This window comes from Bubalus bubalis, chromosome 10 (genome assembly GCF_019923935.1).
Source record: "Bubalus bubalis isolate 160015118507 breed Murrah chromosome 10, NDDB_SH_1, whole genome shotgun sequence".
Taxonomy (NCBI): Eukaryota; Metazoa; Chordata; class Mammalia; order Artiodactyla; family Bovidae; genus Bubalus; species Bubalus bubalis.
In genome coordinates this window covers 75,799,083-75,943,261 of record NC_059166.1, presented here as the reverse complement: position 1 = coordinate 75,943,261, position 144,179 = coordinate 75,799,083, and the positions used below count along the sequence as shown (strand labels likewise).

The 144,179-nt window shown below is 38.6% G+C and overlaps 1 protein-coding gene across 2 annotated transcripts; it reads right to left on the bottom strand.

Moving 5' to 3' along the window:
• Window positions 1-31,734: 31,734 nt before the first annotated feature.
• Window positions 31,735-113,369, bottom strand: CLVS2 (clavesin 2). 2 transcript variants are annotated; one of them, XM_044924438.2, is made up of 6 exons: window positions 112,783-113,369; window positions 111,431-112,367; window positions 98,409-98,583; window positions 50,910-51,020; window positions 43,460-43,680; window positions 31,735-34,437 (listed from the first exon to the last, which is right to left on the bottom strand). In XM_044924438.2, the coding sequence occupies exons 2-6, from the start codon at window positions 111,817-111,819 to the stop codon at window positions 34,350-34,352; spliced, it is 984 nt and encodes a 327-aa protein (XP_044780373.1). In that variant the 5' UTR covers window positions 111,820-112,367; window positions 112,783-113,369; the 3' UTR covers window positions 31,735-34,349. The 2 variants fall into 2 exon arrangements, with proteins under 2 accessions (XP_044780373.1, XP_025150574.1); XM_025294789.3 differs by having other exon boundaries at window positions 112,835-113,369.
• Between the last annotated feature and the right edge of the window lie 30,810 nt (window positions 113,370-144,179).

The window sequence follows — 144,179 nt, the reverse complement described above, 5'->3', positions numbered from 1 at the left end:
GAAAAGTAGTAAAATAAATACTTGGGTGTTGTTCCACATTAATCAAAACAAATTCTCTTAAGATAGTTCTTTTAAGAGAAATACTGTTCTTTTAAAAAGAAATGTAATATTAGAGACACATTTGAAGCTCCTGTGAATCTTTGCTTGATCATAGTTCCTTCTTTCTATCCCCACAGGCAATTATTATTTTGCTTTATTTTCTCACCACCATGTGTATTTTTATACTTTTGCTTCATGTGAATATTGCTCTTCTTATTATGAATATTGCTAGTCTTAATAAGAAGAGACTGTTCCTTTTCTTATTATTAAATTTCACACAAGTGGCATTGCAATATAACTATCAGTCCCAAATTTCCTTTCATACATTTAGCTCCAGATATTTTATTGTAATTGTTATATACTCTTGCCTGGAAAATCCCATGGATGGAGGAGCCTGGTGGGCTGCAGTCCATGGGGTTGCTAAGAGTCGGGCACGACTGAGCAACTTCACTTTCACTTTTCACTTTCATGCATTGGAGAAGGAAATGGCAACCCACTCCAGTGTTCTTGCCTGGAGAATCCCAGGGACTGGGGAGGCTCCAGATATTTTATTGTAATTGTTATATACTCTTGCCTGGAAAATCCCATGGACGGAGGAGCCTGGTGGGCTGCCGTCTATGGGGTCGCACAGAGTCGGACACAACTGAAGCGACTTAGCAGCAGCAGCAGCATCAGGGTTGACTATATCACAACATATTCATTCTTCACTTGATGGACATTTAGATTATTTTCAGTTTGTTAATTTCTACAAACAACACTGATGGAGGATTTTGTACTTAGCTTATTGTGTGACTGCTCAATATTTCTCTACAAACTGTAGAGGAGGAAAAATTTTCTTTGACCCTCGTAGGGTTCCTGGAAGTGTCAAAAAACTAAACTGATAAAGACAAATTAAAAATAGAAAAGCATGCAGATTTACTTAATATAAGTTGCATGTGACACAGAAGCCTTCATAAGGAAACGAAGGCCCAAAGAAATGTTTGCTGCTAAGTCGCTTCAGTTGTGTCCGACTCTGTGCAACCCCATAGACAGCAGCCCACCAGGCTCTGCCGTCCCTGGGATTCTCCAGGCAAGAACACTGGAGTGGGTTGCCATTTCCTTCTCCACTGTGTGAAAGTGAAAAGTGAAAGTGAAGTCACTCAGTCGCAACCGACTCGTGGCGACCCCATGGACTATAGCCCACCAGGCTCCTACATCCATGGGATTTTCTAGGCAAGAGTACTGGAGTGGCTTGCCATTGCCTTCTCCATAAGAAATGTTTAAGCCCAGCATTTTATTGTAGGTTTAATAGAGTGGACAGTTGTGAAGTGATATAACAGATCAAAGAGTATGAGTTAAGTGCAATAAACTGAGGAAAACTTAGCAAGGACAGTGTTGGGATTTTTCTTGGCATTCTTTTGTCTTCAGAGATAAGAATGCTCCTTTTGTCTGGGTACAGGTAGGATACCTCAAACATGAGGGCTTTTTGAGCTGTTCCAGGAGAGAGCAGAGGGATGATCAGAGTAACCTTCCTTAGCCTGCTGTTTTCTCAAACTCTTTTAGCTTAAAATAGTCAGTATGCCTGGATGCCATATTTTGGAGTAGCATGTCCTAAATCCCATTGAGAACATGCCCATAAGGGTGAAGGGATCTCATATCTCCAACTTTATGTAATATTGCCAAATTGGCCTTTACAATGGTGGCACTTGTCATATCCCCCCAACAACTTCACTGAAATTTGTTATTATAAAGTATTTTTGTTTTTTTCCAACCTCTCAGGGTGTGATGCTAGCATGATATTATTTTAACTCACATTTCCTGCTCTCTGGTAAGCATCTCATATGTGCTTATTAGCAATTCAGCTTTCTTTTTCTCTTAAATCCTTTGCTCATTTTCCTATGGCATTATCTACCTTATTAATTTTTAGAAATCACTTATATATTCTTGATTCAGATTCATGGCAAATAGATCTTACTAGACTCTAGCTCATCATAGATAAATTTGTTTACAGTTTATAGTTGAATAAGTTTACCTATTGCTGTATAGAGAATTTTAATTTTAATGTAATCAAATATATCACTCTTTTCCTTTACAAGTTTAAAGACAGGGAGTTCAGAAATTCTTTCCTATCCTGGCATCAAGATATTCATCTATATTTTCTTCTAAAATTTTGAAGTTTCATTTTCACATATAAATTCTTAACACATGAATCAAAAAAAAAGGTGTTAATCCACTCAGAATACTGAATAAATAAATTGGTAGGCATGCTTACTAATTTTATAATCTTTATCTGATAGTCTAATATCTAAAATTATGATTCTTGCTCATGGTAAAATTTTTCCTTATGGGTTTTAAATTTTATATCATGAATTTATCATCAAGATTCTTTTGAAGTCCTGGGAAGTACGAGTTTGGCTTAGAGTGGTGTCCTTATGCTTCTGCCCGACACTTTTGGGGTACCCCTATCTAATATTACTATTTAAATGTTATTTCTGATTATGGTTTTCTGGACCACTCATATAAGATAAATTAGAACCCTAAATCCACATATATGAATTCTCAGGACTCATACATATTTTCCCACCATGGCTCAGACTACTACCTATAAGTTTCCTTATGAGGGTGGGTTTACTAATGAAGTAGCTAGTCTACTCTTTTAATAAGATTATACCTTTTGGCAGGGGCTTAGCTCAGTGCAGGATCTTATTTCCGATTCACCACTCCTTCCCTGGACCCAAATTCTCATTAAACTTTTACAACCCAAGCAAAATAAAATAGCAACCACCTCCACATACTTCTCCAGAGAAGGCAATGGCAACCCGCTCCAATACCCTTGCCTGGAAAATCCCACGGACAGAGGAGCCTGGAAGGCTGCATGCAGTCCATAGGGTCGCTAAGAGTTGGACATGACTGAGCGACTTCACTTTCACTTTTCACTTTCATGCATTGGAGAAGGAAATGGCAACCCACTCCAGTGTTCTTGCCTGGAGAATCCCAGGGACGGGGGAGCCTGGTGGGCTGCCGTCTATGGGGTCGCACAGAGTCGGACACGACTGAAGCGACTTAGCAGCAGCAGCCACATACTGCTCAACCCAATGTTCCACAAACTCACCACACAGTATAATTCAAGCACTTCAATACTTTTACTTTCTTATCTTGAGTATTTCCTTAATTTTCTTGCTTGCCCAGCTATGCATTTAAAAGGATTAAAAAAAATACTGTGATCATTCTAGTTATTTTGTTGCTTATAAGTATTGCTATAAATGGATGACCTGTTTTTCTATTTATAAGTATTGTATATCAAATAGATTCCCTTACTGATTCACTTTAATTAGATAAATTGGGATTTTTAGTCTTAAAAAATTAATAAATAACTGTTCTATAGTTTCTATTTTCATTTCAGCATTTTTATGCATTTATTTTCTATTTAGAAATCACTTGAGAGGTATAGCAAAGAATTTAAAATCCAGATTAATTTCCCATAAACAACACTACATCGTGAATTATTTATTTTCAGAATTTAAACTCACTGTAACAACCTGCCAAATTTCTGCTGTCATGTAAATTTCAAACAAAACAAAACAACTACCCAACTGAGATATTGTGCTACAAAGAAATGTTCCCCATCTCTACCACTTGCAAGTGGGAGCAGGGACAATTTAAATTTTTCCAATTTATGTCAAGAATATTTTTGGGTCACATACAGAACATCTTTCTAGGCAGTTTCCCAACTGATATACTACTAATATCACTTATCTAGTTATAGACAGAAACAAATGATTCAACATATGTTAATTTCTCACTTCTTATTCCAGAGAGACTATCCAGGAAAAAATGTAAAAATCAACCAAAATATTTTTTATATATTGCATGTCTTTATTTGTGCTTCTTTTTCTTTTCAAAATCTCTGTTCTTGTTTGCCCTTGGAAAATTGGTAGAGGCCATATGGTTAATATAATCAACCAAGTAAAGGTTGGTTTCAATTGTTAGTGTTCCCAGAAATCTGTTAAATATCTTTTTTTTTCCTACTATGTCATCTCAATGAATAAGCAACATAATAAGGTTAGATAAATGGAATCAGTGTAAGAGATTTTCTAAAACTAGAGTTAAGAATAAGAATAAGCACTTGATTATGACTTTTTTTTCACTCAACAAACCTGTTATGTTAGAGAGCAAGAAACGCACCCCCCAATGTCCCATTCTCTGCTCTATGAAGATTATATGTATGTTAAGTAAACTTGTTCATGAATAGTAAGTGATGAGAACATTGGTTTCTCACATTTTTCTTTTATAAGATATTTTTGCTTAAAACCAAATCTCAAACAGCTTTAACACATATAATATGTGCCACATTTCTTCTCAGTTATTAGGTACATTAAACGACATTTCTTGGTTGTCACTTCCAAGTAGCTTGAGATAAGATACATAATGTTGAGATAATATACTTGAATATGTTTTATGAGAATGTCCATCCTTATCTTCAATTCCTTTTTTTCACTTAGCTTCACAATGACACAGAAGTAGATATACACCCACCAGAACCTTCACATCACCAGTCACTACCTTGAACTAAGAGCATGTCAACACTGCAGATAGTTCTGTTTTATGAGATCTATGTCTTCAATTTTCCTTTTAGTAACACATTTTGCAAATGTGTCAATGGTGAAGATCACATTGTACAAAATAAACATAATCGAGAGGGATTTTTTATTACTATAAAGTGGCAAAATCAATTTTCAATAACACCTGAACAATCTAATTGCTTGGATTACATAATACATGTTATATATAACATGACCGATATGCTTCACATGATAACATGCTATGTTAAAACATTTCTATTAATGAGAAATATAAAAAACAGAATATCCTGATTAAGTTAATTGGGGTTATGTCAAGATATCTTCCAATAGCAGAAAGTTGCAGTAGAAATAATTTACATTAGTTATTGCTCATTAATTATTGAGCATTAGATATCCAATTCTTTCAATCCTACTTTTTCCATTTATTACTCTGAACTCATCTTCACACAGTCTTTGCTTTCATCAAATTGAAGTATAAGTTAAAATAGCTTCTTACATTAAAAAAGTACTGTATACAATATATTCTCTCTTCTTCCATGTTTAATGTATATGTGTGTGTGTGTGTGCTAGTTGCTAAGTCATGTTTGACTTTTTGTGACCCCATGGACTATAGCCCGCAAGGCTTCTCTGTCCGTGGAATTGTCCAGGCAGGAATACTGGCGTTGGTTATCATTTCTTTCTCCAGGGGATCTTCCCAACTCAGGGATCGAATCCGGGTCTCCTGTATTGCAGGCAGATTCTTTACTAGATGAACCACCAGGGAAGTCCCTCCATGTTTATTAAGAACATTTAAAAAGTAGAATATGCTATCTATTAATAAATGAGGTAAAGCTATATAATCCAATGTCTTTAATGATTATTAATCAATAATTATTTCACTGTTTGTACTGCTGACAATATTGACAGCAGACATAGTGACCAATACTACTTCAACTGTCATCAGTATTTTGAGACTTTTTTTGTCATGATATTCAATTTTGTTTAATAACAATCTATGCAAACTGAGAAGATATAGTCTCCTCTGATTTCTAGTTCAGTTTCAAAGCACTTGCTGTTTTCCAATTCCCATTTGCCTTGGTGAGCTGCATCCACACCAAGGATGAGTTACTAGTGGCAAGAGCACATAGGATGGATGTAGCAGCACACATCCATCAAAAGCACCGTAGTAGTTTTCTCTCTCTTCACACTGGGCTCCAAGGCCAGGAAAAGGCTACCACACATATCAGTATAATAGGTGAAGGAATCAGAAGCAAAAGAGGCACAGAATGTTTATGGCTTTCAGTTATAGATGTTGTCCTTAACATGCATGTCAGTTTATAATGATAAAAGCGTCAATTCATTGAAGACACACCAGTTGTAAACCTTCAGGTACGTGATAGTAGAGCCCCAAAATACATGATGGGAAACCAACAGAACTGAAGGAAGAAATAGACAGTTCAACAGTAGCAGTTGGGGTCTTCAAGCCTTCATTTTCAATAACAGATAGGACAACTTGACAGAAGATCAACAAGGAAATAGAATACATGAACGTTAAGGCTTCCCAGGTGGTGCTAGTGGCAAAGAACTCACCTGCCAGTGCAGGAGAATTCAGAGACTCAGGTTCAATCCGTGGGTTGGGAAGACCCCACCGGAGAAGAGCAATACCCACTCTGGTATTCTTGCCTGGAAAATCCCATGGACAAAGGAGCCTGGCAAGCTAACGTCCATAGGGTCGCAAAGAGTCAGGCACGACTGAAGCAACTTAGCATGAACATACTTACTTGATATCTTCAGAACACTTGGTATTTCACAATTTTTACCAAAATGTAAAAATACACACTCTCCATTCCATAGTAACGAACACTAGTAATTAACATTTACTATTTACCAGGCATTATCTTAAGTGTTCTGCATGTTTTGTTATTCTTTAATAGTCATAATAATCCTAATAAGTACAAGGAAGATTTTAAGAGATAGACATGTCTCTCACATTTGGTGAGCAACAAGCAAGGACGTTATGATCTGAATTCTAGTCTCTCTTGCTCTCCACCCTGCCAAATTCATATACTGAGGCCCTAAACCCCAGGACCTAAGAACATGATAGTATTTGGAGATAGGGCTTTTAAAGAAGTAATTCAATTAAAATGAGGCTGTTAGGGTAGGTTCGAATCTAGCCTGACTGGTACTCTGATAAGAAGAAATTTGGACATGGAGAAACACCAAGGATGTGGGTGCACAGTGGAAAGACCATGTGACATTATAGCAAGAAGCCAGCCACCCCCAAGTCAAGGAGAGAAGCCTCGGAAGAAACCAAACACGCAGATACCTTGACCTTGGACTTGTAGCCTCCATAATGGTGAGAAATAAATTTCTGTTTGTTAAGCCACCTAGTCTGTGGTATTTTGGTAGAGCAACTCTAGCAAACATATACAAAAGAAATAAACTTACATAAAAGACATAAGACCTGAGAGGCTTCCATGCTAACCCTTATTTTGGGCTATCATGGCAGACATGGTTAATTTTGTTTGCCTCTGATTTTCTATCTGTATTATTAATACCCACTTTGAACCTTTTTATCCAAACAATTGTAGAGAGCTATTTAATAATCTGAAAGGCACTTTAGGTTCTGAGTATCTTGTGACAGATTTTTTTTGTAGGTCCACAAATGACGAATCTTATAAGAGATCACCTTATTCTGGTACATCCATTCTAAAAGGTATAAAATGATTTTGTTAAGAAACTATTTTAGAAACAATCTAGAGGTTCTGAACAGTAGAAAAATTAGACAGAATCCCACTGAAGTATTTTGCTTACTATAACATTACCCGCTACAATCCTGAAAGGATTTCACCTTTAGTGTAATTATTTAAACAGAAGGGATCCATGGAAAATGACAGATTCCTTGCTAAATGCTTTCTGTATATCCATGACCTCAGAAAGTGCTACCTAAACTTATGGAAAAGTGCATAGGCAGCAGGTGAAATGTGAGAGCATTTTGCCTAGAACGATACATCAATTACATGCAAGAGAAAAATAAATGACTAAGCAATTGTGATTCCAAGGAAACTTACCAACAATTCCTACCAATAGAGAATACCTAACTTAATGTGTATCTACAATATCTAGAACACCTACTCTTTAATCAGTGAGTATTCAACTTTCTGTGTGCGTGTTGAGTCATTTCAGTCATGTCCGATTCTTTGCAACCCCCTGGGCTGTAGCCCTCCAGGCTTCTCTGTCCATGGGAATTCGCCAGGCAAGAATACTGCCACGGATTGCCCTGCCCTCCTCCAGGGGATATTCCTGACCCATGGATCGAACTATATCTCTTAACATCTCCTGCATTGGCAGGTGGGTTCTTTACCACTAGTGTCCTCTGGGAAGCCCCTTCAGCTTCCTACACTAATAATATTTTCTTTTCTGTCTTTTAATGTACAATATTGGAACACGTTGCATCAACGAAAATGTCAAAAGTATTGGTATAAAAAAACACATCACAGAGACAGTAGCAAAGTTCCTAGAATATATATTTCTTTTTTATTAATATAAATTTATTTTTTTTAATTGGAGGTTAATTACTCTACAATATGGTATTGGTTTTGCCATACATCAATATGAATCCGCCACGGGTATACACGTGTTCTACATCCTGAACGCCCCTCCCACCTTCTTCCCCATACCATCCCTCTGGGTCATCCCAGTACACCAGCCCCAAGCATCCTGTATCATGCACGGAACCTGGACTGGTGATTCGTTTCATATATATAGTGGAATATATTTCATATATATTCGAAACATATATGATATATGTTTCAATGCCATTCTCCCAAATCATCCTAGCCTCTACCTCTCCCACAGAGTCCAAAAGACTGCTCTATACATCTTTGTCTCTTTTGCTGTCTCGCATACAGGGTTATCGTTACCATCTTTCTAAATTCCATATATATGCGTTAGTATACTGTATTGGTGTTTTTCTTCCTGGCTTACTTCACTCTGTATAATAGGATCCAGTTTCATCCACCTCGTTAGAACGGATTCAAATGTATTCTTTTTAATGGCTGAGTAATACTCCATTGTGTATAGGTACCACTGCTTTCTTATCCATTCATCTGCTGATGGACATCTAGGTTGCTTCCATGTCCTGACTATTATAAACAGTGCTGCGATGAACATTGGGGTACACGTGTCTCTTTCAATTCTGGTTTCCTCGGTGTGGATGCCCAGCAGTGGGATTGCTGGGTCATATGGCAGTTCTATTTCCAGTTTTTTAAGGAATCTCCACACTGTTCTCCATAGTGGCTGTACTAGTTTGCATTCCCACCAACAGTGTAAGAGGGTTCCCTTTTCTCCACACCCTCTCCAGCATTTATTGCTTGTAGACTTTTGGATAGCAGCCATTCTGACTGGTGTGAAATGGTACCTCATAGTGGTTTTGATTTGCATTTCTCTGATAATGAATGATGTTGAGCATCTTTTCATGTGTTTGTTAGCCATCTGTATGTCTTCTTTGGAGAAATGTCTGTTTAGTTCTTTGGCCCATTTTTTGATTGGGTCATTTATTTTTCTGGAATTGAGCTGCAAGGGCTGCTTGTATATTTTTGAGATTAATTCTTTGTCAGTTGCTTCATTTGCTATTATTTTCTCCCATTCTGAAGGCTGTCTTTTCACCTTGATTATAGTTTCCTTTGTTGTGCAGAAGCTTTTAATTTTAATTGGGTCCTATTTGTTTATTTTTGCTTTTATTTCCAATATTCTGGGAGGTGGGTCATAGAGGATCCTGCTGTGATTTATGTTGGAGAGTGTTTTGCCTATTGTCTCCTCTAGGAGCTTTATAGTTTCTGGTCCTATGTTTCTCTTTAATCCATTTTTAGTTTATTTTTGTGTATGGTGTTAGAAAGTGTCCTAGTTTCATTCTTTTACAAGTGGTTGACCAGTTTTCCCAGCACCACTTGTTAAAGAGATTGTCTTTAATCCATTGTATATTCTTGCCTCCTTTGTCAAAGATAAGGCATCCATAGGTGTGTGGATTTATCTCTGGGCTTTCTATTTTGTTCCATTGGTCTATATTTCTGTCTTTGTGCCAGTACCATACTGTCTTGATGACTGTGGCTTTGTAGTAGATCCTGAAGTCAGGCAGGTTGATTCCTCCAGTTCCATTCTTCTTTTTCAAGATTGCTTTGGCTATTCGAGATATTTTGTATTTCCATACAAATTGTGAAATTATTGTTCTAGCTCTGTGAAAAATACCGTTGGTAGCTTGATAGGGATTGCATTGAATCTATAGATTGCTTTGGGTAGTATACTCATCTTCACTATATTGATTCTTCCAATCCATGAACATGGTATATTTCTCCATCTATTAGTATCCTATTTTATTTCTTTCAGCAGTGTTTTATAGTTTTCTATATATAGGTCTTTAGTATCTTTAGGTAGATATATTCCTAAGTATTTTATTCTTTCCGTTGCAATGGTGAATGGAATTGTTTCCTTAATTTCTCTTTCTGTTTTCTCATTATTAGTGTATAGGAATGCAAGGGATGTCTGTGTATTGATTTTATATCCTGCAACTTTACTATAGTCATTGATTAGCTCTACTACTTTTCTGGTGGAGTCTTTAGGGTTTTCTATGTAAAGGATCATGTCATCTGCAAACAGTGAGAGTTTTACTTCTTTTCCAATTTGGATTCCTTTTATTTCTTTTTCTGCTCTGATTGCTGTGGCCAAAACTTCCAAAACTATGTTGAATAGTAGTGGTGAGAGTGGGCACCCTTGTATTGTTCCTGACTTTAGGGGAAATGCTTTCAATTTTTCACCATTGAGGATAATGTTTGCTGTGGGTTTGTCATATATAGCTTTTATTATGTTGAGGTATGTTCCTTCTGTTCCTGCTTTCTGGAGAGTTTTTATCATAAATGGATGTTGAATTTTGTCAAAGGCTTTCTCTTCATCTACTGAGATAATTATATGGCTTTTATTTCTAAATTTGTTAATGTGGTGTATTACATTGACTGATTTGTGGATATTGAAGAATCCTTGCATCCCTAGGATAAAGCCCACTTGGTTATGGTGTATGATATTTTTAATGTGTTTTTGGATTCTGATTGCTAGAATTTTGTTAAGGATTTTTGCATCTATGTTCATCAGTGATATTGGCCTGTAGTTTTCTTTTTTGTTGGCATTTTTGTCAGGTTTTGGTATTAGGGTGATGGGGGCCTCATAGAGTGAGTTTGGAAGTTTACCTTCCTCTGAAGTTTTCTGGAAGAGTTTGAGTAGGATAGGTGTTAGCTCTTCTCTAAATCTTTGGTAGAATTCAGCTGTGAAGCCGTCTGGACCTGGGCTTTTGTTTGCTGGAAGATTTCTGATTACAGTTTCAATTTCTGTGCTTGTGATGGGTCTGTTAAGATTTTCTATTTCTTCCTGGTTCAGTTTTGGAAAGTTGTACTTTTCTAAGAATTTGTCCATTTCTTCCACGTTGTCCATTTTATTGGCATATAATTTCTGATAGTAGTCTCTTAGGATCCTTTATATTTCTGTGTTGTCTGTTGTGATCTCTCCATTTTCATTTCTAATTTTATTGATTTGATTTTTCTCCCATTGTTTCTTGATGAGTCTGGCTAATGGTTTGTCAATTTTATTTATCCTTTCAAAGAACCAGCTTTTGGCTTTGTTGATTTTTGCTATGGTCACTTGGTTTCTTTTGCATTTATTTCTGCCCCAATTTTTAAGATTTCTTTCCTCTACTAACCCTGGGGTTCCTCATTTCTTCCTTTTCTACTTGCTTTAGGTTTAGAGTTAGGTTATTTATTTGACTTATTTCTTGTTTCTTGAGGTATGCCTGTATTGCTATGAACCTTTCCCTTAGCACTGCTTTTACAGTGTTCCACAGGTTTTGGGTTGTTGTGGTTTCATTTTCATTCGTGTCTATGCATATTTTGATTTCTTCTGTGATTTGTTGGTTATTCAGCAGCGTGTTGTTCAGCCTCCATATGTTGGAATTTTTAATAGTATTTCTCCTGTAATTGAGATCTAATCTTACTGCATTGTGGTCAGAAAAGTTGCTTGGAATGATCTCAATTTTTTTGAATTTACCAATGCTAGATTTATGGCCCAGGATGTGATCTATCCTGGAGAAGGTTCAGTGTGCGCTTGAGAAAAAGGTGAAATTCATTGTTTTGGGATGAAATGTCCTATAGATATCAATTAGGTCTAATTGGTCTATTGTATCATTTAAAGTTTGTGTTTCTTTGTTAATTTTCTGTTTAATTGATCTATCCATAGGTGTAAGTGGGGTATTAAAGTCTCCCACTATTATTGTGTTATTGTTAATTTCCCCTTTCATACTTGTTAGCATTTGTCTTACATATTGTGGTGCTCCTATGTTGGATGCATATATATTTATAATTGTTATATCTTCTTCTTGGGTTGATCCTTTGATCATTATGTAGTGTCCTTCTTTGTCTCTTTTCACAGCCTTTGTTTTAAAGTCTATTTTATCTGGTATGAGTATTGCTACTCCTGCTTTATTTTGGTTTTTATTTGTGTGGAATATCTTTTTCCAGCCCTTCACTTTCAGTCTGTATGTGTCCCCTGTTTTGAGGTGGGTCTCTTGTAGACAACATATATAGAAGTCTTGTTTTTGTATCCATTCAGCCAGTCTTTGTCTTAAGGTTGGGGCATTCAACCCATTTACATTTAAGGTAATTATTGATAAGTATGATCCCATTGCCATTTGCTTTATTGTTTTGGGTTTGAGTTTATACACCCTTGTTGTGTTTCCTGTCTAGAGAAGATCCTTTAGCATTTGTTGGAGAGCTGGTTTGGTGGTGCTGAGTTCTCTCAGCTTTTGCTTGTTTGTAAGGAGTCCCTTGGACTGCAAGGAGATCCAACCAGTCCATTCTAAAGGAGATCAGTCCTGGGTGTACTTTGGAAGTAATTATGCTAAAGCTGAAACTCTAGAACTTTGGCCACCTTATGCGAAGAGTTGACTCACTAGAAAAGATTCTGATGCTGGGAGGGATTTGGGGCAGGAGGAAAAGGGGATGACAGAGGATGAGATGGCTGGATGGCATCACCAACTCGATGGATGTGAGTTTGAGTGAACTCCGGGAGTTGGTGATGGACAGGGAGGCCTGGCGTGCTGTGATTCATGGGGTCATAAAGAATCGGACGCGACTGAGCAACTGAACTGAACTGAAAGCTTTTGATTTCTCCTTCATATTTGAATGAGATCCTTGCTGGGTACAGTAATCTGGGCTGTAGGTTATTTTCTTTCATCATTTTAAGTATGTCCTGCCATTCCCTCCTGGCCTGAAGAGTTTCTATTGAAAGATTAGCTGTTATCCTTATGGGAATCCCCTTGTGTGTTATTTGTTGTTTTTCCCTTGCTGCTTTTAATATTTGTTCTTTGTGTTTGATGTTTGTTAATTTGATTAATATGTGTCTTGGGGTGTTTCACCTTGGGTTTATCCTGTTTGGGACTCTCTGGGTTTCTTGGACTTGGGTGATTATTTCCTTCCCCATTTTAGGGAAGTTTTCAACTATTATCTTCTCAAGTATTTTCTAATGATCTTTCTTTTTGTCTTCTTCTTCTGGGACTCCTATGATTCGAATGTTGGGGAGTTTAACATGGTCCTGGAGGTCTCTGAGATTGTCCTCATTTCTTTTAATTTGTTTTTCTTTTTTCCTCTCTGATTCATTTATTTCTACTATTCTATCTTCTACTTCACTAATCCTATCTTCTGCCTCTGTTATTCTTCTATTTGTTCCCTCCAGGGTGTTTTTTATCTTATTTATTGCATTATTCATTATATACTGACTCTTTTTTATTTCTTCTAGGTCCTCGTTAAACCTTTCTTGCATCTTCTCGATCCTTGTCTCCAGGCTATTTATCTGTGATTCCATTTTGATATCAAGATTTCGGATCATTTTCACTATCATTATTCGGAATTCTTTATTGGGTAGATTCCCTATCTCTTCCTCTTTTGTTTGGTTTGGTGGGCATTTATTTTGTTCCTTTACCTGCTGAGTATTCCTCTATCTCTTCATCCTGTTTATATTGCTGTGCTTGGGGTGGCCTTTCTGTATTCTGGCAGTTTGTGGAGTTCTCTTTGTTGTGGAGTTTCCTCACTGTGGGTGGGGTTGTACCAGTGGCTTGTCAAGGTTTCCTGGTTAGGGAAGCTTGTGTCGGTGTTCTGGTGGGTGGAGCTGGATTTCTTCTCTCTGGAGTGCAATGAAGTGTCCAGTAATGAGTTATGAGATGTCAGTGGGTTTGGAGTGACTTTGGGCAGCCTGTATATTGAAGCTCAGGGCTGTGTTCCTGTGTTGCTGGAGAATTTGCATGGTATGTCTTGCTCTGGAACTTGTTGGCCCTTGGGTGGTGCTTGGTTTTAGTGTAGATATGGAGGCATATGATGAGCTCCTGTTGATTAATATTCCCTGGAGTCAGAAGTTCTCTGGTGTTCTCAGGATTTGGACTTAAGCCTCCTGATTCTGGTTTTCAGTCTTATTTTTACAGTAGCCTCAAGACTTCTCCATCTATACAGCACTGTTGATAAAACATATAGGTTAAAGATGAAAAGTTTCTCCACAGTAAGGGACACCCAGAGAGGTTCACAGAGTTACATGGAGAAGAGAAGAGGGAGGAGGGAGTTAGAGGTGACCCGAATGAAATGAGGTGGAATCAAAAGAAGAGAGAGCAAGCTAGCCAGTAATCACTTCCTTATGTGTGCTCCACAGTCTGGACTGGACTCCTCAGAGATGTTCACGGAGTTATACAGAGAAGAGAAGAGGGAGGAAGGAGACAGAGGTGGCCAGGAGGATAAAGGAGGGTGGGGGGGGGGGGGGGCGGTGGGGGAATCAAAAGCAAAGAGACAGATCCAGCCAGTAATCAGTTCCCTAAGTGTTCTCCACCATCTGGAACACACACAGAGATTCACGGGGTTGGGTACAGAAGAGAAGGGGGAGGGAGGAGATAGAGGTGACCTGGTGGACAAAAAGGAGAGTCCAAAGCGGGAGAGAGCAGTTAAGCCAGTAATCTCGCTCCCAAGTAAAAATGGGTACTGAAGATTGGGTTCTTAAAGGTACAAAATTGATAATACCAAAAAGCAAAGATTAAAAATCTAGAGAAGAGGTTGGATTTTCAAAAGTACAATGTTAAAAAACAGAAAAAAAGAAAAAAGTTGCAAAAATTATTAAAATGTATATATATATGAAGTTTGCTTTAAAAAATAGGGTCTCTCTTTTTTTTTTGCAAAGTAATAGTAGGTTATAAAAATGAAAAAGGAGTAATATAGGACTTAAATTTTTTTTTTAATTTAAAAAAGATGGTAGTTAAAATAGTAAAATTGTATCTAGGACTTTCTCTGGTGTTGTGGGCAGTGTCAGGTCAGTTCATTATCAGCTAGTTCCTTGGTCCGGGTTATATTTCTCAAGATCTATAGGCCCCTTCCTATGTAGTTGGTACTAACTACAGGGTTTTAATCTATTGCACTTGTCACTTCCAATATGGTTCCCTCTGTTTTAGCTTCTTCTGTTTGCTGGTCTCTTCAGTGTCTGATTTCCACCCTGACACAAGGGGGCGGTGGTGGACACTTTTTTAGGCTCACTTGTTCAGTCCCGCTGTGGGAAGGGAGGAACGCTGCAAACAAGTAACACTGGCGTGTGCTCGCAGTGTCTCGGCTACACTGGGACTGCCCCCACTCACGGCACGTGTGCCCTCCCTGCCCACACTGCTCAGGCTCTAGGTTGCTCTGCAGGAACCATCGGAGGCTGGCCCTGGGGTGCATGCACCTCCCAGGTCTAAGCCGCTCAGGTTCAGGCACTCATGTAGTCCTCAGAGGTGCAGACTCGGTTGGGCCTCCGTTTTGTGCCCTTCCCAGGTCCGAGCAGCTCAGGTAATGAGGTGTTTGGCGAGCACGGTCGCTGAGACTTACAGCCTCCCCTGTTCCTGCCACTCGATTTTCTGGGTGTACAACTGGCGTGCCTTCTCAGGCAGATGTTGATTGTCCAGAACCCCAAGAAGTCTTAGTTAGCAAAGAAGCCTGCTTGCAGTTTGGTAGATAATGCCTCTTGGGGGCTGCAACTGCCCCCTTCTGGCTCTGTCTGCCTGTCACTGGAGGGGGATGGTCTGCAGCCGGCTACCTGTTCAGTCCCTTGTTGTGTGAGCGGACCTGACGGTGTCTTAGGTTAGGGCTTTTCACGTGGTAGCTATCCCACAGTCTGGTTTGCTAGCCCAAGTTAGTTCCCTCAGATTGCCCTCGGGGCATTCAGGCCCGGTCCTTACTTTAAGCAATGCAGCCTGCGCCTCCCTGCCCAGCCCCCGCTTGCTAGTGGAGGGTGCAGGCATCTGCACTGCTTCTCCGCTGGGGGAGTTACCGTTGGGCTCATAATCTGTGGGTTTTAATTATTTATTTATTTTTCCTCCCAGTTATGTTGCCCTCTGAGGTTCCAAGGCTCGCCACAGACTCAGCAGTGAGAGTGTTTCCTGGTGTTTGGAAACCTCTCTTTTTAAGACTCCCTTCCCGGGATGGAGCTCCGTCCCTACCTCTTTTGTCTCTCTTTTTGTCTTTTATATTTTTTCCTACCTCCTTTCGAAGACAATGGGCTGCTCTTCTGGTTGCCTGATGTCCTCTGCTGGCATTCAGAAGTTGTTTTGTGGAATTTAGTCAGCGTTTAAATGTTCTTTTGATGAAGTTGTGGGGGAGAAAGTGGTCTCCCCGTCCTATTCCTCCACCATCTTAGGACTGCCTCTATATATACTTCTTAAAAACTAAATTACACTCATTATTCCAAAGCTTTTATTTTGCCATAGTTAAAAGTTCTTAAAATGGCAATCCTTATACTATTAATATGTAGATATTGTAACAATTTCTCTTTTTACAAAACAAAAAGAAATGCTATATGTTAACAAAAAATTTAAACCATGCTAAACTGAGAAGAAAATATGGGAAATTCTCAGATGATAAATATGAGACATGTGTGTGAACCTGAAGAAGGATTTCTAAGTCTGATGATGGTCACTAATCAGGAATTTTTTGCCATTCCTGTTTCATTTGAAGTTTTGGTTTAGATAATTACTGAGAGTACAGGAGATAAAGCAAGGGAAACATAAGGGAGCTGGAACATTTGAAATATACAACAATAAGAGAAGTCAGGACTACCAAAGACTAAGGTTAGATGCTTGATGGGAGGCAATATTTGATCTCCACCATTCACTGCATATAAACAGTAATTCCACAGAGGTCAAGGATGAAATGTGAGAGGCAACAATGTAAAATACTTTGGAACAAAGAGGGAGACATTTTTTCTGAGAAAAAAATCATAGCTTAAAAATGTTTTAATATTAGAAAGACTTAAAATTAATAGTTCAGAACCCAAGTAAGAATTCATATTTTTAAAAAAAGAATATCCACAAAATTTAACACAAAGAAAGAAGCAAATGAAAAATAATATAGTAGAGTTAGTGAAATAGGAAGCAAAAATACAATACAGTTTCAACTAAGCTATATAAAGAAGGCATAAGGCAATACAAGCAAAAAAGATGTATTATTAATATGAGGAATAGGAAGCAGAGGTGAACACAAATGCAGCCTATGTATTCAAAAAACAGAGATAAGTATAAAATGTAGGTAAATAAATTTGAAGAGTTTATTGAAAATGATCAAATTTCTAGAAAAAGAAATACAGAGACAGGCATGCCTCAGAGATATTGTGGGTTGAGTTCCAGACCACTGCAGTAAAGTGAACATCGCAATATAGCCAGTCACACAATTTTTCTGCCTTCTCAGTGCATATAAAAGTTTTGCTTACATTATACCCATCTATGATGTATGCAACAACATTATGTCTGAAGAACAATGTACATAACCTTAATTAAAATATACTCTATTGTTAAAAAATGCTTACCGTCATCTGAGCCTTCAGTGAGTCATGGTGGTACCATCAAAGATCACTAATCACAGATCACCATAACACATATAATGATCATGAAAACGTTTGAAATAGTGCAAGAATTTCCAAAATGAGACACAGAGATACAAAGTAAGAAAATGCTGTTGGAAAAATTCAGCCAATTGACTTGCTTGAGGCAGGGTTGACTCAAACCTTCAGTTCAGAAAAGAAAACCACAATATCTACAAAGCATAATAAAGCAAACTACAATAAAATGAGATATGCCTGTACAATAGCCTAAATAACTCAACCAGAAAATGAAAATTGCAATAGTCCTTAAATCATTGAGGATATGCTATTAAGAATATAAATATTTACATAAGGAAAATATCAGCCCCAGATAATTTGAACTGCATTTGCCATTCAAAGAAGAGAAAATTTGATCTTGCTCTTTGCAAAAGCTATATTTTTCAAAGAACTACTCATAAGTGATAAAAACTACAGAGAAAATAAAATTAATAATCAACATAATTTGGGATAGCAATCTAAGTGAAATCAGATGACATCATACAGAGATGTGAAGGAAGAGTTAAAACTATTGGTACTGGTCTTAAGCCAAAGTGTAGATATATGGGTACTCCTGTTATTCTGTATATATACTACAAACTTTTAAACTATTAGCAATGTCAAAATGGCTTAAGACAATAACAATTTCTTGCTTTTATTTGATTTTTCAATAAACAATACATGGACAAAGTTCAATTTAAAAAATATAGAAATGTGAAAAGTGCAAATTTCCTTCCCACCCTTGCTGCTGCTAAGTCGCTTCAGTCGTGTCCGACTCTGTGTGACCCCATAGATGGCAGCCCACCAGGGTCCCCCATCCCTGGGATTCTCCAGGCAAGAACACTGGAGTGGGTTGCCATTTCCTCCTCCAATGCATGAAAGTGAAAAGTGAAAGTGAAGTCGCTCAGTCGTGTCCGACTCTTAGCGACTCCGTGGACTACAGCCTACCAGGCCCCTCCATCCATGGGATTTTCCAGGCAAGAGTACTGGAGTGGGGTGCCATTGCTTTCTCTGCCCACCCTTGCTGGATCTACCCAATTTCCAACTCCCCCAACAGACAACCAATGCTATTAATTTTTTTATATTCTTCTGCATTTTCTTAATATACAAGCAAATATGTACATTTATTTTATTCCCTTCCCCACTTTTTTAACATTTTTTACATTAAGTAAACACATTCTGTACAGTAGAAGACTGTAATAAACACAGTCGGTACAGGAGAAGACTCTTGAGAATCCCTTGGACTGCAAGATCAAACCCGCAAATCCTAAAGGAGATCAGTCCTGATTATTCATTGGAAGGACTGATGCTGAAGCTGAAACTCCAATACTTTGGCCACCTGATGGGAAGAACTGACTCATTGGAAAAGACCCTGATGCTGGGAAAGATTGGACGTGGGAGAAGGGGACGACAGAGGATGAGATGGTTGGATGGCATCACCGACTCAGTGGACGTGAGTTTGAGTAAACTCCAGGAGTTGGTAATGAACAGGGAAGCCTGGCATGCTGCAGTCCATGGGGTCACAAAGAGTCAGATGCGACTGAGCAACTGAACTGAACTGTACCATATTCTGTACCTTGCTATTTTTCTGAACAATGTATCTTTCTATTTTAGTACAGAAAGTGTTTCCTCAATTTTTTAGGTTTGTATGGTATTCTGGTTTATTTAAGCATTTTGTATTAGATCTGTAGAGTATAGATATAGCACATTTTTTTTCTGTAGATATAGCATGTAGTTTTAGACATTATTTTCTTCCATATTTTGTTCTTGAGAACAATTATCCTATGAACATCCTTGGAAATATATTTAAATATATCCTATGAAATACTTCTCTTGTGCAAGTATGTTTGAAGGATTAAATTCTCAAAAGTGCATTGGCTGAGTCTACATACCTTTCCTTTTGTAGTTTTTAAAGATACTGCCAAATGGTCATCCATCCTAAAAACAATGTGAGGAAGAACTTATTTCTCCATCACCTCCTTGAGAGAGGGTGTGCTATCAGACTGTTCCACTGAATGTTTCTTTCTCTCATTTTGAGCATTGGTACAGGATCTTTTTATATTTTTAGAGATACTATATTTTCTTTTCTGTGAACCATAAGTTTAAATCATATTTCTATTAGGTTTTTCTTTTTCTCATCAATTTCTAGAAACATTTTAATGTATTCGAGAACTTAGCTCTATGTCTGTGATGTGAGCTGAAAAAATTTCCCAATTGTCATTTAGCTTTTGACTTTCAAATGACTTGCATTTGAAATTTATCATAATCTGTGGTATGATGTATGAAGCATGCTGTTTTTCATCACAGTTTTGTTTCCCAAAAAGAAACCATATTTAAATTAAATTATTCTCAACTTAGATTACAATTGCATTATGAGTACTATGGTTTTTTAAGTGCATTATTTTAAGATAGTTTACTCTGTGTAACATTTATGTTACTATTCCCAGTATGGGTCTAATACCATATTTTCACACATTATTTTAAAAAACAAAAGGGAGGGATATATGTATATATTAATATATGGCTTATCCACTTTGCTGCATAATACAAACAAATACAACATTGTAAAGCATCTAAACTCCAATTTAAATTAATTTAAAAAATAAAAGAATGCAGCTTAAAAGTCAACTAAAATGATAATGACCAAGTAACTCCAAAGCCACCATTTTCCAAACTCAACAATAGCAATGCTGAGATAATCTCAGGTAAATTCTGAAACAGAATCTTCTTACTCCCTTTTAGTGAACTGAATTAAATATTTTTGTATACTTAGATTAACCAATTTATTAAGAGCCATAGTTCTCTCCAACTTTCTCTTAAGATTTGAGGAAATCCAATTCATTAAAGATTTTTGTTGTTTAGTCACTAAGTTGTATCTGACTCTTTGGCAGTCCATAAAATTCCTATAGCAAATCCCATGACAAAAGTACATAATAAGGTAACACATTAGGGGAAATGCGTGTGGGAAGCTCTCTCCCAAACAGTCGCACAACTCTCCCACACAACACAAAGTTGATTGGCAGCCACCATGACAGGAAAAGTCACCAGATTCCTGATCTTTGACTTGCCTTCAATCATTGACAAATGTAAAGATAGTCAAGAGTTAAGCTGAGTAATTGTGCTGAGGTGCTACCCACGCCATTTTCTTCTTGAAATAAAGAAACACATGCTTCTAAACACAAGATAGCTGGCTTCATAGAGTGACTAATGCTATTTTAGTCATAGGCCTGATAAACTTTCATCTTCCTGCAGGACTGGGATTATGCCATATATGCTGATTGCTAAAATCCTTTCAAGGTCTTCCCTTGTGGCTCAGCTGGTAAAAAACACACCTGCAATGTGGAAGACCTGGGTTTGATCCCTGGGTTCAATTCCTGGGTTGGGAAGAACCCCTGGAGAAGGGAAAGGCCACCTACTCCAGTATTCTGGCCTGGAGAATTCCATGGACTTTACAGTCTATGGGGTCTCAAAGCATCAGACACGACTGAGTGACTTTCACTGAAGATGGTTTCAAAGACTGGGAATAGTGGATATGTACAGTCTGAATACCAGACCATCTGACCTGCCTCTTGAGAAATCTGTATGCAGGTCAGGAAGCAACAGTTAGAACTGGACATGGAACAACAGACTGGTTCCAAATAGGAAAAGGAGTACGTCAAGGCTGTATATTGTCACCCTACTTATTTAACTTCTATGCAGAGTACATCATTAGAAACACTGGACTGGAAGAAGCACAAGCTGGAATCAAGATTGCCGGGAGAAATATCAATAACCTCAGATATGCAAATGACACCACCCTTATGGCAGAAAGTGAAGAGGAACTAAAAGCCTCTTGATGAAAGTGAAAGAGGAGAGTGAAAAAGTTGGCTTAAAGCTCAACATTCAGAAAACTAAGATCATGGCATCTGGTCCCATCACTTGATGGGAAACAGATGAGGAAACAGTGGAAACAGTGTCAGACTTTATTTTTTTGGGCTCCAAAATCACTGCAGATGGTGACTGCAGCCATGAAATTAAAAGACGCTTAGTCCTTGGAAGGAAAGTTATGACCAACCTAGATAGCATATTGAAAAGCAGAGACGTTACTTTGCCAACAAAGGTCCGTCTAGTCAAGGCTATGGTTTTTCCTGTGGTCATGTATGGATGTGAGAGTTGGACTGTGAAGAAGGCTGAGCGCCAAGAATTGATGCTTTTGAACTGTGGTGTTGGAGAAGACTCTTGAGAGTCCCTTGAACTGCAAGGAGATCCAACCAGTCCATTCTAAAGGAGATCAGGCCTGGGATTTCTTTGGAAGGAATGATGCTAAAGCTGAAACTCCAGTACTTTGGCCACCTCATGCAAAGAGTTGACTCATTGGAAAAGACTCTGATGCTGGGAGGGATTGGGGGCAGGAGGAGAAGGGGACGACAGAGGATGAGATGGCTGGATGGCATCACTGACTCGATGGACGTGAGTCTGAGTGAACTCCGGGAGTTGGTGATGGACAGGGAGGCCTGGCGTGCCGCGATTCATGGGGTTGCAAAGAGTTGGACATGACTGAGTGACTGAACTGAACTGAACTGAACCGAACAGTCTGTTTCTAATTTTAATATCTCTGAGTATTGTGCTTTTTGCATTTGTAGATGGTTAACCAATATAATACTGGTTGAGAATTCCAAGCACATTAAATGGTATGGAAAAAATGAAACGGGACCATACACAGGCAGAACATAGTTTAATAGAAAAGGGTGGGGAGAACAAGGAAGCAGCAACATTGCTTAAAATCAACAACATTATCTCCAAATTGGTTGAATCTTCATTCTAGTACCAGCATTTCACTTAACTAGTTGTGTGACTTTTAGCAAGACAAACCTTATATAATACTATAAATAATAGTATATTTATAGAAATACTAATAAAATAAGCAATCTGGATTACTTAATTTCTAAAGGATCTTCCAGTAGTAATATCTATTATTCTCAAAGAAAGCAAAAAGGGAGCCAGTTTTGGGTCATGGTGAGGAGGGCCATGCCTGAGGGATGCGTAATAAGAAAGCTCTTTTTCTTTTTTTTTCTTTTTTTTTTTTGCTTTTTTTCCTTGGGTGTTAACAATTCTTTGTCAGTTTTCACTAATCAAATATATTGAATAATTATCAAATATTCTCATCATTGTTCCAAGTTTAAAATTATTTATGCCTACCAATTCTTATATTTTTTTAAAGTCTTGAATTATATCAATAATTTGCTTTATTATTTGTGAGAAAAAATTGTTAAGCCATGTTTATAACATCCATTAAATAGCAAAAGAGCAACTGTGGCAAAATAGGTTTAAAATTCTTTCTACAAGAAAAATGGCTTTCAAATGCCTTTTTGTATGAAATAGTATAAAAGTCACTATTTTTTTTCTAGAGATTGGCTAAAATCTTTAGTATAGTCAATGAGAGAAATAAATTTACAAAGACTTCAGAAACATATCAGTTCACAATTATAGGCAATAGCAGGATGTTTTATTATAACCATAGTAGATTATCTGGGTTTTTCCCATGAATTTAAAGAATCAATTGTTGACCATCTGAAATATCCCTTTATGAAAGTATATGAAAGATGACTCAGTTTTTATTTTAATTAATTAACCTGGCATTCCATCCTGCCCTAATGTAGATACTTTTATTTAGTGATTTGTTTTTCTAAGATGGAAGTCATTTGCTGTTTTTTTTTTTTATGTTTCATAAGAGAAACTTTTATTTGCTCTCAGCTCCTCCTAGATGAGTTATAATCAATATTCATGGTATCCTGTACTCTGTCCAAACTTTCAGACTTTCCCATGACAAGATTCTCTATTTTACAATATGACCCATTTATAAAAAAACAAAACTCACTAAGTTTCACATACCAAGAGGAAGTAATCCTTTTCATGCTACCTAAATTAACACCTCTGGATGGACAATCAGAGCTCCCTTTAACTGTGGTACATAGAAGAAACACACCCAAACCCATCCAGGAAAACTATTGATCTGTGGTTCTCCCTGTGGATAAGGGAAAGTAACCTATTAAATGGAAAAATTAAATTACTCAGTCTATCAGGACTTATTTATCTTTGGTTCTTTAGTCTTCTTTTCTGATGAAAATTCATGCTTATGGTTCACTCATAATAAATTAAAGCAGTATGGAATTTCCCTTAAAAGTGACAAAACTGAGGAGGAGCCGGCACCGCTGAATGATCCTGAAAGGCAGGATGCAAGATGCATTTTCTGTGAGCATGTGCAACCCTGGCAACCACTGCCAGTGCTGAGCAGAAAAGAAGAAACTGAAGAATCCTGATCGCCATCCCCAAACAGCATGGATATAGAAAAATTATATTATATTTTTCCATGAAAAGTAAGGGCCAAGATTAACAAGAGGATATATAATGAGATCTAGCTCATGTTTTTGGTACAAGTATTGTCCTACTTCACAGCTGAGGAAACAAGAGTGCCAGAAAGTGTTAGTTGCTCGGTCGTGTCTGATTTTTTGTGACCCCATAGACTGTAGCCTCCCAGGCTCCTTTGTCCATGGGATTCTCTAGGCAAGAATACTGGAGTGAGTAACCATTCCCTTCTGCAGGGGATCTTCCCGACCCAAAGATCAAACCCATTCCCTTCTGCAGGGGATCTTCCCGACCCAAAGATCAAACCCGAGTCTCCGGTACCCCAGCAGATTCTTTACCATCTGAGCCTCCAGGGAAGCCCAGAGTGTCAGAGATGACACAAATTAAACTAATAAGTCTTCACTGTACTCACACTACTAACTAACAGTATATAATTTTGCTTATCTGCTTTTTGTGTGTCTTCTCCCCTAGAATGAGATCTTTCAGAAGGACACAGGCTTGGTTTTGTTTACTCCTGTACCTCTGGAGCCTAGGACAGTACCTGGGACAGAATAAGTGCTCAATAAATGCTTGTTAACATTAAAAATGAAATAAACTGAAATCATCATCCAGTCCATTCCACTGCTTCAGGGGAGGACTTTATAACTAACACTGGCTTGGAGATATTTTGTCATTCCAGAAGTCACTAAGTTCTTTCTAGTGACTTGTTGTTTATAACAATCTCATAAAATGTATTTGATTGAGTCAACAATAAATTCAAAATGACATTATAATATGCCCACACATTTAAAGTCTTTTTAAAAGTATTTTATACTTTCAAATACTAACACTAGCTTCATGTCTCCATGTTTCAATGACAAATGTATTCATAGCTATTTGATATGATATGTCTTCTAAATTTACAGAAATTTAGTTTATGATGAAAAGATTGAAAGGGTATATACGCACATTCACATTTCAGAACCTGAAATTTCATTTAGCGACATTTTATTTAACAGAAGTCCATTTGTCCTCAGAAATCAACAAAGGCATGAAACAATCTAGACAGTAAACGAAATAATCTAGACATTAAATGAAACACTGATACTATGGGCTTAAGAATATAATAAAAAGTGACCTACTTTGTAAAATTTCTACGTGCATTAAACAGTGAATGTAATTAATACATTTATCAAAGAACATATTGTTAGGATTAAATCATAAAAATAATTCATGAAAAAATAAAATTGAGTAGAAGACAACACAATGTATAGTATCTTTCATACTCTATGTGTACTGAGCTTGAACTCTTTATTTCTGAAGTGGTACTAAACACATTCTTGAAGACTGACAAAAAAGGAGGCCACAGAGGCAAATGGCTTCCACTGCACAGACTGTCAAGGATATAAACACAAGAAAATCCTGCCTTGTTTCTGAGCAGGAGCCATTTAGTGTCTTTTCTATAGAAGATTTTCCAAACTATCCATTAACCCTGAATGCCATATTTTTAAGTAATTGACAAGAAAAATGATCAACACTGAGTATCAGTGCACACAATATCCACCAAAAAGTCACTAAAGACTGGTTGTCTTCTGAAAACACTTTCAAATATCTATACTTTTCAACTTCTGGTTCCTTCTTCAATACCACTTACCAACCTTTTATCTTCAGTGCCTTCTTAACAGAAGTCCTGGTAGAAAACTATTAACCTGTTGGATTGAACTACTGTAATGTAGGAAAAGTTGTAGAGGAAGAAAAGGAATAGCATCGATTTAGTAAGAATAAAAAGATAAACTGCAAAGGATAAAAATCAAAACTTGTCATACCAAGAACCAATATCTAATATATCTGTTTACTAAAACTATGAGGAAATCTGTCAAAATAGTAAAAAAAAAAAGGGGGGGGGGAGATTGTTAAGGACCAAAAATGTGATTGTAAAATTCAGAAAACAATATCTGCAAGTGAAATACAGAGGTGAAGGGAGAAAGTTGGAAATGCAGTTAGAATGTATAAGCTTGATCAATTCTTGTCATGTGGTGTCAGGATAGTGAAAAATATGAAAAGATACCAAATATAAAACCCAGTTGAGATGAGACTTCTGTTAAGAGGGTTCATAGATGAAGTGGTTGCAATATACAGATTTCTAGATAAGAAGAAGATTTAGAAACATAAAAGAACTTCCTCATTTATCTTATAATTGTTTCAGAGGAAGGATGATCATAATCTATTTCCTTCCTTCTCCTCTTTTCCCTTCCAGTAAAAGTAAGTATATATGCATATTCTCTTAATCTTTCTTTCATATTGAACATTCTTCAATTTTTAAAGATTGGAATTAACTAGAATAATCAACTAAGAACAATTTGCTATTATTTTGAGTTCAAAATGACTTTTCATCTGTGGTATCTTGTAGTCTCTCTAGGTGTAAATATAAGCCATGAATATTTAGACACAATATTTAATGATCTTGGCTTCCCTGGTGGGTCAGACGGTAAAAGCGTCTGCCTGCAATGTGGGAGACCTGGGTTCAATTCCTGGATTGGGAAGATCCCCTGGAGAAGGAAATGGCAATCCACTCCAGCACTCTTGCCTGGAAAATCCCATGGACAGAGGAGCCTGGTAGGCTATAGTCCATGGGGCTGCAAAAGTCGAACACGACTGAGCGACTTCACTTTCACTTTAGATAAAGCTTCCAAAGATGAAGCTCATACACCGATGTAAAACTTAGGCCCTGGGGTGGTAACCAGATTTGGGAGAAAAGGGAATGTAATTCTTGGTTGATGATTCCACCACCATCAGAGAGGTGAAATTCTCACTTTGATGATGAATTTTTAAAAAAATTCTTATCAATGAAAAAAAGAGCCCTTCTCAAATGTATACTACCAGCTAATATATAACATGCTGAAACAACAAATTAAGATATTCATGCAATCTTCTTGGATTTGCTACTAAATTCCAGGCACTGGTAATGCAATGGTAAACAAGACAGACAAAAATCCCTGCCTGTGTGGAGTTCATATGCTATTAGAGGAAAATGTAAAGTGACCAAAAATAAATAATCTTTATGGTGTATTAGGAGGTGATAAAAGCTATGGAGAAGAAATAGAGCAGAAAAAAAATGTGAAGAATCAAAGGGCCATGTAGTTTTAAAAAAGGGAAATCCAGAAAGTTCTAAGAAGGTGACATTTGAGCAAAGATCTTAAGAAGATGAGGGAAAAAGTTATGGGGATATCTGGTGGAAAGAGGCAGGAGCAACAGAGAGTGAAAGTTTTGAGGTGGAGGAATGCTTGACAAGTTCCTAGAATTGCAAGGATGACAGAAGATAATAAAGAGTAGATGAAAGCTTAAGAGATGACCTAAGAAAAATCAAGGTCATGGTGAAAGACTACAGTGTCTAGAACTTCAGAAGCAAGAAATTACTTAACAATTATGTTGGCATTGTGCAGGTAATGATGCCAGCCCAATCAGAAAATATGTTCTTCTGCTATATTGGTGCTTACAAACTTTCTATCACTCCTCAAACATCAACGTAAGAACCCTGGTTTTTACTCTTGCAGAGGGTTTTCAGAAGAATGAAATCACCTGAGCTCATCCTTGTTGATATGTTAGAAATTTACTCTAGAGGGCAAGAGCAGAAGCAAGGACATGAGTTTTCAGATTATTATTCCACGTGGAAAGTGAGGTCTTGGAGCAAGGTACTGATGATGAAGTTTAGCGAAGTAGACAGAGTGTGGAAACTATGAGCTAGCAGATTGGATGTGGTTCTGAGATTTAAAAAAAGAGAGAGAGAAAGGATGACTATAAAATTTTAAGCCCTAGAAACTGGAAGGTTAGGACTGACTTAATGAGATGGGAAGGTTATAAAGAGGAAGCAGGTTCGGGATAAAGAAATGTAGTTTCGTCAGTGTTAAATGCGGTATGTCCATTAAACATCCAAATGAAATGTTTAGATATATGGATTCAACAGAAAGGATATTACCAGTCTTCTCCATGAATCCCAGATACAAAGAACATTTAATAATTTTCTAGCAATAAAGTCTTATTATATGTATTTAAAAAATTTTAGGACTTATCAATCAGCATGCAAATATTTCAGTCCTATGCAACTGAGTGAATTGTGTTTTTATGTGTATAACGCAGCATTTTTTCCCCTAAAAGATTACAAAGCATATACAGTTTCCAGAGGATACTTTTATGTTTCCAGTTAGAAAAATGGGAAAAAGAGCATCTGTGTGTGCTAAGTCGACTGAGTCGTGTCCTATGGACTATAGCCCACCAGGCTCCTCTGTCCATGGAATTCTCCCAGCAAGAATACTGAAGTAGGTTGCTGTTTCTGCCTCCAGGAGGTCTTTCCTACCCAGGGATTGAACCCATGTCTCCTGCAGCTCCTACACTGCAGGTAGATTCTTTAAGGCTGAGCCCCTGGGGAAGCTAAAGGGGAACAAGAGTATATCTTACCTTCAGAGAAAAGTGATTACTCAGAGATAAGGATTTTGGTGCTGCTACACATCACCGCCCTGCCCATCATGTCCCCATGGCCTCTTATCTTGATATTTAATTCTTGATATCAGAAACTTTTGACATTTTGAAATCATCTTCTGTATTTAGAATTAATGATACAGTTTAATGCACTTTTAGGTGACAAGAAGTACGGCTGTATCTCTGGTTTTTTGAGTATTCTCTGGTTGCCTGGGTTTATTCCCACTCAGAATGCTCCAGTAGCTGCTAGAAAACTTGGGCTTCTCCTGACAGAGCTGGGGAAAGAGGCAACTCTAAGAGACATGATAACCTCAAAAGCTGTGCACAGGAAAATCATCTGCATCTGAGCTAAAGTCGTACATCAAATATAAAGGGTTCCAGATGTCTCTTTCCCTCATTAGATGATTTTTCATCCACAGATAGGATAAACAAGGAAACTCACAGAAGATACAACTGTGTATTTATTGAGGAGGCATTTTTTTCTGGTTAAACTGAAAATTTCAATTTACTTAATATTTTGAACCAGAATTATTTTATAGGATTTATTTAAATCAATGTTTTTATAATTAGCTTCTTGTTTAATCCAATAACTTTGCATGAAAATGCTATTTTACTTATTGATCATTCCCACTGCTCCATGAGACTTAAAAGTTAACTTTCTTCTTTCAAGCTCTCCTTTGAAGGCTTATCTAGAAGTTACAACATACTGAAAATGTAATTTTGATGAAATTGTGTTTTTCCCTTTAACCCCAAACATACAAGTATCAGAAAATTTCAGGTGTCTTAACCAAAATGGCTAACTACAATTTCCCTCAAAATGAAATTATTATTGTCCATTTTTAGATGACATTTTAGAAATCTCCATTTCACAGATGCAACAGATCCACACTACAAAATTCAACATTTACCATATGAAAAATAAAGGCTTTTTTAAAAGCAGAAATGTATATTTATTCAAAATTATATCATTTATAATACTGTATTATAATAAACAACTCCCTCAAAAGGTCAAAGGTAGTTGAACCAAATAGTAAAGAGTATGCTTAGTAGTATTCTTATTTAATCCGGACAGTTTTGAAAACAAAAACTACTTAGGTTGGAAAGTTTCATTTATCTTTTACAGAAATATGAAAACTGAAAAACTGAATTAGAAACAAGACAAAGCTTTGAACCTCTGTTATATGTAAACCAATTATAATCCATTGCAATTTTTTAATACGGTTTAGGATTTGTTCACTCTTAATTGTTTTGTTAATGTTTATTTTGATTCTCATCTAGGTCCCTCTCATTCACCACAAAAACTAATTTTGACAGAATAAATGCATCAGTATAATTAAGGACAAAAATATATGCATGAAACTTGAAACTAAGTCAAATACTGACCAAACACCGTTTAAACGTAACAATGTCCACTATTTATTATAAAAGTGCATTTGTTGTATTTAATACCTATACTTGTTTGGTTTCTAAATATATCTTTTTATTTCAACAGTACCATTTGCACTCCTTTAAAAAAATAGTACAACTTGAGTGTTTCAGTCCAGTGAATTACTATTTTATATTTTTTTCCTATGGTACAGGGGAATAAATTTCTACACAGCACAGAATAGATTCCACAGTATTATGTCCATGTGTGGGGCTAACCTATAGATATTTACAAAATAAAAACTTCAATTCATGAAAAAATTTATATTCTTTAAGTTGAGATATAATAATGTTTCAAAGCCAAGCTTTCTTTTATATTGATTATTTTCTCCCTTTCAAATACTAATAGTGCTGGATATGTGTGTGTGTGCTGGGTCATGTCTGACTCTTTGCAACCTCATGGACTATACCCCACCAGGCTCTTCTGTCTGTAGAATTTTGTATTCTGTCTGTAAGAATACTGGTAACACTGCTAACTAGTTCTAATAACATATTAGAAAGCAGTTTTCTCAACTAAAACAAAAATCATTTTTAAAAAATCCTTTTCATTGCTAAAGATAATTACACATGCTACCCACCTAGCCAATCCTCTATATTAATATTTTAGATAATCTGCTGATTCTTACATGATCTAATAGCCTCATAAATTTAAAATGTATCACTGTTTCTTAGACCATATATCTATAATATCTATATAGCACATATAAAATGGAACATTTGCCTATTAGCTGATTGATGCAAAAAATATAAATACCAAATCTGAACGTTCACACATCCTACCAGAGCTCTGCTCCATTTATTTTGTGTGTTGAAAATCATTCTGAAATAGCCTCATAACTGAAGGCAATGTTTCAAGTAATCATCAATAAATACCAAATAAGAAGCCAAAGAGATATTATTAACCAACCAAACCAGCCAGATACTTAAATAAAACAACAGAGGACCATACAACCTCTCAGCAGGTTTTCTTGATAGAACTTCTGTAAAGGTATGTCCATATGCTTTTGGGTTATTTGTAGAAGAAAAGGAAGTCTGTTCCTAAAGACACACTGCCATGGATCAAAGTTTCTTTTCGTGACAAGTCGTAAATGTATTTCTTGATGTCTAAAACAACTCTGCATTTTCTGGATGCCTTAGAGGGCCTCTGTTTCCTCAGGAATATTACGGAAACTTCAAATGTTTAATTTAACAATGTGACCTAGTTAATATTAAAGAGAACCCAGCTGCTTGGCTTTCCTGCTTATGATTGTAAAGAAAACAGGGATTTTACATGGAAACACTTGAGGAATGTCCCTGCTCATACCTACCTAAACCATTATTGAAATAAAAGTAATCATGCATGCCCATTTGAAAAACTTGCTTGCAAAAGTCAATTTAATACTGTATTATTGTTTGTCAATAATGTTTTCAAGTTACTATACTGAACTTACACAATAAAGACAATACTATACAAGAAAGCTCAAAGCAAGACCTCAAATATCCTTCTTCAAATGATATTTGTATTTCACCCTTATAATAGAGATGCATGTGTTTACTTTTTGGAAGAGAGAACAAATAGAATCCATATTCTAGTATCACTGCTTTATTCCATTTTAAAAGAGGCACTTCATATTTCTTAGAGGATATTTTTATGATAATCTCTTCCTTTAAAAATATCAGTCAAAAATGTGTGCAAATACCACTGAAAACATAAGGAAGCTACTTATTTTTAACCAGCTTTGGAAGCAGCTGCCCCTGAAAAATTGGAGAAAAGAAATAATACCAGATGTAGAAGGTAGGGAAGGCTGAGTGAAGGGAGTAAATGAATTACTGGCCTATTCCAAATCAAATGTGATGATTCTTTGATGTCTACAAAGTTTAAGTAACAAGATAACTGGAAAGGAAAAGCACAGCTGTCAAAATAGAGGCAAATCATTAGGGCAACAGTGTCGTGTGTGTGTCTGTGTATGAGTGGGGATGTACTATCTCAAGTAAATCGGAATATAAGGGTGCTTCTTTATTAAATTATGCAACAGTAGACATAACCACATACCACAGGAAATCATGAGGAAAAAGAAAACTCCCAAATGGTGTCAGCTAGCTGGTGCTGAGGGGAAAATTCATCAAGTTGATCATATGTTCTATAAGCGGCTTTAAAAGATTACTCAAAGTTTTTTTTCAGGCTGAAGATATCATAGGCAGACTGAACTAGATACAGCAATTTCAAACACAACATTGTTGTCATTTGTTCAGGCATTTAAAATTAGTTTACACAACCCAGACAACTCTCAGTTGCTCATCTGAAGGAGAGCAGTTGAGCAGCAATGCCAATGCAGGTTCCAAATGTTGGGTAGTGAGAGAGCGTGAATGATACTTATAAATGGGTAGGTATACATATAAATTATGCCTTCCGAGTTATTTTTACATACAACACTAGCATATGACAGGGGAAAAAAGCCGGCTATGCTGGTTGACATCCGAAGCTGGTAGAATTCTGAATTTGGCAATAAATGGTGCATATCAAAGAAACTCATGAAAATGAAAAGCTGACTGGCCTTCCGAACTTAGTTGTTTCATTTTATTCCAATACATCATACTGTCTAACACTTGCTTGTATAGTATATAGAGCCCAAGGCCAAAAAATGTACGATGCCAAGCAGGAAAAAAACATAAGAACACCCTTGGTCAGGGTTCTTAGAAAGATTAGAGTTGCTGTGGCTTTTTTTTCCAGTGCATTCCGATCTCTATAACATTTATGGGTAGAGCAGAAGACCTAACAGTCATTATTCTTCTGCACTTGATTGGAGGTTGGCATTTTAAAGATATCTTTCATTCATAATATCTATGTATATTTATGTATTTTTACAAATACTAGACAGTTCATTGGTGACACAGCAGAATAATGTACTGATATTAATTTTAAGATTCTGGGCTGCAGAATTATAACTGGACTTTTTAAAGCTTTTGGCTAAAACATATATAAAGGCTGCTACATGCCTTTATTTCTGTTGGTTTCCATAAGTTCCTTGAGATATTTTTCTTTCAAGACAATATTTTAATGGTAAAGTCTCAGTCTCAAAAATTACCACTCTGAAAAGGTGGTAAGAATCTTGCTTTTTCACACTAGAATTTGAAATTTAAAGTTAAATTTTTTTAAATGCGCTATCCTTGCAAAATTTTTGTGAAAAGAAAACTTTAACATAAGGATTCCAAATCTAGATTTAAACTATAACATAGACTCTCAGATGCCCTCAGAAGCTTTCATTATGTCTCCTAGATGCAATATGTTCTTAAAATCTTTTCTGAGAAGAAAATGTGTACTTCCAGGATCATTAGGATAATTAACCTGAATTTGAGAAAAACAGTATTATTCTCTGTCACCCGATACTGCCTATGCTATGTTGAGACCTGTTGTGTTTTTTTTTTTTAATAAAAAATATATTTCACTGAAATGGCACAGATACAAGATTGCATTACAAATTAAATTGAATTCCCTTAAATAAATTCACAGGAAGTCTGTTTCACAATACCTCATTTTCATTAACTTTAGTGGAAGTGGTTTTCCAGAGTTAACATCTCAGACAATAATCTATAACATCTCTAAGACCATTGAATATGCATGATTTATTTTATAAGCCTGTCACATCACAGATTTACCAAAGCTCAGTAAAAATATATGTGTGTGTGTGTGTGAATATATATATATTTTCAACCAGTCACAAGAATTAGAAATTAGCCCCTTATCAGTACTTGGCAACTTTTCTGCTCAAAATTAGCTGTCAAACACTACTCAAGTATTGGTTCTTTCTTTTGGTCAAAGAGTTTTTCAGGATAAAGTTCTTAAAGTACATCAGACAGGCATATAATGAGATCTTGAGTAAAGGACGCACTGTGAAGACATCCGTTTATAAAGAATCCACTCTCTTTCAGAATTCCACATCTTATTTTGGGGAACATATTTTTTCACAAGACTCCAGGAACTAAACAACATAGAAAGTTCAAGTGTTGAGTTTACCAGGTTATTTGCCATTTCTTGCCTCCCAAGTTCAAGGCCAGTGATAGTCACTAGGGTACATTTTCTGTGAACTGAAAATCCCTAGACAGGAAGTACATTTATCATAATAATTTCCAAGAATCACTTAACTCCCTGTGCCCATTAAAGTACATTTGAGTATGACAGAGTTTCAGAGAAAACAATGAAACAATCACTATGATAGCTGAAATATGGCTTCATAGGAAACAGGGCTACATTTAATTAGCTTCGATGGTTTATGTGTCTTTTCTGTTCTTGTTACAGTTCATATCACTGGCATGGACTCAAAAGCCAATCTTCCAATTTAAGTTACTACTAAAATTTACAAACTTGAAGTGAAGATTACATTGTATTTACAAAGAACTTGGCACTTACAGAATAAATTATTGACTTTTCTTTAAATCTAGACCAGGGCACCCATGGTTCAGGCAAATGGGAAAGCCTGATGCCTTATTATATATTATGCTACATTAACATGAATAAATAAGTTTCCAGCTGGTAATTCATCCACAGCGCTGGCCCTGGTGCTGAAAACATGTACCTTCCGTTTCTAATCCATGGAGAGGGTAGAGAAGCTATCAGTCCAGAGAGAGCAAAGGTTGCATGTTTTCCTCCTCATTTTTATCCATGCGTTTTAGCACTGTAGGATCCACAACTGATTGGGATCTGGAAATAATAAAGCCAATGTCAGTGTGTTACTGCCAAACAATCACATTCTCTTCTGTCTTTTCTCCTTTATTACTTCTCTCTTGGATGTGGATTAACTTCTACATCAAGGGATTTATGAACTGAGAATCCGCACATTGAGAGAGACGCACACTTATGGTGATTGTTTCAGAAGAAGCAACCCCCTTTGGCCTCTAAATACAATAGTGCACAACAGAGGATTCTAAATACACAAAAACAGGCTTAAGTTCTCATCTTTACAGTCAAGAAGAGCCTTTTCTTTGAGACTGAGAACTTCTAGTACAGGACTGACATATTCCAAGAGGACATCACTAAAAGGGGAAATTATTATGGTGAATTTACCATTATAAGAAATGAAGTAGAAATAATAGGAGCCTTGATTTCTGCCTTAAAGGGCTCTATGAAAAAGCTTCAACAGGAATGTGCATTTTAACCATCATTTTTTTTAATGTATAATGAGCACATTAGGAGAAAATATTTCAATATGAGTTTTGTTAAATTTTCCACTAGAACATCTGAATAAAATCAATCTTATTCTTGGAAATCTATGAAATGGTTTAAAACTTTAGAAACCTCTCTTGTTTAGGCAGCAGTACTTTACTTTTAGAGAAACAAATAATGTGAAAACCCTTACATATGCTTTTGATAGCAGGTGGGAATTACATCTCAATTCATCACCAGGAAACACGAAACTGAGAAGGAGGAAAGTCAATGAAACGTGCCACTGTGGTGGCAGGAAGCTGCCATCTTAATGGCTACGGCATTAAAGAAGCAGCCGTCCTTTTAAATTTCTCCTCCTTAATGAATTTTTCCCCTGCTGCTGCATTCCAGCCATTTGGCTATTGCTGACACAATATGCGTCTTAGTAGACCTCATTAACTTTCAAAAAGGAAGACTATAAGTGAAAATACAACCACACATGCTAATGAAAATGAACAGCAATGGAAGGAATTATCAAAGCAAAAATAATTACAAGATTAACTGATAAATTGACTCTTTCATTGAAGTAAACTTAAATTCATTTCTAAAGAGAGAATGAAGAGGAAGGTGAGAACAGTTATATCAGGAGGTTTATTTTCTAAGTCATTTTCACTGTTTTATCTCAATAATAGGTATTAGATGCATAAATCAGAATGGAGACTAACCACAGTTGAATATGGTGTGTGTGTGTGTGTGTGTGTGCGTGTGTCTGTGCAGGAGAGAGAGAAAGAAAGAGGGAAAGGAGCAATGATAATTTATCTTAGAACACAGTACATGAATAAAATATACTTTAACACAATTGACAATTGCACAAAACACTTAATAATTAGACCTGTAACATTCTTTTTCTTAGACTCAAATAAAATAATTGGTTCCCCAAGATGAATCCATGCTAAAATATGCAGAGGTTCACTTAATGTCCTGCACTAGAGGGTTAACCTGACTACTAGCACCCACTGGACTCTAAGTTCCATAAGCAGGGACTTTATCAGTGTCTCTCCTTGCGACAGACACGATGTGTGTCACAGAGTCTGTTCACAGTAGGATTTCAATGTCTTAATTCTTATCCAATAAATACTTTCCCAACTGAAAGAAGCTGGATGTCAAGCATTCAAACTGGAGAGTGATGAAGATAAAGCAATTCACCCCGTGAAGAAAAGAAGTCTTTACAGAAAAGTTATTTTAAAATTTTATGAAGTATACAAATGTTGAGGTACATCCTAATAATATTAAGTACACGCTAAAGCTCTTCAGACAGCATAGAGTCTACACATTTAGCATTTGCCACAATGTTCTATTAAAACACACATTGTACACACACACACACACACACACACACGTCTTATATATTGTTACTTTCCTCAACTACTTTCGTGGTTCAGATGATAAAGCGTCTGCCTGCAATGCGGGAGACCTGGGTTCAATCCCTGGGTCAGGAGGATCCCCTGGAGAAGGCAATGGCAACCCACTCCAGTACTCTTGCCTGGAAAACCCTGTGGACGGAGGAGCCTGATAGGCTACATTCCAGGGGTCGCAAAGAGTCAGACACTACTGAGTGACTTCACTTTCTTTCTTTCTTTCTTTCTTTCATGGCAATTTTAATAAAATATTTTAAATTGTAGTGCACTATTCAACCTGGGATTAAGTTTCTAGTTTGTTTTTATCATGAGCTACAGATGTTAAACTTGTCCGATTATAAACGCTGCTGGCTCCATATGCAGAGAAATTCCTCAATAAAGTAAGACAGAAAGAAACAATTTCTGATTAAGACTTTTTTGGTATTTAATTGTCCCAAGTATACTGTTGTTTTAGTCTAGACTTTCTTTTTGCCCTCTTGTACAAAACAACAGGGTTATTTGTGCATGATTGGTATTGAATTGGTCTTTTTCAACTACAATAGAGGAAGCTATCTGTCATTAACTCAGTACATCTTAGTCTCCAGGCTCTGCTGTCTTTCAATGAATAACTTTTTCCCATGAAAACCTGTAGTTTAACTTTAATTATCCAGGTATCATTTATTCATTTATTTTGCATGTACAATATTGTGCTATACCTTAGTGTTTGAAAGACTAGATTTTGGACAGAAATGGATTCCAATTCCACGTCCTGTGATTTACTAGTTCCGTGACCAACTGGAGGCTATTTGAATGTCCTAAGATTTTGTTCCCTTACTTGTGAAATGGGGAAAATAACATCTACATCATACAGATGTACTAAAGATGAAGTGCAATCAATAATGCATGCATAATCCCCAGCATTAATTCTGGCAAATAGCATATGGTAGCAGTTAAAGAAATGACTTACAGAATTCTGCTGCCTGTGTTCCAATATTAGCATTGTAGCTTTGTGGCTATGGAACATGTAGAAGTTACTTACCTTCTCTGTATCCGGGTTTCCTCATCAATAAGATGGATACAGTATCACCTTATTAGTTGTTTAGAAAAACAAAGGAGTTGATATATACAAAACATTAGATAGGATTTGACAGGTAGTAGAAATGGTATGGACCTAACAGAAGCAGAAGATATTAAGAAGAGATGGCAAGAATACACAGAAGAACTGTACAAAAAAGATCTTTACAATGCAGATAATCATGATGGTGTGATCACTGACCTAGAGCCAGACATCCTGGAATGTGAAGTCAAGTGGGCCTTAGAAAGCATCACTACGAACAAAGCTAGTGGAGGTGATGGAATTCCAGTTGAGCTATTCCAAATCCTGAAGGATGATGCTGTGAAAGTGCTGCACTCAATATGCCAACAAATTTGGAAAACTCAGCAGTGGCCACAGGACTGGAAAAGGTCAGTTTTCATTCCAATCCCAGAGAAAGGCAATGCCAAAGAATGCTCAAACTACTGCACAATTGCACTCATCTCACACGCTAGTAAAGTAATGCTCAAAATTCTCCAAGCCAGGCTTCAGCAATATGTGAACCGTGAACTTCCTGATGTTCAAGCTGGTTTTAGAAAAAGCAGAGGAACCAGAGATCAAATTGCCAACATCCGCTGGATCATGGAAAAAGCAAGAGAGTTCCAGAAAAACATCTATTTCTGCTTTATTGACTATGCCAAAGCCTTTGACTGTGTGGATCACAATAAACTGGAAAATTCTGAAAGACATGGGAATACCAGACCACCTGATCTGCCTCTTGAGAAATTTGTATGCAGGTCAGGAAGCAACAGTTAGAACTGGACATGGAACAACAGACTGGTTCCAAATAGGGAAATGAGTATGTCAAGGCTGTATATTGTCACCCTGCTTATTTAACTTATATGCAGAGTACATCATGAGAAACGCTGGACTGGAAGAAGCACAAGCTGGAATCAAGATTGGTGGGAGAAATCTCAATAACCTCAGATATGCTGATGATACCACCCTTATGGCAGAAAGTGAAGAGGAACTCAAAAGCCTCTTGATGAAAGTGAAAGAGGAGAGTGAAAAAGTTGGCTTAAAGCTCAACATTCAGAAAACAAAGATCATGGCATCTGGTCCCATCACTTCGTGGGAAATAGATGGGGAAACAGTGGAAACAGTGTCAGACTTTATTTTTTTGGGCTCCAAAATCACTGCAGATGGTGACTGCAGCCATGAAATTAAAAGACGCTTACTCCTTGGAAGGAAAGTTATGACCAACCTAGATAACATATTGAGAAGCAGAGACATTACTTTGCCAACAAAGGTCCATCTAGTCAAGGCTATGGTTTTTCCTGTGGTCATGTATGGATGTGAGAGTTGGACTGTGAAGAAGGCTGAGCGCCGAAGAATTGATGCTTTTGAACTGTGGTGTTGGAGAAGACTCTTGAGAGTCCCTTGGACTGCAAGCAGATCCAACCAGTCCATTCTGAAGATCAGCCCTGGGATTTCTTTGGAAGGAATGATGCTAAAGCTGAAACTCCAGTACTTTGGCCACCTCATGCGAAGAGTTGATTCATTGGAAAAGACCCTGATGCTGGGAGCGATTGGGGGCAGGAGGAGAAGGGGACGACAGAGGATGAGATGGCTGGATGGCATCACTGACTTGATGGACGTGAGTCTGAGTGAACTCTGGGAGTTGGTGATGGACAGGGAGGCCTGGCGTGCTGCGATTCGTGGGGTCGCAAAGACTTGGACACGACTGAGCGACTGATCTGATCTGATCTGATCTGAACAATGATGCTGAATATTATTTAATAAAGTGGAAGCACATATTACCCATAATCTAATGAGCTTTGTATTTTTTCACTTGATTATGCTATCTCTCCACAAATTTTCACAGAACATAACCTTCTTCCTATCATGCTCAGCCACACAGTCGTGTCCAACTCTTTGAGGCCCCATGGACTGTAGCCCACCAGGCTGCTCTGTCCATGGAATTTTACAGGTGAGAATACTGCAGTGGGTTGCCTCTTCTTGCTATACAAGAAGCTGAATTCACCCAAAGGAATAGTTATCTACAACTCATTTGTGAAGGAATGATTTTTCCCCCTCTCAATCTAAAAATGATATAAAACTGGAAAAGAAAATGAAAGAAAGGTAGAATCTAGAAACGATTTTCTCCCATCCTTGATGGGGAACTACAATTCCCTGCCAGAGAGAAGATAAAAATCATGTGAAACCACTCTCTTGACCTCATTCTTCAAGAGTTTTCAAATAGAACCATATAACCTTCACAGGATGCAAAACCTATACCAAAGGTTGTCTGAAATTCCAATCAGCCCAAGTTAGAAGCAAGAAACTCGGGGTTGGGGAAGTCATCATGCTATGAGCCAAGTCTGCAGGGGACAAAATGGCCTAATTAATTGGAAAAGAGAAGCAGGATCCAAAAAGACTTCAAAAGGTGGATCGCCGGAACCAAATCTAACAAGATGATGTCAATCAATTAAAATAATGTGCTTAGAAGAAAGAGCTAAATATAGAAATAGAGAGTTATGAGGATAAAGGTCTAGAAGTAAGGAGACTAGTTTTAAGGGGCTCAATATGAGTCAGCAATGTACCTCGGCGGCCTGAACGACAGACAGCAACAGTGACAACAGTAAACAGAGAAAGCCAATGAGGTCTACGCTGCAGAGCCAGGATTCTGGAACCTCAGCGGAAGCAGTGATGGCATCAGCTGTCACCTCTACCTTTGTAAACACTGCACTTAAAAGGGGCCACTGACAGACAGCAGAGAAGTCCTTCATTTGACTGGTACTTCGTGAGCATCCTTTGTGCACCACACTCTACTCCAGGCACTGAAGATTCAGACGAGAACAGGATAGACAAAGCCACTGAAGTCTCCCTGAAGCTTACGTGGCAGGAGGAAAGGGATAAATAATTAAAGCAAATCAATCATTTCACAGGCTAATAATGAGCTATAAAGCAAATAAAGGAGATGATTGATTGGAAGTGGCTAGAAGGCAGAGTAGAGCTTATTAAGACCTGGTGGCTAACCAAAAGACCTTCTGGAGGAGGTGACCTTTGATTGGGGCCAGCCATTGGAAGATAGAGGAAAAGGGCATTCCAACCAGAGGCTGAAGGAGAATAAAGAAAACTGCTGTGTGTGAAACATGGAGAGAAAAGGGAGATAAACTTAGAGGAAAGAAGTAGGCAGAGTCAGATTATGCCGCATATTGTAAGTCACAATATGAAATTGATTGTATGCCTTGTATAATTACCAGTCATTAAAAATTCAAAGCAGAGAAGTGAAACAACCTGATTTACACTTTAAAAACATTATTTTGATTGACACATGGATAATAAATGGAGAAGGATAAGGGTAGAGGCAAAGACAGCAGGTAAGAAATTCTGGAGGAAGTGCAGGTGATGAGGATACAGCTAAGGATGCAGAGGATACGAGAGAAGTGTGCTCAGAGGAAGGGACCGCCCTAGTTAACAAGTCACAGAAGGAGGGGCTGAAGGAAATAAGCATCACTAGCTGGCAAGGGAAAAAACTGAGGACACCGATGAGAGCTGTCTCTGAATCCTCCTGTAGCTCAGTTCTAGAGTGACAGCACTCTGGGTCACGCTGTCACAGAAGAGCAGAAAAGAGTTATATCCACAACGTGAAAGACTCTGTACCTCATAGACTGGAATCCTGTTCCATTACATATAGACTATGTGACTTTGGGGATACAAATATCTGTGTAATAGGGTTGCTATGAAACATAAATAAATTTTACCCCAAAAAAAAGTACCTGGTAAGGGCTTAACTCAGGGCTTCCCTGGTGGCTCAGCTGATAAAGAATCTTCCTGCAATGCAGGAGACCCTGGTTCAATTTCTGGGTCAGGAAGCTCCCCTGGAGAAGGGACAGGCTACCCACTCCAGTATTCTTGGGCTTCCCTGGTGGCTCATATAGTAAAGAATCCACCTGCAATGCAGGAGACCTGGGTTTGATCCCTGGACTGGGAAGATTCCCCTGGAGGAGGGCATGCCAACCCACTCAAGTGTTCTTGCCTGGAGAATTCCTATGGACAGAGAAGCCTGGAGGGCTACAGTTCATGGGGTTGCAAAGAGTAGGACACGACTGAGCAACTAAGCACAGTACACAAGGGCCTAACTCACGAGAAGTTGGTAATAAATGATAGAGTGTAATAATTATCATTATTAGGATTTTTATTTTTATCAGAAGGAACCTATTCTTAGGCAATGGCTTTTAACCATTTTTCTTAGAAAACTTTGAGAATGTGATGAAATATGCCTTCTCTCCAGAAAAAAAATGCACTATACACACAAACACACACACGTATATGTGTGTGTATATGTTAGCACTCAGTTGTGTCTGGCTATTTGTGAGCCATGGACTGTAGCCAGGCTCCTCTGTCCATGGAATTCTCCAGGCAAGAATACTGGAGTGGGTTGCCATTCCCTTCTCCAGGTGTCTGGCACTGTAGACAGAATCTCTACCCTCTTAGCCACCAGGGAAATATATATATATATATATATATATAGAGAGAGAGAGAGAGAGAGAGAGAGAGTCTATATAAATTATACACACCCATATATATACACCCACACATATACCCACACAGTTTTGAACACAACTTTTAGCACTTAACAGACTCCTTTGAGAGCCCATCAATGAACCCTTTTAGCAGAGCATAAAACTCAAATTAGGAAGACTTGTTTTAAAGGGAAATGAGTTGAGAAGCCCAAATTTCATTTAAACATAATCTTGTCGATTAATGGAGAAATTAAAGCTGGAGATGTCACTAACCTTCCCATTTTGTCCAAGTTGTTGTGGAGCAATCTGGGATGGAAAGGCATCACACACACACACCACACACACACACACCACACACCACACACACACATACCACACCAGACACACACACATACACTAGCATCAGCAACAGCAACAAATAAAAGAGGTCAGTCTAAAATAACAGGGTTGTCACTGCATGAGTCAGTGGTAACTGAAAGACCACAAGATTGTCATCAGAGAAGGATGTAAGACAGTGTTGGGAATGACATGTAAGATGCTGTTGGGTCCTCCCTGAACTAGGTGAAGAAAATTGTAGGAGCTGTGGTTCCTAAGTTTCCAGGATGGGAAATCAACCAAGAAATAACATTTGTTGCCATTACCCAAATGAAGCCTGGGCTGGTACAGCCTGGGGTAGCATGAGAATTAGAAGTCTTCCGGTTTGCTACAGAATGCGAACACAGAGTCAGTTCTGCATTTGCATGTGTCTAGCAACTCCCCTGCCCTCAATCACCAGTAGACTATGGCAAGACATATGTTTTATACACACTGAATCCAAAACATTTAGGAAAGCTTCTATTACAGAGCATGTGTTGAATAAATACACATTGATTGAGAGAAAACAGGCCTAATAACACCATAAGAGTCAAAGCAGAAAATTAGATATTCTCAGGAATGAATTCTATAAAGACTAAAGCCGTAGGGAAACAGAAGGTTTTGCTCCAGGAATGGCTAGATAGAAACGTTTAAAGAGAAACCTGGCTGCTGCTGCTGCGTCGCTTCAGTCGTGTCCGACTCTGTGCGACCCCATAGACAGCAGCCCACTAGGCTCCTCTGTCCCTGGGATTCTCCAGGCAAGAGCACTGGAGTGGGTTGCCATTGCCTTCTCCAAGAAACATGGCACAGATACTGAAAAAGGAACAGAAGCTTTGAATGATAATGTTTGAAGTGTGTGTGTATGCATGTGCTTGCTGTGGATCCCTTTCTTCAAATGAAATCTTACACAGAAGTCCAAAAAGTTGGTTAGACCATCAGTCTCATGACAGTGGAGAGGGGCACTGTCCTCACGCCACCCCACTTGCCCTGAGGCACTCAACAAGAACCTTAAAACACAGTTTGAAAAGCCACTGGATTGAGTGACTTCTAAGGGGCCAGCTAGACTCTGTGAATCTGGAGCAGAACTCTGAGTTGAGGTTACCTTGAATGACTTTATCTTTGACTCAAAACTCCTAGACATCCAAACACAGGAGCATGAAAGGCTTCAACATCCCACCAAGTATCTGCTTTAGAAAAATATAAAATCTGGAGTTGTATCAAGCGTCCCCACCCTGGCCCAGCCCACTTCCCAGGTACCCCCAGCTTACCTCTTCATGGACTTGGGGGACAGCTCCTTCTCTACCTCCTTGGCAGGCATGCTGTAGGAGTCCACACTGTATTCACTGTCCTCATCATACTCGTGGTCCAGCAGTGTTCTTGCCCAGGTTCCCATGTCATAAGGGGGAAGCATTCCTCCAAACTCAGAGGGCAGAATCTCAGGATGAATTAGTTGGTGTAGGCTGTTCAGGTTGTTACCATGCAAAAATATCTACAGACAAGAAGAGGGTGGGGAAAACCCACAGAGGAGAATGAATGCCATGTGGACGCCAGGGATTGGGGTAGGGTAGGAGGAGGGATTGAGGGTAGAAAGAGCCAGAACAAGAGTTTTCCATGTCTGTTAGCATATTTAAGCCTCTCTTCTACTCTGTGAAACAGGCAGGCTGGTACCATAATCTTAATATTTCATATAAAAATCCTGAGGCCCAGGACTTAAACTAGCTTCTAGAAGGTCAGATCGTTTTTAAAGAATTGGAACTGAAATTTTAGCGTCCTGCTTCATAGCTGGGAACATGAGCAGAATCTAATGTGCCTACTTCGATCTGCACATTATCCTGGTGTTAGTTGTGCAAAGCTGATGATGTGCATAATGAACGCTATTAAAACAGACTTTTCTCATGAGGGACTCATCAACTGCTGAGCCCATTCAAGTTACTGAACCCCAAAGCTGTCACCAGCATGGCTTTGTCGTTATCATCAATAAAAATAAGAATACTGTAACCACTAAATTACTGCTTTATAATGCAAAGTATGTGATGTAAATAAAAGTAGATTAACATCATCACAATGAAAGGTTGACCGAAGAGTCACATCCCAAAGGAGTTATGTCCTGTAACGTTGCCAGCATCTTCTCTGCTACAGATTTCCATGCTTATCATTCAAATCGTAAATGGAATGAGTTGAAACTGTAAAGCTGTGTGTATATGTTAATCATTGTTATTACTGTCTACACAGAGCTTTTTGTTAAATTGGAGGATCACTTCAGCTACATAGTCAAGATTTGTTTCTCCCTAAACAGCTACCTCTTTTCTCTTTTATATTAATCTCAAAACTGCAGATCAGTCTTCTCTAATAAAGTACTACTGTCATATTATATAGATTTATATGTTTATTTAAAGATTATAGCTTATAAGTGGCTTAGAAATAATCTCATATTTTAGGTTCAAGATGAAAGAGCTAAGACATTCATCTTGCTTTCCATACTTTTAGAATCCACTTAAGTAAATATTTTGGAAATCAGAGAAAGACTGTGTGTGCATGTGCTTAGTTTCTCAGTCACGTCCAGCTCTGCGACCGCATGGGTGGTAGCCCGCCAGGCTCCTCTGTCCATGGAGATTCTCCAGGTAAGAATACTGGAGTGGGTTGCCATGCCCCCCTCCAGGGGATCTTCCCAACCCAGGGATTAAACCGAGGTCTCCCACACCGCAGGCAGATTCTTTACCATCTGAGCCACCAGGGAAGCCCAAAGAAAGCCAAAGAAAGACTAGTCTATATCAAATAAAATGAGAAGACTGGGAGTCACCAATCAACAAGTAATACTAATAAATTATGGAAGAATATAAAAGCACGTGAGAGCAGGTACTGGCCAAAATGATCACAGCAAGTGGCTGGTGGAATACATAATACTACAGAGGTGGAAGATACCTTCTGACCCAAGTTAAATCAGGTTATTTGCAAATTCTCCACCTTCCCACTCCTTTTACAGAGCACAACAGCCTAGGAAAATATACCCACCCCTATAATTTTCCTGGGAAGATGAAATTCTAGTGCCTGAAATCCCTACTTTAATAGGTATACAACCTTTCTTTCATCAGACATGTTGCTTCACATCAGAAACTTTCTCTTTCAAGTCATGCAAGAGTTATGGTGATAAATCCATAGACAAGTAAATGTAATTCACACTACTTCTTCTCTTTTTGCCAACACCCTGTTACCTCCTCCCTCAACATCGCTCTCAGCTTTGGCCTTGTTTCCTCTTTCCCAGAAAAAAAACAGGGCAACCAGATGAGATCCACCCACTAGCATCTGTGTCCATATGCTTTGCCTTTGCTCCCAGCACAATGGAAGAATACAGTTTACAAAGGCCAACCCCTCCACCTGTGCACTAGAATTCATCCTCTCTTCCACTCAGTTATATTTCCCAAGCAATTATCTCTTGTCTCTCTCACATTATCAGATTTCCTCTTTGTTCTGTATGTTTTCCATCAAAGAACATACATACTAACTCTACTCTTGCCTCCCCCCCATACAGATGCATTAAACCTATCTTGACCCTACTTCTATTTCCAGTTATTATCCTATTTTCTCCTTCTTCTTACTGCAAAACTCAACAAAGGAATTATCTGTATTCATTGCCCAAGTACATTTGTCCCATTTTTCCTGAATCCAATCCAAATAGGTTTGCCTCCCACCACTAACACGGAAATAGCTCTTGTCAAGATCCTTCTCACTGCTAAATTCAGTGTCCAATAATTCTCTATCCTTATTTTTCTTAAACTCTTAGCAGCACTGGGTAGAGTAGATGATTCTCCTCAATGAAAACACTTTCTCCCAGGATCTCTTGGTTTCCTACTATCTGATAGATGCCTTCTTCAGTCCCTTTTGCTGGTTATTCCACTTCTGCAATATCTTAACATCAGAGAGCTTCAGGCTTCAGTTCTTGGATTTATTATCTTCTCTAACTGCACTCAGGTAATTTGGAAATAAACCCCAAATATTCATTGGAAGGACTGATGCTGAACCTGAAGCTCCAATACTTTGGCCACCTGATTCAAAGAGCCAACTCATTGGAAAAGACCCTGATGCTGGGAAAGATTGAAGGCAGGAGGAGAAGACGATGACAGAGGATGAGATGGTTGGATGGCATCACTGACTCAATGGACATCAGTTTGAGCAAACTCTGGGAAACTGAAGGACAGGGAAGGCTCATGTGCTGCCGTTCATGGGGTCGCAAGAGTCGGGCACAACTTTGTGACTGAACAAATACAAGGTTTAAGTATCGTCCATACACTGAAACCTGGTGGCTCAGATGGTTAAGCGACTGTCTACAATGTGGGAGACCCGGGTTTGATTCCTGGGTCAGGAAGTTCCCTGGAGAAGGAAATGGCAATCCACTCCAGTACTATTGCCTGGAAAATTCCATGGAGGGAGGAGCCTGGTAGGCTACAGTCTATGGGGTCACAAAGAGTCGGACACAACTGAGCGATCTTCACCATATACACTGAAAATGTGTATCCTGAATCCAGACCTCTCTTTTGAACTCCATATTACTATTTTTACTCTCTGTGTCACACCTCCACTTAAATGATCAATGGGCACCTGAGACATGTCATATCCAAAATGGAACTTATAACTTTCTCCCCTAAATCAGATTCTCCCTATTTTCAAGGTTAGCTAATGGTACAAATATGCTTCTAGTTACTCAGGCCAAAACCTTTGACTCATCTTTTACTTCTCTCATAATCTAAGTTGTCAGTAAATTCTTTTGGTACTACCTCCAAAATCTATCCTGAATTCAAACATCTGAACAACTCCGCTGCTACAACCCTAACTCGACTCCTATCATCCTTTCCAATGTGTTACTGAACTAGCCTCCTAACTGCTCTCCCCACTTCCACTCTTGCCACCAGGACGCTACTCTCAACACAGCAGCCAAAGGACCGTGTCAAAACTTGAATCAGTCAGATCATATTAGTCTGCTCACAATCCCCCACTGGCTTCTCCTTTCTCCTTGCTCCAATCCTTTAAGATCCTCTATGAACGCCTTCAGTGAACACATCTCCTGTGACTCATCTGCTGGAGCATCCACGCACACATTTGTCTCATCGTTTATTGAGGTTTTACTACATTCTCCCTCTTACATATTTTTCTTCCTCCATTTTACTCAAGAAGTCTGGTTCTTAGGGGCTCTTTTGCCTCAGATTGCCTTACAATTATACTTAGGCTAAATTTTTAAATTAAAAATTAAAAAAATAATTTTTTTCCTAAACTGTGCCATTAAAGAGATTATGGTAGAAGACCATAATTATAGGAAGAGGAGGGTAAAATATTTTTAAGAATTAGCAAGGAGTAGATGAGAAAGTCCGTGATACTGAGGAAGAAGTAGAAGCTTGTGACAACTAGTAGGAAAATCCGTTTCCTGTCAGCTCCTGGGGTGTGGCAGGACCACATCCATGGACCAGCTAAAAAGTTCACTGGGATAGTGGATTGAAACCTAATCATTGGACTCTAACATCAACAAAGATGCTTGGGTTCAAAAAGAGACCTTCATTCAAGGAACTAATACCAGCTTGAACAGTGAAGATGTCAAAAGTGGCCATGATGGATTGTAAGTTAGGCTGTACATGAAATATTCCAGACATTGGTGAAATTTTGAGAAGGGATCTCTGTAACACTTAAGGTTGACATTCCCATCAACCCAGCATGTTGGAAACTCAAAGTCTGCTTTAATTTAAGAAAATGAAGAACTAAATGGCCATTTGTGAAAGATGATTCACAACTTTTCTTTAGGTTTTCTTTTACCAGCTTTTCAGAACATAGATATATAGCATTTGCATTATAAGGTGCTTGAGTAATACTGTAAGGCTGAATCACTTGGGATTCCAGGAAGGAAATATAGCAGTAGCATTGTATTGTGTATTGATTATAAGCAGAAGTTATATAAGCAGAAGTTAAGGGTGTTTTAATTTATAATTATTTTCTCATACAAAAATTCCCAAATCGTGTAGTTGTAATTAAAATGGTAAAATTCAAATACCTCCCTTCCATCTAGAATAGTGCCAGCACTGTCTTTTTTAAGGCATTGTCAAAATCATCAAATTCCACCAAATAACTCCCAAACCTAGAGCTTTCCTCGTTTTATAGATTTGACACTCTTCAGTCTTTTCAACAGAGCAGAATCATGTCAAAATAATGTCACAACAAGTCACCCCTGAACTCAGTCTTTCAAATGCTACTCATTTCACTCTGACTGAAAGCCCAGATCTGATGGCAGTGTGCAAGGCCCTCCAAGAGCTGGCACACCATGTTCCCACCCATCCAAGGCACTACTATCCTCTCCAATAGCTCATTTGGCTCCAACTTTTCTGACCTCTTTGCATGTGTGCTAACTCACTTCAGTTGTGTCCAACTCTTTGGACTCTATGGACTGTAGCCCACCAGGGTCCTCTGTCCATGGGATTCTCCAGGCAAGAATACTGGAGTGGGTTGCCATGCCCTCCTACAGGGGATCTTCCTGACCCAGGGATTGAACTTGTGTCTCTTATGTCTCCTGCATTGGTAGGTGGGTTCTTTACCACTAGTGCCATCTGGGAAGGCCTCCTTGCTATTTGTCAAATATTCCAGGCTTGTTTCTACCCAAGAACCACTACCTTTGCTATTCCCTGTACCTGGAACAGTCTTCCCAGTAAATCCGTATTTTCAGTTCTACTATCTCCTAGCTGAGATTTAGAGCAAATGGTTTCACCTTCCATGCCTCATTTTCCCATCTATAAAAGGAGAAAAATAATAATGCTTACCCTAAAGCCTTGTTGGAAAGACTAAATGAGTTAACATATTGAAAGTACTTAGAACAGCATGTGGTGTAGAATGAATGCTACATTAGCGTTCACAGGTATAATTTGTACTAAAAACCCCAGCAGGTACTTTCGATCACCTGACCATCCCTTCACAAAAGATTGCTTGAAAGTGTTATTTCTGAGGCATGTCAATCCATTGTTTTGAACTATAAATTGTAAATTAACTTGATTTACAAATATTCATTGGAAGGACTGATGCTGAAGCTGAAACTCCAATACTCTGGCTACCCGATACAAAGAGCTGATTCATTGGAAAAGACTCTCTTGCTGGGAAAGATTGAGAGCAGGAGGAGAAGGGGGCAACAGAAGATGAGATGGTTGGATGGCATCATTGACTCAATGGACATGAGTCTGAGCAAACTCCGGGAGATACTGAAGGACAGGGAAGCCTGGCGTGCTGCAGTCCATGGGGTCGCAAAGAGTCAGATGTGACTTAGGACTGAACAACAACAAATTAACTTGAATCTTGTGATAGACATAATTCCCAATATAAATGATCATTGTCTACAGAATTCTTCCTCCTAAATTACTAAAACATATTCAACAAATTCATAAGCAGAAAACTCTCTGTTCACAAATGTTTGAAACCAACACACACCTAACAATGACTTCACTTTCACACTTACAGTAAGGCTTTTATGGCACTAAAGTACCTGAAGGGCCTTCTCATTCACTGAGAAACATGGAAAATTATCCTCTGTATGGATTTAGAAGTAACTATATTTTTCTGTGGAACTAATCATTTGAAAATTGGTCACAGCACAGTGGTAAAAATATCTCTAAATGCGAAGCTATTTGGATTCAAATGTTAACTCTACAACTTTACAGCTGTGTAAATGAGTAAGCAAGTTATTTATCCATCCTAAAACTTACTTTCCTCAGCTTTGAAATAGAAAATGATGCTACTAATCATACTTTTCAGAGATGTTTGCAGGATAAGATGAAATAATGTATATTAAATGCACTTTAAAACCATTATAATGATTAATGTGTTTGGCATTGTAGTATGGGGGTTCCCCAGGTGGCACACTGGTAAAGAACCCACCTGCCAATGCAGGAGACACAAGAGATGCAGGTTCCATCCCTGGGTCAGGGAGATCCCCTGGAGGAGGAAATGGAAACTTGCTTCATATTCTTGTCCAAAAAAATTCCATGGACAGAGGAGCCTGGTGGGCTACAGTCCATTGGGTCATAAAGAGTTGGACACAACTGAGTGACTGAGCACATGCACTGTGTTAAATGAGTTATATAAATTTTTGTATTCTCAGAAAAATGATTATTTTGGAACATATTTTGAATGTCCTAGTTGTTGGATAAAACTAAATCTTGGAATTCAAGTAACCTGTAATTTAAAGAAATATTAAAATTTCTACATATAAACATTCTGTCTGTAATGTATGATTGCTCATGACAATCACTACAAAATTATATTAAATATTACAAAATTCACCATATATAATGCAATACATATTGTGAAATTACTAACACCCATTTATCAACATATAAAAAACTTCTGTCTAAACGTTACTTGAAATTAAGTATACCAATAACAATACAGTAACATGGCATAATTGTTTTTTTTTTAACTTTTAAACTGAGGCTTTAATATATGATGAATGTGTTAAAATGTTCTCCCCATTTGTGGAAAAGCAAGAGAGTTAGTTTTTAAATATTTCTTTCACAGATACACTGTTCAGAATTAACCACAAGGTTTTAAATTTTGTAAAATATCTTTTATGTTAAATAGTTACATTCAGTATAGAAGCACACTTTTGCTGTAGCAAACGTTATACACACAGTATGCATGATAACTTATTGAATGGGGAGGGAAAGGAAACAAAAAAAAAAAGAAGCAAGCAAATACCCTTTTCCGAGTCTTCTCCTTCAGGAAAGGCCGGATCACGGTGTACAGGGCATGGATGTACCATGGTTGGTTAACAAAATGAATTCCTCCAAATCTTGCTGGGAAACTATCCTAGAGTAACATGGAGGGGGAAAAAATCAAAACATGCTTTAAAACATTGAGAAGGTTAAGGGAAGGCGTTATGGTGAACAACTTTGTTATTTCACACACTTAAATGAGATTATCTGCATAGCAAAGGAGAAAAAGAAAAAAGAACCTTACTGCAATTAACACTGTAAATTTCATATGGAAACTGAAGGAATATGTAATAAAACACATCTTTCTCAAGAACCGGTTGTTGATAGGAATTTCAATGTTTTTAAGAGTGCCACATTTCAAGCTTGCAAATTCCTGATAGTCATTATAAACCAAGAAATATAAATAAAAGACCCGAGAAATTTGTTGCACAATGAATCTATGTTAGATATATATGTATATTAAACTATATTTAAATTAAAATGTTTTATAAATTTTCAATGTAGACATCTATAATGTAAGGACTGTCACATATCAAACACATTTTATTCTATTATCAACTTTTCTATGAACACTCTCCTTATTCCAGCTACCAAAAAAAGGAAATGTGCTTAAGCAAAATAAAAACCTGGAAGTGTAGTGTAAGAAAATTTGCACACACATTTTGTCAAGGTAAATGAAACTCACATGCTCTGTTCTCATCCCACAGGAGGAAAATGGGGCTATCATAAAGCCAGCTTCTCTTTCAGTAAGAACTCTCCTGTGTAAGATTTGCATCTGAAGTGATGCAGAGGTGTTTTCTTCCCATCTGTGACTAAACAAGTGCATCTCAAGTCCACCCCCAAATCTGAATAGAATCCTTAAATTAAACAGATTATGACATTTGACAGTTTTAAGATTCTGCATAAATGCACCTGATGGTTCAAAATTCCATGCTGAGCTGACTACAAAAGTCTCCTTTTAAAAATCCATCCACTAGAAGTCTCTCTTGAGTGGCATTATAATAATTAACATATTTCTGGATACTACATAGAGCATAAATAGGAACAAAAGAACAGAAACTGAAATAATTGTAAATCTATTTTCTTAATTTAAATTTTCTCTTGAATAAGATTCAGAAGATTTGAAAACACTGTTTTGTTTTTAGGGAACACATGAGCATTAAGGGCTTGGTTGGCTCAGACAGTAAAGAATTCGCCTGCAATGCAGGAGACTTGGGTTCGATCCCCAGGTGGGAAAGATCCCCTGGAGAAGAGAATGACTAGTGACTCCAGTATTCTTGCCTGGAGAATTCCAAGGACAGAAGTGCCTAGCAGGCTACAGTCCATGGGGTTGCAAAGAGTCAGGAATGACTGAATGACTAATGCTTTCATTTTGTGAGCATTAGAAATTAATTAATGATTTTGTACAGTGGCTTTTGAGTCAACAAACATTGTTTTAGCAAAGAAATTTCTATCTCTGAGAATAATATGCTATGAAAACACCATGGTACTTCCAATAATAAATTGGTAAAATGTGTCTTATTCTATGTCAGTGTCTTACTTCTTTTATAAATTTGTGGTTTTCATTCATCAAAAGATTATTACAAAACAGAAATGAATCAGGTAAAAAAGAAGACATAGTTGCTTTTAAATCATGACATTTTTATACATAAAAAGAAGATAAATAATGTATATACAGAAAAAAGAATACTAAAATGTGCCCTCCATTCAGCTTAAGAAATAGAATATGCTGATAACCTTGAAGTTCACTGTATTTTCATATTCTTTCACTTACCCACATTTTAAAATTTAATATTTTATTTCAAACATAAGCATTTCTTTTGCTTATATTTTATATTATAAATATTATTAATATATAATTATTTTATATTTTGCATATTTTATTTATTTTTATATTTTATTATTTTGCTATGTGTGTTAGTTGTTCAGTCATGTCCGAATCTTTGAGAGACCATGAATTGTAGCTCACCAAGCTCACCTCTCAGGCAAGAATACTACATATACAAATATACCAGGCTTCCCCTGGTGACACAGCAGTAAAAACCTGCCTGCAATGCAGGAGCCGCAGGAGATGAGAGTTAGATCCCTGGGTTGGGAAGATTCCCTGGAAGAGAGCATGGTAACCCACTCTAGTATTCTTACTTAGAGAATCCCATGGACAGAGGAGCCTGGAGGGCTACTGTCCACAGGGTCACAAAGAGTCAGATTCAATTGAAGCGACTTAGCAGGCACCACGTAAACCTTAGACAAACGTCATAGTGAATGTCATCACATAATGGTGTCACTGAGGTTTGTTGGATCTGAAATATAAACATTTTGTGCACAGCTTCAGTTCACTGTCGCTATCGTACAGCACACCATTGCATGGTGGTTGTTCAGTCACTCAGTCGTGTCCACCTCTTTGTGACCCCATGGACTGCAGCACTCCAGGCTTTCCTGGCCTTCTCTATCTCCCAGAACTTGATCAAACTCATGTCCATCAAGTTAGTGACACTATATAACCATCTCATCCTCTGCAGCCTCCTTCCAGTCTTGACCTCGGTCTTTCTGAGCATCAAGGTCTTTTCCAATGAGTCGGATCTTCGCATCAGGTGGCCAAAGTATTGGCGCTTCAGCTTCAGTATCAGCATCAGTCCTTCCAGTGAGTATTCAAGGTTGATTTCCTTTAAGATTGACTGGTTTGATCTCCTTGCTGTCCAAGGGACTCTCAGGAGTCTTCTCCAGCACCAGGGTTTGAAAACATCAATTCTTCAGCACTCAGCCTTCTTTATGGTCCAGCTCTCACGTTCATACATGACTACTGGAAAAACCATAGCTTTGACTAGATGGACCTTTGTTGGCAAAGTGATGTCTCTGCTTTTTATTATGCTGTGTAGGTTGGTCATAGCTTTTCTTCCAAGGAGCAAGTGTCTTTTAATTTTGTGGCTATAGTCACCATCTGCAGTGATTTTGGAGCCCAAGAAAATAAAATCAGACACTGTTTCCACTTTTTCCCCATCTATTTGCCATGAAGTGATAGGACTGGATGCCATGATCTTAGTTTTTTGAATGTTGAGTTTTAAGCCAGCTTTTTCACTCTCCTCTTTCACCTTCATCAAGAAGCTCTTTAGTTCCTCTTCAGTTAGAAGAGGTGAGATTAAATTGTACCAATTTATACTCTTCCTTCCACCAGTAATGCAGGAAAGTTCTGGCTATTCCTCATACACTTGGTATTGTCAATCTTCCTGATGCCAATCTAACGGGTATAAAATAGGTTCTCTTGACACTTTAATTTGCTAGTTGCTTGGTCTTTGCTCTTTGTAATTCCATCATTAATAACTTGTTTGATAGTATAACCATTTTACTCAGAGGTATTCTGCTTCTGAGTCCGCGAGGGCTTGTCTCTGCTGACCTTGTTCATGATATCTTGTTTACAATGAGTTTATATTTGGCTACTATTAATCATTGGGAATCCTTAAAGGGCTATCTTGAGGATGCTTCTCTCCAGGCAAGATCTATATCATCTCCTACCAGGTTCTATCAACCTAGTTTGGCTATAATTTAATTTCTCATCTCACAGTTTCTCTGCCTGTAGAAGGTATGTATGTGCAAATGTCAGATACATGAGACAATTATTACTTCAGAGTATCAGGGAAGACTATTATCATCATTATTAATACTAATATTATTATTACTACTATTATTTTTATACCTGAATATGGAAGAGGCGGACTTCCCTGGTGGCTCGGCAATGAGGTGTCTGCAACGCAGGAGAAGCAGGAGATGGGGGTTCGATCCCTGGGTTGGGAAGATCCCCTGGAGAAGAGCACGGCAACCCACTCCAGTATTCTTGCCAGAAAAGTCCCATGGACCGAGAAGCCTGGCAAGCTGTTGTACATGGGGTTGCAAAGAATCGGACACGACTGAAGCAACTGAGCAAGCAGGCATGGGAGAGGCAGACAGGTTTCCTTAAAGGCTTCCTGGCCAGCTGGGATTTTCCCAGCACAACCTTCCCCTAAGGATGTAGCACTTGGAGGAATGCAGGTTCTCATCAGTCACCAACTTGCCCTCAGTGTGTGTAAGGCTCATGCCTGCTCCTGCCAACCCCACAGCCCCAGCAACCATTACTCTCCAAAATCCTAGATTCTTGTGTGTGTGTGTGTGCTCAGTTGCATCCAACTCTGCGGTCCCATGGACTGCAGCCCACCAGGTTCCTCTGCCCATGGAATTTTCTAGGCAAGAGTACTGGAGTGGGTTGCCATGCCCTCTTCCAGGAGATCTTTCCAACCCAGGGACTGAACCCTCATCTCTTGTCTCCTGCATTGGCAGGTGGATTCTTTACCACTAGCGCCACCTAGGTTCTTACAGTCAACATTTACCTGCAGAACCATTCAAACTTCACTTAAATTCCTTTTTTCTTTCAAGTAGACTCTGTGTGCTAGTCTCTGTTGGGACTTGTCTTATGTTCATGGGAGTTCAGTAGATCATCTAGACATATTTTCATTGTGATTTTTTCCAAAACTTTGGTGTTTCATGGCAGGGCGTTCTTGAAGAATTTTTAACCTACAGCACTGCCTAAAGCAGGACTACTTGGTACGCTTTTAAAATATACTCCTGAGTGAGCCTTTTGATCTCTAGAACAAAACTGAATGAACAACAGTTATCGATTTATTTAACCAAAAGTCTTAGCTCAGAGATTTTTCAACTTTGAGAATCATTTGAAGGTCATGCTTCTTCTATTGTGAAAAAGGAATATGCACACGTAAGCACATAACTTACAAATGATGCCATTAGACACATCTTTAAATACAGAATAACTTGGTCACAGTTAAGATGGTGTAAAAGAGAAAGAAAAGCACCGACTTTGAAATCAAGTAGACTCAGGTTAAAATTCTAACTTAATACCACCTGTGTCCTCTCAGGCATCCAGGTCCACAACAAGGACATAACACTTGAGTCCTTCCTTTCCTCACTGTGACACCACTCATTTCCTCTCTCTTTCTCTCCTGCTTGTGGCGTTACCATTATTCATATGATACATCTTTTGTAGTTGCCCTGCAGTCCTTGGACATTCTGTTCTGCCTTTTTTCCTTTGTTCTCTTTGCATTTCGGTTTTTGAGGTTTCTATTGATATAACCTCAAGCTCAGAGATTCTTCCTTAGCTGTGTCCAGTCTACTAAAAAGTCTATCAAAGGCCTTCCTCATCTTTGTCACAGTGTTTGATCTCTAGCATTTCTTTCTTGGTTCTTTTTTAGACTTTCCACCTCTTGACTTACACTGTCCAGTTTATCTATTAAACGGCTTTCCAAAACCTGCTTTCCAGTTTATCTAATAAAGCCCTTGGCATATTCCTCATAGTTGTTTAAATTCCCAGTTTAATAATTCCAGCACCCCTGCCATGTATCATTCTGATGATTACTCTGTCTCTTCAAATTGTGCTTTCTACCTTTTTTTAGCTATGCATTATAATGTTTTCATGATAGCCAGGCATGACCTACTACGTATAAAGAACTATTGTAAAAAGCCTTCAGTAGTATAATGGTAAGATGTGGGGCAGGGTGAAGCATTCTATAGTGCAGTGGACTAGCTCTCATGCTTTTAATGATCCTGTCTCTGGACTGTGCACTCCCAAGGGTTTGTTTTTTGTTTTATAATTTTTTTCTCCCCTCTTAGGTAGAACAACATGGCTAAAGTACCCAGAGTTGGGTATTTCTCTTCTCCCATGTGGAAGACTAAAATTGGGAATTTTCTTTCCTTAGGTCAGCTGTGGTAGTTTAGTTGCTAAGTCGTGTCCGACTCTTGTGACCCCATGGACAGTAGCCTGCCAGGCTCCTCTGTCCATGGGATTCTCCAAGCAAGAATACTAGAGTGAGTTGTCATTTCCTTCTCCACATAGGTCAGTTATTTTCTAATAATATATTCTAATAACCCAGCCACTTGGGTTCTGGTTACCTGCACCTACCAGGAGATACTAAAATTGTCTCTTAATTTACAAACTGTGAGCTCTTTAAGTGCAGAGGTCGTGTGTTCTCCTGAGAGCAAGCCTTGATGACTAGGGCACAGTGCTCCAGCATATTTTAAAATGGTTCCTTTTCCCCACCCCCAAAGCAAACACAAGGGGATTTTTCTCAAATACTTACTGAGAGAACTTGGGTCAAGATTCCGGAGGTAAATCTCACCAAAGTGTGGATGCCCCCTATACCTGCACCCTCACTGGAGTTTTTCACTCTCAGAATTTTGTACAATGAGCCTCCAGCAATTTGTCAATTATAATTCAGGCTGTCCATCTCCAGCATTGGTTCCCATGTTGGTTTCTGATCAAGAGTTTCTGCCCCACTAAGCCAAGACTGCCTGTATTCACCTGTTTCTCCAGTCTTGGAGTGGATTGCCTTGTATTTTTGTATCATCTTTAAAAATCTAAGAATAGTTGTTAACTTTTCAATCTGTTCCATTTTTTCCTTGTTAGGACAGAGTAGCAACTTCCAAGCTTTTTATATGTGAAACTGAAAACCAGAAATCTGATTCCTTCACTTCTTACCACACCCCAAGTCCTGCAATATTTATACCCAATGCTGTGCAGCTTCATATTTTTATATTCACCTTCCATATGATGCCAATGTGATCCCAGGAAAATCTGAAACCACTATCCCCACTTCTCTGCTTAGTACTATGTCACTTCCCTCCATCCCCTTCACATCTGTTCATATTCATGTGCTGTTTTATTATTTGTTGATTCTATTCCTTTTTTCCCCCTTTTTAAAATAATCTGCTCATACTGAACCCTTAAGAATCAGCTCAGGCAACATCTTCTGCAGGAAGCTTTTTTCCTCCCTTTTCCTCACTTCTCATCCCACTGAAAGAAAGTAAAGTGAAAGTGAAGTCGCTAAGTCATGTCGACTCTGCGATCCCATGGACTGTAGCCTGCCAGGCTCCTCCATCCATGGGATTCTTCAGGCAAGAATACTGGAGTGGGTTGCCATTTCCTTCTCCAGGGAATATTCCTGACCCAGGGATTGAACCCAGGTCTCCTGCTTTGCAGGCAGACTCTTTATCATCTGAGCCACTGGTTGCCTCATTCCACTGCTGCTGCTGCTGCTGCTAAGTCGCTTCAGTCGTGTCCCGTGTCCGGCCCTGTGCGACCCCATAGACAGCAGCCCACCAGGCTCCCCCATCGCTGGGATTCTCCAGGCAAGAACACTGGAGTGGGTTGCCATTTCCTTCTCCACTCTCCCATAAAAGCCTACCTCTACCATCACAGTGCTGGAGTCCATCACTGCACCTACCATGAGATACTAAAATTGTCTCTTAATTTATCTGCTTTCATTACTAAACTGTGACCTCTTTGAGTGCCGAAACCTCTGCACTCAAAGTGTTCCATATGATCTGTTGGTGCTGGGCCTGGCATCCATTTCCACCCACTTCATGCCCACCTAAGAGAGCAGGGCATGGAAGGCTAAACCACAGGAATCTTACCACTAGGGTTCTTAACAGGAGAGATCTATATGAGATCTACTTGAGTAAGATTTAAAGGACTAAAAGGAGGCAGCAGTCACCTTCCTGTGCAATGACAGCTGCTAAGCAAGCACCAGGCTTCCCCAAGGGCTCAGGGGTAATCTGTCTGCCAGTGCAGGAGGTGCAGGTTTGATCCCTGGGTCGGAAGATCCCCTGGAGAAGGAAATGGCAACCTCCTTCAGTGTTCTTGCCTGGGAAATTCTATGGATGGAGGAGCCTAAAGTACATGGAGCCACAAAAGAGTTGGACATGACATAGTGACTAAATAACAACAAAAGCAAGCTCTAGAGGAGCAATCGTTTGCAGCAGTATCTGGACTCGATCTTCCACTTTGTAGCTGTCACTTTGGCAGGTAAAAGTCTGCTGGGACATCAGTCAGGAGGAAGGTACAGACATTTGTTTATTGACCTCTGAATCTCATCTGCAGGGTTGTGACCTCAAAACAAGAGAGTAGTCACAGTCCTCCCTAATTCTCATTCTTCCTGCTCTTCCAATGAGGTTTTAGGCACTCACTCTCTGCATTTAAATCCATTTGAACTATCCAGAGATTTTTGTTTTGTGCACTGAATGTTGATCCAGACTGTGTTTGATTCACCGTTATACTCCTAGTGTTTTGAAAATGTGTGTATATATGTGTATGTCCCAGAGCAAAGCTAGATGAATATTTATTAAATGAAATAGATCTTGATATTTATTATTTCAGTTCAGTTCAGTTGCTCAGTCATGTCCTACTCTTTGCAACCCCATGAACCACAGCACGTCAGGCCTCCCTGTCCATCACCAACTCCCGGAGTCCACCCAAACCCATGTCCATCGAGTCGGTGATGCCATCCAACCATCTCATCCTTTGTCATCCCCTTCTCCTCCTGCCTTCAATCCTTTCCAGCATCAGGGTCGTTTCAAATGACTCAGCTCTTCACATCAGGTGGCCAAAGTATTGGAGTTTTAGCTTCAACATCAGTCCTTCCAATGAATACCCAGGACTGATCTCCTTTAGAATGGACTGGTTGGATCTCCTTGCAGTCCAAGGGGCTCTCAAGAGTCTTCTCCAACACCACAGTTCAAAAGCATCAATTCTTTGGTGCTCAGCTTTCTTTATAGTCCAACTCTCACATCCATATATGACCACTGGAAAAACCATAGGCTTGACTAGATGGACCTTTGTTGGCAAAGGAATGTCTCTGCTTTTTAATATGCTGTCTAGGTAAGCCATATTCTCTGAGCTACAATTTCTTGATCTGCAAAATGGGAACAACATTTAATAGGATTGCTATGGCTAACCATTGGTGTTACTCATTCAGCACACCTCCTTGGTACTAAGCTACCAAGTTAACAATGAACTCTCCATTTACACAAGTGGAAATGACCATGGAGGAAATTTTACAATATGGCTTACCGGGCAGTTGCTTGGCCTTAAATAACAAAACAGAGTGCATGCATGGGTGCTAAGTTGCTTCAGTTGTGTCCTACTCTTTGCGACCCTATGGACTGTAGCACACCAGGCTCCTCTGTCCATGGGTTTCTCCAGACAAGAATACTGGAGGGGGTTGTCATTCCCTCCTCCAACACTACAGAGTACAAAACAGTAATAAAAATATCAAGAAAATACGATATGCTAATCATTGGCTCTTCTGGGCACATTGCTGTTCACTGGAGACAATGAAACAAGAAATGCTTTGCAATTAATGAGAGAAGGGCCAAAAAGGGCTGAAGAAAGTTAATAGAATTTCTATCCTCCAAAAGCTTTTGCCAATTCACCTGCTTCCATTCATTTTCCCTTGAGCAGAACATTTGGGCTTAATGCACAAACTATCTTGAATAAATTCTTCAGTTAAATGCAAATGTGACCCACTAAAGCTCTAGTGCAATTCAGCATCTCTCCAAGCCTCTGTAGACCATTCAGTTCAGTTCAGTCACTCAGTCATGTCCAACTCTTTGTGACCCCATGAATTGCAGCACACCAGGCTTCCCTGTCCATCACCAACTCCTGGAGCTTGCTCAAACTCATATCCATTGAGTCAGTGAAGCCATCCAATCATCTCATCCTTTGTCAACCATCAGATCAGTCGCTCAGTCGTGTCCAACTCTTTGCGACCCCATGAATCGCAGCACCCCAGGCCTCCCTGTCCATCACCAACTCCCAGAGTTCACTCAGACTCACGTCCATCAAGTCAGTGATGCCATCCAGCCATCTCATCCTCTGTCATCCCCTTCTCCTCCTGCCCCCAATCCCTCCCAGCATCAGAGTCTTTTCCAATGAGTCAACTCTTCACATGAGGTGGCCAAAGTACTGGAGTTTCAGCTTTAGCATCATTCCTTCCAAAGAAATCCCAGGGCTGATCTCCTTTAGAATGGACTGGTTGGATCTCCTTGCAGTCCAAGGGACTCTCAAGAGTCTTCTCCAACACCACAGTTCAAAAGCATCAATTCTTCAGCGCTCAGCTTTCTTCACAATCCAACTCTCACATCCATACATGACCACTGGAAAAACCATAGCCTTGACTAGACGAACCTTTGTTGGCAAAGTAATGTCTCTGCTTTTGAATATGCTGTCTAGGTTGGTCATAACTTTCCTTCCAAGGACTAAGCGTCTTTTAATCTCATGGCTGCAGTCACCATCTGCAGTGATTTTCGAGCCCCAAAAAATAAAGTCTGACACTGTTTCCACTGTTTCCCCATTTATTTCCCATGAAGTGATGGGACCAGATGCCATGATCTTTGTTTTCTGAATGTTGAGCTTTAAGCCAACTTTTTTACTCTCCACTTTCACTTTCATCAAGAGGCTTTTTGTCAACCATAAACTTAAATAAATATCATTCTTTGGGAGAAGATGGATTTGGAAGTACTTCTATCCTGTAGTATGTGAGTTTCTTTAAGAGGTGACTGCCTTGACAAACAATTGCAAAACAAGCTCAGTTAAAGCAAAGCCTTGACCATCTCCTCATTGGCACAGAAAAACTATAGACACTACAGACTTTGGCACCATTGGCACTATAATGGAGGAGTTAACATATTTATGGGGCCACCCAGGTGGCTCAGTGGTAAAGAATCTGCCTGCCAAGCAGGAGACAGGGGTTTGATCCCTAGGAGGGAAGATCCCCTGGAGAAGGAAAGAGCAACCCACTTCAGTATTCTTGCCTGGGGAATCTCATGGACAGAGGAGCCTGGCAGTTCACGTGGTTGCAAAAGAGTCAGACATGACTTAATGACTAAACAACAACACAATGACAAACATATTTGTATCTATCAAATATACATAACTGATTATTCACACATTTCTAGCAAAAAAATATGTTTGCTCCAAATATGTAGCCATTCAAGAAAAAAGCTGGAGAATCTATTAGCATATTACTTTAATTTTTTAACCAATCTTGATGAAATATAAAAATTGTGTAATAAGATTACTACTACTATGAATAAACTGTCAGATTTAAGAGCATAAATCAATATAATTTCTAGTGTAAAGTCTGACATCATAAATGTGAGGAAAATGAACTTTCTATTATTAAATCCACAACTTTGGTCTTGTTTCACAAGTAAGACTAGTTAGAATTCCTAAACCACACTGTCCAGGATTCCTAAACTTTTCAACTGTGTTAAGAATTGTCCTCCATGTGAATACAGGCAAAAATTCAACTTGTACTTCACCCATTCAGAATTAAATCTATTCAGCTTTTTAAAATGTTTTTCTTTTTGTCTTTTCTTGCACTTTTCTATAGCACTTATGTGCGATACTTACATACATAGCTACTGTATGTGCTATGGCAAAATGCATTTAGTGATAACACACTAGCACCTAGAAATTAGATCTTTAATTCCATAACTCTATCCCTAAAGTTACATTAGAATAAAAAATAATATACTATTCTTTTATGATGCTTTTAGTATAAATATAAAACACGCTTGTTGCAGAAATTTTTAACACAAAATAAGTACAATTTTTAAAAAGTCACTCATAAGTTTACCAACCAGAGACAAAAGCAATACTCTAAGCATCTTAGGATATGCTTCCATTTTTTTTTTTCAGTTAAATTTTATATAGATGGCATGAAACTCTATCTAATAGTCAGGAATTATGATAATAGGTTTTTTTTTAATAATGGCATGTATGTATTCAACATATGTAACATCACTCCCTCTAAAAGTATGAGCAGATATAGAAAGTAGAAGGCGATTATTATAGCAACTGATACTACTGGTTCCTTAGGTGGGCTTCCCAGGTGGCTCAGTGGTAAAGAATCTGTCTGCCAATGCAAGAGACATAAGAGACACGAGTTCGATTCCTGGGTCGGGAAGATCCTGAGAAGGAAATGGCAACCCACTCCAGTGCACTTGCCTGGAAAATCCCATGGACAGAGGAGCTCGGTGGGCTTCAGTTCATGGGATCGCAGAGTTGGACATGACTGAGGACCAAGCACACATGCTCATTCCTCAGGTAGGATCATGTGGAATGAAAATATCTCCTGCCACTTCAACAAACAAGAAATGTCACAGCCATCAGCGATTTCTGGCCTCCAAATGTGAGTGAGGGCTCCCCAAACCGTGATCCAGCAGATGCTGCCACCCTCCACAGTAACTGCTGAGGAGCTGGGGAATGCAGGAAGCAACACGAACAAGGAAAGAGGATGGGCCCCAGACAGCTGAGGTTCATATGAAAGGACTGAATTCAGTGAGCCCAGAGGCTTGCATCTTCCCGTACAAAGAATGTTAAATTCCTTAACTTGACACCTGATCTTTGATGTTCAGATTGCCTGTTCCCTTTGTTGCAAACTTGTATATAGCCTGACTTCCCTTCCTTCCTTCTTAGAGCAGTTTTCTCAGAGCTACACATTCCCACCAAAAAAAAAAATAACTCTATTTCAGGTTGTGACTATATTTTTTAGTCAACAGTCAACATTATTTTCCTTCAGATACGTCAAACTTCTGAAGATTGTTCTGCCATGCTAACCATACCATGTCTTCCTAAGTATGTATATTGAGGATATCCTTTCTAGATGGTAAAATAGTGTCTTACTACCTCATATCCATCTTCTAGAATGTTGTATTAGCTATCTGACTACATGTCATAACCATCTTCAAGAAAGTTAGATTCCTGAATGAAATGTTTGTTCTAGTTCCAAAGCCTAGCTCCCATTCCCTAACACTAGCACCTGGAGCAGTGTCTGGAACCGAAAATTAGTTTTGATCCTGTATGTTCAGTGTCATCAATAGTGGACAGACAGATCCAGGTAAGTCATTCAATTGCATCCACAAGGGAAACAAGAATTTTTACCAAAACATTCGAACTAGTGCCTTCTGCCAAACTGTGAGAAGACACACAGGAAAGTATTTAATTATCATCTAATTGGGATGTCTTTTTCTGTGCCTGTCTCATAACTGGTAATAAGCCATATGTAAATAAATGCAAATAGCATATTGAAAATGAAGGACTTTGACCCTGGTACAGAGATAAGAGTTTACATTGAAATTGCACATGTGCAGGAGGCTGCTTCATCTCCATCCTCTTAACTTCTAAAGTTTAACTTTCGTTAAAACCTCAAGTGACCCAGGTAGGCATACAATAAAAGAATTTGGTTGGAGGCAAAGAATTGTTAAGAAACAAAATTTTACCCCCAAAAAAGCAATTGCTCTGATATGTAGGGAAACAATAATGATTAACACTTTCTAGAATCAGTTTATATAACATTTAGAGTTTGTCATCAGAGAAAAAGGGGAGGAAAAAAGTGAATGGTTGAAAAAATTAGTAAATCCTGTTACAGGAAACAAGTCAGCCTTCAAAGATAGATCACACTGCATTTCGAAATAAGCACTTAGCAAAGCTTTTTATTTGATGAGCAATCTCTGAAACAAAATGCATGTAAATTACAGATTTAAATTTTTATGATTCCTCAGAAAACTGTCTTAATTTTAATAAGTATTTTAAGAAACATGGATTAACCATGATGGATCATTTAAAAGAGTGATGAATAGGGTACGTTAATTTCCCATTAATATGTGGCATTCTTTTAGAGTTAAAAATTTTTGAGATATGAAATAATTTGAAATGACTTTGCCCTTCTAAAGGTTAAACTCTTTAATCCAAATATGTGTTAAAATAGAACTTTCTATATTTAAAAAATATAAAATTAAATTTTATATAAGTACAATGTTAAATTTTTTAACTTGTAAATTGATGTTCTTAGATTTTCATTTGCATACTTCATAGTATCTGTTTTAAGACCTCTGGCACAGGTCAGCTATTGTTTAAAGTGTCTATCATGAACACAAGTGTGTCAACATGTATTTCTCTTAAGGGTGACCAATAGGATGTGCTGTACCCAAGGGCAAATGCATATCATTTCTGACATTTCTGTTTAAAAAAATTCCACTTTCCTTCATCCTATATGCATCAATATTTGGCTAAAGAAGACTTTATGACACTATAACTCCTAATAAATCTATCTTTTGCCTTGTCATTCTCCTTTTATAAAATTCAGTTCCCATTATAGAGATGTACTAGCTTTGTTCTTTTTCAGTTTTGTCTGAGGGTGTTTTCTTTTTTTAAGTTAATTAGAAATGATATCCAAGTGCAATGATGTTGCCTGATATTCTCCTTTCTGGGAAACATAAAAGAAAGCTTAGAGGGATCACTGGAGGGCTGTATCTTCTCAATGCAAATAACTAGGAAAATGGCCACAGGATTCTTAGGGATTAAATTATCATGTCCTTTAAACTATGAGTGGACATGTGCTGTAGGGAGAGCAGGTCTCACACCAACATTTTGAAGGCAGAGGTATCTGACTGCATTACTCTGGTGGTTGTTTGCACTGAGAGAGTCTTCCAACTTGCACTCCAAAGGACTAGAAGGAACATCTCTGGGTCACCCTGAAGCCAGTGGTGGCCACGGGCTGCTCCAGCTCACGAAGCTACAGACCTAGAGAAAGGGAAGGAGCGATCCTTTCCTCACCCAAGATGATACATGATTATCACCTGTTCACATGAATATGAGACTTTTGTGATGTTCTTATCATTGTTGTAATCTTAATACTGATCACCACTTCCCAATTTTTAATTTTGTTTTAAGAATCTTAAATACACTTTAGTTGGCTTTCTTAAATCTATGAAGAACTTTAGAGAACTTTATCTCTTCTCTCATCAGTAAATCACTGCTTGTAAATCATGGTTATACACTAATTCCACAGGAAAAAACACAAGTGTTATTCCATTTTTTTCCTATCCTTGTTATGCTTCAAGCACATGTATTAAAGTAATCCATAATACTCTTGACTTCCCGGTTCCAGGGATAAATCCACTTACCTATTAGGTAAATGTGTCTCCATCAGCAAAAGTATCTTTGTCCCTTCCTCCCCAGCCACACAATCAGAATTATTAATATTAAAAAGACCAGAGGGATTATTATGGAGAGAACACCCATGAGAGTATCTTATAACTTTGTGATCAGGGTCTCTGACATTTGTGGGCGAGAACTAATTTTTCTCAAAATCTCAGGTATATTCTAATTCCAAGCAAATCATTATTTTATTATTGTTTTCTTGTGCCTACAATTGATCACCTGATGCTACTGCACTCTGTGATGACTTAGGGGGTGGGCTGGGAGGGGGGAGGGAGGCTCAAGAGAGAGGCCATGTATAATTATGAGTGATTCTCGTTGTTGTACAGCAGAAACCAAGGCAACATTGTAAAGCAATTACCTTCCAATATAAAAGATAATAAATACAAAAGAAAGAAAAAATGACAAAAAAATAAAAATAAAACTTTGCTTCAAATACATCCCTTCCCACCCTGTGAAGAACTCTGGAAGACAATGTTGGTCTATTAGTGTGGCTAAATCACTGCCCCTAGATAAAACTCTGAAACTACACTGATGACGTAGTACCATCAACGTTGCATATGTCTGAGCCTTGAGCACAGTAAAATATAGGTAACATAAAGTGGGCTATTATATAAAATATTCCTCCTCGAAAGAGCTCTATCTAGCTAAAAATATTTCTTAACGTAAAACCAACACTGAAAATGAATTTGTAACACGTTTAGTCATCACATAACTGAATGAGCAAGAAGATCTCTTTTTCGTGAGCAGTTGGTATTCTCCCCAGCTACTTCTGCTGTCAGAGAAGATCTGTGAAACAAATCACAGTCACAGAGCCTTAACACAAAGACACACAGCTTATTTGAATTAGTCGCTGCTGGTGTGTGCCTGGTACATGCAGGGGGATGGGGGCAAGAGAACCTGGAGGACAGGACACAAAGCCATTCTCACACCTCTTCACCATTCATGAAGCACCAATTTCAATCAGATGTAACAGCAGGAGGGAGCCCAAGGTAAAAACTACCGCCGCGGAAAATGCTAGGTTTGTCTATTAAAACAACGCAAAGCAAAGGTAAGAAACAATCAAGCCATTTCTAATTAAAAGAGAAAATATGGCAATTTTCTGTGACCTGTGTCATGAGTCTTGTGGCTTCAACCTATATGCTAGCTGTAGCAAGACAGCTTTACTTTTCCCCCTAGCCAGAAGACCAATCGGAGAAGGCAATGGCACCCCACTCCAGTGCTCTTGCCTGGAAAAATCCCATGGATGGAGGAGCCTTGTGGGCTGTAGTCCATAAGGTCACTAAGAGTCGGACACGACTGAGCGACTTCACTTTCACTTTTCACTTTCATTCATTGGAGAAGGAAATGGCAACCCACTCCAGTGTTCTTGCCTGGAGAATCCCAGGGATGGGGGAGCCTGGTGGGCTGCCGTCTATGGGGTCGCTCAGAGTCGGACACGACTGAAGCGACTTAGCAGCAGCATCAGCAGCAGACCAATAACGAATCAGGTCTCCCACTTGACTTTTAAACTACTTTAGTAACACACATTCAGAAGTGCTGACGTTCTTATATTCATAATTGCCAAAGGGGAATGAAGCAGCAAAACTTCAGCCAGAGGAACTGAGAAGAGCAAATTATAAAAAGAATTAGGCAGAAGTCCTTAAGTGAATATTTCAGGTCACTCCTGCCGACTCCGGCAGGTGAAACGCGCCAAGATTGTCTGTGATGGTGAAATTCAACGCTGTAAGGGTTTGGCAAGACAGGACCTGTCATAGTCTGCCAAGGAAACAGAAACTGGTGAAACATTCTCCCCCCGTATCTCAAAGCATGTAATTTATTTCTCTTAATACCACTTCTGGAAATAAATTCCAAGAAATTATCATTAATTGGAGCAAAAATTTTTGTACAAGAATGTTTTGTACATATTTTGTAATGAGGAAAACACTGGAATCAATTTAAATTTATTTAACAAAAGAGTGAATAAATGAATGATGTATTTGTAATATATAATACTAAAGAGCCATTGAAAAGGTATTTTCAAAGAATTCTTAATGACGGAAAACAATCAAAATATAATATTAGGTAATAAATCAGGAAAAATTTTAATTTAACAAAGAATATAAAAGACTTGGAAATATACATCAAATATTGGCCTGGTTAACCCTGTGTGATAGAATAGATGACTTTTATTTTATTCTTTGTATATTTTATATCTTTCAAATGTTCTGAAATGACCATATACCACACACATACATGCGTGCACACACACACACACACACACACACACTTAGAGAAATACTATTAAAAAATCAACACAAAGACAATATAGAACTAAGCATTGATTAATTCTAACAAATATTTACTGAAAACTGCTCAAGCCTAGGAAACATCAGGGGAATACGAATGAAGCACAGTCCTTATTTTGAAGAAATATATATTCTGGTAAAGGGAACAAGTAATGTAAAATAAGGAAAGATAATGTCCACAAGATGTTATCAGGTTTAAAGGAGAGAAAGAATGATAGGTTGAACAGAAACTGGAATGATGAAGAAAGAACTTCCCAAAGAGGCAGTATCTGCAGTAAATCTTAGAATGTCCATGAGAATCCGGTCGCTGTGAATGAGGCAACAGAGCCAGGGGAAGAGGGCATCTCAGAGAGGAGCAGTGGGACTAGAGAGGAGACTGGGCCCCTTCAGGATACAGACGCCAGGACTGTTTGTCTGCAGCTGAAGTGAAGTGTGAAGAAGTATTGGCAGCACAAGTGAGAAGCCAGTTTTGCAGTTCACCCGAACTGTCCAAGCTGTCTCACAGCAGAGTTTGTGTGTATCTCGCATTGGGCCTTCAGAGAAGAGTGGCATGTTTCAGTCCTGCTGTGGGAACACTTATCTAGCAGGGCTGTGTAGTTTGTTATGGAAATTTGACATTTTAATATTTACGCTTTAGTGCAACCACTTTGATGTAGAGACATTCTGTCTCAGGTTGAAAATAGAAAACAAGTGTCAGTTTTGTTTTGTTTTTTAAGACACAGACATCCATCCATCAGGTCCTCCCATCACCAGGCAGAGAGTTCAAGACGGTAAGGGTTAGCAATGGGATGGGCCCAAAGGAACTAATGGAGATAAGGGTGGAATGAGGGTCCTGGGTGTCCCTGGTGCACATTTCTTAGAATATAAAATAGTGATTTTATGGTTTGACCTACCCAGTTCACTTAATGAAGACTTGAAAAACGTCCCCCTTTACTTGATTTCAAGTAGGGAGAAAGGCAGGAAGGAGGCATGAGGTCAAGGCTATTAGGACTGTGCCAGTAAAAAAACCAAATTCAAGTCATAGGAAGGTGCTACCAGTAAAAGGAAAACAAGGTACACTCACAGAAACACGGGGCAGACAGACATTATATAACTGAAATGACTGGATGCAGAGGAAGCATACCAGAGAACAGCTGAAAGCAGGCTGGTACATTTTAATCTTGCTTAGTTGAAAGACCACTACTTGTACTAGAAACTGAAAGAGGGAAAGGATTATATCTGAAGGGAAGTGTGATATGTCGAATTTCAACTGGCAGGAGGCCATGTGGAGCTATCCTCAAGTTTGGATAGCTCAGACTGGAGCAGAGACACAGAAAAGCAGAAACGGAGCAAAAACTGGAGACTCATGAATACACTGAAAAACGTTTTAAAAGGCTACAGGCTCTCATATATTTTTAATGATAATAATACACAGTTGTCTCCCTAACTGAAGTTCTTGACCAATATCACGTGAGTTGCCGGCTTGAGTAAGGAGTTGGAGAGAAGAGGTCACTGAAGCCAGAGTGATGTTTTCCAATCATTCGCCAGAACATTTTTAGCTCTACCAACTCCTTCCAAGACCGTGTGGGGTCCATATGGATAGTGAGGCAGTGGATTATAAAGATAGCTTGAGAGGGTCTAAAGATGTTTAGGCACGTGTCCTTCATAGAAGTACACATGAAGAACAGCACAGCCGAGGCTCAGGGTGGAGAGAGTCCCTTCACCCAACACTGCTAATGAGGAACTCCTATTTGGTCTCTGAGTGTCTCCTGCAAGGCCAAGGGTAAGGAGGATGATGCTTCAGTTTAGCCAACCTGGGACTATCTACTTTTTTTTACCTGGGAGTTTACAACAGGAAGGAAGCAAGGATATGGCTTGGGTTGATCACTCCCTCTCCAAAATCTGAAAACACGTAATGAATGTACCTCTTAAAAAAAAAGAAATTCTAACTTCGTTTCTCAAAGATTTGACCATGCTTTCCTAGTGTTTATTACAAAAATCAAAGGTACTTATCGATTTGGTTAATTTGAGAAGATGCTAATTAGATCACCAGGAAATTCACATGGCCTGTGTAGGATTATTCTTCCTTTACTTTACCCGCTGTGATTTTATAATAATAATCATCCAAAGTTATTCCCTGGAAGTTTGCCTTCACATTGCTGCAAAGTCCTCTTACAAATAAATCTGTTTGGGAAGTCGTATTCAACAAGTTCGTGCACCATGGTACACATCTCTGGAGAGGAGATGTCACTGATGGGAACTTACTGTCCCCTCATAGTATTCCTACGCACTGAAGGGCTCCTTCCACTGTTGAATCTTACAGTGGTACTGGAGAGTTCATATTAGTTTTTGGCCTGCCAATGTGCATGAAAAAGATATGCAAACATCTCTATTTGTCCAAGAATTCATATTCAGGCAACCACACATCCTCTTCCCATAATTTCAATCATGGCATATACATAAAAAATAAAATAAAATTCCAGCCCAGCCACATAAAGTTGCATAAAACCCTCAAGAAAGCACAGATTTCCTGAATAAAGAAATGTTATTTCCAACGATTGCTGAATGCATGGATGTATGTGTTTAAAAAAGCTCCTAACCTTCACCTGTTCCTTGCAATTCATGAGCAGAAGAAATTACACCCCTTCACCTGACCTTGAAATCTAAGTGAACACAACACTTCTGAACTAGTAATAAAGCTGGTAGATTTCCATTTTATATAAGGTGTAAATCTGACTGGAGCAATGCATGTCATTTTAAAAATTGAAGTATGCAACATTTTAGGCTGATATTTCAATTTGTGTAATTTTTTAAAACTCACACTAATCTTTTGGGCTTTCTTGGTGGTTCAGATAGTAAAGAATCTGCCTGCAATATAGGAGACCTGAGTTTAGTCCCTGGGGTGGAAAGATCCCCGGGAGAAGGGAATGGCTACCCTCCAGTATTCTTGTCTGGAGAATTCCATGGACAGAGGAGCCTATTGGGCTGCAGTCCGTGAGGTCGCAAAGAGTCAGACACAACGGAGCAACTAACACTTTCTAACCTTTATAATAGTCCATGGCTCAACTGTAACTTACAATTCAGGTAAATTCCAGAGATTTTGGAGACAAAACACCAGGAGCTACACCTTTTCTCTAACTTCAACACTCTCTCTGTCACATTCATATAGTTTGTCATTGGATCAGGTCTTGATTGTGTTCCTTTTTTTTTCCTACCATCCCTTCAACATGGGTCTTATCTGTGTTCATGTATGTATATATGTACATATGTGATAGAGAATTCCATATAAAGTTCTGTCTATTAACTTTAAAAAAATAACCCCCAACTTTAGGAAAAGGCATCAAAAATTCCTTTACAAGTAAATATTAAAAATCAATGAGTGAATAGATAGATACAAGTACCTTCCAATTGGTGAAAAAAGTGAAAATATTATAGCCTGAATCTCACCATCAGCATCATGGTATACTTAAAACAAATACTTGTTGAATGAGATAAACACTTTTATTATCACTTTTGTCCAACTCTTTGCAACTCCATGGACTGTAGCCCACCAGGCTCCTCCATCCATGGAATTTTCTAAACAAGAGTACTGGAGTCGGTTGCCATTTCCTTCTCCAGGGGATCTTCCCATCCCAGGGATCAAACCTGCCCACATTGCGGGCAGACACTTTACCATCTGAGCCAGCAGGGAATCCTTTAGGAAAAGGCATCAAAAATTCCTTTACAAGTAAATATTATCACAAGGGTAGATTTTACATTAAAATGTACTGCTTTTATTTCTCTAATAGTCTCTGTCATATAGATCTGATCAAAAACAAAACAGCAAAAAATCTACTTCTTTTAATGATGCAAAATAAAAAATGTTTTCCTGAATGTTATTCTATGGTGTTCTTCAAAAGTGATAATAAACTATTTGTCTCATTCAACAAGTATTTGTTTTAAGTATACCATGATGCTGATGGTGAGATCCAGGCTATAATATTTTCACTTTTTTCACCAATTGGAAGGTACTTGTATCTATCTATTCACTCACTGATTTTTAAATTTTTAATTATAGACTTGCAGGAAGCCAAAAAACTGAAAGGAAGAGCCTCTGTACCATTCCCCCAGTCTCTCCCAATGGGATACTATTTTACTAGAATAAACCATCAAAATCAAGAAATTGATATTGGTACAACCCACAGAGAATGAGACAGTTGGATGGCATCACTGACTCAAAGGACATGAGTTTGAGCAAACTCTGGGCGATAGTGAAGGACAAGGAAGCCTGGCATGCTGCAGTCCTTGGGGTTGCCAAGAGTCAGACATGACTCAGCAACTGAACAACTGAATGAACTGAGTTCAGCAACTCAGCAACTGAATCCACAGAGCCTATTCAGATGCCATCAGCTTTACAAGCACTCACTGGTGAGTGCGTACACGTGTAACTTCTATGCAGTTTGGATCATCTGTGTAGCTCAGCACATTCAAGATCCAGAAATCATCTGTCACCACAGGGCTCCCAACCCGCTACCTCTTCCAAGTCACATCCAATCTATCTGATGCCAATCCCACACCTCTGGTAGCCACTGATCTGTACTCCATCACTATAATTTGTTACTTTGAGAATTTTATATATAAGTAGAAACAAACAGAATAAAACCTTTTGAGACTGGCTTTTCTCATTTACATAATGTCCTTGATAGACTTGAACACTGTGTGTATCAATAGTCGTTTTTTCCCCATTTTATTACTAAGTAGTTGCTTCCCTGGTAGCTCAGGTGGTAAAGAATCTGCCTGCAATGCAGGAGATCCAGGTTTGATCCCTGGGTCAGGAAGATCCCCTGGAGAAGGAAATGGCAACCCACTCCAGTACTCTTGCCTGGAGAACTCCACGGACAGAGGAGTCTGGCAAGCTATAGTCCATGAGGTTACAAAGAGTCAGACAAGACAGAGTGACTAATACACACACATGCCATGGTATGGATATACCAACATTCACTCATTTAAGGATATTTGGGCTGTTTCCAGCTTGGGGCTATTATGTCAAGAGCATCTGTGTGTAGGATTTTGTGTGAACCTAAGTTTTCATTTATCTGCTATAAAGGCTCCAGGGTGAAACTGCTGGGTCACATGGCTGCATGTTTAGTTTTATAGGAAACTACGAATTGTTTTCAGATTACCACAAGGAAGGTATGAGAGATCCAGTTTCTCTGGATCTTTTCCATCATTTAGTATTTTCACTATTTAGCAATTCTGATAAGTATATAGTGATATCCCATTATGCTTGTTTTTTTTTTTTTTTTTCAATTTTATTTATTGTCTGTGCTAAATCTTCATTGCTGCAAGCAGGCTTTTCTCTAGTTGCAGTGAGGGGAGGCTTCGTCTTATTGTGGTGGCTTCTCTTTTGCTGAGCATGGGCTCTAAGAGGTTTGGGCTTCAGTCACTGCAGAACGTGGGCTCAGTAATTGTGGCGCAAGGGGTTGAGCCCATGTCCCCTGCAAAGGCAGGCAGATTCTTTACCACTGGGCCACCAGGAAAGTCCCCACTGTAGTTTTAATTGCCTTTTCCTAAAGGCATAAAATGCCAAATATTGAACATCTTTTCTCATCCTTATTTGTCATCTATATATCCTTCTCAGTGAAATATCTGCTCATTTATTTTGCTCATTTTATTACTGGAGCTTTTTTGAAAATGTTAACTTCTTAAGAGTTGTTTCCTGGACAAAAGTTCCTTTTTTCAATATGTGGTTTGCAAATATTTTCTCTCAGTCTGTGGCTTGTCTTTTCACCCTTTAAACAGTGTTTCACAAAGTAAACATTAATTTTGATGAGGTTCAATTTATTTTTTCTTTTATAGATTGTGTTTTCAATATCAAGTCTAAAAAAGCTTTGCCTATTCTTAGGTCCTAAAGATTTTCTTCAGTTTTTTAGAAGTTACAGTTCTGTTTTTACATTTAATTCCATAATCCATTTTAAGTTAATTTTTGCATAAAGTTTGAAGCTTAAATTGGGATTCATTTTTTGCCTATGGATGTCCAGTTACTTCCTACATCATCTGTTGAAAAGGCTATACTTTCTCTACTGAATAGAAATATAAAATTTCTGCAAAAGATCCAAGCATAATTTTGTAAGTCTATTTCTAGGTGCTCTGCTCTATTTTTCTATGTGTTTACCCTATACCAGTTCAACATTCTAATATTTATATATAATATTACTGTGGCTGTATAAATTTGACACACACACACAAAATCTACTTCTTCTAAAGATGTAAGTTAAAATTATTTTGCAAATATAACTTTATGTAGTTCTCTGAAATATGAATAAAAATTGATTTTTGAGGAAACAATTCCATCCCTAGAAACAGCTGAAAATTAACTTGCCATTTTATACCTTTCAATTTCATGGGCCAAATAGTGTTAGTTCGAAATGTTTCTTTTAAAGCAAAAAAAAAAGATTAATATGCCAGTATGAAAAAGAGAAACCCCAAAATCTCCAATCTGAATAAAAAAATGCATATCTAAAGATTGAAAAAAATTACTAGGAAAAAATATACAACTAAGAAATAATTAAAAAAAAAAATCTCTGACATAGACAAAGAAGCAACAGACAACAAATAAACTTTTGGTGATTATGATATACAGAATACCCATAGCCTCTTGGATATGTCTCTTGTTACATGATCTTAATTTTATAACCGAAAAAACTGAGGCACAGAAAGTTTAAAGATTTTAAAGGACTAAACTTCTAATCAAGCTGTAGTTAAGGGAAGCATGGACTCTACCATAGTTTCAAGTCTACTTCTTAATCCACTCTTAAAATTTTGTCTATTAGTTAGTAAATGAGAAAGAGACAAAAATTGGAATATTTGAGTTAAGTATCATACTAAGAAAATACACCTTAAGGGTGACACTCCTTCGGTCAGACTACAGTCGACACCCAGCTTCATAATTTTGTTAGTTTAGGCAAAAAAGAACTTCTCATTTTATCGATGACATACATATTCTTTCAAGGAACTTTTGTTAAGCCTCATTTTTTTTTTTTTTTTTTTTTTGCCATTCCCTTAGTGATGGTAAGAAACCATCCCTGCCACTCATAGATTTTGCCATTTAGTTGAAATAAAATTTTATACTCTATGCTTTATCAGAGAGTATTTTGGTGGCTTATCGTGATACATAAAATTATATGAAAGTAGATGAGCATTTTCTGATTTAAAAAGACAGAGCATGTATATGTGTTTTCCTTACTCCTGAGACTTCATTAAAATGTTGAGAAGGAAATATTTTTGAGGAAATGAAACCATGAATAGTGAGAGGAGTGGAGGAAAAAAACATGATCACATAAACCATTTCAAAGCATTTTTAGAATAGGAGAAGGGTACGAAAGTCTAATGAATTAAGCAGAGGCAATACAGGCATGAAAACATGAAGGAAATAGATATTTTAATAAGAAACAATAGATTTAAACCAGAAATTCACTGAAGAACAACCCAACATGATAGTCATGAATCAAAACTAGAAAGCTATTAGACAAATTAGAAGAGAGAGGGTCTGGGCTAAAAGAAAAATGCTTTTTAAAAGAATAAAAATAATTTCATGAGTAAGTATGAAAAGATGACTATAAGATACTGGCAGTAAACACCAGGAAAAAGTCTTTTAATTATAAGCTCTTATATTTTTTATGAAGAAGTAGGTATCTTGATATACTATTTTTGGGGCTTCCCAGGTGGCTGTAGCAGTAAGGAGTCTGCCTGCCAATGCAGGAGACATAAGAGATGCAGATCCCTGGGTCAGGAAGATCTCCTGGAAAAGGAAATGGCAATCCACTCCAGTATCCTTGCCCGGAGAATCCCATGGACAGAGGAGCCTGGTGGGCTACATACAGTCCATGGGGTCACAGAAAGAGTTGGACACAGCTTAGCAACTAAACAGCAAATAATATTTTCAAATAAAAATTAAATATAGAAAGAAGAAAAATAAGACCAAGATTCACAATAATGATAATGCAGTAAGATATATGTAAGTACTTGTGGACTACAGATATATCCCTGGGTGTTTTAGCAGCAGAATTTGAGGATGTAATTCCTGACAATCTTCAGGAAACATTCACTTAAAAGTTCATCAGATTGGTGAACAGATATGTGAGATGGAATTAGGATTAGCATTTGCTTGTGTGAAAACAAGCAGCTTTTAGAGGTGGCCTAAGAGAGACACCTAACACAACATAAATTCATCCTTCCTCTATTCTGTGATGAATTGAATGAAACCTTTCAGGCAGGATTGATTCGCCTTACAGAAGTATTTCAAGCCTGCCCTAATGCGTAGAAACAAATTAGCAGTTAAAGCCCTAAGATTTACTCCATGTAGTTTGGCAGAGCAAGTTTTAGTGTAAAAAAGAAAGTACATGCTCTCATTGGGATCTGCACACCTTGGTTCCACCCCAACATTACCTGGACAGCAAGTCCAGTTTGGAGATAAAAGAAAAAGACAAAGGGAAGCAGATTTAAAGAAAATGTTACTGAAGATAGGGCTGACCTTTATGCTTAGCCAGCAGAGAGTGAGCCATTCTCCAAGCAGTCATATATGAGTCTGAACAGAATACAGTTTTAAGTGGCATAAAGCTTGATTTCAACATGACTCATTCCTGCTTCTCACTCCCATAGCCCTGAGAACATTTAAACAGAACACGAGATAAGGATTTTGGATACCTAGGACTCCACTGCAGATTAAACTTGACACCAAGATTTCAAGAATCCGGTCTCTTATCTGTCTCTTATAATAGCCCCATAAGACAAGAGATGAGATCAAAGATCAAGCACAGATAGAACTGAACAAGAAAAGACCTAAATTTACACACTTTTATTAACAGCCTATTTAAAAGCCTATTTCAAAGAAGTAAGGAAAAAAATGACATAAAAGGAGATGTTAGGATAACAAAAGGCAACAGGGTAACGGTGATAAACTCTTAACTTCCTGTCTTTTTTCCAGTCAGGGCTGCAGAGCTGGCACAGGGCTTTGACTCGGCTCTCTGTGTGGCTCGGTAAAGGTCCCGTGTGCAGAGGTTATGAGCATTTCACTAAGGAGGGTGAGGCTTCTTCAGGTCCAACAGCATTCTCCATGTAAGATGATGTATGAGAACTATTCTCATGGTGCTTTTAGCAAAAACTGCCTCATCAATCTGTGGTTTCATACACAAGTTCCTTGCTACCTTTGAATTCCATCATCAGTGTTTACTACAAGCAGGGTTGATGATCTGCTTAAGTTAACCAACAGCATGTTGCAAATATTACAATGTTTGTCTCTGTTTAATCCATCCTTTATGACAGGCCCGCTAGATTTTTCTATTAAAATACATTTTTTTTCCTGTCAATTCAAACACTTGACTGATCACCCACAGAAAAAACATTAAAACTCTAGTGTAGACCTTTTACTATTAGGAATCAATTAACTTTTGCAACCTTATTTCCTACTTTACTTTTTCATGAATGCTAAGATACAATTAAATTAATCTACTTTCTAATACCCATTATGTACATTATGTACATTTTCATCTCTATTTTTACCCCCAACTGCTCCTCAGCCTATAATGCTTTTAATGATGCATTTCCCTTCTCTCAAAATCTTTGCAGAGCCTTCTAAGAATATCTTTTTTCTTAATTGTTCCTTAAGTAAAATGTAACTGCTCTTTCCATTCTCCTCTCTATGTTATTTGCACTTTTACAGAGTATTTACAATTTTAAGTTAACATCACATTTGGCTATTTAATAACATCTTTTACTCATGATGGGCAATATTTGCACACTGATCTAAACATTTGTGGAGTAATTATTTTTTTTATTTGGAGATACAGTGAAAAAATGTTTTGAATTTAGAAGAAGGTAACTAGAAGGATAGACTACTTAGAAACTCTGTCATGAGAGAGAAGGATGGAGGAACAGGCCACAGGTATCTGGAGAAGAAAATCATCAAATAGAAAATACCAGAGAGCTTCAAATGTCCCAGGGAACAGACACGCTATGATTCTGAAATATTGTTATGTAAAGGGCCACCCTACTAAGTGTAGTAGCATTGATACTATCTTCGTGAGTTGGTCTAAGGACCTATGGGTGCAATACCCAGAGGCAGATTTTAGCTGAAGAAAGGGCTTTGTTGCCACTCTTAAAGATGAAAAGTACTCCCTTTTGAGGTGCTGTGCTAGCAGGCTCAGAATGCATATAAACAGAAGCTGTAGAATCATCTCTTAATATTATCACAGAAGTAGTTATTACATATGATCATCTGTGTAACATCTGTGTTTCCTTCAAATGCTAAGATTCTAGCCACATCTACGCTAAGCTTTCCATGGTAGCATTCAACATAGAATGTGCGCCTGTGTCAGGCACCACCTGAAACTAATTTAGATCTATATAAAATGGTCAAGAGCCCAATACAGAATCATATAAAATGCCAAGACATAGCATAGCTACTAGACAAGAAAGATCACACTAGGATGCTCTCTGATATTTTAATAATTGGCTTTCCATTCACTAGTACTTAGTTACTAGTCCAGAAAGTCTACTGGGAAAAGAAGAATCCACTCATGAATATGTAAATGTTACACATTTAAAGTATGTTTATAATTTACCAACATTTGATCAGATTTTAGGAGAAAATCAATCCATTAAAAAGTCTTATAAAACAGAATGCACTTCCTTATAAATGTGGGGTTCTTCAATATCATAAATATAATTTATCATCATATTTTGAGCAAATGAAAGTATAAAACTTCTCAAGAAAATCTTTTCCACATAAGGCTTTTCCACGAGTAACAAGTAATTTAATATTTTAAGAGTATCTTTAAATGGCATTCTAATTTAGGTGCCGAACTCTTGCCTTGCCAAAACCTCTGGTTTGTTTCATTTGAGGTAAGCCTGACAAGCTCTGGGTCCAGGGAGCATGCCAGAACCCTTACTTCCTGTCTGTGCAAAGAGACCAACATGAGCAAAGACATGAGGTGGGGCAGAGGGTCTGGTGACCAGATCACGTTTTAGAAACACAACTGTGGTTTCCACATCCATGATGAGGAGGAACTGGACAGGGTACCCTTGGAGGCAGGGCCACTGTTTTATCTTCAGAGAGAACAAAGGTGAGAGGAGGTAACAAACATTTAAAGGAGGATAGGAACAAAAATGCAAATGGGAAGGAAAACAGACCAAAAGTACCCTCTCCTTCTTCTTCATATCAGCTGGCCCGCACAAATGCATGTTTTCAGCATCTCTGGGCTGGGATGCTATAAAAGTCTCCTAAATTCCCACTTTTCCAAGTTCTTTCTTTAAAACTAGTCCCACTCAATAGATACTTGTGGGTTGAAATCATGAACAAAAGAATTATGTCACATTAATTTTTCCATTGGCCATTTTCCAAGATTTATTCTCTGACTGAAAATATTCATTGATTCTCCAGTGATCATAAAATACAGTTTAAATTTAAAATGTATCCCATTTTGACCTTACCCTATCAGATTTCTTCAGCATATCTTTCTTGCCTACCTTACAACAACTCATCACATCAGACTGCCTAGACTTATTACACATCCAAAATGCAATGTATGAATTTTCACCTCTATACTTAGCTCTGCTGTTTCCCTCCCTATGTCTATATACCAACTCTTGTCTTTGAAGATATGTTCAATCTTCAACTCTTCCATAAAACATTTCTAGCACTTTAGTCCACACACATCAACTCTCTCTTCTGATCAATTAAACAACTTCTGTCTGCAAATTTTATTTTGCCACTAATAGCATTAACTGTAATAATATAAGGATATGACTGACAGACAGAACTAAGATGTACTGTTTAAAAGCATGATTGTCTTTATCTTTTTAAGCCTTTGTTGAATTTGTTGCAACACTGCTTCTGTTTTATGTTTGGAATTTTGGCTGAGAGTCATGTGGAATCCTAGCTCCCTGACTACCAGGGATCAAACCTGCAGCCCACCCCTCACACTGGAAGGTGGTCTTTATCAGTGGACCACAAGGGAAGTCCCATGATTGTCTTTATAAGGTGTAATTTATGTCCACTTTTTGTCTTTTACTTAACTCACCCATGGTTATCATATTCAGATTCGCTTAAAGTGCTTTTAAATAGGGCTTATTAATGGCTATTTAACAATTCCACTTCCTTTTCTCCTACCAAAAACTGTTTAGTACATACAGATATACTAGCATAATATTTGGGGTTATATATAAGTCTGGTAGCTTCATAAAACATGCTTTTTTAAGCATGTCTGATCTTTAACTCCAAAGCATATTTACATTTTCACTGACTGTTTTCCTAGGTCTTGTTGTAAATTTCCTTTGTGCTCCCCAAATGTGACCCATCACAGTTATATGTGTTAGCACTGCATAATTTTCTTAAGATGAGCAGCTGCAGCTGCCTGATTCTTTTAATTTTCTCATCAGACTATATCAATATCACTTTAAAATAGAAGCTAATCTTTTAAACATAGCACATTGTATACTTATTTGTTAATTTCCTTTATTTTTTACTGTATATGATGACTGCTTGAAATAAAATGCTTTATGATAAAAATGCAATGCTCCTAATGATAAAATGTATAAAATGCAGAAAGTAGGGGAAAAAAAAATTTCATCACAGTCTTAGCACTCCCGTATAATCATTGCTTAGGCTCCAAAGCATCTTCTTCTTCTCTTTAACATATTATTAATGTAAATGTGATCCTATTTTACATTTGTTTCTATCATGCACACCTAAGATTATTAATAACCCCAATGCCCATATTACCATAAATTCTTTGTAACCATTACTCCTCATAGTTGAAAGATCATCCATCATAGAAATAACTTAGGGTTGCAGAGTCCTTCTTCATGAGGATCTATATTCTCCCTTAGCACATGGATTCTGAGTTTGAAAACTGCCTCAGGTCAGGAAACTAGGCATGTTATTCTAACTTTATATTCAGATAGCTGCCTTCATTCCTTCTCTCTCTCTCTATTCTTTGGCTGAATATTTTAAGCAAAACTTATTGTCTTCCCATCTTTCTTTCCTATAGGAACACCATGTTTAATAACCATATCCATAGCTCCCTATGGTTGGATGAGATGGTTGAATGGCATCACCAACTCATTGGACAGGAGTCTGAGCAAGCTCCAGGAGCTTGCAATGGACAGAGAAGCCTGGCATGCTGCAGTCCATGGGGTCACAAAGAGTCAGACACAACTGAGAAACTGAACTGAACTGAACTGATAGCTCCCTAAGGGCCAGGCCCTTAGGACTGTCATTCCAACCTTGCTCCTCATTATAAAAATTGCACCCAACATACTTCTGTTGTGTAAACGCCATCAACTGCCCAGTAGTATTTCTGAATCCAGTCATCCCCATTGCTCAGAGAATCCTTTCACTGACTTTCTCTAATGTACCAGCTTGCTTTACCACAGTCCTTTTGATTAGTAATTTCCCCAAAGCTCTCAAATGTCCTAGCTACTGCACTCTCCAGTATATGCTCTTCCAAGAGTATCCCATCCTATTTCACCACAAGTGAAAAGTTTTAAGGAATGCAGGTCTTAACACACCTTAGTCCACCCAGAACCAGAGAGATAATCCTCCTTGCCGGACAGTTGGTGAATTATTTAGCTGAACTAAATGTTGTTCTTATTATTGAGGAACTCTTCATCTAGTTAAGTGAGGAGAGATATGTATAATAATCATGTAAATATAAATCTCTTAATTATTTCAACAGAAAATATTTGTGATATTTCCAAGAGGGAAAAATCCTGTCTTACATCCTAAAAACAAACCAATGAGTTCCACATGTTATAAAACACAATATTTATTACACTTATTATAATCACATTTATCCATTATCTGAGCATCCCAGGTGGCACTAGTGGCAAAGAACCTACCTGCCAATGCAGGTAGATGTTAAAAGGCACAGGTTCGATCCTTGGGTCAGGAAGATCCCCTGGAGGATCTCTGACCTATTCTAAAGTTTGACCATGGCAACGCACTCCAGTATTCATGCCTGGAGAATCCCATGGACAGAAGGAGCCTGGCAGGCTGCAGTCCATAGGGTAGCATAGAATTGGACATGACTGAAGTGACTCAGCACGCAGCGCGCACCCATTATGTTACAACTTAGAAGAACAAAGGCAGGGACTATAAATTTCTAAGAGAAAATTATCCACTTAATTTCTTAAAAGGTGGATCATTTGCTGAATATCCAGGTGGGGGAAGAGTTTCTTCCCACCTAACTTTAGTTGGTGAGTTTTGTTATGATCTGCCAAATTAGACTAATTACATTACAGAACAACCATATTTTGTTCTAAAGATGTAATCATCTTATTACATAGTTTACTTAAACTATCTTCTCTGGTACAGGGTAGGGGAAAAGTGCGTGGGCAGGACTGACGGTAACCAAGTGACTTCTCTAACTAGATATCATGCCATTCTCTTTCATATATGTTACCTTATTTAATTCTCACAATAACACCAGATGCAAAGTATTAATTACAATTTTATATGTGATAACAAAGCCTAGGATCAGTTAAGCAGTCCTTCTAAAGTTGAAATCTGGATGTGACCAGGCAAGATTTAAACCCAGGAATACTTGATTCTAAAGCTTCCTATTCTAGCACTTGTCAGGAAGAGAGACAATTTTATTTTCAACTATATCCTATATAATTTTTGTCCAAATGACTCTTTATGAAGAAAGCATATAATCAAACCACCACTTTCCTAGCAATTTTCTTGGGTGAAAGAAGACAATCTCTTTCTTCCTTACATGGCCTTATGATGAAACACAAATCACTGTGTCATTTCTCTTACCCTATATCCAACTTTGGAAAGTCTTTTGTGTTTTTAAAATTAGAATATAAATAACTTATGGGAAGATTTCAAGAATAAAGCAAAGAGAGGAGATAGCTCTAATTCCAATGCCAATACATGAGCTTCCAGTAAACAATCCCAAAAAGATAGGAGCTAAATAATAATGGAAAAGAAGACTTAAAAGCAAAACCTTGGACCACATGAAAAATGTAGCTGTGACTCAAACACTGAATCATTGAAACCATGAGACTAAGGAATAATGAAGGAAATCTCTACTTCTGAGGACTGTGACATATTCTAAGAGGTAGAAGGCTTACTTTAGAGACTCTGTGTGTGTGTGTGTGTGTGTGTGTGTGTGTGTGTGTGTATGTGTCTGTGTGTGTGTGTTAGTCACTCAGTCATGTCCAACTTTTTGCAACCCCATGGACTGTAGCCTGCCAGGTTCCCCTGTGCATGGAATTCTCCAGGCAAGAATACTAGAGTGGATTGCCATTTCCTTCTCCAGAGAATATTCCTGAACCAGGGATCAAACCCAGGTCCCCTGTATCAGCAGGGAGATTCTTTACTATCTGAGCCACCAGGGAAGCCCTTTAGAGGCAGTGATGGCCAGAGAAAAAACAGAACTGCAAAGTGGAAAAGAGAAACCACAGCATTGGAATTCAAGGAGCTCTCCGTGGTGCTGCTCAATTCAGCCTAAGCCTCCTTTGAGGGTTTCTATGGGCTTTCCTGGCACAGAAGGCAATGGCACCCCACTCTAGTACTCTTGCCTGGAAAATCCCATGGACAGAGGAGCCTGGTGGGCTGCAGTCCATGGGGTTGCTAAGAGTCGGACACGACTGAGTGACTTCACTTTTCACTTTCATGCATTGGAGAAGGAAATGGCAACCCACTTCAGTGTTCTTGCCTGGAGAATCCCAGGGACAGGGGAGCCTGGTGGGCTGCCTTCTATGGGGTCATACAGAATCAGACATGACTGAAGTGACTTAACAGCAGCAGCAGCAGCATAGGCTTTCCTGGAGGCTCAGATGGTAATCTGCCATCTGCCAGCAATGCAGGAATCAAAACCCAGGGTTTGATTCCTGGGTCAGGAAGATCCCCTGGAGAAGAGAATGGCAACCCACTCCAGTATTCTTGCCTGGAGAATTCTATGGACAGAGGACCCTGGTGGGCTATAGTCCACGGGATTGTTGACAGTCCGACACAACTGAGCAACTAACACTATGCAACCATGAAGTCACATGAGTTCTTCTTCGAGTTAATGCATGTTCCAGATCCAAATACTTACGAAGCTAGAAAACAGCCTGTTGTGATTTACAGCCAGTGCTTTTACTCTCCTTTCACTGACTAAATTATATCTCTAAGTTTAGCATGTAGTAGTAACCCACTCTGATGCTGATTATCTACTTCCTACTGAGGCAGCAAGCCTCAAATATCACTAAGTGTAGCTTGCCTACCAGTTCTGTAGTAACCCGGCACTGTCCTATGTGGGACAGAATGTTCTTTTCTTAGCCACTTTAGGAGAGATAATGGGTTGACTGGTAGCATTTCCTTGAGGCCTTCTTTTAAAGCCAAGTGATAAAACTGCCTATCAGCCTGAATTACTTCCTTGTTGGGTTGGTTAGTTGCTCAGTCATGTCCAACTCTTTGTGACCCCATGGACTGCAGCCTGCCAGGCTACTCTGTCCATGGGATTCTCCAGGCAAGCATACTGGAGTGGACTGCCATTTCTTTCTCCAGGGGATCTTCCTGACCCAGGTCTCCTGCATTGCAGGCAGATTCTTTACCATCTGAGCTACAAGGAAGCTCCAAATTACTTCTTACTAGCAAATAAGCCTGGTTTTCTAAGTTTTAGAGTCTTAGTCACAAATAAATCTGGCTTTCTAAGCTTTAGAGTCTTAGTTCTATAATGATTGGCAAAGAATTGTGGATATATCTCTTGGAATTTTGGGGGGAGGGGAAATAAACTTACTCCATATTTCATTCCAGAAATTTAAAGAACATAATAATAATAATACAAGCTATAACTACATAGAATAATAATAATCTATCCCTTAGATCCTTGTCTATAGATAAAAATGATGGCTCATGACCTTCATTTCTATCATCTCATGATCATAAACTAAAAATGGTTGGTTTTAAGGAGTCAAGGAGCTTCCAAGTCAATAAGGCAGACTGAATAAGCACAATTTCCTCACCTTCCCCCACAAACTTAAATGACACTAAATATTACAAACTATAATAAGTTTACAACAGCATCAAAAACTAAATAAGGCAAAGTAACTTTATTAAATCAGATATTGGATTAAATTTTGAAAGGTGAAAAATACATGTTTATAGCTTCCACTTCAAGAAAGATGAAGTAATTATTTTTTTCCCTATTCTTCTCATTAAGTATAACTAAAAAGCCTGGGCACTATACATAAGATAAACATAGTTCAGTTCAGTCACTCAGTTGTGTCTGACTCTTAGCAACCCCATGAAACCGCAGCACGCCAGGCTTCCCTGTCCATCACCAACTCCCGGAGTTTACTCAAACTCACGTCCACTGAGTCGGTGATGCCATCCAAACATCTCATCCTCTGTCATCCCCTTCTCCTCCCACTTTCAGTCTTTCCCAGCACCAGGGTCTTTTCAAATGAGTCAGTTCTTCGCATCAGGTGGCCAAAGTACAGGAGCTTCAGCTTCAACATCAGTCCTTCCAATGAATATTCAGGACTGGTTTCCTTTAGGATGGACTGATTGGATCTCCTTGCTATCCAAACAAATATAAGAGGACTATAAATGGTGTAGAGAAGGAGGCAGACCAGCTGGAGACTCTGGGATCCAAAGAAGAAAATGCTAGCAAATTCCCTGGGTTTGAATTTGCTTCATGTAGTAGGAGTAGTGTTAGTCATTCAGTTGTGTCCAACTCTTTGTGATCCTGTGGGCTGTAGCCCGCCCTCCAGCATCCTCTGTCCACAGGATTTTCCAGGCAACAATACTGCAGTGGGTTTTATCCCAGATTTATAGTTCAGGAAGTTGGCCACTGGAAACTACAATGGACACAGACCAAAAAAAAGCCCTAACTAAAGTTTACTGTCACTGGACAGAGGACCAGGAAAGTTGCCTCGTAGCAATGCATAAAAGTTTTAGGCGATAACTAGTCTACTCCAGCCAAACACTAGAGGAGACAAAAAAAATGTGACCTCACTCCCACCCACACGAGCAAAGGATGAGAGCACCCTCACCAAGCTGTGATGAAGTATCCCAGCCTCAATCAGTGTCATGTAAGAGAAGACAGAGTGGGTAGCCAAGACTCTCATCCCTGTTAGATGGATGTTAATATCCTGGTTGTGAGATTACACAATATTTTTTCAAGATGGTACCACTGAGGAGAACATATATGAGACTTCTCTGTACTGTTTCTTATAACCGCATGTGAATCTAAATCAATTTCAAAATAAAAATGGGATAGTTTAATTAAAAAACATGTGATCCAGAAACATTATGGTACATGGAGGATTAAGTTCACAGATACAATGTCCATACAATAGGAATACCAGAAAGGGATCAGAGAAAAATTGAAAGGAAAGAATCACAAAAATGTTTCTTTTTTAAAGTGAAGGATTCATTAAGGTCTGGTAGACACATAAGAAGATCTGCTCCCAGACGCATTCTTGTAAATGCCAAAGATGAAAAAAGATCCTGAAATCTTTACAGACAAAATACACGGAGCTACAAAGTAAAAAAAAAAAAGTCTGAATCCAGGCTTCTTGTCAGAAATAATGGATGCTTAACAACAATAAAATAATGATTTCAAAGTACTGAGGGAAATTATTTTGAGTCTATACTTCTATGTCTAGACAAAACTATCAACCAATGTGAAAATAAAAACACTTTAGAGAATGCATGTGCTCTGCAACTTTACCTCCCCTGTACTCTTATGGGAGGGAAAAAAAAAAAGGGAGAACTAAGAATTTAAGGACTTGAGGAAAGGAAATCTAAAAAGCAGTGAATATAACATGAGTGAAATTCTCAAATTTTCTAGACTGATAGCTTAATATAGACTTAATAAACAGGAAAAAAATCATAACAGGAAATAAAGAGCTATTAGAATACATTCAAGAGGAAAGTGGATTCCTTATATTAATACAATACAATTCAAAAACTAAGTACTGATAATATAATTTTACTTTGTTAATTTATGTGCTAGAATTATATTGATGTTTTTGCATGTTTTGACTAGATGACTCAACAATAAGTAAAACTTCAACTGGTTTTTAAAGCATTTAATAGATATTGACAAAATGGTAAAAGTTGGTGGACTCTACATCTTAAAGTCTGACACTGATTTTAGTCTTTCAGTCTGTATAATAAGACTTTATAGTGAAATCTTCTCAGTGTTTCAACAGCTAATAGTCTTTTCATGGAATTTCTCAAAGTAATCTCAAGTTATTTAAAAAATCATGTTCTCACTTTATGAAAATTAAATCTCCAATTCAGAGGCTTTCTAACTTACAAGGTAAAATAACAAAAGTATCACGATAGTCATCTTACATGCAGTCTTGAGACCCTAGAGGAATGATTTACCTTTTTTCTCCTTTTAAAATCAGGATCTTAGGGGCACTGAACTGATTGAATCACACCTGTGCTACCTTTGTAACAGGGATACAGCTAAGTGATACAGGTGCATAGAAATTGCCAGCTCCCCTACCTAGGCAAAACTAGCTGGGTACAGAGATTCCAATAAGTGCATAGAATGAATTGTAGGAAAACTGCATTTACTCCTTTGAGCTTGAATGTTGGAATTAAACTTTCTTGAAACACTAATTATCACCTCTTCCTTTCAGAGGACATAAGCAAACATGCTATAAAGAGCTGACAGAAGAGTCATCAAAGCGATTTTAGGGAACCAGCCTTGCAGCGAGGTGTCCACCACCCCTCTTCCTAAGAGGATCTCAAGCTACATTTCTTCACCTCCTTTCGAGTTATGCATGTCAACTTGACCAGGTTTTCTAGCCAATAGACTTCAAATAAAGCAATGTACACTGTTTTCAGCTTTGGCCCATAGAAATGTTATCATATGTGTTTCTCCATGCTTTTTCACCTTATAGGGAAATGTAATTAAACGGAACAAAGTGACCTGAGAAACCACACATAGAAAACGGCAGGGTAACAAGGTGGAAGGAACATGGGTTACTGACTCAGTAGGAAAAGCAACATACATGGATCAAAGACTCTATTTGACTTCACCACGAGATGGCTAAGCCAATGCACACATTTTTGTGTGTTACAGCAGCTATTACTATCTTTTGTAATTACCTCACAGTCACCCACATCTTAAAATTCCAATGATTGAAGCCTTGCAGCTGACTTGAAGTCATAGAAACACACTATAACTCACTGTGCATGAAATATTAGCCCAGGATAAACACAAGGAGACATTCCTCTTATGAGTTTATTGTGACTTCTCCAATTGCAGAAACTGAAGAAAATTAAGACTATTAAAAACAAATCCTCAGAATGGTTATAATGAAGAATAAAATGAAAGTCACTCAGTCATGTCCAATTCTTTGAGATCCCATGGACTGTACAGCCCATGCCATTCTCCAGGCCAGAATACTGGAGTGGGTAGCCTTTTCCTTCCCCAGGGGATCTTCCTAACCCAGGGATCAAGCCCAGGTCTCCCACATTGCCAGCAGATTCTTTACCAGCTTGAGCCACAAGGGAAGCCCAAGAATACTGGAGTGGGTAGCCTATCCCTTCTCCAGGGGATCTTCCCAACCTAGGAATCAAACTCGGGTCTCTTGCATTGCAGGCAGATTCTTTACCAACTGAGCTCTCAGGGAAGCCCTGATGTGAAGAATAAAAGAGTATTTTAATTTCCAGATCAATCTTGAGAATATAACAAGACTGCTATTCATGGATGGAACAGAAGAACTGCTCACCTCCCAAATTCTGGCAACATGGTACTAGAATTTTAAAACCTAAGAAAACAAAAATGACACCTTAATTTGTGATTTTTAAAGGTTTTGATTTAGAATCCAGGAGGTTACATTTATGAAGGGCAAATGACTAAGCATTTGAGAGATAAGCATGTCAATTTTATTAACATCCGTAGGAAATCTGATGACACATGGGTCTTAAACCAATTTTTTTTTTCAGTTTTACTAAGATGATTGACAAAAACTGAATATATTTAAAGCACACAGAATGATGTGGTATGCCACAAACAGGCTAACAAATCAGTCACCTCACATAATAACCTTTCTTTATGTATGTGTGATAAAAAACATTTGAGATCTACTCTCTTAGCAAATTTCAAGTACACAACACTTTATTATTAATTATAGTCACCATGCTACCATTAGGCCTCTGGGATTTATTTATCTTATAACTGAAATGTTGTACCTTTGACCAGTATCTTCCTATTCCCCCCATGTCCTGCTGCTGCTGCTAAGCCGCTTCAGTCGTGTCCGACTCTGTGCGACCCCATAGACGGCAGCTCACCACGGTCCCCCGTCCCTGGGATTCTCCAGGCAAGAACACTGGAGTGGGTTGCCATTTCCTTCTCCAACGCATGAAAGTGAAAAGTGAAAGTGGAGTCACTCAGTCGTGTCCAACTCTTAGCAACCCCATGGACTGCAGCCTACCAGGCTCCTCGGTCCATGGGATTTTCCAGGCAAGAGTACTGGAGTGGGGTGCCATTGCCTTCTCCACCCCACCTCCTAGCCCTTGGTAACCACCATTCTCCTCCCTGTTAACTATGAATTTGACTTTTTAGATCCCACATATAAATGAGATCATGTAGTCCTTGTATTTCTGTACCTGGTTTACTTCACTTAGCATGATGTTCTCAAGGTTCATCCATATTGTTGCAAATGGCAGGATTTCTTTCTTTTTTAAGGTTGCAGCTAAACTATTTTTTTGAAGATACATGAACATTCACATTTTGCCACTTTGCTTTGAAGAGAGTGAAAACAAAAATGTAGTTCTACTGGGAGAGAAGAATATATCAAGATACATTTACATTGCTAATAAAAAGAATAAGAAAGAACTTGCAGTTACTCATCTTCTTTGTTCTTCAGTTAAGGACTTGTCTAAACACAGCCAATAAAATGAAATGCAGAATAACTCATATGACTTGTTCAGTTTTTCTTTCTAGATAATTACTTTCTATCCATTTATCATTATCTCAATGACTCAAACAGAAAGATTATTTGCTTCCTTCCCTTTTGTTGCTTAAATTATTTGACTATTTGAAAAACAATGGTAACTAGTCTCCTTTTCAGTGGCTGAAAGTGTAGAGGTATTAAATTTTATTGATACTTATTGATATTCTCTACTTCAATTCAGTAAGTGTATGTTAAGTAAATTTAGAGCACTCATCTCTTCTTTTGTCAAGGTTGACAGCTACTTCCTATAACTAGACATTTTAAATAGATTTAACTGCTAATATAAAAAAACAGCAGTTTTAATGCAAGGAAAAAATTGTGATATATATGCAGATACACATGTATATAGGGACATAAATGTGATGTGTGTATGTGTATATATGTATACAGAATTAACTTAGCCTGTTAGCAAAGATTATATAATCCTTAGCCTCCTTGCTGAACTAAATATTATATATAGTTTTTACAAGCCTATGGTCAGCTTTTAAAAAGATTTCAACATTCTACTTCTGGGGACTAAACCTCTCAACCAAAGCACATTATCACACCATGAAATAAAGTAACTTCAGAGTTTTCACGTATTTGGTTTTAGGTTAAGAAACAACTGAAAGGAAGCACACTTAGCTCAGACAGTGAAGCATGTGATGCACAAAATGTCACTTTTTTTATACACTGCCCTTGTCACTGTTTCTCAATATGGTTCTGCCTGTGCATACAAAATGTGGAAATAAACGCTCCCACCTCCAGGCTGTCTGAATGAATACAGTTCATGAGGCCGTGTGTTCATTTTCAAAAAGATAGCTATTGTTTCAGACCTCTCCCATCAATGCACCATCACGCTGCCTTAAATTTACAAGGCAGCTTGCATGCAAGAGGTTTCTGCTATTGTCCAAAGTTAATAAGCATGAAAACTATTGGCAGGTTAACAACCATTGCAAAAAACAGTTGCAAAGCAGAGGCCTTTTGTTTTATTATGAAAGCCTAATTTACTCAAGATCTCACTGACTTCCTTTTTAATATTCTCTCATAACCGTCCTACATACAGACACACACACACAAACACATACACACGTACAATTTCAAAGCTAGCGGGAATTGTGGGTAAGATCGGGAAGACTAAATAATCCAACGCAAGACTGAAGTTAATGGAGCTCTTCACCCGCTGGCCTTGGATAGGGATATTTCAAGCCATTAGCATGGCCCTGCTTTTGGCAAGATCCCCTAGGTAGGACTGGGCTTCCAAACAGTTAGAGCCAGAATTTGTAGTGGCAGCACTTTCAGCCTTCTACATGAATGACCAGGGCTCTCAGAGCTGGCAGATTGGTGGCTGTTAGTAACACTGGACCCTTGAGTCAAAAGAAAGGGCCAGCACTAAGTGCTGTGAATTGATTACATATTCTTTATTCTTTCACAAGTCCTATTTATTAAGGGTTCTTACAAAATTTGGCACTGATTTAGGCACTTTGTGACAGCCCTACATCTGAGTCTTATGTAGCAATTCAAAGAGCTATTCAGTTCCTTGTTAGAGCCAAACCCCTTGCCAGCAAGCCACGTCCTGACTACATTATGTACTTCTTAGCAGATGGAGTTTGGGGATTCCTGTGAAATTGTGAAAGCAAAAGCACAGAGACTCAGCAGGACAGAGCTAAGGGGGAATAGCAGATAAATGCATCCAAAAAGGCAACAAACAACAGAGTCAGGATATGTTTTTTAAAAATCACAAATGAGAGATTAAGGATTCACAGGAGAGTGAGTCTTTCATTACCAAAGAGTTTTAACAATTATAATATTTTATAAGAAAAAATTAAAACAGAGCAATAGCAACCAAAAAATATTAAAAGCATACCACTTCATTATAAATTCAATTTCAGCTGTTCCAGGTATTTCCAAACATTTCATGTTTTAATTGGCCTCCCAGGCAGATATCTTAGAGTCAACAAGTCACATCCACTTAATCTTCTATTGATTGTTCTAAGATGCTTCTTGTTACTATGACTACCTTAATCAATTAACTTCATGTAAGGTGCAGACAATTTTCTCTTTCTCGTTTCTTTCCCCCCAAAAAAAAGGCTGAATTCTTTATTTCCACAAAACATATCTGATGCTGCCTCTTATCTATCAAGGAGCACTATGTTGGTAAAAAAATGCTTTATGCCTTTTATTTGAAAAAAAATGTTTGAAGAATCTGCAGAAAGAAAGCCTACAGAATTGCCTTGAATCGATATAATGAGTGGCTTACCAATTTGTGGTTGTGAGGATAAAAGTTTTCTTTGGCTATCAGAAAAGTGCCTTGCCCTTGTCCTTCATCACAGGGAACTGGGAGGCTTGTAGTCACTCAAGGAGACCACTCACTGGGAAGAAGAAAATAGTTCTGCCACTTGGTTTCAAAAAAGTGCAAGGTCAGCCATTTGTGACTATTTTAGTACTGTACTATCCCGATAAAGCAATTTCACCTGTACGAAAATGTGAGGGCTTTTGGCATGGGGAGGGAAGTTACCCTAACCCGAGCTGACCCATGTTTTCTTAGGCACAGTCTCGGAAACAACAGAAATATCAACAGGGAATGGGAGGCACAACCCATTGGATGTAAAAGAAGCTCAAGGATGTATTATACAAAACAAGGAATATGTGCAATATTTTATAATAACTGTAAATGGAAAATTGTATAATTTTTTTTTAATGTTTAAACAACAGGAACAACAAGATTCACGGAAGATATTCATTCTTTGGAATCCAGACAACCTGGACTCAAGCCTTGATATCTGTTGAAAAAATTTAGGTAGGTGTCTTAAACTCCCTGAAGTTTCATTATCTGTCCTATAAAATGGGACCAATATAACTACCTCTAGATATGTAAATGACACCACCCTTATGGCAGAAAGTGAAGAGGAACTCAAAAGCCTCTTGATGAAAGTGAAAGAGGAGAGTGAAAAAGTTGGCTTAAAGCTCAACATTCAGAAAACGAAGATCATGGCATCTGGTCCCATCACTTCATGGGAAATAGATGGGGAAACAGTGGAAACAGTGTCAGACTTTATTTTGGGGGGCTCGAAAATCACTGCAGATGGTGACTGCAGCCATGAAATTAAAAGACGCTTACTCTTTGGAAGGAAAGTTATGACCAACCTAGATAGCATATTGAAAAGCAGAGACATTACTTTGCCAACAAAAGTTCGTCTAGTCAAGGCTATGGTTTTTCCAGTGGTCATGTATGGATGTGAGAGTTGGACTGTGAAGAAAACTGAGTGCTGAAGAATTGATGCTTTTGAACTGTGGTGTTGAAGAAGACTCTTGAGAGTCCCTTGGACTGCAAGGAGATCCAACCAGTCCATTCTGAAGGAGATCAGCCCTGGGATTTCTTTGGAAGGAATGATACTAAAGCTGAAACTCCAGTACTTTGGCCACCTCATGCGAAGAGTTGACTTGTTGGAAAAGACTCTGATGCTGGGAGGGATTGGGGGCAGGAGGAGAAGGGGACGACAGAGGATGAGATGGCTGGATGGCATCACTGACTCGATGGACATGAGTCTGAGTGAACTCTGGGAGTTGGTGATGGACAGGGAGGCCTGGCGTGCCGCGATTCATGGGGTCGCAAAGAGTCGGACATGACTGAGTGACTGAACTGAACTGAACTGAACTGAGGGTAGCTTGGGGGTTCTCTATATCTAACCCTTCCTCCTTTGATCCCGGTCATTTCTTCTACTCGCCAGATCTTTCCAAAGCAGAAGGATGACCAGGTCACTTTTCTATCCCGAATGTCCCCATGTCTGGAGAACACAGGTCAAACCACAAAACATGCCTTCCTCCAGTCCAAAGAGCCAGGTCTCAGCCTGTCTTTTTCAGATCATCTCTGGTCACTCGTTTCATTTCTCACTCTAGCTACATCAAATCAGACTTACCACATACTTTCAATCCTTTATAACTGCTGTTGTTGTTGTTTAGTTGCTAAGTCATGTTTGACTCTTTTGCAACCCCCATGGCTTGTACCCCACCAGGCTCCTCTGTCCATGGGATTCCCCGGGCAAGAATACTGGAGTGGGTTGCCATTTCTTTGTCCAAGGAATCATCCTGACCCAAGGATCAAACCTGCGTCTCCTGCATTAGCAGGAGAATTCTTTATAGCTGAGCCACGAGGTAAGCCCTGGTGGCTCAGACGGTAAAGCGTCTGTCTACAATGTGGGAGACCAGGGTTTGAGCCCTGGGTTGGGAAGATCCCCTGGAGAAGGAAATGGCAATCCACTCCAGTACTATTGCCTGGAAAATCCCATGGACAGAGGAGCCTGGTAGGCTACAGTCTATGGGGTCACAAAGAGTTTTGGACACGACTGAGTGACTTCACTTTCATTTTGTTCAAATTACCTCCCTAAAGTTTCCTTGTCCAAACTGTTCTTCCTGCCCTTACCCACTTAGCAAACTCTTGTTCATCCCTTAAGGCCAAAATTATCTCTACAATCACCACCATTCCAACTGTGCTGGAGCTTCTGGCTAAAGAAACAAAGATTAATTTTTACCAGGTGAAAAAAACCTCATTTTTTGCCTGGCTTTCAACAAGAAAAAATATATTATTTGGCACCTGCTATGAAAATATCTAGATGCTATTTAACCACAAAGTGAAGCGATTTTTAAAAAATGTAATCTGAGCATCTATAATCTGAGCATTTAAGACAAAGTATGATATTTTTCAGATTCCCAAAGTCAATCATCTTTAAGTCTTCACAGTCAAGGTAGTCACTGAATTGTGAGAAAATCAGCACACATCCAGAAAGAAATGCCACTTGAAAAATGAGCTTATCCACATCAATTACTTTGATCATTAATATCACCTGCTAGGTGCAAGATGTATCACTTCTAATTTAATACTTTAAAATTAGTATAAATGAATAGACTGACATCCAAACAAGTTAAGTAATTTGCTCAAATATTTGATATGTGGCAGGGCTGCCATCCAAATCCAGGTCTGTCTGCCTCTATAGCCTTGTACAGTGAACAGGGGTGGATATTATAGCAATAACCTATATATTTTATCCAAAGTATAAGGTGCTATCTCCAGTTGAGTCACTCAAAATACTTGAGAAAAAAGGGGATTGGTGAGGGTAGACAGGTTACATAGTCCCCTCAAAATGATGAGAGATAGGCCCTCTTCAAAACATAGCAACATCTCATTAATAATATACATCATTAAAACAAGTTTCCTCCCTGGAATTAGAGCCACTGGTAGCTTTTCTTACTTTGGGTTCAATTCCCTAGGATGTATTTTATGCCTGATAAAGTAGGTGTCCCAGGTGGTCCCACCTGTAATGCAGGAGACATTTGATCCCTGTTTCAGGAAATTCCCCTGGAGAAGAAAATGGCAACTCACTCCAGTATTCTTGCCTGGGAAACCCATGAACAGAGGAGCCTGGTGGGCTACAGTCCATGGGGGTCACAAAAGAGTTGGACATGACTTAGCAACTAAACAACAACAAGTAAAAGTAACAATATTATAGCAGGATGATAGCATGATATAAATGATCACTGAGTTATTAAAAATATTTTTACCTCTTCATTTCTCCGATTGGGTTAATCGGAAGGGGTTTATTATTGTAGTGGTGGTGATGATCTTAGTGATAGTGATAATTGTGTTTAACGATCAAAAATTGTGTATATGTATCTTTACTTCAAATATTTTATGATCTTACGTTATCTCAGAAGTTTATTCAAGCTCTGCAAGAAACATGTCTCATTATACAATAGTATTTCTCACATAGTAAATGTAAAATAAAAGAGTCTTAATTAGAAAAGTCAGAAAATGTTACTTTCATATGTAAAACTGAATATGAAAGCGCACATGTCACAATGGAACATTTTTAGCACATCTTACATTCCTATTCAGAATCACCATTGTTTACAGATACCAGTATAGACACAGACACAGATATAGATATGGAGCATTTAAAATCAATCTGAGGAGAAGCTACCACAGTGAAGAATAGCCCCCGGCTCACCACAAGTAGTGAAAGCCCGCATGCAGCAATGAAGACCCAGCGCAGCCAAAAAAAAAGATTAAATTAAAAAGAAATTAATTTGAACCAAGGAAAAACTGAGTTTAAAAGTAGTAACACGTCAAATTTATTCCCATGGAGGAGTTCCCTTCTTTTAAGTGGCTTCCCAATCAGCAACCAGGAGGAATCAAGCCTGCTTATGCAGTCTGGGTCCTGGTAGCAGGGAAAGGGAATTGGGAGAGTGATGGTGGATAGAAACAAGGAAGTTCAGTAGAGATCCCTGTGGGGAGAGGGGACCATTTCCCTCTCTAACACAAGCACAGACGTTGAATCTGACTATAGCTCTTGCTGTGCTGACTCTCAGCACTTAAAAAGTCCTAATTGGGGCCATGAGTCATGGGAAGCTCCCAAATATGTACAAGCTCCCAAGCATGTTTTTTTCTCCAGTGATGACTTATTACTATTAAATGACTCCGTAAAGTGTGTAAATTAGTAAATAGCAAGATACTAGGCCTATCCTTGAGGTGGTTTTTTTCAATCTTTTGGAAATAATATGAATTCTCCAGTTCTTCATGTGCTGAAGGCCTAGCCTGTGCTTCTTGCCAGCGAAACTGGAATCACAATAATCAAGGGCTAAGTTACCATTCTGTGTTAAGCAATATGCTGGCGGTAACTAGTTTTCTCTGTGAAGAACACTTTACATGCTGCTGGCAATAGGGCAGAATTAGGACTGATTCTACCTGATATACACATTTCCAAGTGTTGCCCTCTCTCCAACCCATATTAACTATCTCTATGGAGTTAAAAAGAAAATGTTGTTCAAGATAAGGTAGCAGCAAGGCTGACTCACCAGGAGCAAGTCAAGAAGCCTGCATCAGGAAAAACATATTCATATAAAAAAATCAGTTTTTTATTCACTCCAGAGGCAAAACCCAAACTGTGAATTCAATTTGGTTAGGATGGCCTGCTGCTTGGAAAAGTGACCCTATTTTAGGGGGTCATCATCCATCAATTTAGGTGCCTTTAGACAGTCAGAAATTATTATGAAGAATGAAGGAGGAGAAGGGGATGACAGAGGATGCGATGGCTAGATGGTATCACCAACTCAATGGACATGAGTTTAAGTAAACTCCAGGAGTTGGTGATGGACAGGGAGGCCTGGTGTGCTGCAGTCCATGGGGTCACAAAGAGTTGGACACGACTGAGCAACTGAATTGAACTAAACTGAGAGCTCTAGACCGGAGAAGGCAATGGCACCCCACTCCAGTACTCTTGCCTGGAAAATCACATGGACGGAGGAGCCTGGTAGGCTGAAGTCCATGGGGTCGCTAAGAGTCGGACACGACTGAGTGACTTCACTTTCACTTTTCACTTTCATGCACTGGACAAGGAAATGGCAACCCATTCCAGTGTTCTTGCTTTGAGAACCCCAGGGACGGGTGGGCTGCTGTCTCTGGGGTCACACAGACTCGGACACGACTGAAGCGACTTGGCAGCAGCAGCAGAGAGCTCTAGATAATTTTAGTTATTTGACTTAAAGAGAACTAACATCCTGGCCTAATGAATGACAAAGATAAAATTAGTTATTTTATGATATTTTCATTGGTAAAAGTTACAAAAATTTAACTGCTGCAAAATTCTAAAATGCACGTTGAACACACTAAGAATAAATATTGAATAACATCACTTAAGAATTAATTTGCAAATCTTTTTAAGAATTTAAATTTTATTCCAAAAATATTATATATAAAGTAGCAGACAGCATAGAGTAGAAGAAGGACATCCTAAAAGCTAAAAAGAAATTTTCAATATTAGGTTTATAACATGCCACTAAATAATAATTGATTTTCTATTTCATAATCTGCAACCAGGTAAATGTCATTCACTGGAAGATGCACCATTCCTATGTCAATTCCACATGATGGCCTCTCCACAAAAAAAGAGTAACAAAAATCCAAATTAAGTCTAAAGAAGTAATTCAAAACAGTGATTCCACATCTTAGGCATGAAAATACATATTGATTGACTGGCTTTCCAACAGTTGTCGGACCACATGAAGATATTGCTAATCATCCCCCAAATTCACCAGGTTAAACGTAATAATGAAGCAAACATTTAGCTAATTAACAACTATACACAGAAAAAGAAAGGGAAACAAAAACCTAAATAGCTAATAATTAAAATCCAGATTTCGTTCTGATGAGCAAGATAAAAATCTCAGCTCATCATCCACTTAACGTTTAGACATAGTGAAGGCTTTGCCAAGTACCACAAAATTCCCATCATTGAAAGGCCCACATCTTCTAGCTTTTCTTCCTTTATCTTGTTAGTGTTTCAGTGTTTGTGCTTAAAAACTGTTTTTTAATTATTATTATTATTTAAGTAAGACATCCTGTTACTCTACTAGAGATAAGCCAAACATGGGAGACTGAGAAACTCGGCAATCTGTAAATCATTACCTGAAGGCCTTCAATAGCCAAGCGCAGCATGCTTGGTGTCAGTTTAGAAGCTTGCTTGAAGGTGAAGTTACTCCAGTCTATGATCAAAACAAATCCATTCACCTGAAGCTCAGGATCTTCAATCATGGCTTCTAAAGAAAGTAAGATGGCACGCAAAATATCCACCAGCGTGTACCTATCAGCAACAGAAAAGTACTGCATTAAATCTGACAACCACCATTTGTAGAAACTATGGAATGTCTTTAGCATACTAAAAATTGCCTTTAAAATACCTCAGAAAGCTTAAGGAAAATATTTTGTTTACAAATCTTCTAAGATGAAGTTTACTTTATTCACTATACTCAGGGGACATACTAGAACTTAACATGCATTCTACCAAAACAAATTCCAATGCTTTTGAAAATTCTACAGTTTGTTTCATATTTTATAATCATTTCTTTTCCTTACAGGCCTTCTTATAACCTTACAAAATCTCATTTTCAGCAAATGCACTATTCCCTAAAAACTAGGCATGGTACTTTTAAATAGTTCAGGAATGCTTTTAAAAGTACTGACATTTCATATTTTCACATGTGGGAAATTTGAGAATGAGATTTGAAGGAGTTTCATCAATAAACAACACCATGTGTAAACAGTTGTGGTTGAAAGTGTCAACCGATTTTAATTACTTGGACTGAGTTTATATCATAAAGATAAAAGAAAAGAAAAAAGGAAAGGCAGGATGGATAGAAAGAAAGGAAAATCAGTCAAATCAATGAAAATAAAAGGGAAAATGTATCTGCCTATTATTACACAGGCCACCCACACTCAGGAGTTGAATCTTTATCTTTTTCTACCTTGCAGCTTGGCACAGTCCCTGACACACTGTAAAAATCCAATAAATGCTCTTCCTTTCTTGTAAAACAGAGCTCGAGTGCAAAGACACTAATTGTACACAAAGGCACTGTCTCAACAAAGGCAGTGGAAGTAAGAAGAAAAGAAGCCAAATTTGAGAAGTATGTTTGAAGTAAACTTGTTAAAATTTAATACTTAATTAGATGTGGGGGCTAAGATTGAGGGAAAAGTAAAAGATGACACGCAGATTCTAGCTTCAGATCCTTGCTCTTGACAGTACCAGTAAGCTATCTAAAGTAAATGGTACTTTCATCAAAATCATAAATGCAAAAAAAAGGATGCAGTTAAGGATTGCTGGAAATGTAGAATTTGGAATAGAATAGATTGTACTTGAGAAACGGGTAGTATACCCAGGAAGATATATCAAGTAAACATCTGAGAAAGTAAATTTCAAACTCAGGAGAAAGCTCAAAATTGAAAATTCCAGAACCAAGAGCATATCAATCCCATGTTCATAGAAGTGAAGGAGGTAAGGCAATCAGAGCTGAGAGGAAAACGAGGTAATTGTTCTAAGAGGGAATCCCCGCATTTCAAGAGAAATTAGTACATTTATGGAAGATATTAACAATTTTCCTTTTTTAGCACCCTGCTTTCAAGTTTACTTTTTTGCTCATTCAGGCGGAGGTGTCCAGGAAAAACTAGAGAAAGAGATCCTGATATCAGGGGAGAGGTGGGATGGGGAGGGTGGTGGATTAGGAGTTGAAATCATTGGGATTTAGAGGAAGTGATGGGCTCACCAGGAAGACGTCTAAGACAATGAACACATGTGAGGCAGTAGTTCTATTTTTACTTCTAAAAACATTTGGAGGAGAAGGGAGAAAGCGTAGTAGTTCAGAAAGGAAGGAAAAATTAACAGTGAAACCTCAGGCAATTTCTCACTTTTTCTGGGCCTCATTTCCTCATCTGTAATATCAGTAGTTTGGAATAGAATCTCTTTAGGGTCCCAGCATTAATCAAGCAAAGGGCCTGGTGTCAGAAGACTTCAAGATGAAATCTCTTCATTGTTCCTCATTAGCTGTGTGGCCCTGGACAAGTCAATGATTTATCATTCTGAGGCTGAGTTCCTTAAATGAGAGTGTCTATGACTATCTCACAGCAACTCACTGGCAGTGGCCAGGTGAGAGGAGGGGGAATGGGAAGGGAAGTCAAAGATATGATTCATGTGAGAGCATGTGAGTAATGCTAAGTATACAGTGTGTTCAAGAAGGGTTTGCTGGAATGCACACACAGCACACTCTTCACTATAGTGGTCACCACACTCACAGTGCACTAGGCAGGGTGTAATCAGAACTAAAGAATATTTGTTTGTAAATTTTACTTAAAAAGTAAAGACAATCTTTAGAGAGCTTACTGCTACTGTTAAAGGCAAAGATCAAGAGACTATTTTTAAATCTCTGGAAAGTATCACATCAGATCAGATCAGTTGCTCAGTCGTGTCCGACTCTTTGCCACCCCATGAATTGCAGCACGCCAGGCCTCCCTGTCCATCACCATCTCCTGGAGTTCACTGAGACTCACGTCCATTGAGTCAGTGATGCCATCCAGCCATCTCATCCTCTGTCGTCCCCTTCTCCTCTTGCCCCCAATCCCTCCCAGGATCAGAGTCTTTTCCAATGAGTCAACTCTTCGCATGAGGTGGCCAAAGTACTGGAGTTTCAGCTTTTAGCATCATTCCTTCCAAAGAAATCTCAGGGCTGATCTCCTTCAGAATGGACTGGTTGGATCTCCTTGCAGTCTAAGGGATGCTCAAGAGTATACAGGCTATGTATTTCATGCATTGGAGAAGGCAATGGCAAACCACTCCAGCACTCTTGCCTGGAAAATCCCATGGACAGAGGAGCCTGGTAGGCTGCAGTCCATGAGGTCGCTAGGAGTCGGACACGACTGAGCGACTTCACTTTCGCTTTTTACTTTCATGCATTGGAGAAGGAAATGGCAACCCACTCTAGTGTTCTTGCCTGGAGAATCCCAGGGACGGGGGAGCCTGGTGGGCTTCCGTCTCTGGGGTAGCACAGAGTCGGACACGACTGAAGCGACTTAGCAGTAGCAAGGATATGGCATTCCCCAAATACTATGTAAGTCTATAAGATAAAACTTTTTGTAGAGCTCTGCCACTTATCTGTCTTTAAAACTGTAAAATATGAATGACTGAACACCTTTATCAGTCACTTCATGGTCGGCTCATCTCCTTTTTAAATATAATGGCCTAACACAGTACTGTGACCAGAACCCCTATGAACTTACACAGACTGAAAAGTTTGGAGCAGAAAGACTGTATTTCTGGTTAAAATTTAAAGTGAAAAGTGTTAGTTGCTCAGTCATGTCTGACTCTATGCAACCTCACAGACATTAGCCCACCAGGTTCCTCTGTCCCTGAAATTCTCTAGGCAAGAATACTAGAGTGGGTTGCCATTCCCTTCTCCAGGAGATCTTCCCAACCCAGGGACTAAACCTGTGTCTCGTGTAATGCAGGCAGATTCTTTACCATCTGAGCCACCGAGGAAGCTCGGTTAAAACTTAGAGCCCCCTCTAAAAAAATACTCACTTTAATTTTTGAAATTCATAATAATAACGGCTGAAAAAATTAAAAATTAGAACAATCCAACTTAGAACTTCCTCCCATTATGATCATTCTTAGATTTTCCTGTAAGAATACCAAATAGCATTAAGTAAAACTTGAATTTGAAATCAGCTTTGAAAGAATGATGCACTGTATAGAATAAGAATAAACCATGACACCAGTAAAGGCTGAAAATAAGAGGCAATTTATCTTAAATAACACATTTTAAGTATGGTTTTCCAAAACTGTGTCAAAGCAAGAGAAAAACTTACATGCATATCATTATTCCAAAGGAAATAAAGTAAGGTAAATCCCAGGATCATCAATAGAGTAAATTTAACCAATTTTTTTAATTTAATATCTTCTTCCAAAAAGAGAATTAAATGACCTTTATATAAATTATATTAATATGTGTGTGTGTGTGTGTGTGTGTGTACGTGCACTCAATCACACAGTCATGTCCAACTCTTTGCGACCCCATGGACCTTAGCCCTCCAGGCTCTTCTGTTCATGAGATTTTTCAGGCAAGTATATTGGAGTGGGTTGCCATTTCCTCCTCCAGGGGATCTTCCCAACTCAGGGATCAAATCCTCATCTCTTGCATCTACTGTATTGGCAGGTGGATTCTTTTCTGACCTGCCCTTTGAATGCAGTTAGCTTGGGGTGTTTTTATATTTCTTTTATTAGAAGTATACGTTATATACTATACATTTAATAGAAGAAATATAAAAAACACTCTAGCTATTAATAACGGCATTCAAAGGGCAGGTCAAAACCACTCTTGATGTTCCAATCCTTTGTTGTCAAACATGTCACATTACTACCATTAGCAGCTCAGCAGGTTATTCCTAAGCAGAACATTATTACATGCCAAAGTCCATAAAATATCTTCTGAAGAAATGGGGTATTTTATGAATTTTCTGTTTTCATGAATCTGACTTTCATTATCCTTGTTAAAACTATTTTCTAACTGCTGTACTTCACAAATTAGATGTTACTACAGTAAGTATTTCTAAAGCTCATGTTTGAGGCTTACACCCCAATTATAGTAGATCCACCATTGCTATTCTTCCTTTCTATGTTGAAAGAAAGCCATAAACAATAAACCAACATGTTAATGGAGCTCTTGACTCCTAACTGAGCTTCCCAAAGCAGCATCGGGTAAAGTCTGCATCCGAAATCGACTTGGAGATGATGAAATAATGACACCAGTAAGGGATTTTACAACTTGGGACTATGTAAACCATTGCTCTTAAATCAAAGTTGCTACAATATGTAAAAAAAAAAAAAGAAAAGAAAAGAAAAATTGTCCTTTTTTTTTTAACTATCTGGGTGATCAAGAGCAGGGAAGCCTCTTCTGCCTCTGACCTTGCAAGGTTTTGGGGAGTTGCCTGGCCTGTGCTTCTCTCCTGGGGTTCACAAGGTCTCATCCCCTACTAGAGCTGACCATGAGTGCAAAGAGCAACACAAATCACAAACAGGTCATTTCCTTCCTACTCTCCAGCCCTTTCTTTATCCTGACATGGAAAAACTGGCATCTTGGCATCACATTGAGCAGCACAACAGCAAGCAGCTTGCCTTGGTCATTAAATCAATCAGCCATTATTAAATTCTTCATTAAGGCTGCCCCCAACCCTCAGATTCATTAAGCCACATTTCCCAATGTCTAAAGCACTTGTGTTAGAAAGGTGCTACAGGGAGAGACAAAGGAGCAGAATTACCTTCATTAATGCCTTGGGGTATCATTGATGCTAAAGTTGATGAATCCATCAAGGTGCTTTATATTACTGAGTGGTAATAATAATATCTCTATCTGTGTAACCATTTAAGATTTCCAAAGCAATTTCAAAAGCATTATCTTAATCTCAAAATAAGCTCAAAGTCTCTGTGCATGGCTTAGTTCCTATTATTTTGAAGATAAAGACACAGAGGAGGTCTCAGAGAATTTAGTTTTTCTGAAATCACTGTAAGAGTAAAACTGGAAGCCTAGATGAGAAGCTAGGTTTTTCTGACACCACAGAGCTCTCCACTGCTTACGGTGCCAAGACCTAGAACAGAGTTTGATGAATAGCTGTTCTGTGTTTTTATGTGTCAGTGGCATAATGTACATCAGAAGAAGGATCAGAAAGTCGATACCAACATGGCACCAGGACAGGTATCAGGGCAGCTCCAGCCTGGTCCCAGCAAGGGGCTTTGGCGGAAGGAAAACATCAAGACATCTTGAGTCAGAATGGGAAGACGCTAAGTCTACAAACCTTTGAGGCAATATGAAATCCAAAATCATCACATCATCACTAGGCATATGAAGCTGTCTCAGCCTTGCTGAGTGTTTTCCAGAATTTTACTGCTATGGAAACACAGGTGAGTGAGAACAAGAAAATAATTGGAAATGAAACATCCAGAGGAAAAATGTCTTTATTTGGAAAAAAAAAAAAAAGTTTAAAAATGTGCACCTACTGCCACCAAAATGAAATAAAACAGAATGAAGTCGTGTTGGAAAAAAAATACAAACATTGGAAAGGCAACTCTTCCTCAGGGCAGAATACTCTGTTTACTTAGCTGCTTAGTACAGTCTTTGTCTTAAGAATATTTATTCTACCAACTTAACTTTCTGTGCCTAATTGTCTACATTCTGATGTTTAATCAAGATTTTCTAAACCATAGATGGATTTTTTTAATTATCAGAGCTTGCTTTTTTTGATATATTTGTTTTTTTTCCCAGATTTATGTTGGTTCACTATCTGTACACACAAAATAAGTTTGACCAATTCACTTACTCATTGTACAGTTCTGGGTGAAATACTTAGCTGCTCTGTGCCTCGGTTTCCTTATCTGCAAAATGTGGATATTAACAGGGCCTATCTCATGATTGTGAAGAAGATTTAATAAATTAATGTTTATAAAGTGCTTAGAATAGTGCCTGACACATATAAAATATATATGTGTATATAAAATATATCACATGTATATATATATGTGTCTGTGTATATATATATAAAATATTGTATATAATATAAAACATGACATATGCTACAATATAGCATACTGTATAAAAGTGTTTTAAAATGGATGGATTAATTAAAATGAAAAAGTAAAAGGTTGAATTACATTGCCCAAACAAGTGGTATTCTTTCCACACAACACAGAGCAGGCTGCTACCACCTCTGCCCAGACTTCTCAGCACTAGCAAGCTGTATCCTCATTAAACACTCACTATCTCTCTGATAGTCATTTAGCTTTTCATGTTTTTCTTCCCAGAGAGGCTGTAAGTTCCTTGATGGTAGGACAAATGTGTTATGTGTCTTTTTTTTTGCCCCTAGCACCTATTAAAATTCTAAGTATGTAGCAAATGCTGGGGAAAAGTGTACTTTTTAAAACTCTGATTTGAATTAAGTACTATTCACTCAGTTTACTTGATGTAAAGATCCAGCCAACGTACAAGGACATCTTTTCCCTCACATCAAGAGCGCCACTGACTACATTAATAACTATATTAACTATGTTTATATATATATATATATATACACACACACATATATACCCGCCTTCAGTGGTGTAAAAGAGCTCAATCTTTTTCTCAGAATGGAGGAAATATAGTAATTTACTAAGGATAATTTGTTAATTTACTAACTGTTGGCTCATGTTTTAAAGTATCTTTAAAGATTTCTTTTGAAGCATCCATTCAGAGCACAATAGTAACACCAAATCCATTGCTTCTTTTCAACTTTGTTTAAAGGTGCATATTTGAAACATGAAAATGGCCTGGTTTGGGCCAGACCCAATCAAGGTCCTAGTGAAGTTTGGCGCTCCTGGTCATTGCTGTTATTTCAGGATTATTTCTCTAATTACTGCATAACTGTCCTAGTTTTTAGAGACTGTCCTATTTTGTTCAGAGATTTGTTCCAGTATTTGATAACATTTCTCAGGACAATAATTTTTCTCTTTCATTTTTCATGGTATGAACCAAGGGCATATTTTGAAATAAGCTGCAGTTCCCAGAATATTTGTTTAAAGAGCATCCCTATAAGGAAACAATACAGAAGCTCTGCTGAAACAGAAACCTCACGGAATCCATACTTGCCATTTCTAGGATTGACCTAATCTTAAAATCAGGCTTCCCAGGTGGCTCAGTGGTAAAAAAAATCCACTTGCCAATACAGGAGATGCAGGAGATGTGGATTCAAATCCCTGGGTTGAGAAGATTCCCTGGAACAGGAAATGGAAAATCACTCCAGTGTTCCTGCCTGGAGTATCCAATGAACAGAGGAGCCTGGTGGGTCACAACCCATGGGTTTACAAAAGAGTCACGCACAACTGAGTTACTGAGCACAATCTTAAAATCAACTGTAATACAGCACAGCAGTGCCTCTAGGATTTTGAAGTTAAGGAATCCTGACCCTACCATGAAACAAAAAGTTGAGAAATATTTAAATACTTTAGTAAACAGAGCCAGGAAGACTTGAAAAATCAGTCCAAAAAATTAAACCTCTTTTTTGGCTTGCTTTTTGCAAATTACCAAGTAAAAGTGTTTCTCTGTAATTATCTAGTTAATTGCTCTTGTCTATTTTAATCTATTTCTAGTTATTTTATTTTATTTTATTGCACTTTTACAGAATAGTAAAGCTTTGGTGGCTGAGAATAAAACAAATATGTATAGTCTATGGCTATTTTTTTAAAAAATTAAAGCTACCATCATCATAATCTTCTTTCATTTTGAAGGTTGGCCAAATAATTTTCTTTGGGATTCCATGGACTGTAGCCCACCAGGCTCCTCTGTCCATGGGGATTCTCCAGGCAAGAATACTAGAGTGGGCTGCCACGCCCTCCTCCAGGGGATCTTCCCAATGCAGGAATCGAACCCAGGTCTCCTGCATTGCAGAGAGATTCTTTACTGTCTGAGACACCAGGGAAGCCAAATAAATTACAATATAATCGTAATTCAAACTAAAGCTTCAAACAGCTGGCCATTTGTGTATTTTCTTTTGTATGAAAAAGCCATATTGTGGGAACAAACAGAATGACAATAGCACATTTTTCAGGCAAATTCCAGGACAGGTTAGAGGATCTTAGCATGGTCTCACCAATCAGTCTTCCAGCCCTTTCAAACTTTCAGTACTAAAAGTGATAATCAATGTCCATTATGACAAGCCAAACATGCTGCAAGACGGTCAGTGCTTTCTGAATTGCCGCTATATTAGAATCATTAACTTCACTGTACTTAATTGTTTTCTAGTGGTTGTTAATCTGATTCCAAATCAATGGTCATCTGTTGGATTAAATATGGCATCACCAACTCAATGGACATAAGTTTGAGCAAACTCAGGGAGAGAGTGAAGGACAGGGAAGCCTGGTGCACTGCAGTTCATGGGGTTGGAATGAGTCAGACATGACTTAGCAACTAAACCACAGCAACAAACGTGACATACCACTTGCAGGCTAACTGACAAATTACAGGCCAATTATCAGAATATATGTTATTATCAGAATATTATGTTTTGGGTGAGACAATTTACTCATGAACTTTCCCAATCACTACATGCCAGTGAATTTCAAGCTCTCAGATACCTGCTCGCACGCTCTAGGGTCTAGAGTACAATCTACTTTCATTCCAAACTTCCTTTCTTAAGGTAGTGTAATCTGCTCTAGCTTCTTGGTACATTATCATCACATTCTGTTGATGAAATCAGGTGGGAAATGCGAAGGTATTGCTGAGTCGTGAAGCAGGGTACCGTCACTCAGGAAAGCAAGACACCATGTAATGCATGGAGGACTACCGCATCATCATGCTGCAGGGAATCAGTTCAATGGGTTTTAATCTTGTGGAATCTACTTTTGCTTTCAGAAATTATGTTGGACAATTTGAAAGAAAGAAGATAAGATTATGTGAATCTTTTCCAAGGATAGCCTGCTCAATAAATGTAATAAATCATCTGAACCTGTTCTATGTTTTTTTAAAAAGAACCACAAACCACACTGAAAGTCATTTTGACATTTCAGCATTTTGATTATTTTTTTATTTTTATTAGGTGGGCACACTGTAAATATTATACCTTCGTCTTACCGACGATTCCTTATTTCTTGTAAAGGCTTTGGAAATGGTCCAGTTATTTGCAATAACCTGAAACTGACCTGCACTATATTGCAGAAGGAAGAGACACTATTTTATTTATAGTCACCATCTCACATGTATTTACTGTCTCCAGTCTCCTGAGAAGCACCGAAAACTGTCCTAAAAATTTAATATAGGAGAAAGTATATATCAGATAACTTCCTACTTAGAAACCTTTTTTTAAAAAAAAATGCATAATTCAATTCAACTCAACAAACATTTGCTGAACATTAACTCTAGTTTAGGTGCTGTTATAATACAAAGCTTAGTTTTGTTTTTGCTTTTTGTTATACAGATCAATTATTTCATGGGTCTTTACAAAGTTTTTCAAAATTCACAAAGAATATTTTGCTTATCCCCTTTGAGAAGTTGGAAATAAAAGGGGAGGGTGCATTTTCTTCTACCTCATTTCTAGAATTTCCCTATGTAACCCTGATCAATTCCCACCTATTCTTTCTTTAAAACAATTCTGTTTCTTCTAAAACTGTTTTTTTTTTTTTCTTAAGTTACCGAAAGCCAGACAACTCACTGAACAACTCAAGGAAGATGGCTAGAATTATGTTGAGATGTGCTGTCTTCTCCAGGGACCCAGGTTGTTTGGGCTGGAGGGATCAGAGCAGGAAGGGGAGAACACCTGACTCACAGAACAGGGGAGGGATGGGGAGCAAGAGACTCCGGCACATGGCATATCCAGCTAACAGAACAATCAAAAGGTAAACATCGAGGGAAGGTGGCAGAAACTTCTGTCAGAGTCAGGTCAGATAAGCCCTGAAGATGTATGGTGGAGGAAGGAAGAGGATCCAGGCAGAAGGCAGGAAAAGGGCTGGTGACACCCTGGTACTGTCAGAAAGGCAGCTGTCCTGCTGGTTTCAGAGCAGGGCAGAGACAGTCTTTATGCACATGTCCCCATGATAAAGCTTCACAGAAGATACTATGAGGATGGAGCTGTTTATCCACTGCTGCTGCTAAGTCACTTCAGTCATGTCCAACTCTCTGTGACCCTTTGTATGTAGCCCTCCAGGCTCCTCTGTCCATGGGATTCTCTAGGCAACAATACTGGAGTGAATTGCCATGCCTTCCTCCAGGGGATCTTCCTGACCCAGGGATTGAACCCATGTCTCTTATGTCTTCTGCATTGGCAGGTAGGTTCTTTACCACTAGCTCCATATATACATATACTTAGATCTGGGATGGGGGTGGCAGGAGGCAAGGAGAAGGAAGGGGGAACTTTTTTAAAAGAATATAGGAAGAGGAAACTCAACTGAATTTTAGACAAGCTCTAAATACCGTGTATACATTTTGACCTTGAAGTACTATTACTTGATCATACCTATTCATTTAAACATTAGAAATAGAATTCACAATTATTAGTCTATAGATCCTGTAAGGTATTTGTAGAGGACATAGCTTTTCATTTTAATGTCCCATATACATTAATGTCACATATGTTGATTTAAAGAAATAATTCTATATATCAATTAATAAGTCCCCTCCCATTGTAGATTTCTAGGGAGATATATTTGATTACTAGCAACTTATACTTTATATGAAAGCATGAGATAGACAACTAAAACACAGTTTCATTAGTAAATCCAGAATAATCACCTTCTCATATAGGTGAGAACTACAAGTGATTTTCAACTTAATTAGGTTTATAAATCAATGTGAATATTAGATCACTTATAAAAATAAAGGAAAATAGGTCTGATGTAGATTTATGTCTCTAAGGGCTATCTGCCTCCCTAAGGATATCTTTAACAGACTCTGACACATATTTAAACATACCATTTCCACAGCTCCCACTCCATGGTAGCTCAATAAACTAAGTTCCTGCCTAACTGACATATGAAATATTAGATTCTTTCTTGAATAAATTTCTTCAACTTTGATCTACACAATAACTGGTTTGCATAAATCTTCAATGTACTCCTTAGATGAAATAAAAACTTTTTAAAGAGAAATTGTGGTCAAAGATGGCATTTCATGAGACTTTCAACTTTGCTACCTGATAAAAAGCAGAGTAAAATCTCTATAAATAACCAAAGTAACAAACAGAAAGAGAACTTCATTTCACCTCAACAGCTAACTCCTTCAATGAGTGTCTTAGCTTTATGATTCTTCAGGTTGTAATTTATCTTTTTATTTACCTAAAAAGGAGTTAGAGTAGTTCTCAACCTAAAATTAAAGAGAATAGGAGACCAATCGAAGAGTTAAACACCTGTTCAAAATATTAATTTGCATTGTAAGATCCCAAGACTCTGAGAAGCCATAGGAGATCTATAAGATCTATAAGGTTTCCCAGTAACTATAAAGTCTTTTAAAATTGCTTCAGAGATGGTTTAAACTAACCAGATGCATCAAAAATCACGGTTCACAGAACTAAAAATACACTGGCGTTTTAACAACAGGCTTCCTGTTATTCATAATTCTGGTAACATTTTTAAGTTTCATGAAATTTATTTAACTTTGAACTTAATTGAAACTACCTTCCAACAAGAGTCTTTTATAATTTCTTATATCTTTCAATCTAAGAAAATAATTCCCCCGATTGAGGAAGGAGAAGTCATTGTCTGTTATTTTCTATTGTCATGTAGATGAAACAAGAATATTAGTTCTCCTCTATTAAAAAGACAGAGAGCTCAAAAAAGTCTACCAACTGACAGATCTGAATATTTTTCACTTCCTTCCAAAAGATGAAAAATCACATCAGACAGGAAACACATTCTTTAGATTAGTGACAGGTGTAGAACAACCACACCAGTCAGCCTTCATATTCGGTGTCGGCAGTACGCTCAGCAACAGAGGGGACAACTCTTCCTCTTTATTGAAGTGACACACGTCATATTACTCCTTCATCTACACATCACCAAGCAGAAAAGTTCCCAAGCAATAAAGCTACTTGATATTGGTTGAATGCCAGGCTCTTCTTTTTTAAAAAAATAAAATTGCAGTGCTAGAGAGAGAGAGAGATGCAAAGGAGGAGGAGGACATGGAGGGGAAGGAGGGTGGTGATGATGAATCTAGCTTAAGAATTTCTTTAGGGAAAAAAAAACAAACCAAGAATTTCTTTAGGGAGGAAAGAGGGAAAGTTGTCTCTATTCTCAAACTCATTTCTCCACAAAACAGTAAACTTATTCAGGAGCTGAAAAATGTAGCAGCTTTATTTAGAAGCCAAATGATTTAGATTACACAGCACAATAATAAGGTTCAGGATATACTTAAATCTCCAGTAGAAAAAGGGTGCTAGTGAAGTAAGAGTTTCAACTGTAAAAATAAAAAGCCCCCACCACCCCTCAAGGCAGCCACCAAAAACTCTCGCCTTAGTTCAGGTTTCTCTTTTTCTCAAGAGCCAAATAAACAGTACCCTCAAAGCAGTAAAACGGTGACACGGCTCAGGATACATTCTGGGAAATGGGAGAGTAAAAGAAGACCCAGCACAAGACTGCACTTAGGACTTACCTGCTCTGATCCCAGTTGGCCGCGAAAAGGACTAGAATCTTCCTGCCATAGTGGTCCAGATTGGCCAGGCCCCCAGGGAAACCATCCTTCAGTGCCTGCTTGATGCCAGGGTCGGTGGCCTTGAAGCTTTTGAACATGTCCAGGTTCTGCTGCCGGTACTCAAAGTATTGGGCCAGGAGGCGGAAGGCCTCAAAGTGATGAAACTTCCTAGCCCGCAAGAAGCGTAAGATGAAGGCATCATCTGTGCGGAGAAAGCCAATGTCCGGCCTAGTGATGACCATGTCCCTCACCTCCTGGATGTCCTGGTGCAGCGTGTCCGGATTCTCGTTGAGCTCCAGGCGGGCTTTCTCCAGGGTCTCAGGAGAGAGACCCGCTTGTAAATGAGTCATTGTCCTGCGTGTTCCTAAGCCTTGCCTCTCTCTTGCTGACTGTCCCACCACCAAGCTGGCCCTGGCCACCACCACACTCCAGCCTCCAGACCTCCCTGCTGCCTGCTTCCTCTTCTTTACAGGAAATGATTTGTCTTGGTGTCCAATCAACTACCCTGTTGCTCCTGCTTTCCTGCACCTTTTCTCTGAAAGATAGGAACTTCTTTCCCCACCCCTCCTTAAAAACAACGTCCCGCTCTGGTTCCCTCTTCCTTTTCCTCCAAAGGGATGCGGCCCTCCGGTGGCCCAGGACCCCTCTTCTTGTCCTCTCTCTCTCCTAACAAAACACCCCTAATTGCACCCAGCACAGGGGGTGCTGATCTTGGTACCGTCCTCTTCTCTTCCGAGATGGAACAAAAACAACCCCCACGCACATCTCAGCCCCAGCACTCTGATGCTTCTGCGGTCCCTACTGAACGATGCTCCTGCCAGGGATAACGATGGAAATTCTGATTAATAATAAGGTGGCTCTTCAGCGCGCTGAGCTCGGGGCGGGGGAGAGTGAGTGTCTTTGCCAGAAGGAAAAAAGAGAGAAAGAGAAAGAGACGGGAACGAAGCTTATTTCTCCTACTTATTCAGAGATGCTATTTCCAAGACATTTGTGGGATTCCGTTGAAAACGATTAGGATCCAATTAGGTGGCGACTGCAGAGAGCGCACCTTCCCTCCTCCCCTCCTGGAAACACCGTGATCTCTTAAGACACCAGAAGGGTTTTTGGTGGCGTTAGCACCCGCGTGGGCTCCCCCCCAACCCCACCCCCACCAACTTCTGCCTGCCTCTAGCCCTTTATTTCAACGGACTTGGTGCGGAGGGGGGCGGGTGGGGGGAGGGATATCTCTCCGGAAAGGTACATTTCAAAAGCGAGGCTGGGGGGGAAGAGAGAGTGGGAAAGAGGAGTGGAAGATAAAATTAAAATATCTCTACCTTTTCTACAATGCCCCAAAGCATGAGAGAAGAAAGAGCAGCCGGCTCCTACCAGCAAACCCGGAGGCGGGGACGCTAAGCAATGCGGCACTCCCTGGCATCCATCAGCCGCGGCTTCGGAGGCGGCGGCGGCGGCGGCGATCGCAGCATCAACTCCTCTCGGTGGGATGGAGCGAGCAGAGAAGAGGGACGGCAGCGGGGACCCGGGCAGAAGACGCACTGGGGAGCAGCCCTGACCACATCGTCGGCAAGCAGCCGCTTCCTCTCCCCGCGGGAGCGGTGGGGGGAGGGGGGTTGGGGGGAGACCAGAGCTAGGGTCACCGCTGTCCCAGGTCCTCGCCCGGCCCTGCCATTCTCGCCTGCCGGAGAAGAGAAGGAAGGGAGCGAGAATCGAACGCCTGGATGGAGGAGGCCACGCGGGCAGCCGCCGCCTTTGTGAGCTCGGAGCCGCTGGGGCCGAGGGCGCGGCTGCTGCGGGCCCCGGGCCCTCACCCTGTGCGCGCCCGGGCGGCCGAAGTCAGACGCGCCCCTCCGAGCTGCCGCCGCGGCCGCTGCTGCTGCTGCTGCGGCTCCGGCTGCCGCTGCTAAAAGAGGACTCGGCTCAGCCCAACTCCTCTCTAATTATCCCAGCACAGATCTCGCTGCGACGTAAGCACTCACTCAGCTCGCGCACGCACTCCGCTCCTCTCGCCCTGACTCGCTTGGATAGGACCGCAATTTCCGTGGCATTCAAATATCCCGAGCCCCAAGTTTAGCCCGCTCCTGGTCCCCCAGCTCCCGGGCCGGCTACTTGGGACGGGCATCGCGGGGCCAGGCGGGGTAGCGACGCCCCGCAGCCTCCCCACGACCCTCTCTCACCCTTTGTGTACAAGACCCTTGAGCTGCCCGGCGGCGAGTGGCTGTGGTAGATGGTAATTCAGCGACACATTTTCTAGTTCCTGTAGGAGGTAATTTTGATGTGAAAGAAGTAGGGAAACATTTTGTACTTTCCGTATTTGTTGTTGACAGAAATGTTGGATTTAGAAAAGACCAGAGTGGTTCCACAGCATTGGGCTGATGATTAAGCCTCCGGAGGAACTTATATGAATAGTATTTCAAACTCTGGCTGCTAAATTCCTATTGAAGAGGATGGAAATGAGCCGGGGTTGGAGTGGGGGGACCCATTTTCAGAAGAAGGAAAAACAGGCACTCCTTGACTTACATTTCATAATAAAACATGTTTCTGGAGATGCATTTGATAGTTCCCTCAGTTTGATACATCTGTATACTAGAATCATCATGATTGAACCGAAGTCTTTGAGGTTAAGATGACTAAGGGTTTGAGAAAAATGAATGCCTTGTATTTTCAAAGCACAGCATGTATTACTGAGCCTGTCACTTTATAAACTTTTGGCTTACAGAGTGTCGAATGGGGTCCTGAATTCAGATTAATTCAATGCAACAAATATCTACTGAGCTCCACTGGGTGTGACCATGATGGCTACTCCATTTCTCCATGAACTTCCAGATGTTCAAGCTGGTTTTAGAAAAGGCAGAGGAACCAGAGATCAAATTGCCAATATCCAATGAATCATCGAAAAAGCAAGAGAGTTCCAGAAAAACATCTATTTCTGCTTTATTGACTATGCCAAAGCCTTTGACTGTGTGGATCACAACAGACTGTGGAAAATTCTGAAAGACATGGGAATACCAGACCACCTGACCTGCCTCTTGAGAAACCTGTATACAGGTCAGGAAGCAACAGTTAGACCTGGACATGGAACAACAGACTTGTTCCAAATAGGAAAAGGAGTATGTCAAGGCTGTATATTGTCACCCTGCTTATTTAATTTATATGCAGAGTACATCATGAGAAACGCTGGGCTGGAAGAAGCACAAGCTGGAGTCAAGATTACTGGGAGAAATATCAATAACCTCAGATATGCAGATGACACCACCCTTATGGCACAAAGTGAAGAGGAACTAAAAAGCCTCTTGATGAAAGTGAAAGAGAAGAGTGAAAAAGTTAGCTTAAAGCTCAACATTCAGAAAACGAAGATCATGGCATCCGATCCCATCACTTCATGGGAAATAGATGGGGAAACAGTGGAAACAGTGTCAGACTTTATCTTTTGGGGCTCCAAAATCACTGCAGATGGTGACTGCAGCCATGAAATTAAAAGATGCTTACTTCTTGGAAGAAAAGTTATGACCAACCTAGAGAGCATATTAAAAAGCAGAGACATTACTTTGTCAACAAAGGTTCGTCTAGTCAAGGCTATGGTTTTTCCAGTGGTCATGTATGGATGTGAGAGTTGGACTGTGAAGAAGGCTGAGCACCGAAGAATTGATGCTTTTGAACTGTGGTGTTGGAGAAGACTCTTGAGAGTCCCTTGGACTGCAAGGAGATCCAACCAGTCCATTCTAAAGGAGATCAGTCCTGGGTGTTCTTTGGAAGGAATGATGCTGAAGCTGAAACTCCAGTACTTTGGCCACCTCATGCGAAGAGTTGACTCATTGGAAAAGACTCTGATGCTGGGAGGGATTGGGGGCAGGAGGAGAATGGGATGACAGAGGATGAGATGGCTGGATGGCATCACCGACTCAATGGACATGAGTTTGAGTGAACTCTGGGAGATGGTGAAGGACAGGGAGGCCTGGCGTGTTGCAATTCATGAGGTTGCAAAGAGTCAGACACGACTGAGCGACTGAACTGAACTGCGTGTGAGCCATTGTCCTAGAGTCTATGGATGGGTGGTCTTGAAGATAAGAAAACGTTGTATTTGATGACTATTAGAATCTTCAGATTAATAAACAGGCTTTCTGTTATTGCTCTCAAGGTGATGGTGCTGACAAAGAGAAAGAGGGGTGGCAGACCTGTATCAGTTCAATTCAGTCACTCAGTCGTGTCCAACTCTTTGCGACCCCATGAACCGCAGCACGCCAGGCCTCCCTGTACATCACCAACTCCCGGAGTTTACTCAAAGTCATGTCCATTGAGTCAGTGATGCCATCCAGCCATCTCATCCTCTGTCGTCCCCTTCTCTTCCTGCCCCCAATCCCTCCCAGCATCAGAGTCTTTTCCAATGAGTTAACTCTTTGCATGAGGTGGCCAAAGTACTGGAGTTTCAGCTTTAGCATCATTTATATAAACATGCACATCTATATGTGTGTATATATATGAGCTTCCCAGGTGATGGTAGTGGTAAAAAAAAAAATCGCCTGCCAATGCAGGAGACTTAAGAGAGAGGGTTAGATCCCTGGGTGAGAAGATCCCCTGGAGGAGGGCTTGGCAATCCACTCCAGTATTCTTGCCTGGAGAATCCCATGGACAGAGAAGCCTGGCAGACTATAGTCCATAAGGTCGCAAAGAATAGGATACCACTGAAATGACTTAGCACTACATATTTTATATATATGCACTATATATATATACATATACTACATATGTATAGTGTATAGTGTAGTATATACATATACTACAAATATATAGTGCATACATATAAAAAATATGTAGTATAGAGAAGGAATATATATATATATATATATATATATATATATGGAGAAGGAAATGGCAACCCAGTCCAGTACCTTTGCCCAGAAAATCCCATGGACAGAGGAGCCTGGTAAGCTACAGTCCATGGGGTCGCAAAGAGTTGGACATGACTGAACGACTTCACTTCACTTCATACATATATATATATATCCATATATATATATATGCACTATATATATATATGCACTATATATATTCAAAGTCCTTCTAGGACTTTATGTCTTTATGACTCTCAAAAGCATTCTGAGTGCAACATGAATTGTTAAAATATTTGGGTTCCTATTTCCAAAAAAATTGAAAAATTCAGTGTAGGACAGTAGTCAGCTTTCAATTTCTAACTGAGGGAAATGATTCATATCAAATGCATAGAGAGGTTTTAACTATCACCAATAAGGAGACACAGTTCTCCATGGGTCTCATGTTTCTTCATGTCTTATGATCAAGGCACTAACTATCCTTTTTTCGAGACCATCTTTTCAAGGCTGTGCACATAATGAGCAGCTTTGGAAGAGCCTTAGAAGCTGCAGATGGTACTTCCATCTGAAGGAAGGACTGGTTTGCTTAGGGCTTTAGAGGAAGAAGATACTGTCTCCCTCCTGAACAAAGCAGATTTATTTGGTTTCCTTCAACTCAAGAGTTACTCTCCTGTAAGGCCACCCACTGGGCATGCAAATATAACTCTTCTCTTAGGCTTGTGGGAATTGAGCTCAGAAAACCAGCCCCAAATATGCTGATGTTCAGACTGCTTGCTGAGTCTGAGTCTTTCATCTGTAACCCAGGAGTTTTGCATCCATGAAACTGTGGCCATCTAACTTGTTGACTTGCAGGAAGGGTTAAATCTCAAATCCTTCAAGGTACTTGCCGCTGCTGCTAAGTCGCTTCAGTCGTGTCCAACTCTGTGCGACCCCATAGACGGCAGCCCACCAGGCTCCCCTGTCCCTGGGATTCTCCAGGCAAGAACACTGGAGTGGCTTTCCATTTCCTTCTTCAATGCATGAAAGGGAAAAGTGAAAGTGAAGTCGCTCAGTCGTGTCCGACTCTTAGTGACCCCATGGACTGCAGCCAACCAGGCTCCTCCGTCCATGGATTCTCCAGGCAAGAGTACTGGAGTGGGGTGCCATTGCCTTCACTGCTTAATTTTGTTCCCTGAGATGGAAATATTAAACTATAATTTTAGAGGAGAATTTATATAAATAAAACCTGTTGGTCATTGAAATGGTATAGCCCATGTTCAGTGATGATATTTTCATTATATATCAATAATACAGTTGCCTCAAAGAGGTTCATTTCAACATATCAGTATATGATACAGATCACTTCTGTCATGTAGTAGCGTTGTTGGAGTTGGCCAGTTAGTTGTATTTACAAATTGCTAAGTCCTTCAATGATTATACTTTTATTCTGTCCCCCTTGTACACTTGAAATCAGTTCTGAAGCCAAAATAAATATGTAAAGCCTTCTAAGAATGAAACAAGATGTTTATCCAGATGACACCAGAGCATTTCATTCTCATTCAAAATTAACTTAACTCACTTTGACAAATTAATGGAAAGTAATGTAAAAACTGTTGTTGTTCAGTCACTAATTCATGTCCGACTCTGCCATCCCATGGACTACAGCAATGTAGAAACTAGAATATGAAAATAAATTAACTAAGCAACAGGAATAATTAAGTCATAATTAGAAAATGATTAAATTAAGGACTTCAGGTGTCTTCAAGCAACCAAAAAGACAGTTTGCTTTACTGCTGTATTAAAATGGAGAGAGTGGTTTTTGTTTTAAAGCATTTTATCCCATTTGTTGTCCAATAAAATATATGTACCATAAGAGGCACAAAACGAGATGTATAATTCAGTGACATATTATAAAGTAAACACCTACCCAGGTTAAGGAGTAGAACATTGCAGGTACCAAAAAAGCCCCCTTATCCTTCCCTCATAACTACTGGCTTTTCTTCCCCAAAAATGAAACCATTCTATCTTCATTTTGGAAATGATCACTTCAAATCACTTGTCTTTCTTTAAATTTTGCAAACTAAGTAACTATGCCCTACAAATTAGTATTTTTTCTTTGACTTAAATAAATATAATCATTCATATGTGATTTTGTGATTGGTTGCTTTCTTTCAATATTATAGGATTCACCTAACTGGTTGCATGTAGTTAGTTCAACCATAATCAGTGATGACGCATAGAATTCCATTTTACAAATGACATTCTTATCCATTCTCCTGTTCATGAAAATTGTGTTGTTTTCTCTTTGGGACTATTAGGAGTCATGATGTATGAACATTCTGGTACAAGTCTCTTAGTGCATGTGGACATAACCTAGGAATGAAATTGCTAGGTCGCATGGAATATGCATTTTCAAATTCAGTTGTTATCATTGTTGTTTAGTTACTCGGTTGTGTCCAGCTCTTTCTCAACCTCATGGACTGTAGCCCTTCAGGCTCCTCTGTCCATGGAATTTCCCAGGCAAGAATACTGGAGCAGGTTGCCATCAACCCAGGGATGGGCCCCATGTCTCCTGCATTGGCAGGTGGATTCTTTACCGCTGAGCTGCCAGAGAACACCATCAAATTCAGTAAACAATGCCAAACTATTTATATCCTACTGACTGTGTCATTTCACCCTGCTTCTAACAGTATGTAAGGTTTTTCACTGTACCACAGTTCTCATAAGTTTTTACTATTGTCTATCAGATATGCAGATGACACCACCCTTATGGCAGAAAGTAAAGAGGAACTCAAAAGCCTCTTGATGAAGGTGAAAGAGGAGAGTGAATAAGTTGGCTTAAAGCTCAACATTCAGAAAACGAAGATCATGGCATCTGGTCCCATCACTTCATGGGAAATAGATGGGGAAACAGTGGAAACAGTGTCAGACTTTATTTTTCGGGGCTCCAAAATCACTGCAGATGGTGACTGCAGCCATGAAATTAAAAGATGCTTACTCCTTGGAAGGAAAGTTATGACCAACTTGGATGGCATATTCAAAAGCAGAGACATTACTTTGCCAACAAAGGTTCGTCTGGTCAAGGCTATGGTTTTTCCAGTGGTCATGTATGGATGTGAGAGTTGGACTGTGAAGAAGGCTGAGCGCTGAAGAATTGATGCTTTTGAAGTGTGGTGTTGGAGAAGACTCTTGAGAGTCCCTTGGACTGCAAGGAGATCCAACCAGTCCATTCTAAAGGAGATCAGTCCTGGGTGTTCTTTGGAAGGAATGATGCTGAAGCTGAAACTCCAGTACTTTGGCCACCTCATGCGAAGAGTTGACTCATTGGAAAAGACTCTGATGCTGGGAGGGATTGGGGGCAAGAGGAGAAGGAGATGACAGAGGATGAGATGGCTGGATGGCATCACTGACTCGATGGACATGAGTCTGAGTGAACTCTGGGAGATGGTGATGGACAGGGAGGCCTGGCGTGCTGCAATTCATGGGGTCGCAAAGAGTCGGACATGACTGAGTGATCTGATCTGATCATTTTCACTATATTTTAATTAAAACTATGTTTTGATTTTAAACAGGAGAATTTCATAGTGGTTTTCATATATATTTCCATGATTGCTAATGAGGTTATGAAGTTTCCATACATTTGACCATTTGCATAACCTTTTTTGTGAAGTATCATTTTGAGAATTTTGCCCCCTTTTAGAGTGGATTGTTTATTATAGTTATAGTTCTTTATAGATTCAGAATATGAATCCCTTGTCAGTTATATATGTTACAACTATCTTCTTCCAGTCTGTGACTTGTTTTTTTTTACTCTTTTTAATAGTGTCTTTTGATTAACATAATTTAAAATTTTAACATAGCTTAATTTTTTCCTACATGTAGCATTTTTGTGTCCTGTTCAAGAATGTTTTAGGTCACTGAGATATTCTCTGATATTACCTTTTAGTTGTTTTATTCTTTTGCCTTTCACATTTGGACCTCCTGTGGTCCACCTGAGACTGAATTTAGTGCAGGGTGTGGGAAAGATCAAGCACTGGTTTTTTTCCCTATGTGAATATCCAATTGACTCAGCACCATTTACTGAGACTGTTTATTGAAAAGACTATGTTTTTCCTAATGAGCAGAAGAGCTACCATTATCACAAAATAACTGTTCGTATATACATTGATTTTAACTATATACAAATTTTAAGCCCCACAAGACATCATTGTTTTACAACCAATATTTCTCAGTGTTTCTCAAAGTGGGTACCCCAGGTCAGTACCATCACCTGGGAAGTTCCCAACCCTGACATACTGAATCAGAAATCCTGGTGAGGGATCTCAAACTGTCATCCGGACAGCCTTTCAGGCTTTAATAATTTACATTAAGGTTTGACAATTGTTGTTCTAGATTTATATACATATTTATCCTTTTCATTATTCTTCATTCCAAATTATCATTTGTAGTCTCTATTGTGATAGTCAATAGGCAAGATTCTTTTATCCAGAGGTTTATTTTGTTTTTTTATCCCTCTCTATTTTTTTCCTATATAGGTAGTACTACAGATAAGGGTATGGCCTTTAATGGTATGACATAGATGAGGTATTGCAGAAGTAGTTGACAAATTCTCATTTCATCTTAGTATTGTATTACTGGTAATATCACACCTTCACAGAAACCAGTAATGGGAAATTGATCCAGCTATCCCCTTGATGAACAAATGCTTCCCAGAGACCCTATTTCGTGCAGTCTAGGTGATTGAACTGCTCTCTCCCTTCTTTCAGAGAAGTAAATGTACTCAAGGAGGTGATTACGTTAAATTAGTAGCCTGACAGTTTTTGTTAAATTTATAATACATATTATATATAACTATTTTATTATTATCTCGTATCACAGATCTATATTAAATCAATTTCTTAGTTATTTTATTTTACTTTGCAAAGTTGTTTCCTACTTTTAAATGAGACTTTACTAAAAAGATTTGCCTGGATCACTTCATTCTACATGTCAATAGTTCCACTATATCTATGCAGATGAAACTAGATTAAAATAATCATTAAGGACCACCTCAAGGAAAAAGATTCCATAAATGGTTTAAGAGTGGGGTGTGTGTGTGTGTGTGTGTGTGTGTGTGTGTGTGAAGGTCTGGATGGATATATATGAACCTCAGCTATTTTTAACACAATCACCAACTGAATGCTCACTCCCTGGGCAGCAGTTTTTTATAAGCAACACTAGCCCCCAGATGAGTCCCCCCAAATACAATACTAAAGAGTCTGTCAAACAGAAGATACTTCAAGAGAAAAACAAGTAGAAAACTAACATCATGCTGAATTTCCCAGACTTGTCACTCTGTAAATAAAGGCAGCATATCCAGGCTTGTCCGCGGCAGTGAATATGCTTGTGACTAAATGTCATCCTGTTTATGATGTCTCATTAGTAGATAAGAACAATTTCAGTTCTGCTTCATTGCTCTTACTTTGAGGCATATAATCTCAGTTATAACATATTTTCATACCAACTGCTCAAACTTGAATCTCTTTCATTTTTATTCTCCAAAATATTGAGAATCCTGTTATTGCATCATATCTGTTAACAATCAGTTAATAGGACCTAGGTTTGTTCTAATGGAACATAATTAGCTAAACTTCATGAAAGTTTGAAGTAAATTTTGTACAAAAAGCGCATGGAAGTCATACATATATTTGCCCTGCTTATAGCCCCAGTGTTCAGCACACATTAAATGTGCAAAAAGGCCACCACTAAAAACAAGTGGAAGAAAAGTAAAACTTGTGGAGTTAAAAAAATCCCTACGTGTTCCAACTATAAGTGGGCATTTTTAAGTAGAAATAGACCACATAATATACCAGTGAAATATTTTAGATTCTTGAAAGCAATTGTTTTTGACATTTGCTGTATGTTATAAGTTGGTTTTCTAGGATTTCTTTTCCAGTTCAGTTAAATCATCCTTTGAAAGTGCCTTCCATTGGTTCACTTCCTTTTAGGCTACAGTTACAAACATTCAAGTGCCTTTCCCAAACTGTTTATCTTCTGGCTTACTAGAGAGGATTATGTAGTAGAAGAAAGTCTTGAAACTGTCCAGCTGGATCTGGGTTGACAGATTATTAAGATGACACTCTTAATGAAGCAAAGAGTACTTTAAATATCATTCTAATAAGTCATGGACAATTCTCAGATGAAGTTTGAAAACAACAAAATGTTTTTTAAAGATGGGAATGCAGTTTCAGTTCTCTGAAAATTCGTTTATTCTTTCACCAAATATTTATTGAAAACCAATGTAGACCCTGTGCTAGGCAACTTTTGCTTCCTTTTTAGCTAACCACTGTATAATATACTGTAGCTAAATTATCTGAACTATTAGAGGATTAATTTGCAAAAGCCTCATTTTTAGGGTTGTTTTGCTAAGATCATGTTTTTTGGTTTCAGATTGGCACAGGTCTATAAATTCAAACAGAATCCTTTGGGATAGTGACCATTACAGGTGATACTATGGCTTTTCAAATTGTAACCTAAAGGATATCCTTTAGCATCTCTTTAGGAGCATCTAAATTTTATCCAAAACAGGTTTCCTCAACCTATTTAAGATATCGTCCAATGACCTCATAGGTAAGATAGACCTTTGGGTGTTGTGCAATCTCTGGAAAGCTTGCTTATCTAGTTTTCTTCCACTCAAATAAGTATAGAATACAACCTGGGGTCCTTATAAAATGTGTCTGTTCAGTTCAGTTCTGTCACTCAGTCGTGTCTGACTCTTTGCAACCCCATGGACTGCAGCATGCCACACTTCCCTGTCCATCACCAACACCTGGAGCTTGCTCAAACTCATGTCCATTGAGTTGGTGATGCCATCCAACTATTTAATTCTCAGTTGTCTCCTTCTCCTGCCTTCAATCTTTCCCAGCATCAGTGTCTTTTCCAATGAGTCAGTTCTTCTCATCAGGTGGCCAAAGTATTGGAGTTTCAGCTTCAGCATCAGTCCTTCCAATGAATATTCAGGACTGATTTCCTTTAGGATGGACTGGTTTGCTCTCCTGCAGTCCAAGGGAATCTCAAGAGTCTTCAACACCATAGTTCAAAAGCATCAATTCTTCGGCACTCAGCTCTCTTTATAGTCCAACTCTCACATCCATACATGACTACTGGAAAAGCCATAGCTTTGACTAGATGGATCTTTGTCAGCATCAGAACAAGACCCAGTTTTCTCCACAGTCAGTCTCTCCCATCAGGAAGCTTCCATAAGCCCCTTATCCTTACCCATCTGAGGGCGGGCAGAATGAAAACCACAGTCACAGAAAACTAATCAAACTGATCACATGGACCACAGCCTTGCCTAACTCAATGAAACTATGAGCCATGCTGTGCAGGGCCACCCAAGATGGATGGGTCATGGTGGAGAGTTCTGACAAAACATGGTCCACTGGAGAAGGGAACGGCAAACCACTTCAGTATTCTTGTCTTGAGAACTCCATGAACAGCATGAAACGGCAAAAAGATGTGTCTGTTGGTTCCCTGTAATTAAGAGCAACTGGCCTTGTTTTCATCAACTGACATGAAGTTTAGCTAGTTTCTGTGTCAGAGTAACCAGACGTCTTTGATAGTACTTCTAATGACAGTTTTCCCTTTAGCAATGTCAGCAGCTACTTTACCTTTTCTACCTTTGGTTGATCCAGCTTCTCACAGCTGGATCCAATCTGCGTCTGAAGATTCCAGCCTTTCTCAGCTTTACAGGTCAACCAAAACAAAAGTAAGGTGTCCACCAGAGTTTCCAGATTCAGATGGCATTAGGGACCCAGCAGCTGGGTATCTTAAAATGTGAAACAGCCTGTGTAAGGCCACAGGGAGTGTTGGTAACTGTGACAAATGTGAAAGCATATTTAACTTTCAGATCTTCTGATTTCTTTCCACACCATGTGTATGTGTGTGTGTTTGTCATTCAGTTGTGTCCGACTCTTTGTGACCCCCTGAACTGTAGCCCACCAGGCTCCTCTGTCCCTGGGATTCTCCAGGCAAGAATACTGGAGTTGATAACCATTACTAAGCCCCCAAAACATCTGCTGGGCTGTCAGTTTCCATCCTTTAATGTAAGCTGGTATTTTCTGCCTAAGATTCTTCTCTATCGTGCTTCAAACCTGAGACTTTGTGAGCCACTGTCCCTGCAGCTTCCAGATGTTCAAGTTGATTGTGATGCCCCACTGACCTCTCCCACCCCTCAGCTTTATCTGCCAAGCTCCCTGGGACACGGTGTGCCAGAAGTTCATTCCCATATGATCTGTGAGTCACAGCACCTCAGAACTCCTTTATATCTGACATACAAGTGGGCTCATTCTGCAGGATTGAGCTATGAAGCCTGCCTCAGACACTTCCATGCTGAACAGCCATCTGTTATTCTGCTTTGCTGGTTCTGGTTGCTTTCCGTGTGGCCAGAATATTGCCTTGTGTCTGAAACCAGGCATCAGTCCTCAATAGAAAATTTCTCCAGAAGTTGACCAAGAACTCTGTGACTTGTGAATGTTCTCCCACCAGTCTGAGCACTGGAGGCTGCAGCATCATTTTCTGTCCAGGCTGCCAGAGTCATGGTCAAGGGCACGTCTCTCCTACAACCCTGTGTGGGAAAGATATAGCCCTTCTGGGGAATAGAGCCCAGCAGCATCTCAGAGATAGATTTTCTGGCTCCACATTTCTTCTTTACCCAGCCAACAACTGTCCTGAGTCTACCAAAATTACAATTCAAGGCAGAATATACCTTGAATTGGCCAGAATATGCCTTCTGTTTTCCACTCAGTGGATTATGCAAGTTTCTCCTCACATTTCAAGAAACTGATGAGGAGTTTGATGTTGGCCACCAGATGTAAAGCTGTTCGTAACATACAGGCCAGGGTACGCTGCCCTGTAAAATTTGCATTTGGCTCAGTCAACCTGCTAGCTGTCCATTTTCATACTACGTGATTCCAAAGGGTGAAAGACTTATTTACTATAAATACTTCCCCACACCTCAGCAACTTTGCAGCAGGTGCCTGTCAAATTACTGTGGAAAAGTTACTATGGAAAAAGATCTGAAGGACTGTCACAAAGAAGCAAAATATAATTTAAAAATAACATTGTAATGAAAAACAGAAGCCATTTCTCCAATTAGTAGCAATTTTCTCCAATTAGAAGTTAGTTTCAAATTGTCTATTTCTCATTCGCTCAGTCATGTCTGACTCTTCGCAACCCAATGGACAGTAGCCTGCCAGGCTCCTCTGCCCATAAAATTTTTCAGGCAAGAATACTGGAGCAGATAGCCATTTTCTTCTCCAGGGGATCTTCTTGACCCAGGGATTGAACCTGTGTCTCCTGCATTGGCAGGCAGATTCTTTACTACTGTGCCACAAACATTAATCACTAGAAAATAACATCCTATTTCTATCTTTTGATGTTACAACCCTCAAGAAGCTACAAAACAAGACTTTAAAGATAGTTGACATTTTCTGGGATCCAAGTTACAGAAGAATTTTGTAATAGTTTGATGTATATTCATTATGGAGTAGAAGAAATAAAAAACAGGTGTCATGATTCCAAAAATAATTGAACAAAAAGTGACTTCATATGACTGTAAGAATTCCTAAAATATAAAATAACTGATAGAAAAAAATGCATGGCCCAGTTCTTCAAAATACCCCATGCTTCATATAAATGGATTTACTCACTATTCCCCATTATCATCTTATACTTTCTTCCAGAACTACCCTTTGCTCACTGCTCACAGCTTCAGAGCAGAGCTCAAGTCAAAAATGGGGTCTGGCTTCCCAGTAGAGGGTGCTACAAACTTGAATGAGCTCGGCTATCATCCAGGGGCCAAAAGTACAGTGATCTTCCGGGGTCTGGGCTACCAAAAGCTAGTTGAAATTATGATTGCCTGATTCAGAAAAAAAGAGAACAAAATTGCCCAACTCAGAAAAAAATTGATTTTCAAATAACAAATAAAATTTTACTATGAATATGCCCCATGAAATATCTGAGATATATTTATACTAAAAAAAAAATTAAATCTAAATCTAATCTGGAAAGCCCACTGTTTTACCTGGTGTGCTGTGCTTAGTCGCTCAGTTGTGTCTGACTCTTTGCGACCTCATGGACTATAGCCCTCCAGGTTCCTCTGTGCATGGGGATTCTCCAGGCAAAAGTACTGGAGTCGGTTGCCATGCCCTTCTCCAGGGGATCTTCCCTACCCAGCAATCGAACCTGGGTCTCCCACATTGCAGGTGGATCCTTTACTGTGTGACCACACCAGGGTAGCCTTAGTTGAAAAGCCTGTTGCCCACAGAAGGGAAGAAAGAAACTTTAACAGTAAAAGACAGGTCCTGTTTAATCAACACCAGAAATGGAAGCAGGGAAGATATAGGCAAGGAGCTGGTGAATAAGACCAGGTGCATACTAAGGGCACTGAACCTGACAGCTAGGAGCTTAGACTGCGGGTCTGTGGGGTAGCCATGACGGAGAATAGGAGCAGTGGATCTGGGAGGCACTTCCACTGGAATTCACCACGGGTTTATGTAGTCTGGGAAGACTACATTTGATTTATCTGGTCATTTGATTTACCTGGTCCATCTTACATGATTGCATCGACCCTTGTAGGAAGGGCAGAGGCCCCAGGACACTACTTTGTCTCATGCAAGGGAATAGCTGGAGAGTTACAAATTCAGAGAAACTCAATGGATGTTTGAGTTACCTGTGTCTTTTGAGATAATCCCTGCCTTTGAAGTGTGCTTGGTTTAAAGGACCCAGAAACAGCAGGCACAGTGGGGTCTGCTTGCATCCTCAAGGAAATACTTGGGCTTTCTTCAGGAAGTCAATGTATTGACTTCCCAACACCTGATGCAATCGTGTCTCAAAGGAGCTGCTGTGGATGTTTGTGTTAATGTTTTGTGATTATGAGACTGAAACTTATTTTTCTCCAAAGACAAAAAATGGAACTTTCAGAGCCTCAAGAACTGTATGTTTGTTTCAGAAATGATCAATGAATCAAAATGTAATTGAGACTTTCATAAAGAGGGGAAAAAGTAATATGGTAAAAAATAATTGCATCTCTTTATTGCTGTAAAACTGAAATATTTCACTGTGACTACTAAAACGATTGAAGCTAAATCTGTGCAAGACCAAGTACTCCTGTCTTACAGAAAATGGTTAGCAATCCTCCAGTGACAGAGTGGTTTTAATGTGAGCAGGATTTAAGTTATTGGATAAGCAAGGAGTACCACGCGGACTTTATTAATATCTGGTGATGTGCTTCTGGACTTATGTCCCATCTTCTCCCCTTCTCATCTCACATCAACTAGCCCAGTGTCTGGACTTGCCCTGCTCACCTGTATAAACAGCACAGCATTTCTACCAAATGAACTGTAACATTCACAAGGAAGACTGGTATTTCAGCCTAAGAGGCTTAACCCTGGAAAAAAATCATTCTGAGCACAAAATACCATATTAAACACCATGAGAATAAGGAAATGGCATGAAATTAGGAACACCAGTCAAAGCAAGAGCTTTAGTTTAGCTCATAAGCTTTATCTTATATTATAATGCCCAGACTGTCTGGTTTATATGAGAATTTACTTATCCTGCAGGGCTTAAGCCATCTTCTAAAGTTCATTTTCCTGTTTGTATAAAAATATGTTTTAAACATTTTCAAAATTGAGAATTTCTCATAGTGTCAAATAATAAATCAACATTATACTAATCCTGATTAGTGGTCATTTTACTTTCAGGAAAATGATGCAGTGAGAATGTATTCCTAGTTTATCTCCTGAGGAGCTGTCACCAAATTCATAATGCTGGTAACTGTTCAGGTGAAGGCAGGGAGATAAAATCAAAGAGGGGCGCCTTGGGGCTTTAAGCAATTTGACATTATCTTATTTTATAGTATATAACTGGGTGTAAGGGTCACCTCATAATATACTTTCTATGTCTATGTCTTACATGTGTCACAATAAGCTTTTAAGAAAGAAGAAACCAGAGTTGCTTCAATAATATACATGCTTCAGTGACTCAAATATACAAATTAAAGTAAGTGATACACATTTACTTAGTATGATTTTTGTCTTTCAGTACACAATTATCCTTCCTGTTTGATGTCTCTATATTCATCCAATTACAAGTCAAAGAAAAATATTTTGATGAGTTCTCAAAATGATTTTGTATTTTTTAAAAATGTTGTTGTTTATGGGGTTCTTCAACCTCACAAACCTCTCTGACTCCCACCCTACCCCTCTCCTCCCCACTCATCTCTTTTAAACCTTTTCAAAAGGCTATTTAAAGTCTTTGGCACCAAGACAAATTTGGCACCAAGGTAGAAGAAACAGAAGCAGATCCCTGTAAACTGTGTAAGGAAATTAGACTCTATCCTAAGGAGAATGGAAAACCAATGCAAATCAGGAAGTCACCTAGCAAGATGACTACCCTGACCACAGAGGTGCCGGTCCCTGCCCTCAGACTGCAGTGAACTTTGTATCTGCTACTTAAACCCCTTCACCAGATCTCTATTCCCTCAGTTTAAAGTCCAATTATTATTGAACCTTGCATACCTCTTGACTCATTTCTCTTGTCATTCACTCAGCTTCAATAAAATCAACCTCCTGGCATATCCTTGAAAGTATAAGTACTGCACAGTCTCACTTCTGAGCCTTTCCACACTCTGCTTCATACTCTGCTCCCTAATCCTGGAACATACTGTGCTGTAGTGGAAACAACTATTAATCACTCAGGGCTCAGTTTGAAACCAACCTCATTACACAACCTCAGGCTAAGATTGCTCTGAGCTTCTACTCTACTCATAATGCTCTATGATAACCGTACTGTATCACACATCACGCTCCAGTGTAATTGCCTGCCTTCTCCTGTTTTTCCTGTCCCTTAGTGTGCATGGGCTTCCCTGATAACTCAGTTGGTAAAGAATCCACCTGCAATGCAGGAGACCCCGGTTTGATTCCTGGGTCAGGAAGATCTCCTGGAGAGGGGAAAGGTATCCAGTATTCTGGCCTTGAGAATTCATGGACTGTATAGTCCATGAGGTCACAAAGAGTCAGACATGACTGAGTGACTTTCACTTTAAAGTTACGGCTTTGTCTTGTAGGGATGTGATAAATATACGTTGAATTAATGAGTAACACCATTTGTCTTTCTAGCTTAAGGAATATGCCAGGTTTCTCAGTGGATTTGAAAATTCAAATAAATATATCAAATGATATATGATAGCAGTAATTTAAAACAGATAAGAAAAAGCTTTATGAATTACATGGTAGAAATTATGTGAGTAGGAGTCAAGAGACCCAATATTAATTATGTCTTTCTTACTTGCTGCACTTTAGGTTAAGTTATTTAAGATCTCTTAACCAGTTTTTCTTCACTTACGAAGGTGTTCAGTTAGACACTTCCCAATATTTCTTTCAAATTTAAAGTTCTTTATTCAGATAATAGCATCAAATGTAGGCAGCATCTATGTAAAGTATGAATGTTTCCCAGAGTATTTAACTAGGAATAGAGCTTCCCTGGTGACTTGCTGGTAAAGAATTCACCTGCCAATGTAGGAGACACAAGAGACATGGGTTTGATCCCTGGGTTGGGAAATCACCTGGAGAAGCAAATGGCAACTCACTCCAGTAATCTTGCCTGGAAATTTTCATGGACAGAGGAACCTGGTGGGCTACAGTTCATGGAGTCACAAAGAGTCAGACATGACTGAGTGCACACGCACACACATGATGGTTTGTTTACTTCTATTCAGTTGTGTAAAATGGGAGTAAATGAAATAATATATGTATATTTATTAGTCATTATTATTTGATTAAATATCTTTCACACTCTTTATAAATCAGTTTGTTTTTGTGATTTGGCTATAGAATGAAAAACTTAATTCTTAACTAAAATTGAAGTGGAAAACAAGTTTGTCTCAATTCTAAATGGTGTCTTGAAACCCACTCAAGTCTACTTTTAGTAATTCAATTTTAATTACTAGGATTCAATCTCAGATAGAAATTCACTTTTCAATTAAATAGTCTTTTTTTCCTCTGACTCTGTGTCTTTTATTAGTACTTTTTTATGCATCCTTCTTTGATTAGCACAATATGGAAGCCGGCATGGATAATTCAAAATGTTAGCATTATTCTCTTTCAAATGAGTATGATTTAATGTCAGTGTGTTGCTATGAGGCCATAGAATTAGAATTTCCAGTTTTCAATGAATAAGGTAATATCACCTTTAAGAATCCACCACAAATTGCCAGGGCAAAATTAAAAGCAATTCATCAAAGAGCATACTGGCTGTCTTAGTAGAATGGACATTGATGATGTTCCAATTAAAGCAAACATGACTCATTCTGAATGGAAATCAATTGACTCTATCTGTATGATAAGCATGATCCTCCCTTCGCTGTCTAAGACAATGGCACTATGAAGATGGCTGGGGAGAGAGAAATGTTTCATCCTTGTGTCACATAGCAAAGCTCAGGAAGGTTGAGGATGGTCCCAAGGAACGTGAGGCCAAGGGAAAGACAAACACAGTGCACCATTTATGTCTCCCCAGTCCAGCTGACCTGAGGAGGGTACTGGAGACAGAACGCTGTGCAGTGCTGGCCCCAGGGAGATCCAGGTCTTCTCCATGGAAGAAGCTTGCACTTACGGGAATAGCTGGGTGAAAGGCAAAAGAGGCCCCTTACTGCATTATGGCCAGGGTTTCCCTGGTGGTTCAGATGGTAAAGCTTCTGCCAACAATGCGGGAGACCCGGGTTCGATCCCTGGGTCGGGAAGATCCCTTGGAGAAAGAAATGGCAACCCATTCCAGTACTCTTGCCTGGAGAATTCCATGAATGGAGGAGTCTGGCGGGCTACATACAGTCCATGGGGTCGCAAAGAATCGGATACGACTGAGCGACTTCACTTTCTTTCTTTCTTCCATTATAGCCAGCGGGTATGAATTAGGAGGACAGAAGCATAAAGTATGGGCCTTTAAAGAGTTGGGTGTTGATATCCCTCCGAAGCCCTCACAGCGGTAGAAATTCCACAACACATCTTCCCTATGCGGCTATGTACAACATGTTCAAAGACTCCGCCCACAGTATTTTTAAAATGGAAAAAAAAATCTCTGTTACATAGTCCTAGAGTGGTGAGAGCTACAGTCTTAAAATCTCGTCAACTCCATTTGTTAGACACTGTAAACCTTTTGTGGCTTCTACATACAGTTGAGTATAGTAGGGTGATGAGACTAGAGCAACCACCACGGTGACAGAGTAAGTCAGCCCTCTGGGTTGTGTGAATTCAGTAAAGCCCACACAAATCACAAGAGCAGCTGCTTTGACTAAAAAGCTTCCTGTAATTCTATGCCATTTCCCCCACAAAAACTATTTAATTCTCCAATGTTATTTCCAGGTGGTTCTAGTGGTAAAACACCTGCCTACCAAAGCAGGAGACATAAGAGACACGAGTTCAATCCCTGGGTCAGGAAGAGTGGCAACCCACTCCAGTATTCTTGTCTGGAGAATCCCATGGACAAAGGAGCCTGGCAGGCTAAAGTCCATGGGGTCCCAGAGAGTCAGACACAACTAAAGTGACTTAGCATGGCACAGCATACAGCACATTTAGAAAAACTGCTGATTAAAGTTCTTTCTAGAACTTTCTGTCTAGAAGCAGACCTTTATTTTAGCATGTTTTTCTCTATGACACATTTGTAAGCTCTTAAAAGGCAGTGCCCATGGCTGTTTTATCTTAGCATCTTTCACAACCACAAAATATGATACTCTCCAAAGAGACAAAATTTCAGTATTTTCGTGTCTAATTGAACATGGTTTAATTTAACCAGTTCAAAATATTCTTATTTTTAAAAAAAAATAGGGGAGAACATAATTTCTTGCAAAAATTATGTTGCTGAAGTTGCCATAAGCAGCTAGTAATCAACAAGAATTCATGTGAGAAGATTCATTTCGTCACCATGTTAGGCAACAAAAATGCCCAAACACACAGGTTGCAGATCTGACACTTAATATAAGCAGTGAAGTGAAGTGAAGTCGCTCAGTCATGTCTGACTCTTTGCGACCCCATGGACTGTAGCCCACCAGGCTCCTACCTCCATGGGATTCTCCAGGCAAGAATACTGGAATGGGCTGCATTTCCTTCTCCAAATATAAGCAGTAGTATGCAAAATATAGCATTTTTCTTGCTATTACTACATAATAGTAAAGCCTCTAAATGAAGAATGAAAATATCTGTCCATTATATGGTGTTTTATTGGCAAAAGACTAAAAGTCAAATAATCTCAAGGTGTATATACTTTATATACACCATATGGTGGTGGTTGTTTAGTCACAAAGTTGTGTACGACTCTTGCAACCCCACAGACTGTAGCCCACCAGGCTCCTCTGTCCATGGAATTTCCCAGGCAGGAGTATTGGAGTGGATTGTCATTCCCTACACCACAGGATCTTCCTGATCCAGGGTCGAACCCATGTCTCCTGCATTGGCAGGTGTGCTCTTTACCAACTAAGCTAACAGGGAAGCCCATAAACGCTATATATTCAATCACTGTGACTAAATAGCTACCTGCTCAACATCAGTTGAGCAAAACATTTGGTGAAGTGATTTAACTTTATCTGACATTGTACAGATAATATCTTTAATTCATTTTTTATATACTTGTTCTTCCATTTAACACATACTTGGTGCTTTTATGCTAAGTTTCTATTAAAGTTGCTGTTGTATTTGAGATTAACAGAGTATGTATGTATGTATGTATACATCTTTGTATGTATGTATACATTCTTTCGAAGAAGGCAATGGCATCCCACTCCTGTACTCTTGTCTGGAGAACCCCACGGACAGGGGAGCCTGGTGGGCTGCCGTCTATGGGGTCGCACAGAGTCCGATACGACTGACGCGACTTAGCAGCAGCAGCAGCAGCAGCATACATTCTTTGTTGGAGAAGGAAATGGCACCCCACTCCAATATACTTGCCTGGGAAATCCCATGGACAGAGGAGCCTGGTGAGCCACAGTCCATGGGGTTACAAAGAGTCAGACACGACTTAGCGACTAAACAACAGCAACATACATTCTTTGTATGTATTCATTGTAACAACACAGCATTTGTCTTTGAGGTAAAAGACATTTCAAATTTTCCACTTTAGAAAAGAGAACTGAGGACATGGAGGGAAAGGTGCATGACTGAAATCTCATTAATATGTGCCTGAGTCAGGATTGTCACTCAAGGGAACTAGAAGCTTGCCAAGGCTCCTTTTCACTCTCTACTACTTGAACATATCTAGAGATGTCAGAGGAAGCACACTGACTGAAACCACCCACCCTGGCCAGGCACCATAGTAACCATTTGCATGAGCTGTTTTACTACAGGAGATCCTGTAAGGAACACGCAACTAATAACCCACTACCAACCGGAAGAGTTCGGGAAAGTTCAGAAGGAGACACCACATGTCCAACCACCTCCCAGAATCCTTCTCGCTGGCATCCATCTTGGCTGAACAGGGCGTGCACCACCAGGATGGACTCTGAGTCCTAATGATTGGGTGAAAACAACCCAGAAACTAGTCCCTTCACCATGAAACCTGAGACTGCGAGCCACATGCAGAGCAGCTCTCCTGGGATCCCTTACCCTACTGCTCTCTGCCCGGGTGCCCTTTCCCAATAAAATCTCTTGCTTTGTCAGCACATATGTCTCCTTGGACAATTCATCTCAGCGTATTCAAGAGCCCAATTCCAGGCCCTGGAAGGGGTCCCCCTTCCTGCAACAGAGGGATAACTGTGATTTTCGTATTGATTTGAATGTTTTCCTTGCACAATTCTTACTCTTTAACAAGAGCTCAATGCAAACAATATTATTTTACTTATAAGTGAAATGACATGATGTCTGGGATCTACTTTAAAGCACATGTTAGGAAAAAAAAATTGAGAGTAGTGGAAAGTTTAAAAATAATTGGGATAATGTTGATAATTGTTGAAGCTGGGTTATGGATATAAGTGACTTTGCTCTGCTAGTCTCACTAATTTTGTGTATTTTGAAAATCCCCCTAATGAAAAGTTAAAGGAAATAAAGAGGATTTTGAAATGCACACTTGGGAGCATAGATGGTAAATTATTCAAGTAAATGGTTCCTTTTGATACTGACAAGAGTATAATTTTGGAGAAAGTCCAAGATTACAATTTTTAGATTTTAAACATGGATAGTCTACTTAATTTCATCTCCTTTCAATAGACAGAGCTTTCACTTTCCAAAATGTTCACTGATGATTCAAGTTATTCCATGGACTAACCAAACAGTCAAAGAGAAAACTATGCATTAAAAAAAAAAATTAAAATCCCTTCTCAGAACAATGGGTAAGAAGAACTATGTGGAAAAGGGAAATTACTGTATAAGAAAATACAATATATAATATTATTTTCAAATTCTATTATACTATGACTTGGCACACTCAAATTTAAGACTTTAATGAAACTTAGAATATATTGCTTTAAATAATTCAAGAATAAAACTAAGAATATATGCAAATTTAATATAGTGTTGAGAAGAAAAATGAAGAGTTTGACTTTGAAAACCATGATGCCATACAACTACTTTATTCTGAGACCCTTACGTGGTAATTCAGAGAAAGAGTGACACAGGAAAATGACTACAGATCCTCTGTGATGGCAACACAGTGCATTTGTGACAGCCCTTAGCATGTCACCTGTGAAAGTGAAGGAATATAAACTAAAAACGGAGATGAAAGTCATCAGGCTTGTGCCCGTTCTTCATGACACAAAAGTAATACTTAGCCCAAGAGATTAAATGTCTCCTGGAGAATCAGCTAGTACTGGTCAAGCAAGACAATTTTTCCAGTTTGTTGTATAGAGCTACAGAGCTGAACTTTCTAGGGAGAGTAGCTAATTACTTTAAATGATTTATGGTTACCTCTTAGAATATTTAATTGTACTTTGTGTCTATCAAGGTAGGCAGAAATTAAGAGTGCAAATATTAGTTCTCTAATTGTTTTTGCATTATCTAAGGACAATAGAATTCACATTTTTTTTCTGTCAGGAAGTCAAGAGAATACCACATTTAAACAGTGAAGAAGGGTGTATGGTAGTGTCACATCAAGAGAGACAAAATATTATTAATGCTTTTAGTTCCTCCTTTTATCTTCAAGTGATCACACATCACACAAGATGCTGTGAATCAATGTTAATATTTTTGTTGCTTTTGAGCTGCTATAGTGATTTTGTCAATCATGTAAGGCAGGCTAACTCTAACATACATTTTTTCATAACAGAGCCCTCTTCGGAGTTTTCTCTCATGTGTTTCAAAAGAATGGGCTCTACAATTACGCTACTTGTGTTTGAATTCTTTTTCTACACTTTACTTACCTGAAGCAAATTGCTTTAACTTTCTGCTCTTAATTTTCATGTCAGTAAATAGATATAACTGTACTTACTTTATTTTTTTATTTTTTTAAATTTAAATTTATTTGTTTTAATTGGAGGCTAATTACTTTACAATATTGTATTGGTTTTGCCATACATCAACATGAATCCGCCACGGGTGTACACATGCTCCCCATCCTGATCCCCCCTCCCACCTCCCTCTCCTGTACATACTTTAATAAAATTGTTGTGAGGGTTAACTTAGGTAACACATATAAAGAGCTTAAATAAGTGTTTGACATATACTTAAACAGTAATTAATAATATTATGCTCATACAATATACATTCCTTTTACCTAAAGTAAATTTTCTATTTTAAATGAAAACTAGTAGATCACAGGCCAACACGTCATAGCCACTGATGCTGAAATATAGTTTTGATCCCTCAAGAATCAAAAATGCTGTTTTAATAGAATAGATTGTTTGCTTACCCAGAATCTAACTCTGTTCTTCCTTTTTAACAGAACTCAATTTTTCAATTTGTTTTTATTGTGGTAAAAAATAAATTGTGAAATTCCTCTTAACAAATTTTGAAGTGTACAGTACAGTATTGTTAACCATATGCACATTGTTATACAGCAAATCACTAGAATTTTTTCATCTTGCATGAATGAAACTGTGCCCACTTAACAGCAACTCCCCATCTCACCCTCCACCAGCCTCAGATAACCACCAATTTGTTTCCTGCTTCTATGAATTTGATTACTTTAGATGAAAGTAGAATAATACAGTGATTATCCTTTGACTGTCATATTCCACTTAGCATAATGCCCTCAAGCTTCATCCATACTGTAGCATATGACAGCGTTTTCTTATTTTTAAGAATCAATAATATTCTGCTGCCTGTGCATACCACGTTTTCTTTATCCACTCATCTATCAGTGAATATTTAGTTTGTTTCCACATCTTGGCCACTGTGAATAATGCTGCAATGAACACAAGAAGGCAAATATCTTTTTCAGATCCTGTTTTTTATTTCTTCGGGGCTATACCCAGAAATGGGATATGGGACTGAATCATATGGCAATTTTATTTTTAATTTTTTTGAAGAAACTTCATACTGTTTTCCATAGTGGCTACACCCTTTTACATTCTGACTATCAGTGCACGAGAGTTTCAATTTCTCCCCATCATGGCTTGTTATTTTGGTTTTATTTTTATTGACCATCCTAACAGATATGAGGTGGTATCTCCTTATGGTTTTGACTTGTATTTTCCTGATGATTAGTGTTATTGAGCATTTTTCCATATCTTTTGGCCATTTGTATGTCCTCTTTGGAGAAATGTCTATACAAGTCATTTATCAAATTTTTAGTTGGGTTATTTGTTTTTGTATCATTGAGTTGTAGGAGTTTCTCATATCGATATATTTTGGATTTAACCTCTTATCAAATATATAGTTTTCAAATATTTTCTCCCATTCAATTGTTACCTTTTCACTCTGTTGTTTATAGTTTGAAATCGCACTACTTGTTTATTTTTGCTTTTGTTGCCTGTACTTTGAGTGTCATGTCCAAGAAGTCATTGCCAAGACCGATGTTGTGAAGCTTTACCATAATGTTTCCTTTTAAGAGTTTTATAGTTTCAGGCCTTACTTTTAACTCTTTTATCCATGTTGAGTTGATTTTTGTGTGTGGTGTAAGGTGAGTCCAATTCTATTCTTTTGTATGTGGATATCCAGCTTTCCCAACTGCCTTTGTAAAAGAGATTTTTTTTTTTTTCCCATTGTGTAGTGAAGGACAGGGAAGCCTGGCATGCTGCAGTTCATGGAGTTGCAGAGTCAGACTGGAGTTGGCGCCTGAACAACAACAGTCTTAGCACCCTTGTCAACTATTATTTGATTGCATTTCCCTAATGTTGGGAAAGATTGAGGGCAGAAGGAGAAGAGGGCATCAGAGAATGAGATGGCTAGATGGCATCACTGATGCATTGGACATGAACTTGGGCAAACTCCAGGAGATGGTGAGGGACAGGGAGGCCTGGTGTGCTGCAGTCCGTGTGGTCACAAAGAGTCAGACATGACTGGGTGAGAGAAGGACAACAACAACCTAAATTTATTTCAAGTCCCTCCATTCTATTCCATTAGCCTATATGTCTGTCTTTATGCCAATACTATACTGTTTTGAGTACTGCAGTTTTGTAATATGTTTTGAAATCAGAAAGTATGAGGCCTCCAGCTTTAGTCCTCTTTAATAAGATCCTTTTGGCTTTTCAAGATCCTTTCTCATTCCATATGAATTTGAGGCTTGTTTTTTCTCCTTCTATATAACATGATGCTAGAATTGTGATAGGAATTGCATTGAATATATAGATTACTTTGGGTAGCATGAAAATTTTAGTAATATTAATTCTTTCAATCTGTGAACATGGATGTCTTTCCATTTATTTGTCTTTAATTTATTTTACAATATTTTGAAGTTTTCAGTGTATGAATCTTTCACCTCCTAGTTAAGTCTATTCCTAGCAATTTTGTGGTTTTAGATGCTATTATAAATATAATTGTTTTCTTAGTTTCCCTTTGGGATTATTCATTTTTATCGATTAGAAATGCAATTGAATTTTATGTGTTGATTTTATATCTTGCAAATTTACTGGATGTACTTGGGCTAACAGGTTTTGTTGCTGTTGTTGAATCCTTGATAACCTATTTAGCTCAAATCAATCAACACTGGAGCCCACCCTTAGCTCTGAATTTCATGCAATGTGAATTCTTAATGTGTAAGTTTGAATAAAAAATTCTAATAGTTGTAGACCAAAGTATAGTGGGATGAATTGAAGAATTTTGTTAATATCCCTAAAGCTCAGCTCTCTGATCTATAAAGTTCTTGTCATGGTTAAAAGTGATAATTTTTTTAAAACTTCTATCAGTATCATGCACATTCAGTTCTCAGTATGTATTAGTTCCCTCTTCTTTCTTGTATACTGAGACTCAACATTTCTTTCTCCACATACTCTTAGACTTATTAAGGAAAGTGTTTTCTGTCTCTTGTTTCCTCAGGTAAAAACAAATAAATTTCACATGGTTCCCAGAAGAAAAGAGTACAATTCCTCCATCAGAAAAATGTTTTTTGTCTTTTGTTCCAAGTAACAAGATCAGTACAAATCCCTTGTCAATTTCCACCCTCATGCCTCAGCCACAGTTTTTCTACAAAATTTAAAATTCTTATACCTGAGAGAATTGTTGTTTATTTTGTAATAAAAATTGGAATATAGGAACAAAGGATCCAAAGCTGGTAGTTGATGTTCGAAGTCTAAGGGCACAAAGAGTGTCCCTTTCCCAAAGTCTATACACTAGGCAGTAATTTTTTTTTCTTTTGCATAAAAGCAAAAGAGAAAATCTACTAGCCTTGTGGGCACTGGAAGAGTCCAGTGGGTTTTACTCAGTGAAAAATACACAAATACATATGCCAAAGGAGTGGGATACCTAAGGTCCTCATGTTACCATTTGTAGTTCAAGAAATCAATTGGTTCAGCAACTTCTTTCTGTAATTGTGATCATGTAAATGTCCATCTTTTTTTCCCAGACACATTGGAGTATCAATCATATGAACACTATGCCTTGTAACAAGCTAAAACATATTTAAGCTGATATAATAAAAGCTTAGTATTTTGTGTTCCCTTGTGGAATATTTGTGCATTTATAAACTGTGTCATTTATATGGTTTGTGTAGTCATTAGATAAGTGACACTGATTCAAATAGTGTCCATGGGACAACATAGAGATTTTTAATTTTGTGTGTTACCAGGTGATGTTTGCTGCTGCTGCTGCTAAGTCGCTTCAGTCATGTCCGACTCTGTGCGACCCCATAGACGGCAGCCCACCAGGCTCCCCCGTCCCTGGGATTCTCCAGGCAAGAACACTGGAGCGGGTTGCCATTTCCTTCTCCAATGCATGCTCTGATAAGCCTCGTAGGTTTGTCGACCACTTATAGCCTCGCTCATCTGCATATCCAATTAGTCAACAGTCCTGAAGATTCTACCTCCTCAATATATCTCACCCCTATCCCCGTCTTTCCAGCCCTATTCTGCCTGCTCTGCCTTCATTCTTTGAGATCTCTGGCCTGCACCACTGCCATCAGTCTTCTTCCATTCTTGCTCTCCCCAATTAATTTCTTCATATTTCTGCCAGAGTGCTCTTTGTTTTTGTTTGTTTGTTTATTTTCAATTTTACTTAAAAAAAATCACACAAGTAATGCACATTTACTGGTTTAAAAAAAATTAAGATATACACCAGAAAAAATAAGAAAAAAATCACCAATAACTCTACTATCCAGAGATAACCTTTCAGTATATGACCTTCCAAATTTTTTTCTATGCAGTTTACTTTGATGCTTAAACATTTTTTTTTTAATTTATAAAATTGGAATGCTCTATATACTCTGCAGGACTCTGCTTTTTCACTAATGTTTATAATGAACATCTTTCCTTGTCAATAAATATACATCAATAGAATCATTTTAACTGCCGTGTGGTATTCCACTGTGTGGCTGTAACATGATTTATTTCACAGTCTCTCACTAGAACACTTAACCTGTCTTCAATTATTCCACTATTAGAAACAATGCTGTGATAAACATCCTTGTACAAACATCTTGATGAAGGTTATTTTATTATTCCCATGGAATAACTCCCTAGATATGGAATTGGGAGGCCAAAGAGGATGTACATTTGTTAAGTTTCTGATTTGTAAGATAAATTGCTATACCTCTCTCACCTACCCCATTTTTTCATTTTATATTACCAACCAGTGGTTTCTGAATGTCTTACTCACGTCTTTTCCAACACTGGGCATTATTATTCATTTTATTCTTTGCCCATCTGATAGGTAAAAAATTGTATTTGGTTGTTTTATTGCATTTCTTTGATTTTTAGGGAAGCTAAGTTTTCATAATTTATTGGCCATTTGCATCTCTTCTGTGAATTAATTCATGACTTCTGCCCATCTTTCTTCTGGGGTACAGAGCAATCTTTTTAAAATACAGATCTGATCATACTACTCTCATTCAATGTCGGCCCAAAATTCTCAGGCCCTTCATGATTTGGTCCTTACCTACCTCTTTAAACTGTCTCTATTACACGGATCATGATGAAAAGCACCAACCACACTGAGCTACTTGTATTCTTGAGAAGTGTTTCATGCCTCTGTGTGTTCATACATGCTCTTCTTGGTCTCTGGAATGCCCTTCCCTTTCTTCTTCATTTAGCTAATTCCAATACTCTGATTCAGCTCAGTTTCTCTAGCTAGCTCCCCTATTCTACTCCTACCCAAGCCCCAGAAAATCCTGTGGTTTCCTATCACAGCACTTTTCATGTTATGCGGTGATCAGTTCAGTTCAGTTGCTCAGTCGTGTCCGACTCTTCGCGACCCCATAGCTAGCGACAAATTACAATTGAAGAGACTGCTGCTGCTGCTGCTAAGTCACTTCAGTCGTGTCTGACTCTGTGCGACCCCATAGACGGCAGCCCACCAGGCTCCCCCGTCCCTGGGATTCTCCAGGCAAGAACACTGGAGGGGGTTGTCATTTCCTTCTCCGATGCATGAAAGTGAAAAGTGAAAGTGAAGTCGCTCAGTCGTGTCCGACTCCTAGAGACCCCATGGACTGCAGCCTACCAGGCTCCTCCGTCCATGGGATTTAGCTCTAAAATAACTACTACAGATTTTTGCTTTCAGAACACATTATCATTTTTTTTTTTCAAACTTAAAACACATCAGTGCCCTTCACTTGTGGATTTAGCTTCCTCTAAGTTGCTATCACTTCTCTCACTTACATTTTCTTTTTAAACAAGAGTTACACTTCTTCAGTGAAGCTGCTTATAGTTTGGGACTACATGGTTTCAAGCGATATTGGCCATGTTACTTTTTAATCCATCAATGTCCATAGCTTTTAAAATGGAAAACCCCTGTAGAAAAAAAGCATATAAAACTAACACAGAAAGTTCTGATTCAATAGTACCTCAAGCTAGCTACCCCCTATGTGTAACTATCTGCTGCTAATAGGGTACTTTAAGAAGTTCATTAACTCTGGGAGACTGCTTAATAACAACTCACAGAGGACAGCATATTTATCCTGCACACATATAATTGTTCCAGCAATAAGTTACTGATTTATACTTGAATCATTTATTTTATTCAATTTCATATTTTTCTTCTAAATCTCTGACATAAGCCTTCAATTTAAGAGCAACTGGTTATAAAGGTCAGTGGGTTATGAATTACTATAACTCAAACAATTTTATGCAAGCTCAAGTATTTATTAAACACTTAAGCACCAGGCTAAATTGAGAACTAAATAATAAAGAAATTATAAGGCTTAGTTCCTATTTTAGAATTTCATTGAGAAAAGAGAATAAAAGTTGTGGAGACATGCATATTTTTTAATACTCCACTTATATGTATCAGAGTTTTTAATATATACACATGTATGTATGAGTTATGGAGAGCTAAAATTATATATTACTATTGTTGTTGTTGCTGTTCAGTCACCCAATCATGTCTGACTCTTTGCAACCCTATGAACTGCAGCAGTCCAGGCCTCCCCGTTGTTTATATAATGTTATACAGTGTATACAATTGTATAGCATATAGAGTTGTGCTATTAAATAATATTTATATATTATATAATGTACTTATGCATCTAATATACATGAAATTAATATATCTACAATACACATTTTATTTGTATGAATATACATTACATTTATACATTAATATATATACAGTGAATATTATAAAATATACATTATGTGGTCTATGATAATATAATTATATGATAAAGTATCAAAATTGAGGCTTTTTTCATTCATTCAACAAACATCAGTGGAGTAGAAGGGAGGTTGGCAAACTCTTTTGTAATGAGTCAGATAATATATATTTTAGGCTTTGCAATCCTTATAGTCTGTTGGGACCAGTCTACTCTGCAGTTCTGCGATGCACAAGTGAATGGATGTGTCTGTGGTCCAATAAAGCAGAAGTTTTTTCTATTTTCTACATGACCTATCCTCCTGTTTGCTCACTGTCATCATTCAACCCTTGCTTGCTCACAGACACAAGGACTCCTTGTCTGTGGCCTTCACCACAAGACTTAGTATTTTTTTTTTTTCTATCTGGAATTCTCTTTCCTCAGGTATCTGTATAACTTGCTTCATCACCCCTTCAAGTCTTTGCTCAAATACCACTTCCTAATAAAGACTTTCTTACTGTTATTTACTGCATGGTATATAATATTGTCCCAAAACATCCTATAGCCTTTTCCTAAACTCTGCATTTTGCTCCATGGCACTGATTTAACCCTGTGGTTGGGAAGAGCATAGACTCTGGAGCAAAAATGTTTGAGTTGAATTCTGGCTGTTTTACTTACTGTGTAACTTCAGGCTAATTATTTTCTCTCTCTAGGGCTCATTTTCCTTTACACATAAAATTAACATACTAGTAGCGTATAACTCATGGAACTGTTTGAAAGAATTAGCTAATATATAATGCATTTTATATACATAAAATGCCAAATTAATGTTGAGCTGAGTGAAATTTCTAAAAATAATATAAGAATAAAAAGAAATAATCCAGCAGGAGGCAGGAAAGAAGAAAAATAGGAAAAGAAAACATATATATATATATAAAGTAGAAAATACAAGACAAGTTGCAAGAGTAAACACATGCTGTTAACCATTAATTATAATCATTAGCTCCAATATATGTAAATGGATTAAATCCAATTATTGAAAAAAACAGATTGTTAGGTTAGATTTTTTTTTTAATAGAAATCCAGCTTTATGTTGCTGATAAGAAAAACATCCAAAACACTCTTACACACACACACACAACACATGTACATATACACACACATATGTATTGAACTTAAAATGCTGCTGCTGCTGCTGCTAAGTCACTTCAGTTGTGTCCAACTCTGTGTGACCCCATGGACTGAAGCCTACCAGGCTCCTCCAACCATGGGATTTTCCAGGCAAGAGTACTGGAATGGGTTGCCATTTTCTTCCCCTTAAAATGATGAAAGGAGATTTATTTGGCAAAAACTAATCAAAAGAAAACCAAGGTAGCGTATTAATTTTAGATAAACTATAAGTTATGGCAAAATTCATTATATGATAAAAAGACAGATAAAAATAAAAATACAATTGTATTCAAGATATGATGAACTTGTATGTTCCTATCAGTCTGTTATCATAGTGTGGGTGGCTTATGAACAACAAACATTTATTTCTCACAGTTCTAGAAGCTGAAAGTCTGAGATCAGGGTGCCAGTGTGATTGGATGAGAGCCTTCTTTCAGGTTACAGACTTCTTGTTGTATCTTTCCATGGCAGATGGAGCTAGGGAGCTTAGTAGGACTTATTTCATAAGGACACTAATTTAATTCAAACAGGCTCCACCCTCATGAGTGAAACACTTTCCAAAGTTCCCACCTCCTAATATGGTTCCACTGGGTGTTAGGATTTAAACATTTGTATCCTTTGAG

What these genes read in the sequence shown, in the direction of transcription:
- CLVS2 (XM_044924438.2), bottom strand. Translation starts at nt 111,819, where the DNA reads ATGACTCATTTACAAGCGGGTCTCTCTCCTGAGACCCTGGAGAAAGCC. An exon ending in TGGCTATTGAAGGCCTTCAG is followed by an intron (nt 51,021 to 98,408) that starts GTAATGATTTAC and finishes ATGTTACTCTAG; the next exon opens with GATAGTTTCCCAGCAAGATT. An exon ending in TCCCCCAAGTCCATGAAGAG is followed by an intron (nt 34,438 to 43,459) that starts GTAAGCTGGGGG and finishes TATTATTTCCAG; the next exon opens with ATCCCAATCAGTTGTGGATC.